Source organism: Leiobunum rupestre, chromosome 2 (assembly GCF_980474605.1).
Source record: "Leiobunum rupestre chromosome 2, qqLeiRupe1.1.hap1, whole genome shotgun sequence".
Classification (NCBI taxonomy): domain Eukaryota; kingdom Metazoa; phylum Arthropoda; class Arachnida; order Opiliones; family Sclerosomatidae; genus Leiobunum; species Leiobunum rupestre.
The window spans coordinates 7,861,008-7,982,903 of record NC_143385.1 but is presented as its reverse complement, the minus strand read 5'-3'; the positions used below and the strand labels follow the sequence as shown (position 1 = coordinate 7,982,903).

General features: G+C 35.8%; 3 protein-coding genes across 3 annotated transcripts; 1 reads left to right on the top strand and 2 right to left on the bottom strand.

The window, feature by feature from the left end:
* Positions 1 to 617: 617 nt before the first annotated feature.
* Positions 618 to 54,046, bottom strand: LOC149956000 (ABC transporter G family member 23-like). Its single transcript, XM_090166733.1, has 15 exons — positions 53,928 to 54,046; positions 51,447 to 51,609; positions 39,665 to 39,819; positions 35,006 to 35,207; positions 34,565 to 34,714; positions 32,320 to 32,661; positions 28,106 to 28,280; positions 24,997 to 25,112; positions 23,253 to 23,589; positions 17,095 to 17,181; positions 16,154 to 16,364; positions 5,646 to 5,745; positions 1,384 to 1,419; positions 842 to 1,306; positions 618 to 728 (listed from the first exon to the last, which is right to left on the bottom strand). The coding sequence occupies exons 1-15, from the start codon at positions 54,044 to 54,046 to the stop codon at positions 618 to 620; spliced, it is 2,769 nt and encodes a 922-aa protein (XP_090022859.1).
* An 8,238-nt stretch (positions 54,047 to 62,284) lies between these two features.
* Positions 62,285 to 63,124, top strand: LOC149955999 (very long chain fatty acid elongase 6-like). The gene has a single exon (XM_090166732.1). The coding sequence runs from the start codon at positions 62,285 to 62,287 to the stop codon at positions 63,122 to 63,124; it is 840 nt and encodes a 279-aa protein (XP_090022858.1).
* Positions 63,125 to 85,910: 22,786 nt separating this feature from the next.
* LOC149955998 (ABC transporter G family member 23-like) lies at positions 85,911 to 112,952 on the bottom strand. The gene is made up of 10 exons (XM_090166731.1): positions 112,834 to 112,952; positions 111,135 to 111,282; positions 108,162 to 108,316; positions 107,144 to 107,345; positions 106,938 to 107,081; positions 104,203 to 104,547; positions 97,687 to 97,861; positions 96,869 to 96,984; positions 95,172 to 95,508; positions 85,911 to 86,029 (listed from the first exon to the last, which is right to left on the bottom strand). The coding sequence occupies exons 1-10, from the start codon at positions 112,950 to 112,952 to the stop codon at positions 85,911 to 85,913; spliced, it is 1,860 nt and encodes a 619-aa protein (XP_090022857.1).
* Between the last annotated feature and the right edge of the window lie 8,944 nt (positions 112,953 to 121,896).

The window sequence follows — 121,896 nt, the reverse complement described above, 5'->3', positions numbered from 1 at the left end:
AGAAAGTAAAAGGTGCAAATACTGAATAACCATGGACAAAAATTCGAGATGGCCATGTGTAAACCCACCTGAAAGTCATTGATAAGCAATACAATTAGAAACCAAATCAACTAAATAAAAACTCTACTAAGATAATATCCTTTTAGTTTTATTAATTTTAAAATAGGAAACCATTACCATGTATTATCACAAAAATGTAGGACACCCATAGCATCAGTTATCACAATTTATTTTGTAAAAAGTTCTCCTCAAACAATAAGGTTGTGTTTCTTCAAAATTTCTTGTTTTAGTTCACTTTCAATTTTTTTCTTTTCCATCAAATTTAATCTTCAGCCTTTTCTTTCTTATCTCATCTTTTTTTCACTTCTAATTTTCTTTGTCATCCCATTACCTTTCGTATTAATGTAAGTTTGAATTACCATTTTAAAAATTTCGTTCCCTTCAGAGGTGTCAACATCAGCGCTTGCCAGCATTTTGTTCCATCTTTGTTGAATGTCCAAATCACTTTTTATTGATGAAAGACATTTTTGGATTTTATTGGAACATGTTTGATCAATTAAAATATTGGATACGTGCCTATCAATTTCCTCAAATAATTTGGAAGTTTCCATGTTGGGTTATTTTAGCCCACCTCGGCTCTGCATATCCGTCCATTTTTTATAATTTTCTGGTATACATTTGTGGTCAGTCTCTTTCATAGCTTCCCCAACTCTGTGATGAGCACTTGACTTGTTTTTTTTTTCAATAATTTGTTTATTACAAACCCAGCAACGTAAAATAAGGTGCATGTTTCTTCCGCTGGAATATTTGTATTTTTCACTATATTTTGTTTTGCACATACCCCGCAGTTAAAAATTTCTTGTATAAGAATCTTTAAACCAACTTTTTTGTCTTTATCACTTAAAGTGGTATCATAATTTCGGCATTCCTCAATTAGTGATTCTATATCACTATGAAATAGCTTTTTGAACTTGGGGTAGATTTCATCTTCTGGGCACTGTTCAAAAGTTTCCCTAAAGAGCTCTCTTACTTCGATATAACAAGAGCTCTCAGCTTTGATTTCTGAGGCCCATTTCACTCTTCTAATTTGATCAGCTAAGCCTCTAATTTCAATCAGTTTGTTTAAGGCTTTCTTCGCTTCATCGAAGGTTGAATAAAAGTGCTGATCGTAGTTCAAATGCAATAGAGATTTAGAAGAATTATTTGATTCCAATTTAAAAACATTTGTAACAGACTTCAAAGCTTTTGTCTTTGGAGGTTTAGCCTTTTTGGAGGAGATAATGCATTTTCTAGACCTGATTCTGGACTATCTATATGAAAAAAATTAAAACCAAACAGTTAAGCCTTGGTACTAATAGTTAATATGATAATTATGATGCTTACCATAACAAATTTGAGGGCCAAAGTTCCCACAAGAAACTGAAGATTCACCAAAAATTAATTCGTATGAATGATTTGAAAAATTTGCCATTATGGTCTAAGAACTATATTTAAATTAGAAAACCAGCAAAAAAACCAAGCATGGTACTAAGGGACGGATGGACATCTGCGGAAAAATATTTCATCCCCCCTTCTTGAATTTGTATCAGTACCTATACAAGAATTTCCTGTAATGCACGCAAGCGCCACTAGGTGGCGTCATTATTTGTTCTTTTTACATTTTCCCCCTTCCAGACTGTCCCTGTAGTTAATTAGTCCATGGCCGGACTTAGATCATGATGAAAATCTAGGCCTTGACGAAAACGTGTATGTTGTTGGCCTTACAGACGTTGGAAAGCACATAAAACTATTTTGTTAAAATTTGAGGAAGCTCTACAATTTTTTTAAGAATTTGATATGTGCAATGGTTATTGGAGGAATGCTCTTGTAAAAGAAAAGCTCCAACTACAATATCAAAGGAATCCAAAAAGAACAAGCCTGAAATTTTGCTAGGTGGTGGTGTTCATAAGTTTTTCCAAGGTAAGTTGATTAAAAAAATACTGCTAGGTTTTAATAACTTAAGTCATTAAACATTTTCTATCTTTAATGAATAGATTTATGCGGGATAGATGCTCCACAACCAGATAAAATATTCTACTGGAAAACCCGTACCCTTTCCTCAACTCTACTACAAATTACATCTGTTGAAATTTACAATTATATGAAAAGTTGATCATTGACAACAACAGCAATAAACATTTCAAAGGTTTTGAAAAAGCAGTGGCCCATCTTGAAGCGAACGATATTATCGGTGGGTTAGAATCGAGTGTGGTGAGTTCCTGCTTTAATTCGTGACTAATTTTTCATTCTAAATAAATAAATTTATGGGCAGTTTCTTTACATCAAATCAAGATATTACCCGTCTATGAGATTCGTCAGTTACCTTGTGGTTATGGACAGTGTTCGTACGGGGTCAAAATAAAGTCGGGGTCGGGGTCGGGGTCGGGGTGGGTCTAACCCCGCGAAAAACAAGTTGGGGTCGGGGTCGGGGATGGAAAATTCTTTGTACTTATTAAGAATAGAAAAATTATAAAAATACCGAAATTTTACTGTTTAAAATTAGATAGTGTATCTTGTGTAAGCCAGCCTCTGAGCCTAGGGACTATTAGTAATAGCCTTATTCGATAGCTACGCCGCAAAATTTTCGTTTTGAAAACGAAAACATTTGAGAGAGTTGGCCGTTTCGATCTATCGAAATCTGGCAGCCTTGCCTGCCTTCCGGCCTGTATCTCCATACCCAAAATGGCCGACGATTACGCAGCCGAAAATATTTTACAAAACTGATCGGCGGCATTTTGACCGTTATTTTGTATTATCGACTAAGACTATAGTAAAAATAGATAAGATAGGTAGATTTTAAAATAGAAATCTATAGCTTAGGCATTGTAATTGTTTAAATAAGTTGTTTTATAAATTCACAAGTTATTTACAAACATTGTAACTCCACACTCGGACACTCCTTAGCTGAGACTGAGAGAGCCCGAAACAACGGCAATTATGAAACTAAAACTTAAAATCGACTCAAGTCCGAATCAAGCGTTAAGCGAGAACTATGGCACGCCAAACCGGACAAAATTCGTCTACCACTCGCTATATTCATACTTTACCTCTTGCTATACTCATACTTGGTCTTGTTATATTCATACTTTACCTCTTAATATACTCATACTTGGTCTTGTTATATTCATACTTGGTCTTGCTATACTCATACTTGGTCTTGTTATATTCATACTTGGTCTTGCTATACTCATACTTGGTCTTGCTATATTCATACTGGTCTTGCTATACTCATACTTGGTCTTGTTATATTCATACTTGGTCTTGTTATATTCATACTTGGTCTTGCTATACTCATACTTGGTCTTGTTATATTCATACTTGGTCTTGCTATACTCATACTTGGTCTTGCTATATTCATACTTGGTCTTGTTACATTCATACTTGGTCTTGCTATATTCATACTTGGTCTTGCTATATTCATACTTGGTCGTGTTGTATTCATACTTGGTCTTACTATAACTTGGTTTCGTTATATTTATACTTTTTCTCTCTCGTATACATCGAGGTCTCTCACACTTCGACTCTCTCTCTCTACTCTAACTTGGTCGTTCACTATTCATACATCGCACCTCTCTCTCATACTTCGACTCTCTCTCTCTACTCTAACTTGGTCGTTCGCTATTCATACATCGCACCTCTCTCTCATACTTCGTCTCTCTCTCTACTCTAACTTGGTCATTCGCTATTCATACATCGCACCTCTCTCTCATACTTCGACTCTCTCTCTCTACCCTAGTTTCCTTAGCTTTCTCTCTAGCTACATACCGTCGAGCTATCAAATTCGAAGGTCGTCTGTCTCGAACTTTGTACCGCGCGCTTTTGACGCCGACTATATTTGGCCAATTTAAGTGAGAACTTGACCAACAGCAAAACTATTCTGTCTCAGCCGTATTTTATTGTACAGGGTGTTTGGGAATTAAATTTCCATAAGTAAATAATTACTTTTGAAAGAAATTGAAATTAAAATTCCTCACTTTTGAAGGGTATTCTGCGTCGTTCAAAAGTCAATTAAACCGTAGCGCTGTAGTCTGACCCTGGTAGCAATGACAAGTTATTTCTTAACTTAATATCAACGTTGATATTAGGTGCATACTTTCAACTCTATTCAACGTTATATTTAATGAGAGTTATATACGTTGTAATACCGTTTCAATTTATAAATATTTTATTATTTATATATAGAAAAAAAAACTATTATTTTTCAAAACATTTATCATATTTTCGGAAGTTATCTTTATTTTCTTTAATTTTCTTTTATAGTTTTCGAATTTACAACTGAAAACTATTAAACATCCTTATTCTTAAATTAAAACAGATACTTGTAAATGATAACTCCGTTTTTCTTGGCATCAACATTTTCATTAATGTTGCAGCGCCACCTAGGCTCAAGTATTTCAATTTCAAGTACTTTTCTATGTACGTTAAGGCAAACACTAATGTGAAATTAAACTTACAGTGATTGATTCAAAATAAAATATTAAGCTTCATAAACAATTTGTTTATTTCTATAGTTAATATCTTCTATCCGTTAGTATTATGAAGATAATACATATAACATCTAATAATGATATAAATAATAGGTGGTATTCACGAGAAGATGGCGGCTATTGCTCTAAGGTAGATAGTAATGGGGAAAGGGGGATGACACTAGCCTTCCACAACAGTAATGATGACGTCACGATAATTCACCTTATATTAAAAAATAAACGATTAAATATTGTTTTCCTTACGTTTTAATATAAGCATGTTTTCGAGAAAAACGTTTTTTAAATGTTTATAAAACTAAAAGTTCTATAATATGGTTTTAATACTAGAAAAAGACAAAAAACGTTTTTAGAAACTAACTGATTAAACATAAACACTATGAGACATCGCTTATTATTGGGTCATTGGATTTGGCTATATACGAAATAGACTGAGCTATTAAAAATTTAAAACCAAATACAAGTTTTCAACTTTTTTTGCAAGGCTTAGATTAATTAATTACATTTGTTTAACCCCTGGTCTTAAAATAATTAGTGTTCGGAATTGTTTATTCATTATCCACAAATTTTCCGATTTATTTAAAAAACGTTGGTAAAAAGAATATCATTTTAACTTATTTAATTATGTTTTTTACGCAACCAAGCATTTATTGGAATAAAAGTGGTATTTATTTAAATAATTGTTTGTTTTATTTAAAAAATAGGCTTATTCACTTTCGATTATTTAAACATTTTACAAGTTTTATTCAACTATAACCAATATATTGGTTATTTAAATAAATATTATTTAAATATAGCCGAGCTTATTTTATTCATGGATAAAAATTAATTGACTGCCGACCTCTAGAGTACCTGAATTTAAAGCTTATTTGTATAATGTACCCGATATTAAATCAATTTAAACGTTAATATAATGGTTTTAAAATAGCTTAAAAAACGTTCCGAAAAGAACGTTTTTTTACGTTACTCTAATAAACGTTCAAAATTGGTTAGAATTTAGTTTTTAGAAACGTTTTATCAACCGTTTTTTAGCGCGTTCCTTAGCCGGACATGATCAACGAGTCAATAACGTTTGCTTTAATTATCAGCTACTCATCAACTGTTTTTTAACGGTTTTTCAACGAAATTTTTCTTCCTGGGAACTGCTAATGCAGTGCTGTCTTTCCCATTGAACCCGTTGGGCCAGGGGCCAGTGCCAAGAGTTCGAGAGGAGCCCCTCAGGCTAAAAAAACCCATTCAACATTAAAAATGTATTTTTGCAATAATGACTCAGACATTTTATCGCGACCGGCGGGCGTCACATATTTAGTCTGAGCTGATATCTACCTTCGATTATTTGTTCTCAAACACCTACAGTTTTCCGGATAAAGGCAATTTTTTAGGCTGACTATGTGTAATTTAAAGTGCGAAGTCGACGTCAAACGACCTTGCAAGATATTTTCCACTATTTGATTCGACTAAATTATGACGTTAATTTTCGGGTTTACCTTTCGCACCGACGAATCGATCAAAGTTTTTTATTAATATTCTTAAATACCAAATAATGAAAAGGCCTTTATTAAAAGGGGTGTAAAAATGTCGACCCTCGCAGCAATATTTGAAATTATATGAAAACGAATTTCCTGTCTCGCTTAGTTTCGTGTTTTCGGTTTAAAATCGTCTGCGTTTCAGACGTCGTGTAACGAAATAGCAGTTTCTTATTGGTATTTCACATAAATTCAAAGTTTGCTGGGAGGGCCGCCATTTTTACCCACCTGGTAATAAAGGCCTCTGTTTAAAGCGGTGGTTGTGAAATGTCTCGGCTCTTTCATCCGCGATAGTTTGGCCTTGGACCACTCCATTGGTCGTCGTATCGGGGGGGGGGGGGCGCAAGTTCATCGGGATATTTTGACTCGCGATTCAACGGGGCAATACACTCTTTTTCGCGCCTTTATTTGACCCCTCTTACTTGCATCCCGCTCGTCGGCCATTGCCTCTGCCCTCGGCGGGGAGTCAAGCATCCAGTCTTTAGGTATCCGTTATCATGGGCCAAATAATGATAAATCCAGGACATGACTCTGGTACCTTCACGCGTACTAAATCGGCCGTCCACTAAAAGACACAGGCGGCCATTTTAGTAGGGGGGAAAAGGAGGAAAAAAAAAAAAAATTGGGGGCAAAATCAAGCAAGTTTCCGGTTTCCCGAACGCCATCTAGTGATGACTGAGTCGGAATTCGGAAATAAGTGGCGGTTGTAATTCGAAAATCCTGCCATATTTGGCCCCTCATTTTTTGATAAATTTTAACGATTCTAGGAAAGTATATGTTTAATATTAAATAATTATATATATTATACTAATTATGAACTTAGTACGTATAAAAATAAGTACTTCCTTTAATAACCACACTATATATGATAACTGTGAATAAATATTCCAGGATATTTACTACGACGACCACGTGTATTATTTTTGAAAACTGTCCCTAAAAAATTTGCTCCCAAAATGACGTAGGTCCGCGATCGCGCGTTTTTCCCAATAGGGGGCAATAGTGATCGGGTGTTAGCGCTGTTGGACGGGTTTTTCGCATAGAGTCATGTCCTGGATTTATCATTATTTGGCCCATGCCGTAATGGAGGATGAGTATGAAAGGGGGAAAACGAAACATGGACGCGCCTAGAAAATACCGCGAAAAAGAGTGTATACTATTCCGCGTCGGTGCTGAACACTTTTCCGCCCGGCACCTCCTTTAGGGAATAGCTCTATGGCTTCTAAAGTCTTCTTTTTGGAAATATTTAATGTCTTTGAATAAATTAATTTCAAACATGGGCGCAGCGCTCAAAAACATAAATTTTTACTATTTGATTTTGTTTTAAATTATTTGGCATTCCCATCAAATTTTCGCCCGTGAGCGTTGCAACTTTTGCAGTGTTTGAGAGAAGTAGTAGTGTGATAGTGATTATTTGTTCGTAATTTACTTTATGTATGACATACGTTGGTTGGCGCCTTATAAAAATTTTGAACCTAGCGCCACAAACCCTCAGAACGCCACTGAGCGTGCCCCCTTCAACTAGAGGTCGGGGATGGTTAACTTTTATTCAATAGATAAAGCTCTCAAAATTATTCGTAAAACGTTTTGATCGAGTAATTTATATTTCTGTATTATCCGATTAATATTTTGATAAATTTGTAAAATTAATCGGAAAAACGACGTAGTTTTCGATAAAAAGCTCAAATTTTACGAATAATACATGTTTTTTAATAATTTTCCGAAGTATTAACCGGTAAATTTCTTTGTTTAAATTTTTTTAACGAAAAAATCAATTTAAACATGGATAATGATTAACCGTCAACTGAAAAATCCTGGCTACGGGCCTGCTTCCACCGGTTTTCTTCTGCTAATATAAAGATTATAAATCACTAAAATATAGAATATGAATTCACCTTGTAATACAAAGGTCAAAGATTCAAAGTGTTACTTGGATAATATTTGCTGTAGCGTAGCCAGGATTTGGTTTCGGGGAGGGCACACAATGAAAAAAAGTAAAACAAAAAATTAAAAAATTGTGCATACAACTATACGTTTCGGAGGGGGGGCACGTGCCCCTGTCCCCCCCTGGCTACGCCACTGAATATTTGGTAAGGGGAATAGTATAACAAAACAGCGATAGAAAATGGGGGCGGGGAATGGGGTTTTCGGTCGAAAAACGTTTTAAAATCGTGATGTCACCCAGATGCGATCCCATTGCAGGATCTCATCTCAGTGAGGTCACGATGTTCGTTCGCAACGAAGTTACCAAACTTAGCCCTTAGCAACCACAGCGTATCGAGGCACGGCCAACTTCGATCGCGCGTACCGCGCTTTAGCGGCCCCGTCAATCGCCTGTTACCGTGTATATATTTTACCACCAGGCTTTCGCTACGACAAAAATTTAACGTTAGTCAGATAGGAAAATTCCACAAAAAACAATTATTTTTAAATAAATTTAAAAAAACATTGAATTAAACCGAATGTAGGTTAATATTTAACTAATAGTATATTTTTTTAATGATTCTAATTTTTTAACGGTGTTTATAAATTATAAAAGAGTTAAACAGAAACCAAGAACATCCTCTAGATGTTGTCAACAACATAGTATTATTGTTTAATACTCGGGTCGGGGTTGAAAACCCGGGGATGCCCGACATACCGGGTCGGGGTCGGTGTCCCCGTACGATCACTACAATACACCTACTTGCAAAATTATTGCAAATCGCAGAATACCTTTCAAAAGTGGGGAAAAGTCACGCCACTCGAATTGCTAATGTTCTGATCTCACGTAGATTCTCATTCTTGAAATTTTATTTCCAAACACCCTGTACAATAAAATACGGCTGAGACAGAATAGTTTTGCTGTTGGTCAAGTTCTCACTTAACTTGGCCAAATATAGTCGGCGTCAAAAGCGCGGTACAAAGTTCGAGACAGACGACCTTCGAATTTGATAGCTCGACGGTATGTAGCTAGAGAGAAAGCTAAGGAAACTATGGGTAGAGAGAGAGAGAGAGAGAGATGAAGTATGAGAGAGAGGTACGATGTATGAATAGCGAACGACCAAGTTAGAGTAGAGAGAGAGAGAGTCGAAGTATGAGAGAGAGGTGCGATGTATGAATAGCGAACGACCAAGTTAGAGTAGAGAGAGAGACAGTCGAAGTATGAGAGAGAGGTGCGATGTATGAATAGCGAACGACCAAGTTAGAGTAGAGAGAGAGAGTCGAAGTATGAGAGAGAGGTGCGATGTATGAATAGTGAACGACCAAGTTAGAGTAGAGAGAGAGAGTCGAAGTGTGAGACACCTCGATGTATAAGAGAGAGAAAAAGTATAAATATAACGAAACCAAGTATAGATATAGTAAGACCAAGTATGAATATAGCAAGACCAAGTATGAATATAGCAAGACCAAGTATGAGTATAGCAAGACCAAGTATGAATATAACAAGACCAAGTATGAATATAACAAGACCAAGTATGAGTATAGCAAGACCAAGTATGAATATAACAAGACCAAGTATGAATATAGTAAGACCAAGTATGAATATAACAAGAGGTAAAGTATGAATATAGCGAATGGTGAACGAATTTTGTCCGGTTTGGCGTGCCATAGAGAACCACGTCAGCGGCATCAGCCGAAGGTCATTCGGATCATTCTATTGTCGCCCATGAAAAAAGGGAGAGAAGGAACCTATCTATTTTATATTTTTAGGATTTAACGGGGTGCGTCGGCGCGAAAATTTAAAATTACACTACGAAAACATAACCCCGAAAAGTGGAAAACCCCGACTTGATTTGCGACAGTCGAGGTCGGGGTCGGGGTCGGGGACAAAAGTCGGGGATCCCCGACTTTCGGGGTCGGGGTCGGTTTCCCCGTACGAACACTAGTTATGGTACTTGATATTTTAAAGATAGGAGTGTTTTTGGCACACGGTTCGAAATGTACCGCTGAACCCGGGCTGGTACGCCTCGGACTTGACAATTTTTATAGAACTATTTGTGGTGGGGCTTGCGATTTGGTTATTGCTTATTGGGTATAATTGTGTTCTTATATTTTCTGTAACTTATTAGCAAGTTCTAAAATTTTTCTAATGGTTTATATATTTTTGTATATTATAACATCAGAGTCATGTAGGTGCGCTACTCTTTTACATGGAAAGGTACACCAGAGTGGAAAATTAACTGATATGGTTTACTCAAACCACTTCATTAGGATTACTAAGGATTTAAGTTCTAAGAGATTGAAAATTCTAAACTCCTGTATTTTATTTTTATAGGAAATTTAAAAATAATTTCAATTTGATATTAAATTATACAGCTAAAACAAAGTTAGTTTTTTTATACATTAATATTTGACTCAGATTAGAATTGTGAGATTTCTACCATTGATTTTGTGAAATGTAAATGTAAAATATATTATATTTTTCTATGGTATATTGTTGGTGAATATTAAACAGCTCCTGTTGTAAGTTAGAAACCAACAAATCTAGAAATTTAAAAAACATTTTTGAAGAAAATTAGTTAATTACTTCGTAATATTTAAAAATGTTTAATTATATCGGTACAAATTTTAAACATGATTTAATTTTTGGAATGATTCTGTCTAATATAAGGCTCAGCTTGGGCTCAACTGCAATTGTAGACTCGGGAATAAATTTAAGACTCGAATTGGACTTTGTCTCATCATGACAGCGATAAATTAATCCACAATAAAAAGCTTCCTTTTTTAAAATAATAATAAAACTTTGTCATTTCATCGTTGCCTCTTATTTTTTCTACTCCCCAAATCTTCCTTGTTTCCTCTCTCTCAGTACTCTAATATCTCTCGTAAAGTTCGGTTCTCAAATTCAGGTTCATGTAGTCTGTCTGGGTACCTTTAGAACAAAACTTTAATCGAAAAGCCTCGGGTAGTAGGTTAACTTCCGTAGGCACATTTCCATTCATTTCTTGATAAAATTTTCATGCAAATTCTCTATTGGTGATATGGTTGTCTTTTTAATACTATCTTGTGGTTGTGAACGGTGGAACTAGTTTTAAACTTCTTTAGAATAGTTTTCCATATTATCTTCTATGGTTATATCTCTACAAGTGAGCCGGAACCTCGTCATACTGAAACCACATTTATCGTAAAATTGCTAACGGGGCATCATCAAGAAGGTCAGGTAAGTCATCACGCAGAAAAGCACTGTACGTCGTCCCATTGACTTTTGGCGGCAACATGTAAGGACCAATCAAACGTCTCCGTTAATCCTGCCCAGAAGTTAACAGAAAATCTTTCCTGATAACCACGGGTAAACGTCGCATGATGATTTACATGAACCCATTCGAGCTGGTTGTGAGTGTTAAAAACACCATCCCTAGGAAATGTGTCTTCGTCACTGAAAAGCACAGTGGTTGGAAAAACGGAATCTTGGACGGAACATTCTGCAAACCATCGTGCAAAAATCCACACTCAATGGGAAATCGGTTGCTGTAAGATCTTGCACCTTTTGCCGATGATAAGGGTGCTGTCCGTCATCGTGAAGAGCACGAGAAGCAGAAGAATGATTGTATCCGGGTGGCCTCTATCATGATTTGCATTGGCCACTGGGGAGCTCTGCGGCGCAGCGCAGCCCGTGCCGTCATGGTTTCCTTTTCGCCCAGAGAACCTACTTTGATCACGTGCTGTTCGCGCTATCTCGAACAGCGCTTGATCGCAGACTCACAGTTGACCATGTCGCTCTTGAAGAGAGCGCTGGCCTACTGGGAGGATAGTATACTGAATTAACGTAATCGATAAAGTAATTTAACCCAGGCTTTTTCTGATTAGTCAATTTTTATTGTTCACAAAACGCTGGGAAATGTATACAAATAGTACAGAGTAAACCTGAAATTTTTTTAAATTTTAAAATTGTGGGCTTTTTGAAAAATTAACATTTAAACTTAAGCCTAGTTTTGAAAAAAATAGTTATACCTCATATAGAAGCCCATTAAAAGAGCTTTAAAATGAGGTATTGTGCATCCATCAATCTCAACCGGTTCTAGAGAAAAAGGGCAGTTAAATCAAGATGACACCATTTTTCTTTATAATTAAAATAATTAATATTTTTATTTAAAAATGAAAAATAAAAATTTTTGTTATGAATTTCATTCATAGCTACATAACTTCCCTTAGTATACCAATATGTGTTGATTTGACGTGGAATGACTCAAAAGTAAAAACTAGCTTCTAGAATTTTCGAAGTTTGTTGTAGTGAAGTGCGAGGCCTGGCTGTCAGCCTGTCGGTTTCGTCACTTTCATTTGACTTTTGAATCGTGTCGTGGCTCGCGCGCGTAAGGTTAGGTAGGCCTAACCGAACTTACCGAAGTAAACTAGTCTATATCAATCATATCCTATTTGGTAAATTGGATTGAAACTTTGAAAGGAAAGAAAAAAGATCTGATTTAAAAAGGTTGGGGGGATTCGAGGGAGCCATGCGCTAACTGAACCTTGATAGCGCAATAACTCAGAAAATCAGTTACCTTTCGGAGGAGAGTGGAAGCATGGACTAATTAACATGTTGTTAATTAGTCCATGATGGAAGCCTAGAAGCAACGAGGCCCCTTCAAATCGCGAGGCTCTGTGCTGTAGCACACTTAGCACATAGGTAAATCCGGCACTGCCTCAACGTGTCCGTCAATAGTCTCGACAGGTTGTATACTATTGGACCGAATCCCGTTTGACCGAATCCCATTGAACCGAAAAGTATTTTCGTTTATAGCCCAACATGGCGGGATTCAGTTGAATGGGAAATGTAAATCGGGTTCGTTTTCACTTCGGGTAGGTTAGTTCAGGTTGGGTTAGGTTAGTTCAGGTTGGGTTAGGTTAGGTTAGGTTAGGTTGGGTTGGGTTAGGTTAGGTTAGGTTAGTTCAGGTTGGGTTGGGTTAGGTTAGGTTAGGTTAGGTTGGGTTAGGTTAGATATGGTAGGCAACTATTTCACGTCGGGTCTTATCAAGGTTATTTTCCAAAATTAAATCCCGGAAAATATCAAATTTCAAGGGAAAAAGGTCTAAAAATACACGTCGGTACGAAATAATAAATATTTAAGACATAGTTTAGTCCAAATTAGATATACTATCGTCACGTAACCTACGATATATAAATATGTATCACTAACGGTATATTGAATTGGAATTCGGTTGAATGGTACATTCGGACGAATGGATTTCGGTACAATGGTCTACAATCGTCTCGACATATGCATTATCCCTGAGTATAAATAAATACCTTCTTGGCTTGGGCTACTCTGGATATTGTAGCTAACCTCTTTTATTGATGCTCATGATGTATGTTCAATTCAAAAACTGTCTGAGCCGTCGGTCAAGCTGTCCACGCCGTCACTCTTCAAGTAATTGAAATGTTCCGGGGTTAAAATTCGCGCACGAGAAAATGGAATCTCTGTTCGCGGCCTTTAAGACACGCGAAATCATAAGGAAGTTCCATTAACAATCCATTTACAGCCCCAAGAGCCTGTTTCTAAACGTTGATTTTACGTTTACTAGTAACTGTACGTACCCCTAGCCTCTCAAATTGGTTTGGGTTATATCTTCGAAACAAATGCTACGCAAAAGAAATTGTAGGTGCCCCGAAAGTCTTGCGGAAAGCAATTAAAAACTAAACCAATCTAAATCGGAAATGATGAACAGATTTCGAGAAATATTGTTCGTCCGATATTGCCTAAATAACTGATTATTCTATTAGTACTGAGTACATTTTTTCAAGTATAATAATAGCCCTGGAACGCGTTTTCTAAAACGTTATTAAATAAATACATTCTTGGAAAGATTATTCCTAAAAAAGATAACGGAGATAAATTAATTTAATTAAATTTTATAATCTTAAATATTATAAATACTAATTGCTACCCATCGCGTTCATTGGATCGTTTCTAAATTTATTCAATAACATAAATAACAGTAATTTTAAACATTAGTTTTTAGACGGGATATATAAATTAGTTTAAAGTCCACTAAATAAAGTATAATGTATCTAATTATAATACTCTACAATGGCTCTCTGTGGCATTATCATTTGGCTATTTTGAATTTTAGCTTCCTTTGTCATTAATAGATGGCACCACGCTCTCCACTAAAAACGCATTTCTTTTTAAATTGGATAGGTTCATGGCCATCTCTAATAACTAGGGTCTTTTCCTAATACAGGTGGCAATGATAGATCCGACCGTTGATAGTATACACGGTTTTTAACTGGTATAAGTATTTATCGAAGGGCTAACCACTTCCTAATATTCTGTACACCGATTACAGTCATATTAAATTGAGACATTGAGTAGAGCCTTTGGCAATGCTAATTCTCTAATCGGTTTCGTAATCCCTTTAGTAACGTCAAAGCTACAAGTTTGTACACCGATTGCTGGGAGTTATTAGCCTTTCGGTATTTACCTGAGAATTAATTTTTTTATGTACTCTAGCGATAACTGGTGCAATTAGATTAAGTTCATATTATTATGTGTGCAAATTAGTTTTATCAAGTCGTAACACTAATTTGCGCAACGGTAGAACTATTGTGCTACAATTGTTTCTAGCTACATTTTCGCTAGGAATTTAATTATTAATATCTAAATTTTAAAACCCAATTTCTCCAAAGGTTACGAAGGGAAACTTAATAAAATTATTAAATGGACTAATTGTAACGTTTACTAATAAACGTTGAAAAAATTATAGTTATCTACACGCGTCTCTCGGAATAAATCGCGTGTTAACATGCTCCAAAATGGCTTTTTCGAACCCTAAATTAAACTAGTTGTAACTGTTGTTTGAAATAACGTATGACTGTAAATTATTTTCCACGGTCCTAATTCGCTATGATGTATCAAATTACACCAACGACAACCCTGTGTTCCTTCAGGGAAAGTAACTTCGCCGCTAGGGGTCGCAGCTAAAAACCTTTGGTGCTGCTGGCGTCACTCTCCATTATTTCCTTATTACAAAAATTTAAATATTTTTTGTAACGGATAATATTTTAATTTTGACCAAAATTTGGGCTTTTGAAATACTGTGTACTTGCCTTAAGACATACAGGTTTAAACTGAGTTTAAAATAATTTTTCTGGAATATTCATGGGTTAAATAATTTCATGGTAGTATGTATCTAACATAGGTTATGTAAATTCATTGCATTATGTTTTTTAACGTTGGTTAAAAAAATTCGTGACAGTACGTTTCTAACGTAGGTGAAATAAATTCATAACAGTAAGTTTCTAACATAGGTTTAATAAATTCGTAGCAGCACGTTTCTAACGTAGGTTAAATAAATTCATGGCAGTGCTATACATGTATAACGTTAAATGGCGGCTACCAAAGACGAAGTAGTAGATCTTTTGGTATGTTCCCATTTAACCCAATTTTACCTTCTCCCAAAGTTATCAGTTCTCCCAAAAACATGGTGTCTCATTTGTCCCAATTCCATTTCTCCGAACCGGAGTTCATTTAACCCAAAAATATGTATTCCCATTTTTCCCAACGATCAAGTTTCCCAAAAAAATTGATTCCCATTTCTCCCAACGATCAATATTCCCAAAAATATGGATTCCCCTTTCTCCCAATCATTATTTGGAATCGGTAAACAAAGTAAGTTTACCGTTTTGTGAATATGTGAATTGACTTGGCGTTAGGTTAGGTTAGGTTAGGTTAGGTTAGATTAGGTTAGGATTCAAAACCCCAGAAGAATTCCTCGAAGCGATAAAATGGGGATTCGATGTAAAATGAAATGGGCAAAATTTGATGTACTTGCATATTAAAATAAAACTTAGATTCATGTTTATACCAAGTGTAATTTTGGGACAAATGGGATTTGGGATAACTATTTTGGGACAAATGGGATTTAGGATAACTATTTTGGGACCAATGGGATTTGGGATAACTATTTTGGGACAAATGGGATTGGGACAAATAGGATTGGGAGAAATGGGATTGGGAGAAATTGGAATTGGGAGAACTATTTTGGGCGAAATGGGGGTAAACCGATCTTTTCATGGGTCAAATTATAATTGGTTAAAGTAAATGTGCTTCTATTGATAATTTCAATATTTATTCGTAAAGTGCTGTACATAAAGAAGAATTCACATAATGTCAGTAAATTTACCGTTTATATTTCATTAATATTAATGTTAGTGCCATGTATAAGAATATCCAAGCGAAGCTTGATACGAAACCCAGGCAGACAACTGCACTCTCAAATCCGAAGCCTTTACTCATGATCGCTTTGAAAGCTTCATTGGGCATCACCACAGGGACGAGGTAGTACGCACCCTTCTTCATCAGAGTCGGCATTCCTTCCAATGGCCAAATTATGCCTAGAATCAAAATTAAGAATTTCGATTAGGCTTAAAAAACTTGATTTTTGGTTTTGGGTTTTCTTCAATATTTCCGGAACCACTTGTCCGATTTTGAAAAAGAAACCGGTTATGGAAAGGGAACAATTCCGCGCGTCGATTGGTGTTGGTCACGTGCACGAATGTGTCGCATTGCGATTGGTTGAAAAGGCTATATTTTAGTTTTTTAAGCCTTGGTCAAATATTTCTTCACATTTAAAAAAATTAAAATAGCCTAATTATTATCAGTGTTTTACCCTTTCCAAAAAGGTATCATTCGACTTTCTACTATAAGCAGTCTTTAAAATATTTGAAAAACAACGTGTCCAGAATCTTTTGTCTGGGACTGTACATCCCGAAAATTTCACATTTCTAGGTAATATAGTTTTTGAACAAAATGCCTGAGGCGATCAAGGGCGCAAAAGGGCAAAAGTCGAAATCTTGACTTAGCCCATATAACCACTTGAAACGATGAATTCTTTTTTAACACACTTAAATAAAAATTCGATTTGAAACCCAAATTAACATACCCTGTATATTTCAATAGGCAAGGCGTAAGTCGTAACATTACCGAAAGATAATAGGCCTAAAGTACCCCTTCAGCCGTGTTGCTAAATTCTTATTCTACATTTTCTATGTATAAACGCTACCAAAGAAAATAAAATGGAAGGATAAAAATATAAGATAAAATCAAACATTGAATTGGTCGTACCTCCACCGATTAAATAAAAGAGATTGACTGTTTGAACCAGAAATACAGCACCGGTTACACTATCTATGACAGTTGACAGAAGCAATCCTGTAATATCAAAAGAACTTGTAATTAATGAAGGCATTAAAGTGTTCATTTCTACCATGTATATCGATCTATATGATTACCACTTCATGATTTCTATCATGAGTTTTACATAATTAAACACTTGCGACATACGTCACATAATCCCTCATAATTATGCCATAATGATATTTTCTTGAAACTTTATTCATGGGATATTACGTCACTTCCAACTCCGTGACCAATAACACGTCGTCAACTTTCCGAAAATGCGTGGATTTCCTCGCACGTTTTTGGTTTTTGCAAGCTATTCGCGACCGAAAGCTATCGCAACGCCCCCTTTGGTTCGCCATTGGAACCATAGAGTAACCCACTCGCATAGAGTGGAAGGCCCTATGGAAGTGGATGAAACATTAATCCTAACGGGCCAGCTGGTTTTCGATGTGTGAATTAATATAGTCCGAAGAGCGATGGTGTTGTTTTTACATTTTTTAAAGTATAAACTTTCTTTTTTATCCCGATATTGTATATGACCTTTAGGCCAACTTGTGTATTTCACGCCTCGAAAACAAGACGTGATAGCCTTCCACGCCACGCTATGTGTGTGAATTACTCTATTATTGAAACCTAGATATGTAGCGGTTAAAGGACACAAATGGCGGACACAGCAAAAATCTCAAGGGGCGAGTGGGCGCTAAAAGACATCTTGAGCTATGGGTGTAATAACAAATCATCAAGTCACCGTCAAGGGGGGGGGGGGGGCGCCCTTATGTATCCGCCACTGAAGCACACGCTATTAGTTTTCCCGTAAGTGTATAATATTGTTATGGTTTTTCCTCAATCGTTATTCGTAAATTTTACTTTTTAAATAATGATACTTGCATCTATAGAGTAGTAGCAAGGATCCTATATGTTAGAAGGATAGGAGCGAGGGACGAAAAATGGCAGCGCCGTCAGTGGGTCATGCGCGATAGAGAATCTGTCTTTAGATTCCGTCAAGGACAAAACATGGAGGAAACACCGCCATAATTTGTCCTTGAGGAAATAAAAACAAGACGTCCCACGTTTAGAGGCTCTCTTAAGCTGCCGGTTTTTTGAAAACACTGGCTGGCCGGAGGGCTACCTATCCTTCTAACATATAGAATCCTTGGTAGTAGCACTCCGTAGTTTGGCCATGACCGCCATTGTAGGTGCGAGTTTTCCATGAATAGGATTAGGAAAAAGCATGGGTGACGTCGTGTGACGTATCACTGCCATTACTCTATATAATAAGGAAGAGCCGGTCACTTATTCGTAGTCGTCATTGGGCGACTTGTGTCGGTCATTTTGGGTTCGTCGCGTATGGCGTCGGGGACTCGCTATCTACAGTCCTTTTAATTTTTGTATCTAAAACTACGATACGCGTTCTCCAACTTCAGATTTTAAATTACCATTTTAGTTACTATTTTAAAAAATCTTAAACGTGGCCGTTCAAATTCACCTTTGGCGAGAAAGTATCCTCCTTTCCGAAAACTAGGGGGGGGGGGGGCGGAAATATCCTCCTTTTCTAAAACTATGGGGGGAGGGCTACACTCGAAAGAGAATTTTTTTTTTTCCATTTTACCAAAGACTATGAAAGGTGTTCCACTACTCCCACGCTCGCGTGGCCTGTGTCCCTAAGCGCTGCATTAGGCACCGACCCAGCCGGAGATGGGGCTGCAATTGAACCGTCGATTCTGTAGCTTTTCTCTCTATATATTTTTGTTCTGCGCTATTTTACATTTGTAGAAGGCTCGTGTGTTTTTTTTGGGACAGCGGGAAATCGGGGCTCAAGGACGAGCGTATATTTATTTGTTCGTCATGAGAGTAAATCAGCCATTGGATACAGGGGGTTTAAAGGGGTACAGGGGGGTTTGGTACGACTGCGAGTGTGAGTTATTTTTGCGGGGAAAAGGGTACCACGGAAATTCTCGCATAGAGAAAAGGGGGAGAAGGTACCACGGTAATTATCACATGGGAAAAGTGGGAGAGGGTACCACGGTAATTATCACATGGGAAAAAGGGGAGGAAGGGCCTTACTGGGGTGGTTCAACTTTAGGGAAAAGGGTACCATGGAAATTATCGCATGGGAAAAAGGGCGAGGGGGCATGACTGAAGGGGGGGTCAACTATGGGGTAAAGGGTACCACGGAAATTATCGCATGGGAAAAAGGGCGAGGGTACATTACTGGGGGTCGACTATGGGGTAAAGGGTACCACGGAAATTATCGCATGGGAAAAAGGGCGAGGGGGCATTACTGGGGGGGTCGACTATGGGGTAAAGGGTACCACGGTAATTATGACATGGGAAAAGTGGCGGAGGGTACCACGGTAATTATCACATGGGAAAAAGGGGAGGAAGGGCCTTACTTGGGTGGTTCAACTTTAGGGAAAAGGGTACCATGGAAATTATCGCATGGGAAAAAGGGCGAGGGGGCATGACTGAAGGGGGGGGTCGACTATGGGGTAAAGGGTACCACGGAAATTATCGCATGGGAAAAAGGGCGAGGGTACATTACTGGGGGGTCGACTATGGGGTAAAGGGTACCACGGAAATTATCGCATGGAAAAAAGGGCGAGGGGGCATTACTGGGGGGGGGGGTCGACTATGGGGTAAAGGGTACCACGGAAATTATCGCATGGGAAAAAGGGCGAGGGGGCATTACTGGGGGGGGTCGACTATGGGGTAAAGGGTACCACGGAAATTATCGCATGGGAAAAAGGGCGAGGGGGCATTACTGAAGGGGGGGGGGTCGACTATGGGGTAAAGGGTACCACGGAAATTATCGCATGGGAAAAAGGGTGAGGGGGCATTACTGGGGGGTCGACTATGGGGTAAAGGGTACCACGGAAATTATCGCATGGGAAAAAGGGTGAGGGGGCATTACTGAAGGGGGGGTCGACTATGGGGTAAAGGGTACCACGGAAATTATCGCATGGGAAAAAGGGTGAGGGGGCATTACTGGGGGGTCGACTATGGGGTAAAGGGTACCACGGAAATTATCGCTTGGGAAAGAAGTATCACATGGGGAAAAGGAGGAGGTGGTTACCACGGTAATTATAACATGGGAAAAGAGGGGAGGAAGGGCCTTACTGGGGTGGTTCTACTTTGGAGAAAAGGGTACCATGGAAATGATCGCATGGGAAAAAGGGGGAGGGGCCTTCCTGGTGGGGGGCTCAGCTATGGGGTAAAGGGTACCACGGAAATTATCCCATGGAAAAAAAGGGGGTGGAGTGCCTCGAAACACACAAATAGCTGCATGAGGGCCCGCCTGTAAGGCGGGCTTCTCGGCTGGTTTTTTTTTTATAATTTTGGCATCATTTTTCAATATTTGGTTTATTTAAGAAAAAAAAGTTTTTAATTTGTCTGTAGCAGCCACTAGATCATAGACGCAACCTCGGAGAAGCTAGCGCCGTTACGCCACCTAGATTCATTTAAGTCGCGAATAGTTTAGCTTGTGCCTCGTCATCACGAGATTTTGTTTCCATGGTGATATTTCCAAGGTAAGAAGGAGTGTAAGAATTTTCCATTGTTTGTTCCGTGTGAAACAAGGTTGGGTTTTTTTATATAAAAATGTTATACATAGGAATACTTGCAGTGGCGGACTGGCCATAGAGTGAACCTGCCCGATGGCAGGAGGGCCCCAAGGACCGTTCATGAAGTGGGCCGTCAAACATGATAGCGTTATAGTTGTTAAAGCTGGGGCCCTTTGTCTTCTGGCAGCCCAAAATATTAGACCCAGTCCGCCACTGAATACTTGTGAGTGATTATGTGACATATGCTTAAGCCAATCATGAGAAAGGTGCTGGTCGTTGTCTCGATCCCCAAATCGTTTCCGAAATTGAGCGTTTTAACTCGTATAAAATTCTTAGAAAAATTCCTGAAACATAACTAAAAGTATTTGCTGAGACCGAGAACAGGGCGAATTTCTAGCACCCTAATCCTGTACTCGATGTTTTGACGAGTGACAGCTCAAGATTGACAGCTCTGACAGCTTGAGTGACCGCTTCGACAATTCTGGATATTTTATAATTTAAAAACAGTCTAAGCCGTCGGTCAAGCTGTCCAAACTGTCACTCCTCAGGAAATTAACAAGTTCAAATATGTGGGGGTCAAAATTCGCGCACGAGAAAATGGAGTCTCTGTTCTCAGCCTTTAACATATTTCCTATCAATCAAAATGGGTTCTCCTAATTTTCTAACTTTTCTCACTTTGCTCACTCCTATAGAAATAAACAAGTGCGTCGAGAGGGGCAAATGAATTTCAGTGAGCAAAATCGAATTTTTCTCACTAGATAATAAAGTTGAAATTTCATTTCAATGGAAAATTGGATTTTTCTCACTGGGCTATGTGGGAAAGCTACCTTGCGAGGGAAGTGAGCAAAATCGAATTGGGATGGTTTTTCAATTGTACCAAGCCTTACGCACCAGGTAAAGACAGGCGTGCAATGTTCTCTTTGTATTGGCTCGGGCGCTAGGGGCACGCGGCGCCACCCCAACCCCAAACTTAAAAAATCGATGGACCATCTATAACGCGACCTAGAGGACAGTATCTAGCCAAACGCACCAAGTATTGTCGAACAACTTACGTGAGATTTCAACTTTCCCCTGTAGCAAATTAGAGTCGGGCCGACGTCGGCAAAAGGTACTAAACATTAAGGTCGGCCGACCTTTGGATTGAGGGTCGAAATGTCCTAGGGGTAAAAGGGTCGGCCGACTACAAAACGTCGACTCTTTACCGCCTTTTAATAGACCTAAGAACTGACTCCGAAACGACGTTATCCCGACTTAGCATGTACTGTATTATTACGTCGAAACGACTTACTTTTTGACATTTTAAGTGACTGAAAATGACCACATTAAACCGTAAATATAGCTATATACATGTATGCTGTCCCATGAACGGGAGTGAAACAATGAGTTTATTTCCGTCAATCGGAAAGCTCTTGAATTTAGAGTACATAAATCTAGAGTTTCTTGGGGCTTAGTAAAAGTAACGATAAAATCTTCTTTAATAATACCTTAGCCTAACATATTTAGCTATACGAATGTAACCTACTTGAGCTGAGAGATTTTTAATAAGGAAGCATTCTCAGATTGAATATATAATCTTTTTCGAAAATATATAATACAGAAAGGAAGTTATTTTAAAAATATTTCAATTTGTTTTATTAAATCGTCAAGGTTTCACAGTTTTGAGCGATTAATTGGCAAAGCACGACCTTAAATCGACTCTTTGTGCTACAGGGGTACTAATTAAATGTAAGGTCTATGTTAAGTCGGATAATGGTCGGCATACCGACCATAAATAGTCCCAAAAAAGGATTTACGGTTTTAGTGTCGAAAAACGTTCGGACGTTTTTAGGTCGGCATTTGGTCGTCGACTATAAAGCAACTTTTCGACCGCACCCCGACCCTAAAACGACTTCATGTGCTACAGGGGGTTATTATCTAGTGATAAAAATTCGATTTTGCTCAATTCCCCGGCCAGGTAACTTTCTCACATAGCCCAGTGAGTAAAATCCATTTTTCCATTGAAATGAGATTTCAACTTTATTATTTAGTGAGTAAAATCCAATTTTCCATTGAAATGAGATTTCAACTTTATTATTTAGTGAGTAAAATCCAATTTTCCATTGAAATGAGATTTCAACTTTATTATTTAGTGAGTAAAATCCAATTTTCCATTGAAATGAGATTTCAACTTTATTATCTAGTGAGAAAAATTCGATTTTGCTCACTGAAATTCCTTTGCCCCTCTCGACGCAACTGTTTATTTCTATAGGAGTGAGAAAAGTGAGAAAGTGAGAAAATTAGGATCCCCCATCTCAAAGATGAGTGTTAAAATTTCACGAAACAAAATCATTAAGCCCAATAATAAACCAGTTAAGCCAGTACCAGAAAACGGAACGGGGGAACTTCTAGTAGGTGCAGGCTGTACACACAAAGGTACGTCTGTACTTTTACAAGTTCCCCCGTTCACGTTTTAAAGATCGTGGCTCAACCTGTCGTTTGATGCAGTTCGATATTCATGGCCGAAGTGAATACATTCATAACGAAAGCGAATTAGAATCACACCGAAAGCTATTCCTTGCAGTCCTTGAGAGATGGTAAGCAAGGCGAGCGTGACGATCGAACCCACCAGCGTCATTTCGAAGAAGTAAAATGTGGTAACGAACATCGTAACAGTAATAATGACTACTTTTAATAGTTCCGTGGTTAGGATCGACAGCAGCCGATCGAGATTCGTAGCGCCGCTCATGTGAATTCGGTCGGAAACGCCACTTAACCTTTCGATTAAAAGGTCAATGAGGGTAATTGCGGCTGTCAGGGTATTGGCCATCGTCAAAATTACTCCCGGAATCATGGACTCCCCGGATGAGGTGTCAGCTGATCCGTAAATAGCATATGACATCTGAAATGCAGAGTTTCAATGTATACAGGAGGCCTAAATTTGGTCAGTTCGGTATTAACATCAAACTATATGTGAATACACTTGGAATGTCTAAGGGTCCATTGCTTCCGTGCTACTATAGCGGCTGGTGGAACCTTGGAGCAACAAACAAAAGGTGAATGCAGCTAGCCTTTAAACACGCTAACATAGTGTTGTGTACAAATTTCGTTGGGCGAGCCTTAACGCTGAGCTTTTTGTAGAAAGGGGGAAGACAATTTCCGAATTTTCCCCTTCCGACGGCAGCAGGTGCTAAAGCGTCTAACCAATGAAAAATGTACGCGAGAAAATGCACGACTTTAGACGGGTTGCGTTCTTCTTGTGGGGGGGGGGGGGGGGGGGGGGGTGCTGTGTTTGTTGCTCATAGGTGAAACGACCTAAGCTTAAACTACGTCGCTAAGAAACCAAGCTGCAGTAAGAAAATTAAGGACACTCACTCGAAAAATGGATTTAAAAGAAAATTAATTTAACAAACCCTGATTAGTTCTGACACTAAAGATGTAGGAGAATTTGTCATTTTTTTCACGAAACTGATCAAGTGCCGGGTAAAATTACGTATTTAGATGGTTTCAAAAGAGGGAAGGAGGTAAGTGATTTCTATTTGAGACACAGCTTATTGTCGCATGGAGCCGGGTTAAATCTCGGCGTTAATTATATGATACTCATCAGGGCCACCATAGTCTTCCTCAGACATTCCAAGTGTATTCAGGAACCTAAGAATATGAGTCAACAGCCTTTGGTATCACGCTTGTCTAATTGGTAGCGAAAGTTCGTCATCTTTAGAGCACTGGATATATGCCAGAATATGTTTGGCCGTTGTACTATAAAGGTAGTGTCCTTTAATCACCAAACGTAGGTATGATGTATGATAGATGTATGACAGTGTGAAGAACAATTGAATGCACTCAATGCAGACGAAATTTCGTTCTAAGTATGCGAATCTCTGAAGTCCGATATTCTCAGGAACCTGACTTCATACTTCAAAGGTAGACTTTTGAAAATTTCAAGTTATATAACTAATTAAAACAGTTATTTAAATTTAAATATACATATTTGGAAATAAATAAGTGCAAAACCCATTTTCTCATATATAGACCAATACGTGTTTGACAACTGAGAAGAATATTTTACAGGGGTAAAAAAGGTCGCTCAGCTCGGCTCGTGAAGGGTCCTAGTTGTCATTTTGCGCATCGGCAAACAATGCACCCGTTACTGTAGAATGATATATCCAGGTAACACTATTATTAATCCAAGAACACAAATTGACTTCGGGAAAAAGCAAGGAAATTGAAAAGGTTTCAATAAGTGAAATTTATTAAGTTTTGATTTTCGTCGTGTTTGGCGTCATAGAATAATAATAAGTATACTTACGTCTAAAAGATTTCTGGTCGATGCTCGCGTTTTGTTTATCGACTCTAAAACATCTCCCACGAAAGTCTGGTATGTTTCCAAGAATGAGTTTTGAAGTGCGTAATAAATTTGCAGATCTGTGGAGTTCACGATAAATAGACATTACATTTAAGTACGCCGTAAGTACATGTAACGGAATAGCAATAAGTATGACTATTCCTATTGTTTGCACTAATTTACTCACCGCAACGGCCCATCTCGGCTTTGAACTCGTAACCGAACTGACGAGGAGTGTACCCGAGGTGTAAATCACCGATTTTTATGAAACTCGGGGGGTATGTAGATCTTGGGGTAACATGAATTTTCACCAAGGGAAAAGTTACGCTGGGCTTCCGTTTTGCTATGGCAACCAAAAATGTTGTTGACAACTTAAAATGAAAAAAAAGCATGGGATTTTCTCGGTTTCAAAGTCATTATACCCAAATTTTATCATTTTACCCAAATGTAGCCAATATTAGTAGTTTTAACACAATTCTACCCAATTTTTGTCATTTGGGCGAATTCTGATTATTTTACCCAAATTTTATCATTTTACCTAATTTTATCCGATAGTAGTTGGATTAACACAATTTTATTTCATTTTATTAATTTTTGGCTGTTTTTCTAAATTTTCTCAAATGACCCCCAAAACTTTATAATTTTACCCCATTTTAGACGATATTAGTTGTTTAACACGATTTAATCAAATTTTAAACACTTTAGGTCATAATTCGCAAATTTAGTTTTTTTACCCAAAAATTTATCATTTTACCCAATTGTAGCCAATATTAGTTTTTAACACAATTTTACTCAATTGTTTAATTTGGACGAATTTTGATTATTTTACCAAAATTTTATCATTTTACCCCATTTTAGACGATATTTGTCGGTTAAACCCGAATTTATCCAATTTTAAAAAATTTAGGTCATTTTACCCAATTTTGGTCAATTTAGTCAATTTTTGTCCATTTAAAAAAGAAATTATTTGACAATACCCTATTTAGGTAAAATGGCAAATATTCCTTTATTTATCAAATTCAATGAAATTTTATCAATTTTACCCAAATTTGTTTTAAGTTTACCCAAACTAGATGAATTTCACCCAAAATTGTTCAAATTTAGCATTTTAGTTGAAATTTAAATTTTTTATTTTTTTTTGAGTTTTCACAGGGGGGTACCCTGTGAAACCGAGAAAATACCATGCTTTTTTAAATGTAGATTTTTTCATTTCAAGTTGTCAAAAACGTTTTCGGTTGCCATAGCCAAACGGAAGCCCAGTGTTACTTTTCCCTTGGTGAAAATTCATTTTACCCCAAGATCTACATACCCCCCGAGTTTCATAAAAATCGGTGATTTACACCTCGGGTACACTCCTCGTGAGTAGTAATACACTTGGCCTTGGGTGTATCTAGGCTATACAGGGTGTTTCAAAAAGATTAAGCATTGATTTTAAAGATTTGTAGGTGGTGAGTTGAGAAGTATGCCTGTTTTTCCCATTTTCCTACAATGAGTTAAAAGAGCGCCAGAGCTTCAAAGTGTGGCCTACTAGCCCCTCTAAGTAGGCTCCAACAAGTACAAAACCAAGCAGCAGGGACTTTAAATTCTGATTAAGTTTACTTTTTTACGCTATTTACCTCGATTTGTTTACAAAATCCTTTTTACATATCACACGAACCCAAACCTTAATGTTCGCATTTCCCTGCTGCTTGGTTTTGCGCTTGTTGCAGCCTACTTCCAGGGCCTAGTAGGCCACACTTTGAAGCTCTCTGGCGCTCTTTTAACTCATCGTAGGCAAATGGAAAAAAAAAACAGGCATACTTCTCAACTCATCCCCTACAACTCCTTAACATTTTTGGATAACCCATTGAAACACTCTGTATAGGGGGTTCTATCCTGAAATAAACCTTGACTACGCAATAAATATGGACGTTGATAATTTTTGCTAAATATCATACTTATTGTTATTATATTACTTATAATTTCATATTAATGAATATGTGTAGTAAGTGATTGGGCAGAATACCGAATTGCGTATTACTCCGCCTGACTAATGTGTAAAATTACTCTGAATAGAGACATTTACGGAAATTACTCTGAATAGAGACATTTACGGAAATTACTCTGAATAGAGACATTTACGGAAATTACTCTGAATAGAAATAGTTACTGATTTATCTGTGAAAATTGCACTGAGCCATTCAGAAAACCCTATTTTGCAACGTATCGGCAATATAAATCTGCCTGGGGCTCTACCTTCAAGTGTTGGTTGCACGAAAAATCGATATTAATAAAAACGAATGAATGCGGGCTTGTTTTGAAGCCCTGGACGTCCTCTTTCAAAAAAATGTCCTTGTCGAAACAAATTTCAAAGATTAAGTGTACTAATTTTGAGTCCGAAACTGGCCTTTTTCGCTCCCCAAAATCCTGAAATTTTCCGCGAATTTTTCTCCTCCGTAGCACGAGCAATTTGGGGCAAATCGAAGTTGTAGTTTTATTCCTAAAATAGAAGGAACTGAAGTGGAGGGATTCGGTTTACTTGTAGAAGTTTTCAAACCAGAGATTTTTAATCATAATATTAGGCTTATTATTATAAATAAAAAAATATTTTTTTAAGCGCGCGCTACGCGGCGCGTGCGACACGACGTTTTTATTTTTTCTACTACGTAGCCTTGTGTATGCCTATTTCAATTATTACTGCGTAGGACTTTTTCCTGGGGTGTTAAATCAACCTGCTTTAATCCCAGATGTAAAGAAATGTATTACAGACAATTAGCCAATGATACGCTTCGCATTTTCTGACGTCATGGGTGCCGAGAAAGTCTGGAAATTCGCCGAATAACTCGATTTCCACCAATTTTAGTTCTTTTGATAGTAATTCAAAGACCGCTTTACCGATTTTGATGACATTTTTTGTACTTGCTATAAAATGATTGCTCTCTTTAATGAATCATTAATTAGCCATAGCTAAAATTTCGTGCAACCAACACTTTCAGTAATTCCGGTACTGCATCAGAGGGTGCCCCTTGGAACTGAGGGTTTCACATTGAATATGATCTAAGGTTTAATATAGTCTTTTAAAATAACCACTCACTGGACAGGTCGTAATAGGCTGAAATGAAGCTGCAATTCAAAGTTTCTTCATCGACGTCCAATCCGTCGATCAACTTTTGTATCAAGCAATCCGTGAAGTTCTTGCTGACGCGAAGGAAAGCCCACGAATCCCCTCTCTCCACGGCGTCATACGCCTCGCTGAAATTCGATTCTGTCTGAAAACGACATTTGCTTGTTAAAAGAAAGAGTAACAAGTTCGCCAAGAAGGTGATAGTATTATTTCGTTGCTTGTGTTAAATTTAAATAGCATAAAATCATTAATTAGTAAGAAATCTGAAATCTGTCGGAAATTTGTCATCTAAGTGCGACACTTAAAGAGATAGTTGGACGGTTGACTCCTATGTTCTTTATAATGTAACCTACATGTTTTCGTGTTACCAGAAGTAAATGAACCAAAGTTATTGGAATTGACCTGAAAACTGGAAGGTATTTTCGTTATGGATATCTAGTTAATTCAAAAGTGATGTCCAGACCCCGCCAGACCCGTCTACTCTTACGATAAATTGTACTAGGAAATTTTGGTTACTAAAATACGATCGGTTTATAATGTCTTAATTAAAGCGCGTGGTCTGGAAATTAAGTGTAAGACCGTGAATACGTATTTTGAAAAAGACGTCTATTTTTCTCGCGCCAACGCTATTTGTACGTTTTCGGTGATGACGATCTACAATTTTCTCATTGACGATTTTCTTATAGTACCTAGCGGTTAAAATTTAAATTTAAAAAAAACTTGAAAATATTTTTCGATTTAGATGCAATTTTGGTAGAAAGTGTCTCCCGGCACGTACAAATTTCAACTTTCTAGAAAACATAGTTTTTGAAAAAAAATCACTTTTTCGAGCAAAAACAAACATCCTGTATATCCCATGTAAAAATATTGTTTAAAATTACTTTAATTTATGTTATTGACCAATTTACAAACGATCCAATCAACGCGAGGGGTACCTATAAGTATAAGGTGGGGTGGCGGAGTGGTTAGCACTTTCGCCTCGCAGAAAGAGGAGCCGGGTTCGATCCCAGCTTGTGGCACTGGGTAAAAATTCGGAACAACTCCTTCTGCGTTGAGTTTGCAAGTTCTCTCCCCTTCCATAAAAACTTGTCTAGGTTAACGGTAATAGTTAGTGTAGGGAGCTGTTGGCTCGATCTCGTGGCATGCAGGGCTTGCCACCACCCTCCTACGCATTGTAACCCGGCCACCTGAATTAGGGGTTTCAAAAGTCGCATGATGACTTAGGCCTAGGGTGGTGCCTTGGGTATTAAAATACGCGAAAAAGTAGATTAGTCCATAATTAAAAGGGATAATATATCTAAATCCTAAACAAATTTGAAGAAATTAAAAAACTTACTAATAACTCGTACCGATAGGTCTTCGAGCGAATCTCGGATCAAATAGATCTTCGAGTAATAAACTACATAAAAACTAAATAAAATAGCCAGAAATTCCAACGGTAGACCGGTTTCGTTCTATTTGGAACTCATCAGTACCGTGCGGGAAATCTGGCTGGCGACTGTTATATCGAAAAGAGAAACTAAGCCTAAACATTAAAAATTTCAAAACGCGTTGCATAGCAACGGAAAGCCGAAAAGGGGGGGAGTGTGGTGGAGAATAGTATATACGATAAGTTAAGTTAGAAGAGACCACAAGAAGAAAATATCCCCCTAGCGAGTAGCTGTCAAAGGCTACGTGTGGCGCGTTAGCAAGCGGACACAAAACGGCGACGAAGCCCGTAATGCAGTCTGTTTTGTCAGAAAATGTTTTACATGTGAAGAATAGAAAGTGTCACACTTATAAAAACAATATTATACACTTATGGATTTATTTTTACTTTATATAGTCGGCCGCTGAAGTGATGCGTTTACTCTCGTCATTTTTGTAATTAGAAATCGCTTAAAAGTGAAAATTCCAAAAAACCCCGACCCGACCCGGTTTTTCGGGGTTTTTTCTGTCCCCGACCCCGACCCCGACCCCGAGTCAAATGTCACCCCGTACGATCACTAAGCTAAATCCAGCAGCAGGCCACAGCTTAGCCTATTCTTTTTTCTAAGCTTAGATTAAGTTTGAGTAATGATCTAAAAGTTATTGATGACCATACTGGTACAATTTTGTAATTTTATTGTTATTAAGGAAGCGTTAATATTTTCTTCGCCTATGGGCGCCAAAAGTCTAAATACGCCACTGAACATCCTTCTTTTATGACAGTTTTCTTAGCGGGTTTCAGTACCTAGTTCAGTGAAATTAGTTTTGGACCAAGAACTAATTGTTATAAGCAAATTTGTTGAAATGAACAATATAATGAGCTTTATTCTGAATAAAAAGTTGAATAATTTTGTAAAAGGGGAACATGTCTAAAAATGACCGCCATTTTGTAAATTTGTGGTGCTTGACCAGTAACTCGGAAAGCGATAGTCACTTTTCTATTAAGACCATTGCTGTGTAGAATCCGATATTCTTTCTGTTGATATATGTTACCTATTTTACCATAAAATTGTAACTATCAAAATTTATTCGTGCCAAATTTAAAGCCTCGATCCAAAGGATGTTTCGCATCCGTTTAACTTGTGAAGGGAGCCCCTATTCCTATCATGGGGGCCCAAATAATTAAAAATAAACCAAAAGCTTCGTAGGTTAAGTTTAAATGCATTAAACACTCTATAGTAACTTTTTCATAGAAATTTAAATTGTAAGTATAAATCACAATATTTTGCTAATTGTAGATAATAAAGAATAAAGGGTAAAAATCATATTACGGGGCCACAATTAAATAAAATTAGGGCCCCTGTTATGCTTGGCCTACCTAATCAAAACATCTTGGCGCTGCCATAGGGTATGTAGACGGTAAAATGAATTGGGTGAAATTGTTAACCGTCACGCGTCGCTGCGACTTCGAAATTAGACGCTAGCTAGTGAGGGAAAATTGGATTGGTTGATTTTTGAGTATGCAAAGAGACCCATTTTTGACTGTCACCGATAAAAAAATATCTGTGGTACACGTCAATAACGAAATATCCTGGCTTCAGCACGCTGACCGTTATATTACGGAAATAAAGGCTTTTCAAAATGTACGTTTAACTATACATTTAGCTCTTTCATTAAGTTCGTTAAATTAAAATACAATTGATTAATGGAATGAATCATCATAGAAGTGAAAATCGGCAGAAATGACGTGTGACTATTAAAGTAGCGAGGCTGGCAGCTAGGAGCAGCAAACAAAAGGAGAACGAAGCTAACCTTTAAACACGCTAACGCAGTGTTGTGTACAAATTTCATTGGACGAGCCTTTACGCTGAACGTTTTACGGGCGGGGGGAAGACAATTTCCGTATTTTTCCCTTCTGACGGCGGCAGGCGCTAAAGCGTCTAACCAATGAAAAATGTACACAATAAAATAGACGACTTTTGACGGGTTGCGTTCTCCTTGTGTGGGGTGTTGTGTTTGTTGCTCCTAGCTGGCAGCCACGCTCTCACGAAACGTTCCCCTTCTATCCTACCCTCAAATTCCAAAACCTTACGAAACCCTTACGATGCCGGGAAGCCGTTCCAGTTTATTTTACCGTCTATTTACTCACCTAGGCGTTTCTTCAACCAAATGCAATGTTTTTCTTTACTCAGTTGCAGGTCAAGAAAGGCAAAATATCTAGTTCATTTTTCGGAAAGATACTAGCATAAATTTCCGGTTAATCGGCGGGCGGAATTTCGAATTTCGGCTATTTTCTGTTAAATTTCTAAAGGTTCCTACGCGTGTTTTAGAAATGTCTATTGCGTAAATTCCAAAGTAATAAATATTTAATGTAGATTATTATTTTGAAGCTTAATTATAGCGTATTTTTAGTTTTATGCTCATAAACAGTCATCAAATCACATGTTTATATAAATCACCGTGGTAATCTCGGCAATACCCCTTATATACTTACCCTGGACTTTCCAAACGTAATGTTTTTAGATATGCGTCACTTGTAATACTAAATTAAATTGTTACAACTGTTTTTAAATCTTATCTATGTTAATTGATTAATTATCACTATGAATTATAACGCAATAGACAGTATTTTATATAACGCGTGCAGGTATACCGTAAATAGGCCAAATTCGAAATTGCCGCCTTCGATTCGTGCTTTCGGCCAAATGCACTAGATATATTTCCTTTCTATATAGATCCCAGAAGTCATCTGGTAAAGATTTTCTTCGAATACTTACAATGGACAATAAACTTCGGTCCAGACTTCGAAAGAACGCATTGCCAGAACCAGACTGATTGTCCATACTCTCCTCGTTGACGATTCCAACTTTGACGTCAGTCAAATCAGATCCCATAACCAGAATAAATATAAAGACTGTTATGATGGGTGTGGTGATGTGGTAAGATACAACTGGTATGTTCTTCCTCGACACCAAGAGATTGCGTTGGCACAAGATTTTCGTACGGTACAAGAAATGCGGTTCTTTCAATCGCGTCATTCTTTTGAACTCGTTCGTTTTATCTTTCGAGAGTTGATAATCCATCACAGCTTCCAACGTATTTGGAGATTCATCGATTTCCTAAATGAAAAATTAGTATTGAAGTTAAAAAGTATCAGCTGTCGAAAATTTTAAGCATAAGACTTGGCTCGGAGTAATTTTGTTCGTGTTCGTAAGAAACGATAGCAATCGGAATTCACGAAATGTTGAAATCAATATTTTCCTATTTCTACAATCAATTCAAGGGTAACTTTACAAGATTTGTTGAAGTGCCGTTGGAATATACATTCGTTAAGGTTTCTCCATTGTGTGGAAAGAGAAATGTAATAATGTTAGTGTCAAAGACAAATTAAGTACAGTTTTGTGTATATTTATATATCAATACATCTACTACAATACATGTACTGAAACTGGAAGCATGGATTCAAAAAATTTACAGAGATGGAATGTCTTAGGAAGCGTGTAATGGCAGAGATGGGCGCACTCACCTCACGGTGGAGTGAAATGAGTATTTTGAGAGGAGTTACTCAACATTTCCATTGATGTGAGATGAGTGCGAGATGAGCTAACGCGGTATACCATAACACGATTGAGTAGGAGCGAGCCGTGTCTAAATAAAAAAAAATTGTACGAGCGCGAATGAGTAAATTTATTTTATAAAAATTAAGAGGGAGTGCATTGAGTGAGTGAATCTTTGAAAATAAATAATTATGAGAGGGATGAGTAGTCATGAGCTGGGAAACGTATAAAACCGCCGATGGCGAGTTATCAAAATATACTAAATTAAAACTCGTCTACTAGGTGGAGTGAGTGAGTGGTTTATTATTTTAGAGCGTAGCTTTGAGTTACTCGGACCATAGACAAAGAATAAGGAGAGCGACAGTGAAGGGAAATTCCTTCCCCCCTCCTTTCCTTAAGTGGATATAACTGTTAAGAATTAAGGATAAATGTTGCTAGTGAGATGAGTAAATATTTTCTAAAGGGAGTTGACTAGTTGAGTAAATATTTTCTAAAGGGAGATGAGTAAACATTTTCTAAAGGGAGACGAGTAAATATTTTCTAAAGGAAGATGAGTAAATATTTTCTAAAGGGATACGAGTAAATATTTTCTAAAGGGAGACGAGTAAATATTTTCTAAAGGAAGATGAGTAAATATTTTCTAAAGGGAGACGAGTAAATATTTTCTAAAGGGAGACGAGTAAATATTTTCTAAAGGAAGATGAGTAAATATTTTCTAAAGGGAGACGAATAAATATTTTCTAAAGGGAGATGAGTAAATATTTTCTAAGGTGAGATGAGATGTGATATAGCTTAAATTGAAATGAGTTGAGTTAAAGAGCTGATTTTGTTCCTAGAATGATATTTGGAAGTAATTTTCTTTCAGTATTTTGTGCAAATTGAGTGTATTTAAACAAACTGAAAAAAGTGAGAGTGGGAGATGAGCTGATTATGTTTCTAAAACTTAATGTGATTGAAAGGAGTAGTCATTTTGACTATTAAATAGTTAATGAGTTTTGAGATGAGTTCTCTTTGAATAAAAAACTGCCTGAGTGCTGGAGTTAGAATTATCATTAAAATTTTAAGTGACCTGGAGTAAGTGTGAGTAGTTCTCAAATCTTTAATTTAAGAGTGAGTGTGAGTTAGTCATTGAGAAGTGTGCCCATCTCTTAGTGGCTCTGATGATTTTCATAGAAACAGGAGTGGTTGACAGCCAAGATTTTTACTTTCACACTACGCTGGTACTTTAAGAATTCATAAAACATAATTTGCTAAGAAATTTTACTCGGAACTAAACAAGTTTCGTTAAGAATGGATGCGGTTGATAAGTTAAAAAAGTCTAACAACGTTTGGGGAAACTAAAATATATTTATTTATGAAATTAAACCGGTACGCATCGTTTCTCCGGGGTAATTGTTATCGCGTCATTTTTCTGCCTGTGAGGTCAGTACTGATTCAGTAAGTAACTTAAATATGAGTAACTCACTAATTGTTGAAACGTTCCTATCGTTTTGTTGGCGATATCCAAGGTAAATATCTTCAAGAAGCTCTCCTCCAATGTTTTTCCGTCAAATGTTTTCATGATCACTGACGGAGCGGCTTCGTGGAGTATTCGGCCCTTTTTCATGACACTAATCTAACAGCGGAAAATAAATCTTTTATTGCTAGCGTAGTTTATTTACAATGGGTTTCTCGAAAAGAAGAAATTGATGGTCATATTTTGGTTTTGAACTTTCGGCCACACAAAAATGTCTGTAAAGTTATTAACGTTATTCTAATTCCTACTCTATTTAATAGTATTTGTATCAAGTAACCCTACGATAACATCTTGAGCCGAGTATTGCATCAAAAGAATCTTAACTTACAGTATTAATTAATTATTAATGGCGTTTAATTTCATAAAAACTTTCTTCATGTAGGTACTTACAATATTGGCGTCTTTGGCTTCTTCGATGTAATGAGTAGTGATAATTATGGTTGTATTTTGAGTATTTGTGAGATTGACCAGGTGCGACCAGATTTCTTTACGTAGCAGAGGATCGACCCCGACGGTGGGCTCATCCAGGATCAACAAGGGTGGGTTGTGCAGTAACGCAATGGCCAATGACACTCTTCTCATTTGCCCACCACTGAATTAAAAAATTAAAACTACTTATTTTCAAAGACAATGAGGTATGCTAAATTGGGATACATCTGTTTTCAATTAGCTAATTTAGGACGCAATTGAACTACCTTGTTTAAGTTATGATTATTTACAACTGGCTCTCGCATTGATCACCTCGGAAATGTATATTATCAATGGGCGGGAGTCTCCGAGCTCGTCAATACCAGTATCATGAACCCTCGACCCCGCAGTCAGTCGCTTTCTTTTTAGGACAATTTAAATATAACTTTCTTAAGTTAACATTTTAGATTGACAGTATTATCGAAATATTGGTTTCTTTTAGTCACGGGATAAATTGTAACCAACTGAAATCACAATCATCTCCCTCCGATCATTCATATTGTGGGAGAGACTAAAGAAATTGAAACGATTCTTGGGCCCTTTAAACCAAAAGGGGTGGTCACTGGCAAATTTTAGGTGCAACTGGTTACTGATTTCAAATAATCCGAACCCAACCCGACTTGAAGTTAAAGCGTAATAAAAACCACCTATGGACTATAATGCAGTTAAAATACGCGAACAGGTAGAAACGCCCATAGTAATAAGGAGACCAAAAAGCTAAACCCTAACAAGTTTAAAGTAATGATAAATCTCACGAAATACATTACTGATGGATTCCTTCTGATAAAACGTATTTTTAATGAAATAGTGTAAGAGAAAATGGATGAGTAATCCAATCTTAAATAAACCTCAGTACAGAACACAATTTTAGCCGAAGTACTGAGATTTTAGTTATATTAAAAGGACGATCTTCTCAATCATTTTGTCCTGAAAGTATTTATATTTAGGAAGAATGACTATACGTAGACGATTTTTAGATTCGCCCCCAATTCTCTTCACGCTCTAACAGTAAAGCTTCCTCCTTCAAAAATATCAAATCAGCCCGCTATCTCATTGGTTCCCTAAAACTGACGTCTTCCGAAGTTCCGACGCGATTGAAGCCAACGCCAGTGAAGTTTGTCCTCCCCGTCTCAGGTCTAAAATCGGACTGTGGTGACCGCGGATAGTCTCATAATTACTAATAAGTATGCCACTGTACCTTTATTCCGTTCAAAAATCTTCACTAACGGTTTGTTTCACCACGAACCAGTAAGAAGGTGGACTTCGTTAGATTTTAACCTTTTTATTCATCCTAGTGATTTTCGGAGTCACACTATTGGCTAATAACATAGGTATTTAAGCCGATGGAAAATCTCTAAATTGAGAAGGAATTTTTTGTGTCGGAGCTTTAGTCAGCCTAAGGGAAGCTTTATTGAAATTCATAACGTCACTCGGTTTGTGCGAATGAAGTTAAATAATGAATAGTTTAGAAAAATAAAAGGTTCGTTAAAATGACCAATACGGTTCAGTAGTCGAAGTGGGATATTACATCAGCGTTATTTCAACACATACCAAGCTTATAAGAGTTAGGCCTAGGCTCAAAAGAATCTGCAACGACTCCAATCTTGTACTTGTAGATGCCACAGAAAAGCTCAACCTGAATTTCAACGATTTTTTGAAATAAACCTGCTACTTTTATTTGACAATGAAAATTTATTTTAGAACCTGAGTCTCCGAAAACCAGCACATGACACTATTGTAGTTCATTTTAGCTCCTAAGCCTTGGTTTGTTTACTAAAATAATGGCCGACGGTTTATCAGACGTAGAGCTAATTGTACGATGGCATAATCGGCATTTGAGATTCGATGACGTCAAATATGACATCAAATATTACGTACGGTACGGATGACGCAATATCTGTGAAACAAACCGTTAGTGAAGAAATAGAGCTAGTGGCATACTTATAAGTAATTATGTTACATATGGTTTAAGTAAATATTAATGGAAGCTGAGGGGACGGACATTTGCCTCTTTTGTGGATTTGTCATACAAAATCTAAGGGAGCAAAATTCTTGGATTTTGGGATTTGTGGATATTTATAAAAAATTTTGTCTGAGATTTGGCCAAATGTCCGACCCCTCGGTGGGAGCGCACGGTAATAAATTGTTCGGAATTTTCATCCAGCTTTGAAAATTGATACACGCACATGCATACTTTGATTTATGCTCTAAAAACCCTAGTTATTTAGATTTTATTTGCGATTTCACTACTTGGCATTGGGTCTGAGTAAGTTTTTGTTTATCTTAACCATTTTGAATTCTTTCTACTAAAATACACTATATCTCAGCAATATTAATGTAAAAATATGGATAATTGGTTTTAACTCGGGTGGTAAAGTTATGTATTTTTTAGGATTATACTTACAAGTTGTTAGTATAGAAATATTTATAATTGGATAAAGAGCCACTTCTAATTTTTGGTCAGAATTTTGAAAATAAAATTATTTTGTTTTGTTCATTGCCTTACATAAATAGGCTTCGGTTCACGAACTCGCATACGGCTTTTTATAGTAACAATTAATACTAGATATAGAACCACTTACGACGTTAGTTTTGTAAGTCGGAAAATTTTCCGTATTTTTCCGAAAAAAATAAAAAAGGTTTCATTCCATGATTAGTCTAATATTGTTTGTAAATTTAAATAAAGTGGCTTTTTCGCCTCATTTTTTTCGAATCTGAAAGTAAAATTAAACATCTAGACTAGTTTAAACTGATTAACAATGTAACACTTTTAAAGTTTTGTAGTATGTTTACTGATATTAGACATTTTATATCGATAAAAAGTTAAAAACATTAGAAATCCTTGAAAAGTAATTTCAGATTCAATTTTTTATTTTTCCGATTTTCGGAAAATTTTCTGGAAACTTTTCCGCATTTTATTTTTCCGGAAAATTAACAACACTAGAATCACAACCACTTCTAATTTTGGGTAAGTTTTTATTTTATTTTATTTTATTTTGTGTTATGTTCGTTATTTAATTTTGACCAATACTGGAGGAGGTGACACGTTTTTGGGGGTGATTTAGCTTACAGAAACATTTTAAGGAGGGCGAAAAACAGCCCCAAAACGTAGGGATAATCTTTAGGTACGCCATTGCGAGTATGCCCAAAAATCCTAAGATGTTATTGCCCTTTTGCCCGCGAAGGAACCGCGAAATACGATCATATTCATACTATTAGAGTACTAAGTCTATGTCTTTCTTAAAGTTTTATGATTTTTAAAGCTGAAATATGAAGGCAATTATATTTAATATTCTTACAGATAATAATTAAATAGATAACATTTAATGAATATTTATCACATAATAATTAAAATTACTATGAAATAAATAAATTCATTTGAACTTTCCTTCATACACAGTTAACCAAAAATTGACAAAATTGGAAGTGGCTCTAAATCTAGATTTAAAGGGGCTCCAAAGTTCAGTGGCAAAAAAAAAAGAAAATTGAGCATGCTTTTCCTTACCCCCAAACCCTCACTCGGCGTTGGCAGAGGCGGGCAGAGTTAACCGTAAATTTCGCACTTTACTGGCTTTACACACATTTTGCCACCGAACTTTGGAGCCCCTTTAATTATTACTGTAAGAAGTCGTATGTGAGTTCGATTATATATGCCAGTAAACAAAAATCGAAATAATTTATATCAAAAATTGAGGACGAAATTGGAAGCTGCTCTATATCCAGTTTTAAGTATTAAGCCCAGTTCCCACTATACAATTAAGTGGCCCAATTAATTGTATAGTGTGAACTGAGCTTTACTATACTAACTTGTAAGTATAATCCTAAAAAATACCATAACTTTACCACATTTACCAGCCGAGTTATAACCATATTTTTCCGCAAGTGCTGCTCCGATGTAGTGTATATTAGGCACAGCATTTAAAATGGATTTTAAATCAAACACTTACGCCGTGTCATTACCAAGTGGTTAAATCATGTATAAAATATAATTAACTATGATTTTTAGAAAGATACGTATCGAGTATCTAAGAGTATAGTTCAAAGTACGTGTGTATCAATTTTCCAGCTGTATGACAAATTCCGAACAATTCAGGTTTTTTTATAATAATAATCAGCTAGGCTAATACCCAAGGCACCACCTTAGTTCAGGTGGCCGGGTTACAATGCGTAGGAGGGTGGTGGAAAGCCCTTCATGCCACGCGAGCCAACAGCTCCCTACACTCGCTACTACCGTTAACCTCAACAAGTTTTTAATATAGTTTTAATTTGACTGTTGTTGGTTTTTATACTTTCTAAATACGAGACAAAAAGAAAGTGGTAGGGTCTGACGAAACGTCACTAAAACAATCGATTAGAGTTTCAGACGTAATAAAGTACGCTAAAAAAATCAAAAATACATTGGTTAGGTAGTCAAAAGTCAGAGCAAATATAATCCGAGGACATAATACAACTTTTTTAAATCGTGACGTTGGTGTCAGACCCTTGAAACATTAAAAAAAATATTGACCATTTCAAATCAAGGGTGAGCACCCCTTGGATACTGATACCCGTAAAAACAAAACACTCGCTGAAAGATGCTACCTTAAGTTGTCAACACATCTGTGACCATGTGGTAGATTTAACATCCGAATGAGTTCCTCAATCCGCGCCTCCAAGACGGATCTCTTCATCAGATTCAATTGTCCGAACAGTCGAAGCGTCTCCTTGATCGTGATGGAACTATGTAGTGCCAGCTCCTGAAATGAGACCAGCACATCAAAAGACGGTAAAATAAATGGGGGTTTAATTCTTAACCGTCACTGCTACTTTAAAACTGGACGCTAGCTAGGGAGGGAACACTTTATTGGTTGATAATAGGCGGTTAAATAAACCCCTCTCTGACTGTCTTGCCCCCCTGTTGAAAAATGCTGCCAGATCCATGCATAGAAAATTCTCAGCTTTGGCAGTATAAAGAGAAACCATAGACAACACCGTTATAAGTCCAGTTGCAGCAGCACAAACTCTATAATCAGCGATGGATGATCTTTTATTTAAACGCCTATTGAGCATGCGCCGAGACTGATTTTTGCCTAGCGGTGAGTAACAAATAACTAATTCATGTTTGCTCATGTAGAACGTGGCGCTATCTAAGTTAACTGACTGATATATTTAGAAAATAAAAAAATGATCGTTTAACCGTAAATTTAGGTATAACTGGGAATTCGTTAAATTAAACGTAAATTATTAAGTGAAATGAATCATCATAGTCGTGGAAAACGGCAAAAATTACCTAAGTAACAAATGAAGTCACGAGGCGTTGAGACTGGCAGCCATGCTGTCACGAAATGTTCCCTCTTTTTCCTACCCCCAAAAAACCATCCGAGGCTGGTAAGCCGTTGGAATTGGTTTTACCGTTTATTACATTTATCGCTTTCAAACAATTTCACGCTCGTTAGCGATATTGCAGGGCGTATGAACGTTCTGTAAGTCTTGGTTTCAAAGGCAATGTGCCGTGGTAACTCCGAGGGGGAAATAACTTGAGTAATCTGGTGTACGCTCGTTAGGTAATTCCTCGGGTAATCCCAGGAGAAAATAGTAATATCTGTAATTCCATAATAATCTCAAGTAATATCCGTAATTCCATAATAATATCGAGTAATATCCGTAATAATCCCAAGTAAATATCCGTAATATCCGTAATAATCTCAAGTAATATCCGTAATTCCATAATAATATCGAGTAATATCCGTAATTCCAAAATAATATCGACTAATATCAGTAATTCCATAATAATCTCAAGTAATATCCGTAATTCCATAATAATATCGAGTAATATCCGTAATAATCCCAAGTAAATATCCGTAATATCCGTAATAATCTCAAGTAATATCCGTAATTCCATAATAATATCGAGTAATATCCGTAATTCCAAAATAATATCGACTAATATCAGTAATTCCATAATAAACTCGAGTAATATCCGTAATTCCAAAATAATCTCGAGTAATATCCGTAATTCCATAATATTATCCAGTAATATCCGTAATTCCATAATAATCTCGAGTAATATCCGGAAATCCATAATAATCTCGAGTAATGTCCGCAATAATCTCAAGTAAATATCCGCAATTCCATAATAATCTCGAGTAATATCCGTAATTCCAAAATAATCCCGAGTAATTAATATCCGTAATTCAAAATTAATCTCATCTCGAGTAATATCCGTAATTCCAAAATAATCTCACCTCGAGTAATATCCGTAATTCCAAAATAATTTCGAGTAATATCCGTAATTCCAAAATAATCTCATCTCGAGTAATATCCGTAATTCCAAAATAATCTCATCTCGAGTAATATCCGTAATTCAAAAATAATCTCACCTCGAGTAATATCCGTAATTCCAAAATAATCTCGAGTAATATCCGTAATTCCAAAATAATCTCATCTCGAGTAATATCCGTAATTCTAAAATAATCTCAGGTAATATCCGTAATCAGTAATCATAATGAATCAAACGTAATATCAGTAATCTTAATGAATCAAACGTAATATCAGTAATCATAATGAATCAAACGTAATATCAGTAATCTTAATGAATCAAACGTAATATCAGTAATCTTAATGAATCAAACGTAATATCAGTAATCTTATGAATCAAACGTAATATTAGTAATCATAATGAATCTCGCGTAATATCAGTAATCTCGCGTAAACTCATAATAATCTCTAATAATATTATTTGGATTACTCGAAATAAGTAATCCCGCGTAAGTTTTGATAATCTGTAATTTTGTAAGTATTCTCTTGAAATATGTAATCTGGTGTACACATTTTCAGCGAGTTATTTCCCAATCGGGTAGCTCATAGTGTCACACCTTGGACCATATTTACATTAATCGTTACCATTTACTTGTACTTTGTACAGAATAAGTCTCGGACTATTCCTATGTGAAGCAGAAACGTTATTATTCCCTTCGATACAATATCCATTTGTTTTAATTTGTTTAATTGAATTTCAATTTGACACAATTTTCTCATTCCCGACCATTTTAGAACTCAAAATTACCTTTTTTATACATTCCCTAAATGAAAATAAGGTTTCAATCCAATCGCAGCCCATTCTCGTGGTAAATTCAGGGTTACCATGGTGATTGCAGTGTTACCATGGTAAATGTAGGGTTACCATGGTAAATGCTTCAAAATATTTACATGCAGTTCTCTAATAGTTATTTTTATAAAGTAACGTGGCTCTTAATTACGTCACAGACTCTTACTTTTACTAGCCCCCCCCCCCGCGAAACTCTTTTCTGAGTTTTAGTCGGTATCTATATAATAACAAGACGTACGACGGTCAGAATACACACAATCCTTCTAATGTGTTAAGTTTGTTTGAGCTAAACACAACAACCTGCAACGCCGGTATCGCAACCAAAATATATCCACGGTCACACATATATACATATTTACACTTATTTGTTACTTCTAGTCATACTTTGAAAGCATCGAAGATTCCTTCGATCAGTGTCACTTTTATTTTTTACTTCTGATCACACTTATTTGTTACTACTAGTCAGCCGTTGAGTGTCACACTTATTTCTTCTAGTAACTTATTAGTTACTTCTGATCACACTTATTAGTTACTTCTGATCACACTTATTAGTTACTTCTGATCACACTTATTAGTTACTTCTGTTCACACTTATTAGTTACTTCTGTTCACACTTATTAATTACTTCTGATCACACTTATTAGTTACTTCTGATCACACTTATTAGTTACTTCTGATCACACTTATTAGTTACTTCTGATCACACTTATTGGTTACATCTGATCACACTTATTGGTTACATCTGGTCATACGCCGAAGACTAGGCCGATCAGTGTCATACTTAATTGTTACTTCTGCTCATACGTTGAAAGCGCGGCCCACTCTGAACGGCCTTGAAAAATGCCAGAGGGAAACGGGCGCGTAGACCTCTATAAACCCGCGGATTTATAATGTTGGAAATTGCGGGGGTCCGTATACGCTGCCCAAAAAACCTTACTTAGAATTAAATTTAAGGAACGTATTTGCAATTCTAGGTTAAATGTAAACCACAGCTATTCAAAAATATAACTTTCATGAAAATCGGACTTAAATTAAGGAACGTTATGTCGACTTTCAGGCGGAAATAAAAAACCACGAACATTGGGGTCCGGTAAATAACCCCGAAAACTTTACTTAAATTTAATATTTACTGATATAACCGAAGTTGTAGTTCAACTGAATCCTAACCTATCCAATAATATTTTTTTAACGTTATCGGACTTAATTTTAAAGGAAATCACCGAAAATAGTAAATTGGGCAAATGCCCAACTTCTTGGGCTCCGATTTGAAAACTTTATGAAAAGCTATCAATGGCGATGTCTGTACATTCGAACGAGATATCATTGACTCTTCTAGCCCTAACCGTTGAATAGGTAGGCGTGACATGGCGCCATCGGCGGCATCGGCAACGGCTACACTGTACGTGAGACTAATACACACAAATCCTTAGGATTGTGTGTAAAAAGCGGTTGGTTAGGTGGTAGGTAGGTTGGTAGGTATCTATATAATAAAAAGCTGTTGGTTGGGTGGTAGGTAGGTAGGTAGGTAGGTAGGTTGGTAGGTATCTATATAATAAAAAGCTGTTGGTTGGGTGGTAGGTAGGTAGGTTGGTAGGTATCTATATAATAAAAAGCTGTTGGTTGGGTGGTAGGTAGGTAGGTTGGTAGGTATCTATATAATAAAAAGCTGTTGGTTGGGTGGCAGTGTTGGGCAAATTTTAATTGCCGGGGCAACTAAAACTTAACAATTAATTAATTGTTAATCACGGCTATAAAAATTAACAATTAATTAATTGTGATTGTGAAAACTCACGACTAACAATTGATTATTTGTTATATACTGTAGTCACAATTAAAAGCCAACCAATTATTAATCGTGACTTTTCACAAGTAACAACTAATCAATTTTCAATCTATTAATACATTTGATGAAACACTAACAATTAAAACCGATTATTGTAAAGGGCGCGGACTGGAGAGTGGCGTCCGAACCAATGTGTAGTGCGATGGAAAATGCGTAGCGTAGTAGGAGCGAAACAGAGTTGCCAGATGGGCGATTTCCCGCCAAATTGGGTTACTTTAGGTACTTTGTTGCGGAAAAAAAATTGGGTGGAGGCAGGGCCGTATTAAGGTATGTGTCAAGGTTGCTATGGTACAGGGCCCCCGAAGTTTGGGCTATGTAAGGAGATCTCCGAGGTTGGGGCTAACTTAGTGGCCTCTGAGGTTGGGGCTTATTCAGAGCCTCGGAGGTGTTGCGTGGACTAATTCCTAATTTCTTAGACGAAATAAACTCTTGCGGTTTTGCGCGAGCCACGTTAATAAAAAAATGCGCGCGCTACGGACTTTGTAAGATCGATGGAAAGCAAGGTTCGTAAATCGTGCAGGCACTAAGTAACCAAGTGACGTGACCCTACAACCATGGAGGAAGCACGTGACTGATACAGCGTTCAGTCAATAGGAGCGGACATCTCCATAGAAGAGGAGGGGTTTAAAAATCAAGTGGCTCTGCCGAACGGCGGAGACACGAACTGAGTCTCAGCGGACGAATTTTCGTGAAAATGGTTTTTTCTCGCTAATGCTTTTCCTACGGGAATTTGTTTTCCTAACTGTGTTGCAATTCGGAGACTTTTTAATAATTTTAGTGTTTGTACTCAACTTTGAATTTTTCATATGATTTATAGTAAGTTTCCAGGTTTTATTTAAGACTACTTTCATAATTTTCCCTTAATTATTTCGCTCGTAATCTACTTTTAAAATCGACGAAAAATTTAGGGCGAGGAAATGATTCCCTGCCTTTGGGAATTGGGACCTGTATTTGTGCTAGGCCTCGGTGTTGCGCAATGTTTTTTAAATTCCAAACATAAAAACCGAGGCCTAGGACAAATACAGGTCCCAAAGGCGGGGAATTCATTTCCTCGCCTTAAAATTTTCGTCGATTTTAAAAGTAGATTACGAGCGAAATAATTAAGGGAAAATTATGAAAGTAGTCTTAAATAAAACCTGGAAACTTACTAAAAATCATATGAAAAATTCGAAGTTGAGTACAAACACTAAAATTATTAAAAAGTCTCCGAATTGCAACACAGTAAGAAAACAAATTCCCGTAGGAAAAGCATTAGGGAGAAAAAACAATTTTCACGAAAATTCGTCCGCTTAGACTCAGTTCGTGTCTCCGCCGTTCGGCAGAGCCACTTGATTTTTGAACCCCTCCTCTTCTATGGAGATGTCCGCTCCTATTGACTGAACGCAGTATCAGTCACGTGCTTCCTCCATGCTACAACGTTTTCAGAGCTAATGTACCTATTCTTTTGGTGTTTTGCGTTTAGACATTATAAAAGTCGAAAAATAAGGGCCCAAATTATACTTGGCACAGGGCCCCCATTAGTGTTAAACCAGGTTCAGTTTTTAGGGTGATTTTATAATGATATTTAAAGACAAAATGACGCAGAATGATTTAACTGAACCAAAAAAAGCTACGCAGTAGAGCAGTGCTGTCAATCTAGGCTTTTAATGTTTGCTTCTATCATAATTATGTAAAATATGCTTTATGAAGAAGTATTTTACTGCTCTCTTTATTTTTGCCCAATTAGCGTTCAATAATCAATTCAATTATTTTATTTAATATATCTTTCCAGTTTACATGTGTTGTAGTGCTAAGTCATTATTGACTTGTAAGCCCTTGCGATGAATCACCAACACTTAATAGTTTTTTTAAGAGGGCCGCTAGGCGCGATCTTTTTGGACTGTATTGAGGAGAGAATGATGCTTCATTGAGCGCCATTTTGCTCTAGTTGTCCAATTGGAGTGTGCGGTATCCTTAAAATTAATCTGGCCCTATGCACTGCGTGCCGTGCCAACCGCCTACAAAACAAACACGTCGCGACTTGTAACTTTTGCTAGTTTATAGTTACATTCGACAAACTAAAGAAATATGAACGACACACAAAGAAAATAATAAAAAAATTAATATTATCTAAATTGACATAATTACCAAAAGTGTGTCAATCGGACCTATTTCTTAATGAATGTTACGAGCGAAATACAAGTTGGGAGGGGAGATGGGAATGTATGCCTTGAGGAGGGAAGGAAGTTAAAACCAACAAATAACGCCTCGTAGTGAGGGACGGAGGAACTAAGTAGCACTTGTCAAACCTAGGGTATTTTTGTATTTTTCGTCGTTCTGGGGAGATGCTTTCGCCATCTACCTACGATATACTACCATGGACTAAAAAAAGATCCAGAAAGGCGACAATATATAGTCTTTTATGTGGTCGATCTCGAGTCGAGCATTCATTAAAACTTTAGCATATTAAAATACAGGTATTGTCCCACTTTTCGTAATAGGGACTTGGCAGTGCTACGTCACAGTTTTTTTCAATAGTTTTTATCGTGGGGAGAAAAATATGACCACAATGGTGGCCATGGCCAAAGCTACGGAGTTCCAAGTCTTTATTATGTCACTTTTGATATTATGAAAGTAATGTTTCCTACCATGGTGTTGTGCTAAATTTTATTAATGAAGCAATATATCTAAGAGAAATTTCATATGCATAAATATATATAAATCGTGTTCATCTGATATCCGTAAAGTTAAATAGGGTACTTAAATGTTAGTTTTATTTGATACTTTAAACAATCAAAACGTTAATTAACAGGTATTAATCCAAATAAACTAATTGCAATGTGGAATTAATGGTTTAATTGCAACTAATTTTAATTGCTATTAATTTAATTGCATATGTGGAATTAATGATTAAATTACAATTAAATTTAATTACAATTAATTTAATTTCCATGGACGATCAATGGTTTAATTTTAATTAAATTAATTGCATTGGGCAATTAATGGTTAAATTTCGATTATATTAATTGCAACGTGCAATTAATGGTTTATTTGTAAATATTTTAATTGCAATTAAATTAATTGTAGTGTGCAAATAATCGCTTAGTTACAATTAATTTAGTTGCAATAATGTTTTAGTCAAATAATTAATAGATTGAAAATTTAATTGATTAATGCCCAACACTGTTGGGTGGTAGGTAGGTAGGTAGGTAGCCTAGGTAGGTAGGTTTGTAGGTAGGTTCGTCAACTGATTTTGGCGATTTAGTTCTCGATTTTCTGACTCTTTTCGCGCGCGCGTTCCGGGCGCGAGGGTCGCGTGGCATTTTTTTACGTACGCTGCGATTCCCGTTTTCGCATCGAGTCGGCTTTGATTTCCGATTTGGTTCTTAAATTCTTTAATAGAAATTTTTTAAAGTGACGCAAATATCAGTTTCTAAAAATGCTCGAAATCTGTCGCCCCTGTGAGTTGGGCCGTGTTTATCCCAACACGTAATACACCCGAAATTTTCTCTCTTTCGGAGGGGGGGGGGGGATCGTATTGGGGAATTTCACAAGGCCTGGGCGTTTCGGAAACGGTGAGGGGAGGGGGGTGGGGGTTCCGGGTTCGTTATAATAATAAATAATAATCAGCTAGGCTAATACCCAAGGCACCACCCTAGGCCTAAGTCATCAAGCGACTTTTGAAGCCTTTTAATTCAGGTGGCCGGGTTACACTGCGTAGGAGGGTGGTGGCAAGCCCTGCATGCCACGTGATCGAGCCAACAGCTCCCTACACTAACTATTACCGTTAACCTCAACAAGTTTTTATGGAAGGGGAAACCGAAGAGCTCGGGGGAAAACCCCTTAAACCAGTGGGGAGAGAACTTGCAAACTCAATGCAGAAGGAGTTGTTCCGAGTTTTCACCCAGTGCCACAAGCTGGGATCGAACCCGGCTCCTCTTGCTGGGAGGCGAAAGTGCTAACCACTCCGCCACCCCGAGGCTCTCTCGGCGCACGTTAGTCCCGTGGCCTTTATGCATCATCCATTGGATACAGGGGGTTTAAAGGGGAACAGGGATGTTTGGAACGACTGCGAGTTTGAGTTATTTTTGCGGGGAAAAGGGTACCACGGAAATATTGCGTTGGAAAGGGGGAGGGGAGTACTACGGAAATTATCACATGGGAAAAGCGGAGAGGGGTACCACGGTAATTATCACATGGGGAAAAGCGGAGAGGGGGTACCACGGTAATTATCACATGGGGAAAAAGGGGAGGAACGGTAATTATCACATGGGGAAAAGCGGAGAGGGGGTACCACGGTAATTATCACATGGGAAAAGCGGAGAGGGGGTACCACGATAATTATCACATGGGAAAAGCAGAGAGGGGTTGCCACGGTAATTATCACATGGGGAAAAGCGGAGAGGGGGGTACCACGGTAATTAGCACATGGGAAAAGCGGAGAGGGGGTACCACGATAATTATCACACGGGGAAAAGCGGAGAGGGGGTACCACGGTAATTATCACATGGGGAAAAAGGGGAGGAACGGTAATTATCACACGGGGAAAAGCGGAGAGGGGGGTACCACGGTAATTAGCACATGGGAAAAGCGGAGAGGGGGTACCACGATAATTATCACACGGGGAAAAGCGGAGAGGGGGTACCACGATAATTATCACACGGGGAAAAGCGGAGAGGGGGTACCACGGTAATTATCACACGGGGAAAAGCGGAGAGGGGGTACCACGATAATTATCACACGGGGAAAAGCGGAGAGGGGGGTACCACGGTAATTAGCACATGGGAAAAGCGGAGAGGGGGTACCACGATAATTATCACACGGGGAAAAGCGGAGAGGGGGTACCACGATAATTATCACACGGGGAAAAGCGGAGAGGGGGTACCACGGTAATTATCACATGGGAAAAAAGGGGAGGAACGGTAATTATCACATGGGTAAAAAGGGGAGGAAGGGCCTTACTGCGGTGGTTCGAATATGGGGTAAAGGGTGCCACGGAAATTCTCGCGTCGGAAAGGGGGAGGGGAGTACTTCGGAAATTCTCACATGGAGAAAAGGGGGAGAGGGTACCACGGTAATTATCACATGGGAAAAGCGGAGAGGGGGTACCACGGTAATTATTACATGGGGAAAAGGGGGAGGGGTACCCCGATAATTATCACATGGGAAAAAAGGGGAGGAACGGTAATTATCACATGGGTAAAAAGGGGAGGAAGGGCCTTACTGCGGTGGTTCGAATATGGGGTAAAGGGTGCCACGGAAATTCTCGCGTCGGAAAGGGGGAGGGGAGTACTTCGGAAATTCTCACATGGAGAAAAGGGGGAGAGGGTACCACGGTAATTATCACATGGGAAAAGCGGAGAGGGGGTACCACGGTAATTATTACATGGGGAAAAGGGGGAGGGGTACCCCGATAATTATCACATGGGAAAAAAGGGGAGGAACGGTAATTATCACATGGGTAAAAAGGGGAGGAAGGGCCTTACTGCGGTGGTTCGAATATGGGGTAAAGGGTGCCACGGAAATTCTCGCGTCGGAAAGGGGGAGGGGAGTACTTCGGAAATTCTCACATGGAGAAAAGGGGGAGAGGGTACCACGGTAATTATCACATGGGAAAAGCGGAGAGGGGGTACCACGGTAATTATTACATGGGGAAAAGGGGGAGGGGTACCCCGATAATTATCACATGGGGAAAAAGGGGAGGAACGGTAATTATCATTTGGGAAAAATGGGGAGGAAGGGCCTTACTGCGGTGGTTCGACTATGGGGTAAAGGGTGCCACGGAAATTCTCGCATGGGTAAAAGGGTGCCACGGAAATTATCGCATGGGTAAAAGGGGGAGGGTGCCTTACTGCAGTGGATCGACTATGAGGAAAAGGGTGCCACGGAAATTATCCCATGGGAAAAAGGGGTTGTAGGCGTACTGGAGTGGAGCGCCTCGAAACACACAACTAGCTGAGGGCCCGCCTTTAAGGCGGGCTTCTCGGCTAATCTAGCATATTATTTGATACGAATTTAGGTGCCCCCAGAAGCCGTGTGGCCCTCTTGCTACGAGCTACAAACGTGGGGAATAAAGGTTTTTCTAACCCGAGTGCAAATCGCGCGTGTGAAAAATATACTAATAAAGCTGTCTTGTGACGTAAGAGCAACTTATTATTTTTTTACTTTTTATACATTTTATTTTATAGAAACATTTATTCCGACTATAGAAGATATACCGATAAGTAATATAGTTCTAAAGCTATAATATTAGACCGGTTTAGTATTAATTTAAGGCAATTGTACTAGTTTGATCAGAAATAAAATATAACAAAATTCTGTGAAACTTAATAAATACTAACGAATGGAGATAACATGGAGAAGACACTTAAGTATTTAGAAAAAGGAATGTCAGTATTATCCCCTATGAAGGTACCACCCCCTAGTGTCACACTAAAACCGTTCCCAATTTTATTTTGCTATGGAACTATAAATTATCCACCTAATTCTGGCGGAACCCCATCTCATTTTTTACTTATCTTTTAAGTTTCTTGACACAAACAAAGATGGCCACGCTGTTAATTCTCGGAACCCCTGTGACCCTTCCGCGGAACACCTTTTGGGAACCGCTGCCCTAGTGATCCTACTGAGTATTTTTTATTTTTGTGCTTATACACAGCTAGAAAAAAGAGTTTGATTATAAACCCCCAAGGTTCGTAAAAAAAATTCCACAAATTCAAACCCTCCTAAGCCCTTTAACGGAAATTTTCAAACCCACAAGGCTTAAAAATGAGCACTTTTATGATTCTAAATTGAACCATTAGAAACCCTTTAAAAACTTCCTAGGGTTTGCAACAAAACCCCGTAAATACAGACAATTGACACAACACGGTCTATATTTAAACTCTTTTCAAACCCTTTAAACACTTCCTAGGGTTTGTATTTATAGATTAAATTAAAATTAATTAATTTAATTTACGACTGTAAAACAAATTTGGGCGATTGCAACGGGTGCGTTTCGAACCCAAGCCCTCTAGCACGACAGGCGGGCGTTTTACCACAGAACCACCGAAAGATGTACGATTGTAACCATTTTGGGGAAAGTCCGTCTTCCTTTACGTTTTATGAAATAATTATACGGCTTGATATCAAATTTAGGCGTAGATGGCGTGAGATAGTTTAAAACGTGCATGGTTTGAAAAGGGTTTTAAAAAGTGATAAATTATTATTTTTTTGTCTATATGTTCCTAAATTGGAATCCTAAGGGTTTTCCATTGACCTATAGGGGTTTCCTTTAAACATTTAAACCCTTTTCAAACCATGCAAGTTGCCAAAACAAACCTTAGGGGTTTATAATTTTTTACTAAACCTTTTTTAAACCAAAAGCAAACCCTAATAAAACCCATGGAAACACTTTTTTTAACTGTGTAGATTCTCGTCTCCCTTGGCGTGACTGGTGGAATACTTTAAGTTACCTGCGGCATGTATCCGACGCCTGGTCCGGGAATGAGCGAGTGACTTGAATTCGGCCTTTGTCCGAATACTCGTACGTCTCCTCGCACTTCGGACCGGATTTTGCCCATCGCTACTTTCAAGAGGGTTGTCTTTCCGCATCCACTCGGACCGAGCAAGGCGTATCTGACAAGTCACGCGGAAAAGGTTAATGATGAAGCTCACCAAATGGGACTCTAAGAATAAACTTTCTGCCACTAGCCGCTTGAACGATCAACAGGTCTTATAAGCTAGTGCTTACAAAGGTCAACTGTTCAGGTTATTGAGGTCACAATTCTCAGATATCTAAAAATACTCAGTCAGATCAAGTCAATATTTTATAAACCTAGCAATCTGATCTAAAATTTTATCTGGTTCATTCTCCAAAGTAACTGATCGGCCGATTCAGTTAGCTGAACAGTTATCTGAATTCTAGGTTTAGTATAAATATAACCTTGCAAAAAAGCAAATCAATATAAAAGAAACTAAAATTTCGAAAGAATTTAAACGGACGGAAATCTGGTTACTATCTGTCTGTCGGTTTACAATGAATTTAGGTTAGTGTCGGGTTTAAATTCTTTGGTTTGCATTTTGACTCGTATCAACTGATCTGATAATATCTGAAGATAAATCCCGGTAGTCTGATACCTCATAAATCGTCATTATTTGCGCGTGTCAGATAACGAAACTTAATTGAGAATCGGTTGGAAGCCCTACTCTAAGCAGACGATGCCTTTTTATTACATTGGTAACCTAGGCAACACGTTTTTATTCCATTGGTAGTCTAGACAACACGTTTTAATTCCATTGGTTGTCTAGACAACACGTTTTTATTCCATTGGTAGTCTAGGCAACACTTTTTTTATTCCATTGGTAGTCTAGGCAACACGTTTTTATTCCATTGGTAGCATAGGCAACACCTTTTTATTCCATTAGTAGCATAGGCAACACGTTTTTATTCCATTAGTAGCATAGGCAACACGTTTTTATTCCATTGGTAGTCTAGGCAACACGTTTTTATTCCATTGGTAGTCTAGGCAACACGTTTTTATTCCAATGGTAGTCTAGGCAACACGTTTTTATTCCAATGGTAGTCTAGGCAACACGTTTTTATTCCATTGGTAGTCTAGGCAACACGTTTTTATTCCAGTGGTAGTCTACATGTAGGCAACACGTTTTTATTCCAGTGGTAGTCTACATGTAGGCAACACGTTTTCATTCCATTCGAAGTCTAGGCAACTAGTTTTTATTCCATTCGTAGTCTAGGCAACTAGTTTTTATTCCATTCGTAGTCTAGGCAACTAGTTTTTATTCCATTCGTAGTCTAGGCAACTAGTTTTTATTCCATTCGTAGTCTAGGCAACTAGTTTTTATTCCATTGTTAGTCTAGGCAACTAGTTTTTATTTCATTGGTAGTCTTGACAACGCGTGTTTTTAAAACATTGATGCCTAAATAGACGATGTTTAGTAAACGGCGATCTAAACCTTTAAATTATGATTTCGACCTTGACCTAGAATCGGGAACTTGGTCATCCCTAGTTTAAAAAAATACGCGTCGTCTGGTTAGTGGACCTCTATCTTACAAGTTAGTGACGCCGCTAGTGGCAAAATGTTTTCTTGGTATATCCTTATAACATAGGAAACGTTATATCATAGGTTCAAAATTATTTTTCACATAATTAAATCTGCAAAGGAACATTACTGGTCAGTAAGGTTCCTTTGCAGATTTAATTTTTTTAAATGTTTTCCCCATTAACGGATCGATTTGATCTTAGGAATCGTTTGAAAATTCGTTCCGAATTTTAGACGAATCTGTCACGGGCTCCTGCAGCAGGAGCTTCAAAAATGAAAACGAACGGGTTGGATAGAATACCACATAAAAATTCAGGAAAGACGGGAAATTAAACTTAAAAAGAATGATGGGAGGCGTTTTCAATTCTATTCGCCTGTCCCGGTGGTGAGAATTACTATACACCCGAAATTATTGGTAAAGAGCAACGGGGTTATGGTTTACAATTTCTTCTCCTCAGCAACAGCCAGAGCTAAAAGGAGTAATCAAATTTGGCCAACCGTGAGGTCGTAGTCATCTCTTTAAAAATTCGAAGCTGTTCTATTGGTGTGGCAGGCGAATAAATCAAATATATAGTGAAAAGTGTACTATTCTAGCCTCAAAACAGGCTAGACATGTATTTACTATATATGAATGTGTTACACTAACCAATCGTAAAGAAATTGGAGTAAAATGACGTCAATATAAGCTATAGATAGAAACATGAAAACCCCGGAACAAAAGTAACGCATTCCCTAATTAATTTATCCCAATTAGCAAAAGTAAATATTTACTTTTGCAATTAGTCATAAAAATTAAAGGTTTTTTAAATTTTATTCAGATATTTCAAAGTATCCAGTTAAACTAAAAAGCATGAGCAACTGATATCAAAGCAGTAATCGCAGAATGCACTTACATTTCACCGTAGGGTACTGAAATGCTGGCATTATCCAACACTTTGGTGGCGGATTTTCCTTTACCGTAAGACAAATTCACATTTCTTAACCGTATTGCCATCTCTTCTTTGTTATCCATTGTCTTGACCTCTTTATAACGTGGTAAACCTAAAATCAATGTCGACTACGCAAAACTTTCATTTACGAGCAAAGGTATGCTTGTTCACCACGTTTCGAAGCCAGTGGGGTAATCGACCGCTTTTCTCCAGGCTCTAAAATAAATGTTTCGTTTGGCGTATTATTTTCCACGCAAACGGCTATTTAATTCCCCCCCCCCCCCGCGCTGTACTTTCAAGGTTAAATGGTTGCGGTGACATTAGACTTATATGGTTGCAAAGTTTATCTTGAATATAACATCTCTCAGTAAAAATCGCGATTTAATTTGTCTCTTAACGGAACCGGAGAATGCACTAAGACATTTTTCCTCTTTGTCCGATGTCAGAGATAGTTCATAATTATAGGAAAAAATTGCTATAATGTTTTAAAGACCGCCTTGATCGAAATTTAACATTTTCGCCAAAAGGGATTAACTACCAGGAAAGTACGTAAATTATAGATTGACGTCAACCGTAATCTCTAACAAATTACACTCTTCAGAAATTACCGTAAATTTCACGGTCAAATTGATCATTAAAATTCAACGCTATATTATATTAAATAATACGGTAACAATGAGATTTATATTACTGGGTAAAGAGTGTGAAACTAATAGAAGTTTAAATGTTCATTTAACGCTGACATTACAGATCATTTAACATGGAATTTGCAGTAAAAATAACGGTTAAGATATGTTTAATATTACATTTGTGGTATACCCAAATTTACATTCACCGTTAAAGTGTAATGTAGTCTAACCGAAAATTTTAAATTTCTGAAACCAACATTATGCAATCAACCTGTAAAATGAAATGTATAGACACATTTAATTTTTTATTTGTATAGCGCAACATTTCCCATCTAACCGTAGATTTAACATTTATAATGCATTCAATTTACAAACAAACCGAAGATTTCACATTAATAATGCATTCAATTTCCAATCAAACCGCTTAGTAAAAACTATGAATCCGTGAATATGGTTTTTACGAAACAATTTTCAATCAAACAGCAGTCGCGGAATAGTTTCCCCCTTGGTCCCAGTAGCGGCGCCAGGATTTTTGGGGAGGTAGGCCAACCATTTGGAGGTGGTCTAAATTTTGGGTAAATATCTAATTTTGGGTAAATATCTATTTTTGGGTAAATATAAAGGTGGTTACATTTGGGTAAATATCTAATTTTGGGTAAATATAAAGGTGGTTAAATTTGGGTAAATATCTAATTTTGGGTAAATATAAAGGTGGTTTAATTTGGGTAAATATCTAATTTTGGTTCAATATAAAGGTGGTTAAATTTGGGTAAATATCTAATTTTGGGTAAATATCTAATTTTGGGTAAGTATTTAATTTTGGGGAAATTTCTAATTTTGGGTAAATATCTAATTTAGGTAATATCTGATTTTGGGGAAATATCAAATTTTTGGTAACTATCTTAATTTGGATAAATTTATAAATTTGGTTATTTAAAATTGGGTATTTAAATTTGGATAAATTTATAAATTTGGTTATTTAAAATTGGGTATTTAAATTTGGATAAATTTCTAAATTTGGTTATTTAAAATTGGGTATTCAAAATTTGGATAAGTATTTAAAATTGGGTATTTAAATTTGGATAAGTATTTAAAATAAGGTATTTAAATTTGGATAAGTATTTAAATTTGAGTTATAATTTGGGTAAGTACTTAAATTTGTGAAAATATCTTAATTCAGGTAAATTTGGTAAATATTTAAATTTTTGTAAATATTTAAATTTGAATATTTATATTAAATTTAGGTAAGTATTTAAATTTGAATATTTATATTAAATTTAGGTAAGTATTTAAATTTGAATATTTATATTAAATTTAGGTAAGTATTTAAATTTGAATATTTATATTAAATTTAGGTAAGTATTTAAATTTGGGTAAGTATTAAATTTCAGTAAGTATTTAAAAATTGAGTTTTTAAATTTGTATAAATATTTTAATTTGGGTAAATATTTTAATTTGGGTAAATATTTTAATTTGGGTAAATATTTTAATTTGGGTAAATATTTTAATTTGGGTAAATATTTTAATTTGGGTAAATATTTTAATTTGGGTAAATATCTGAATTCGGGAAAATATTTGAATTCGGGAAAATATTTGAATTCGGGTAAATCTCTGAATTCGAGTAAATATCTGAATTCGGGTAAATATCTGAATTCGGGTAAATATCTGAATTCGGGTAAATATCTGAATTCGGGTAAATATCTGAATTCGGGTAAATATCTGAATTCGGGTAAATATTTGAATTCGGGTAAATATCTGAATTCGGGTAAATATCTGAATTCGGGTAAATATCTAAATTGTGTAAATATCTGAATTCGGGTAAATATCTAAATTGTGTAAATAAATAAATTTTACACGTACTTAATAAAGCTTTTCGAATTACATAACCTGCTCAAATTTTATTCAATTTAAAAACCTGATAAAATTACATCCAATTAACAATACCTGATAAATCTAAACCAATTAAGATATTAGATACGAATTTACCAAATTTACCCAAAATTAAATAGTCACCCAAAATTAGATATTTACCCAAAATCAGATATTTACCCAAAATTAGATATATACCCAAAATTATATATTTACCAAAAATAAGATATTTGCCCAAAATTAGATATTTACCCAAAATTAAATATTTACCCAAAATTAAATATTTACCTAAAATCAAATATTTACCCAAAATTAAATATTTACCCAAAATTATATATTTACCCAAAATTAAATATTTACCCAAAATTAAATATTTACCCAAAATTAGATATTTACTCAAATTTAACCACCTTTGTTTAATTTTTTTTAATAATTTCGATTTTGCCGTGTTAATTTACATCGAGAAATATAATATTTTAGTTGTCAAAAACGTTTTCGGTTGCCGTGGTAAAAAAAGCCCATCGCATTTTTCCCTTTAGGGTTTTTTAAGTTACATGAAGGTCTACTTGATCCCTGAATTTAAACGAAATCGATCAGTTACACCTCGGGTAGTCTCCTTGTAAGTAAAGTAAGTTTAAGAACCATTTATTTGTAAAGATAAAATTAAAGATACAATTTGACCTAGTAGCGCTCGCCAAAATTTAAAACTAAAAAATACACTACTGCAAAGATAAGTTACTTGTTCCTTTGAAAGGAATAAAAACAGCAGTGTCGTTAAGCATATCACTCGCGTTGAATATTGAAAAATTAATAAATAAATAAATTATTTCGCAAGCAGATTACAAAATGTTCTGATATTAAATAATTTGGAGGCCCGTATATTAAATTTTGGAGGCCCCTTAAGACGACTTTTGGAGGCCCCTATCACTACTACTGCTTGGTCCATAAGTTTGGGATAATTACCTTCCTTACCTTAATATGTCGTCGTCTCGAGTCAGTCTAGCTCTGGACAAGATCTCGACCCCTGCTAAGCCTCTTGGTAAATCCTTCACTGATTGAACCGTTAATTAAGTATTTACGATAAAGTTGATTTTAAACTCTCTTTTATAGAAAGTGGGATTTACTGTCGTTTCAATTGCTTTTCATTATTTAAACACCTGTAATAATACTTCTCTGTTATATATTTAAAACATTAACCTTATTCTCTAAATTGCTTAGTATTAACAAATAAAACCAGCATGTCAACTATAAAATCATTTAGTGAATTAATATTATAATTTAAAAAAAATGGGAGACAAGACTGTTGGCAGAAGCAAATAGCCACAATTGCGGAAGAAGTTTAGTCTGAAAGTGAAATAATATTTGTAATAATTACCAGATATCTAGTTTTAACAATCTGACCTTTTAATCTCCAATCTTTCATTTAATAGATTAACTTCTTATTTAAAAAATATCTAACTTAGTTTCTAGTATCTCAAAAAATCAAATTAGAAAATAAATTAAAAAGGACAGACTTTAAATATACTAATAAATAAGTGAGGAAATTAGACGATTTTAGTCAACTACAGGAGAGATAATAAAGAGTGACAAATGTAGAGAATGGGGTCGGGGGACTCCAATTATATAGGTACTTTAGTGCATTTCTATATTTTATCTGTGAAGCCAGTTTTTAATGGAAAGATAACGGTTTTGTTTTAGTCGCGTGTCCGGCTGCATCGTAACATTTTCTATATGCGCTTTTGTGCCGCATCTGGGGTCAGACTTGGTCGGTTCACGGCCAACTTTGATCACGCGCGAGAGATCAAAGTTGGCCGTGGTCGGTTATAGAAACTTTAAAAAAATTATAGATAAATCTAACCCCCTCCGGGGGGGGGGTGGAATTCTTTAGTAAACGGGACAACGGAATCCAAATGATGTAAAATAGACTGTTGAACGTGATGCAATTTAGTTTGGCGGAAATGTATATTCAATTTACAAAAATTAAAAACTAATTAGGGCTTGGTACTACAAAATGGCCATCCCAGCCCCATTATTATAATACATCCTTGAGCCATCTAAAATCGTTTCAAGTGAAATAGTACCTATTAACCACGTGATCATCCCGCCTACAGCAGATATTCAACGCTACCCGTAAGCCTTTCTGAAATTTCTTTTATTTTAATAATATTACTTTTCATTTCCACCGTGTTATTCCACTTCAATTATTTTTCATATATATTATAGTACAATGTATAATATTGAACCAATATACTACCGGTAGCTATTATTACATTTGCCCAGTAAATAAAGTGCATCATCAGCTCTACGTTACTTTATTTTCTGTTGTCCCGGTTACTAAAAAATAGCCACTGGCATTACGGGTCAAGATATCAAAACGTCAATTATAAGAACATAAATTATTCGGATGGTGCTTGGAAATTGTGAAAACGGATTGTCTAATTTAGACTCCAAAATGAACATCCCGCCTTTCCAATAATAGGCTTAAATTTAAATTACTAACCAGCACTTTTCTTCCACTCCTGTTCAAGAGTTCACATTGTTTAGAACTATAGCCGTCCGAAATTAAAGTTAAATTAGTATGAAAAATGTATTTTAAAATAACAATTACAATAGTTACCTAAATTTTCAATATCCACACTGCGAATACTTCACAGTAAATTACTCCAATTCCCGAATGTTGAGTTGGTTAATGGGTTAAATAACTACTCGGTGTAAGTAATTAGTAACAAACTTTAATATTACTTGGGGAGTACAAAAGACATGGCGTGATTACCTTAAACACTCGCGATCCTCCCTCTCTGTCCCTAGATGGCGCAACAGGAGTACTATTTAGAACGCGGTGTATTTAAATACTTTTACATAGAATATATATATAAACACTACACCGAACGTGGCATGGAACTGAAGTTACTGAACGTGGTGAGCAAATCATAGAAATAGAAATGAGACTAGAAGCACGATTAGATTGTGGTGAGCCATACGAGTTAGAAGGCTGCCATGAGAGTGGAATCGCCAGTATACTTAGTGGGAGCACGCCATCTATTTAAAAAAAATTAAAGTTTAAATTTTTTTTAATAGATGGCACACTCCTGCGTGGATTAGTAGCGTTTCCACTCTCATGGCCGCCTTCTAACTTGCCCGTTTTCCTTGAGATTACCGGCGCAGTGGTTCTAGTCTCATTTCTATTTCTGTGGTGCAAATAGGCTTAGTTTCGGAAATGGGAAATGGAAATATTTATCAGGCTGTTTTGCCAGACTACAATGTTAGAGTTGCAGCGCTGTTCAAGCTCGATTTAGAAACTTTTAGTCTGGTTCAAAATGCATTTTAAGAGTAGGGAACGAACCTTTATGTATTTTAGAGAGCCCTGCACGCGTTCAGTTAGGGTAATTTCTTAGTGGGTAAGGTGAATTAAATATTATAATAGTTTTGTTATTATGCACTTTTAATAATCTAAATCGTTCCATTTCAGTGAATGTTACGAGTAAAATTGTAAATTCATGATTTACTAAATATTTTGGTTTTGGAACTATTTATATTTAACAATCGATCCCACTTTGTTGATGAAAACTTGGCACAACTCCTTCTGCGTTGAGTTTGCAAGCTCTCTCCCAACTGGTTAATGGGGTTTTCTCCCCAGATCTTCGGTTTCCCCTTTCCATAAAAAACTTAACTACAAGTAAACGGACAAGGGTAAAGGAAGTCCGTTTTTATTTCGAAATAACGCGGTAGTTCGGTACAGATTACTTGTAATATTTTGACTGTTGGTGGCTTTCCGTGGTTCGATTGCACTTTTCCATAGTAGAGTGACTGAGAACCATCAGATAACCTCGGGCAGAAATCGAACCCGAACCAAAGATACTGTATTATATTATTTTCATGGTGTTACATATAACCCATTGTTGAAGATGACATTGTATTTCGAAGTCAAATTAGCTGCCCTCAAAATAGGCGTATGGTGGTGCCTTGGGTATTAGCTTAGCTGACTATTATTAAATATTATTATCGTGCTGGTATTAGGTAAGTGTGAACCTGGCGCGGAATCTGGCTTTAAAGTCTTAAAATTTTTTGAGATAATTCCGCGTAAGTACGACTTTGATGACTTTTAAAGTCGGTATGGCGACCTTACATTTTGGACCACTTGCCGACTCAAAAAAGACCTTACACTGTTTAGTATTAATTTAGAAGAGTAACGAAATTCAGATAATAAATAAGTAACACTATTTTTAATTATCCCCTGTAGCACATTAAAGCCGGCCGGCCAACCTTCGGTTTTACAGTAGGAATGTCCTAGCGGAGTTAGGGTCAGCCAACCTTCAAAGGTCGACTCTCGAACGACAAAAAATGTTCCTGTTTCCTACTCTGAAACGTCGTTGGGCCACAGTCGGCCCAATTTCAAAACGTTACTCTATACCGACTACAAATAAATTTGCGTATTTCCTACTCAAAACTGACTGATAATATAATTCACGAATAACAAATGAAACAGAACAGTGAATTTTCAACAAAGGGCTGTTTTATTTCTAGTTCACGTATCATATACTTACAAGTATATACTTCCTACGATTTAATGAAAAAAAATTGATAGAGACAATGACATCTTTTATTTTAATGATAAATTAAATCTTTCAATTTAATGAAAACATCAGCTAAATCCTTGTAGTGAGTGATACGCAAAAACCAAGGACACATCATGAAATTGTTATTTTTTTAATAAATAAAACAAATTATTTACAAAAGCTGTTCAAAATGCCCATCTTCGGCTCTGATACACAAACGACAACGTCGTAAAAATGATTGACCAACGTTTTCAAAGATTTCTTGGATTTGAGTGAGAGGTTTTGGAGTAGTTTGCATTTGTTTCTGTTAAAATTTTAAATTAATTTTTCAGATAACATAGAATCAGGATTTTCGTTCTAAAACGGTAAATAGTCTGCTTAGCAGACGAAAAACAAGCAACGTTGTTTCGCTGGTTTCTTGATAAACAATTTCTATAGAATAATTGCAATAACCCATTTACAGATAATACTACAGAGTAGCCAAGACAGAGGGGATAAACTTTTCAAGGCCAATAAAGATTATTAGGCTAGTATTGTTCAATCAGGCCGTTCTTACGTAGTGATTTCCTTAAAAAGTATGTTAAACGTTTTTAACGTAGGCGGAAGAACCAGGTAGAGACTTCCCCAAAGTTTGCTTTATTGTAATTGTCTATGATCGCGATTGATGGTAATATGCTTATTTTATTTATTCTTTATTAGCGCCTAGTATTTCGTTTAGTTTGAGAGAGTAATAATTATTAGCATATATTGCCATCACTCGCGGAGAATAAATTGAAAACAAGTCAAGAACAATAAATATATTTTAACTCATTGGTATTTAACGAAGTTTCTAAAATGAATAATATATAAATCTACTTTTTCTTAGTTTGTTGTTAAAGTTTTCTAAATATTTATTGTATAATTGGTCTCACCTATTGTTTCCGAGTAAACGTTGAATTACAGAAGTATCTTCGTAGCTCATTGGAAATCATTTGAAAACGTTATTGGCTGACAGTCAATGGTTCTTTTTCCATTTTCCCGAAAATTATTACTTCCTTAAAGTGTTAAAAGTTCCAAATATCTGCAGCCTGCAATAGTGGCGATGGCTCATAAATTAGTGTTTCTCTCTTTATTTGCATAAGTTTATATAAGGATAGTGCTAGCGAAAAGTTCTGTTGAACATTCAAATCGCGTCGGACGTACCATAGCTAGATGCGTTATAACTTCATTAAATTTGAAATTGGTAACATTTGATTGTTTTAATATTGAACGTAATTGAAAGTTAACGATGCTTTCTGAAACCAGCAAAGAGTGGAAACTAAACGAACCAATGTACAAGGGATATCCGTTTCATTTTTACGTCTGGGACCTCGAACAAAAATACGACTCCGAACAAGGATTTGTTTGGTTAAAAGAAAATTGGCATTTGTCGATAATTTTTTCAGCGATTTATCTTCTAATCGTTGTTTGTTTACAACGCTTCATGTTGCATCGAGCACCCTTCAACGTTCGCCGCGTGTTCATGTGTTGGAATATCGCGCTTTCCATGTTCAGCATTTGCGGAATGTGCAGATCATTACCGGAATTGGTGCATGTGCTAAGAGTCTATGGGCTGCGATTCTCGGTTTGCGATTCCAGATTAAACCCCGTCAGCGCGTTTTGGGCGGCTGGTTTCGCTTATTCCAAAGCAATCGAACTGTTCGAGACGACGTTCTTGATTTTCAGAAAGAGGTTAACTAATTTACACCTGATTCACCACGTCTGCACGTTGGTTTTTTCTTGGTTCTTATGCCAAGACAGACCCGGTCTCGCCAGATGGGCTACCTCCCTCAACTTCACCGTTCATTCCTTCATGTACGCTTATTTCGCATTAAAAGCAACCAATCTGAGATTGCCAAACCGCGTTGGGTTTTGCGTAACTTGCTTGCAATTACTGCAATTTCTTTTAATAGCAATCGCTAGTTTGTATTCAATCTACGCCAATGTGACCGGGACAGATACTTGCACCACTTCCATTCGAAACGGGATAATTTCTTCCATTCTGGCATCGTATTTCACATACATTTTCGGGAAATTCTTCATTCATCGATATCTTATAAATACCGATGTTAAAAAGAGAAGTGATTAGCTGAATAATAAACTATATTTTATCGCACTTTTGTGTTTGTAACGTTATTTGCAAAGCGTTCAGTGAAGCGTTATTTAATTTTTTTAGAAAATGAGGATACTTGTTGAATTATTCTGACTTACCACAAAACATTTGTGAGATTTACCGTTTCAACTTGACATTTAAGTCGAGACAGTGTCCTAAAAAAATCCTCGTTGTCTATGATGGAAATATAGCTCCATTAATTATTTAATTGTATTTTTACTTGTCTACGAAATAAAATGTTTTATATGTTTGATTGCTGTTAGTATTGAAAGTTTTACCTGTCATTTTTGCGGTTATTGTATATTCGCGAATGTCTAGCATTTTAGCTTTAGCAATATTAATTATTTAATCCCATTAACGCTAAGTAGCTTGATGGGCTCGTGCCTGCTTTTGTAGTTTCAGTTCCAAAGAATAAAACTTTTTTTGTGACAATTCTAGATAAAATAATTTCTTACTTGCGCTATATTATTTCGAATAGATGATTTTCATCCAATGTTTATTTAATGAAATTTTTCCTCTTGTCGGCATTTCGAACAAGAATCGTATCTTTTCTACGTTTATATTATAAAGGTTAAATAATCGAATGAACAGCTTTAATTCCGAGTAGCCTTACCAAAACCAAATCTCAACTCTTAGGAATACTATCAATTCCTTTTTGGTTATAGTATATTCCCGAAGGAGGGACAGGAGAGCTAGTCCGAAAACGACCATATATCATCGACTAAATCCCGCCATCATCTCCCGCTGACAAATAAACTTGTCATCCGCCATTTCTGACTTCCCTCGTCTTCGCATTTGCAAATGCACCCTTAACTACGCTTCAGGATCTCTTTCGACGTACTGTGACGTTAAGTAGGTCGATGATGAACGAAATAACGTTACAAGAACTAACCCATAATTGAACTAAGATTATTTCTAGGTTTTCTGTCGCCAACAGCTAATTTATTGGCTATCCATTGTTGGTATGTTCAATGCAAGGGTATATCTTGTCAGTTATCTTAATTGCTAGAGCTATATCATAGAATTTCAGAGTCAATTCAGACTACAAGTTCTACAACTGATGGCAACTCTATCTAAAATACTTCGGACTTATTTGCCAAGAGTTTTATTATTAATCTAGTTTTTGGCACTATTTAAAATAGTTTGTTATTAAATAGAACCAGCTTAATTTTTCATTTTGTTCATCTTAGTTTACATTCGGCTGCAAAATATGACTTACAATTGTTAGTAGCAAAACGTATGTTTCATAAAGGTTTGGGTTTAAAACTCGGTTTAAAACTTCTGAATTTATGATTTGTGTTTTATAAATAACATATCGTCAGCTTAGCTGACGAAAATCTAGCATACATGTTCATGAGAGCTATAATTTCGTTTTTTCTTCTTGAAATAGAAACTGCTATGCGTAATCAAAAATGTTTTGATTAATATTTATTCCGCATCACTATGTTCAGACGATTTTTAGCGTAGTTCACAATCCGCCTGCAGGGCTATCTTAAGACCTTTTGGGCTAAGTTATTTATTTAAACCAATGGCGCCCCAGCGGTCAGCTTTTGTCTTAAATACACTACACGTATCATGTATGTTCGAGGTCTAAATTCATCTTCTCTTAATTAAAAAAATTCTACATATTAAAAATAATAGAGTTGAAAAGTTTTCGGAAAATGACCAAGGCCTTTTTCCGTATAAATTTCTGTAGTTTTCCGAAAGAATAAAAAAAGTTTTTCATTCCATGATTAGCCTAATATCCTGTGGCGGATACAGAAAAACTCAAGGGGGGGGGCACTAAAAGATATCTTATGCTATGGGTGTAACAACAAATCTTCAAGTCACATGCAAATAATAATAATAATAATAATAATAATAATAATAATAATAATAATAATAATAATAATAATAATAATAATAACAATAACAATAATAATAACAATAATATTTATTCGCCCTAAAATCCCTTTTACAACAGGGAGGAACCATAATTGATTCGCGAGCATAATTCACAAAATATATAAATACAGTTTGCATTAAGCATTCAAAAATATGATTTAAATTTTATAACGAAAGTTCAATAAGCGAAAGCTCTACATTCAAAGCTAAGGGATCCGTTGCTTTAATTTCGTCCATTGGAGTAAAATTTGCTTCGTTTAATTTATTTGCGTATAACAAGGATAACTTCAGATAACTTCGCGGACTCGTACAGCACGTGTCGTAGATCTTCAGATTTCGCGCCACACAGTCGGCATGTTGGGTCCCCTTTAAAAATTTGTGACAAACGAAAAGAGGGTGATACTAAAAAGATTCTTAGAATCCTTAGAATCTCTAGAATACAGTATGTTTGCTACAAACATAGGTAAGAGAGTACTATTTGACAAAATATACAAATTCACATATCAAAGATAATAACTTTACACACGTCACTCGAAACGCTTAAAATAAAACCAATTATCTTAAATTGTACATATTTCAATCTTTGTTTTTTTAGATATAGAATCCTATACAATGACAAGATATTTTAATTAAACCAAAAAATCCTCCAGAATCCAGTATAAAAATTTTTCACCCGCAAAATAATCTTGATTTTTATTTAATTCTAAATGTTTTTCTTCTAGAATCCTCTGAAAAACCCAATTCCCTGTAGGTTAAACTTGATATTTTATTTAATTCTAAATCTTTTTCTTCTAGAATACACTATAATAACAAAGTATCTGTAACGGAAAGATGATATTTTATATTAATATAAATAATTTTCATCTAGAATCCACTGTAATAACCTACTATATGTACAGTAAACATGACATTTTATTTAATTATAAATAATTTGCATCTAGAATCCACTGTAATAACCTACTATATGTAAAGTAAACATGACATTTTATTTAATTCTAAATAATTTGCATCTAGAATCCACTGTAATAACCTATTATATGAACAGTAAACGTTTTATTTAATTCTAAATAATTTGCATCTAGAATCCACTGTAATAACCTATTATATGTACAGTAAACATGACATTTTATTTAATTCTAAATAATTTGCATCTAGAATCCACTGTAATAACCTACTATATGTATAGTAAACATGATATTTTATTTAGTTCTAAATAATTTTCATCTAGAATCCACTGTAATAACCTACTATATGTACAGTAAACATGACATTTTATTTAATTCAAAATAATTTTCATCTAGAATCCACTGTAATAACCTATTACATGTACAATAAACAGGACATTTTATTTAATTCTAAATAATTTGCATCTAGAATCCACTGTAATAACCTACTATATGTACAGTAAACATGAAGTTTTATTTAATTCTAAATGATTTGCATCTAGAAACCCCTATAATAACCTATTATATGTACAGTAAACATGAAATTTTATTTAATTCTAAATAATTTTCATCTAGAATCCACTATAATAACCTATTCCCTGTACAGTAAACTTAATATTTTATTTTATTCTAAATAATTTTCATCTAGAATCCACTGTAATAACCTATTATATGTACAGTAAACATGAAATTTTATTTAATTCTAAATAATTTTCATCTAGAATCCACTATAATAACCTATTCCCTGTACAGTAAACTTAATATTTTATTTTATTCTAAATAATTTTCATCTAGAATCCACTAAAATAACATAACGTCTGTAAAGTAAAGATGATATTTTATATTATTCTAAATAAATTTCTCTACAAATAACGCCATGTCAATATGTATTTGATATTTAAAGTTTTTTGTTGGAATCAGTTACAGTAGAATTACTTCATTCTGTAATTAATAGTAACTTGAATCATCAAGCTCCATTTATTTCAAAAATTATATCAAACAACACACCAAGCTAACGCCAGATATAAATCATAATATGCATCTGAGAAAGGCGTACCTAAGAAAGAGCCGGAAGAATGCTGTTTTTAAAAATTAATATCAACGACTCAGAAACAAAGTAAATAACCTAATTGAATAAGCTAAAAAGAAATCGCTACGGTCAAGTATTGAAGGTTCAAAGCTGGGCAGTAGCAGCACGTGGAAAACTTTAAACCACCACCTTTAACCCCCCGTGGGGAGAATATCGCATATTAGAATCGGTGACAAAATAATTTCTGAATTTCAATACATTGCAGTGGAATTGAATAAATATTCCAGTAACTTCAATATTACAGCCTTGAATACTATTAGTGATCTGCCGACTCAACTGTTTAAATTTCGTGATTCATTCAATGTGTTCATTCCACGATATTTTTTTTAACTGATGTTACTCTATCGATATCGTGTTGTTTTAAAGTAATCAAATCAGGAAAAGAGTGTTTTAAATTTGGGGACAGAACCATAAACTTGGTTTTCTTTTTATTCAGTTTTAAATTCTGATTTGAAAGTTTTGTTTTGAGATTTTTTATATTCAATTCCATATTATATATTAAGTCCGAAATACTGTTTGAGGCAGTCATTAGCGAACTGTCATCTGCATATTCGTGTGCTGTTCTATTCACCAGACAAGTATGAATATCGGCTGTATATATATTAAATAATAAGGGCCCCAGTACACTTCCCTGGGGTACTCCGCTGTAAATAGGTAGTGGTGGTGATGTATAACCGTCAATAACAACAGATTGACTTATGTGTGTGAGATACGATGTAAACCATTTATTTTCAGTATTCTTTACGCCATAGCATTCCAGAATTTGAAGTAGTATTTGGTGACTAACGGAATCAAAAGCCTTTGACATATCCTCGAACACCAAACCAACGATCTTCCGCTCTTTTAACTTATTAATAATTGATTCTAAAAGGTCTGTCGTACATGTTAAAGTTGAATGGCCGCTCCTGTAGCCACATTGTTTTAGGTATAGAATATCATCTTCTATGGCATACTGATATAACTGGTCATATGCTATTCTCTCAAGAGTTATCGATAGACAAGCCAAACTGAAATTAACCTGAATTCGCTTAATTATTGAGCGGTATTGCTTTTGCCTTTTTCCATTATGTGGGGAAAACACCGGAAAAGAAAGATAGGTTTATGATATATGATAATATTGGAGCTATGATGTGTGCTAAGGCGTGAATTAGGGCAGGATTTAGATTATCTATCCCAGTTGATTTTGTTGGAATGATTTCAGACAGATGCTTGGTAACGAATTTCTCGTTAACGTCCCGAAATTTAAACAGTTGAGTCGGCATGTCACTAATAGTATTCAATGCTACTACTGTCCAGCTTTGAACCTTCAATACTTTACTGTAGCGATTTCTTTTTAGCTTGTTCAATTAGGTTATTTACTTTGTTTCTGAGTCGTTGATATTGATTTTTAAAAACAGCATTCTTCCGGCTCTTTCTTAGGTACGCATTTCTCAGATGTATATTATGTTTTATATCTGGCGTTAGCCAGCTTGGTGTGTTGTTTGATATCCTTTTTGAAATAAATGGAGCTTGATGATTCAAGTTACTATTAATTACAGAATAAAGTAATTCTACTGTAACTGATTCCAACAAAAAAAAAGCTTTAAATATCAAAAACATATTGATATAGCGTTATTTGTAGAGAAAATTATTTAGAATTAAATATCATCTTTTACTTTGCAGATACTATGTTATTATACTGGATTCTAGATGAAAATTATTTAGAATTAAATAAAACATCATGTTTACTGTACATATAATAGGTTATTACAGTGGATACTAGATGCAAATGATTTAGAATAAAATAAAATATTAAGTTTACTATACAGGAAATAGGTTATTATTGTGGATTCTAGATGCAAATTATTTATAATTAAATAAAACTGCATGTTTACAGTACATATAATAGGTAATTACAGTGGATTCTAAATGAAAATTATTTAGAATAAAATAAAATATCATCTTTACTTTACAGATACTTTGCTATTATAGTAAATTCTAGATGAAAATCATTTAGAATTAAATAAAACTGCATGTTTACAGTACATATAATAGGTTATTACAGTGGATTCTAGATGCAAATTATTTAGAATTAAATAAAATATCATGTTTACTATACATATAGTAGGTTATTACAGTGGATTCTAGATGAAAATTATTTAGAATTAAATAAAACGTCATGTTTACTGTTCATATAATAGGTTATTACAGTAGATTCTAGATGAAAATTATTTAGAATTAAATAAAACATCATGTTTACTTTACATATTGTTACGGTAGGAGTTTGAGTAACGACAAGTATTTCTAAGTTAAGACAAATTAATTCATACAAAATATACAAGTACAATATAACGCCTACTAGCCAGGAGAAGGTGGATAGACGGGAAGCGATGGCGAGCGGCGGGTCACCGTCGGGGATAGTCTCACGACGAAGGAGGCTTTTCACACGGGGCCGGACTTTTCCAGTCTCTGTCCCCGCGCTTATTACCTAGACGACCGTCTCGAGCTTTTAGCAGCAGGAGGTTAGGTCGCCTCGTCGGAAGGGCCGAGCTTGTGCAGCTTTTAGTCCCTACTTCGGCCTACGCCGGGAGAACGTCCCGATCTTGGAGAGGGACCCCGCTTTTATAGTGGCCGAGCGACCTTGGTCCTTTTGTTCCTGCTCGCCACATTTCTGACTGCTTATGTTATTGTTTGGTTGTCTGTCCGCCTATTCTCTAGCTAGCGCGACAGCTCCCCCGCATGAGTAGAGCCGTCCCCGGCGATAATTTTAAGAAAAAGCAAAAAATAAAAAAAAATAAAAATATATGTACAAAAGTAAATGAGAACTGAAATATTTACAATAATAACATTATTCGGTGATATACTGCAGTATGTGGTGTCGTAAATCCACTTCGTCGGTGAAAGTTAGTGGAAGAGATTCCACCATCCGGCGGGCGTACTCGCAAATGAAGATTCCATCATCTTTTGGGTTCGTGGGGAGGCTACATACCGGGAAGCGTACCGTGAAATCGATGGGGTCAACGTCCAAAATCCCTCGCAGTTGGGCTTCCCGAGATAGATATCGCCGAGTAAAGGAGATAATCTGTGGGTCGGCTGGCTGAATAGGGCTTAAGTGCACCACGGATGTATCTGGTATATCCACAAAAACCACACTCCAATAGTTGTTAGTGCGGATTGGTATAATTAACAACTCGTAGCCAAAAAGGTCAGGTTCCTGGCGAGTCAACGAGCAGGCAGCGCTGGGTTCCGTTTTACACTTATTGTTTGGTTGTCTGTCCGCCTATTCTCTAGCTAGCGCGACAATATAGTAGGTTATTACAGTGGATTCTAGATGAAAATGATTTATATTAATATAAAATATCATCTTTCCTTTACAGATACTTTGTTATTATAGTGAATTCTAGAAGAAAAAGATTTAGAATTAAATAAAATATCAAGTTTACTCTACAGGGAATTGGGTTTTACAGAGGATTCTAGAAGAAAAACATTTAGAATTAAATAAAATATCAAGATTAGTTTTCGGGTGATAAATTTTTATACTGGATTCTGGAGGATTTTTCTGGTTTAATTAAAATATCTTGTCATTGTATAGGATTCTATATCTAAAAAAACAAAGATTCTAATATGTACAATATTAGATAATTGGTCTTATTTTAAGCGTTTCGAGAGACGTGTGATATGTGAAGTTGTATATTTTGTCAAATAGTACTCTCTTAACTATGTTAGTAGCAAACATACTGTATTCTAAGGATTCTAAGATTCTAAAATTCTTTTTAGTTTTAGGGTTACGGGATTCTAGAGATTCTAAAGATTCTAAGATTCTTTTTAGTGTCACCCACGAAAAGACGTTGGTAAAAAACCAGTTCGCGCTTGAAACAAAAGATGGCTTCCATGGTCGTTGCCGTAAAGCTTAAGCGTCAAGGGGGGGGGGACACCCCCATATGGATCCGCCACTGGTAATATCGTTCGCGGAATTTTCGCCTAATTTTTTCGCATCCAAAAGTAATACTAAACCTCTATACTAGTTTAAAATAAAAACCCTTAGAAAATAATGTTTTTTCCCGGTAATTTTTCCCCATTTAATTTTTCCGGAAAATTAACAACTCTTGAAAATAATATATTTTCCTGTATAGTTTACAATTTTATGAATTCTGAAAAGCAACTTACTTTTTTCTTAAAAATTCTTCTTACTTCATTTGGAAATTCACTTATTATATCCGTAAAGTCTATTTCTTCTAAGATTTCCTAGAAAGTAACAATAGAGATATTTTAGTGACCACGTGACTAACGTCACTAATGATTTTTAGCAAAGAGAAACCCCCACAACATGGCGACTGTTTCCACTGGTAAAGCTAGGGAGAGCAGACGACGTGATACATCGCTATAGAGAATCGATAATTGGTAAGAATGTCTCGATTAAAAATGTAGTACAGTATTCGTAGCCCTACTATCAAATCGAGTGATACGACAATTTCTTTGTTTAACTATCAGAATGAATAATTTGCTATTTCACTTTAAGTTCATTCATTTCAAATTGATCATGCAAATCTGGAATATTGTGACAACGCTAGGAGTCGCGATACACCGTATACAACAAACACAGCTGAGTCACCAAAACCAAAGACTATATAACGCTACGCTCTACTAGGCAGGCGTGCTCTATAGGACTACTTGAATACAAGTTTCAGCGCCACCTTTCCACTGGTCCAAATAACACTCGCCGACAAAGACTATATAACGAAATTAAAAATGTTGCGTTATATAGTCTTTGCTTCACTATGATTTGTAAGCTGCCGCTGCGTGTTTATTTTTATTTGGGCCATAGCTTGTGGCAGCTATATTTTATTTCAAAAACAGTTTTAAAAATTAGTTTTAATTATTATTTTCAATGTTTGGTTAAGTACCGTAATGAAATCGCAAAATGTTTGTGTAAGTTTATATTGCTTTTATAAGTAAGGCATCTATCACGCGTATAATATAAATATAATGACTGTAAATAATGTAATGTTTGTTAAGCCTTAGTAGCCTAATCTTTTATCTTATTTGTAAAACTTGGAAGTGACGTCCCTTATTTGCCAAATAGTAAATGGAAAGTAAGTGCTAATTTTAAGTCATTCAAGGAAATGGGGTCCTTCTCTAACTTTAAATATTTTAGGGTTGAGGAGATGGTTCCCTTAGTGAAACAATGGAAGGAATATGGACCTCAAAATTTCTCTGCTCCAAACTGCATCAACAAGCAAGGAAAAATGTGTACTTTTTAATTTTTTCGTTTTCCGAAAGAACCTGAACGCCGAACGGTATGTTTTTAAATGCAGGAGCTGCCAGATGATATAATATGCTTGATTGGTGTTCACTGTGCCTTGTTATAGGTACAAGTGCACAACTTGATGAACATCTGCTTGTGTCCTAAAGACCAGCTTTGTTAAAGCCAGTACCAATGGCAAGTTATTTTGTTTTTAGGAAAGGTTTGAATGAAATCTTTATGTAAAGTAATTTATGGAGAAATATAATTGGCCAATTGATAGGCTATGAAACTTCAGGCCTTTTCACACGAGCCAACGTTTTGACCCAACAAAATGAGTCAACTCGAGTTCAGTCAAATAGTTAGTTCGTGTGAATATAAGTTCGATAAGTTGACTCGCCAAAAAAAGTAGGCTAGAAAATATGGACCGCTGATCTATTTTTACTGACTCAGCATTTTGACTTGAAAAGTTGGCTCGTGTGAAAAGACCTATAGTCTGCCAATAATGGGTTACCATTTAAATTTAACTACTCAAATGAATTTGGTTTAATTTAGATACTTCATAATTACTAGAGGTGTGCGAGAATTAAAGGAAGAAGATGGACAGAGAATGACAAGAAAATTGCACTATCCATACATTACCAAAGTCCAAAATGCTACAAGCTTTTGCGAAAAATTTCAAGTTTCCACACAGCCGCACATTGCGTGACTGGCTCTCAAGTATCAACCTTGAACCTGGGCTAAACGCTTTCATATTTGATGCGTTAGAAAAAAAAGTACAAAAAATTAAACCAAATGACAGGAATTGCATTTTGACTGTAGACGAAATGTCGTTGGCCGAGGGTCTTTCTTATGATCCAGCCAAGGATACGATTGAAGGTTTTGTCAATTATTGTAATGTAGGCAAGCAAAGTACTCTCTCCAATGAAGCTATAGTAGTTATGGTCCATGGTCTTTTCTAGCAATACAAACAACCTCTTGGTTTTGTTCTTGCTAAAGAAACTAACAATACAGAATTTTTGAAAACTTTCTTGATCGACAGCATAAAACAACTAGATAAAATTGGGTTTAAAGTTCGAGTCATTGTCTGTGATCAGGACGGTCCTGGATTGCCGCCACCCGACGAGGATCCTGCCGCTACCGGACTACGCCGCTATCACTTCCGAACGAGAACGTTCCGTCCGAATTATCGGATGTAGATATTGTAAATAGTCGCCCAATAAAGCATTTTACTACCGTCAACCAAACGCCTTGTTTCAATATACAGGAAACGTGACTGATGAAGATTCACGACGACCAACCAATCTTCTTTTTGTAGCACTTTATTGGTTTTATCAATATGACTTAGAATATCATACCAAAGATTCGTCAAGAACACCGTTTCAAGCTGGTTCATTTTATTGTTGAGGCTTGCAGCTCCGTGAATAGCGTGATTCGTTTGACTGCAACCATCGGATAAGATAATAAGAGTAGTTTAGATTTTCTTATAACTAATACCATAAGGCTATAATATTATTCTATAAGTTTGTCACTTTGGGGAATATTTTACTGAGAGCTAGTAACGGAGTGACATAATCACAAGAAGAAAATCTCCCCCTAGCGAGGCGCTGTCAACGCTACAAGTGACCCGTTAGCAAGCGGACGTAAAATGGCGACGAAGCCCGTAATGCAGTCTGTCTTGTGAATAGCTCTCAGTTAAACTTTCGCATGTGAAGAATAGGAAGTGTCACACTTATGTTACAATATTATACACATATGCTAATACTGAGTGCTTTGACTGAATCGGCATGCGCTGACCACCGGGTGTTAGATAACCGCTTAACAGTGCAATAACTTTCACATGCCAATAATGTGTAGGCGCTGCAAAATACAGATTACAATATTGGTACAGTTCAGAGAATGACATGACTAAATTTAATGAATGTCCAGCACACGGAATGAAATCTGTACATTTATTTCCTTGATTCTGGCCTTCAACCCTGAATATTGTCCTGACATGTTCGAAGTATTATCATACGATTGTTCACGACAATCTAACAGCGAAATATCTTTTTCTTTCAGCAAAATTAATACGACTTGCGATAAGTATTCAGATCCATGCCCATAAATAGGTCTTAATTTCAGAAAACATTCATTTGGAATTAGCGTTGTCATACGTCGAACTGTGAAAGAAAGTTGGTCAACATGAGCCAGGTGTGTGGAATCTACACTCATTCCAGTACTTTCCCTTTTTACCTCTCCGAGGGGACAAAGTCCCCTAGGAGGGGTTATACAATCACCGTGTCTGTCCGTCTGTCTGTCTGTCTTGAGAACGCGTTCGCATTATTCGTGCAAAGGTTAATCATTGCGTACGCAATTTCTCGAAATTTCTGCGTTCGCAGTTTCTCGAAGGATTGGCAAAACCACCGTGTGACGGTGAGCGTAAACGGATACATTGGCGGTTTGGTTTGGATGGTGTTTTTTCGCTCACCGTCGCGACGGTTTGGTGTATTACGTTTTTGTAATGTTTATGCGTAGGTTGTGAATGTTGAGTTCGTGTTATGACGGTTGTGAGTGTTGAGTTCGTGTTATGATGGCTGTGGATGTTGAGTTCGTGTTGTGACGGCTGTGGATGTTGAGTCTGTTGTGTTTGTATGGGCGTTTTCTCTCTAACTTCTTCTAACTGACTTTGGGACGGACCGAGTGCGGAGTGTAATGCTACCTCTCAACGTCCAATGGCAGGGTTTCCACCAATTGTCACGGTATTCGTCTTAGTATCAATTTGCGAATTATTGGCGCCGGCCGGGAATCGAACCCGGGTCTGCCTCGTGCAAGAGATTTACTCTAACCACTCAGCCACCAACGCTTGTTAAGTTATGGTGTTTTTCTAAAAAACAGCTTTGGCAAATGTCATTTACAAAGTTATAACGTTAGGTACTATAATTTATTCTACATCATTTTAAATATTTATAAATTATATTAATCTTATATTTAATGAAATATTTATAAATTATATTAAGCTTATATTTAATTAAATATTTATAAATTATATTAATCTTATATTTAATTAAATATTTATAAATTATAGTTAATTAAATATCTCAGTATTTTAGTTTATTTGACCGTGTTCAGGAATTGAACTCGGGTCGCATAGTTACAATGCAGATATTTTACCGCCGAGCCATTGACTTCCTTTAGGAAAATAAAAAGTAAAGAAACCATTATGATAAGGCGGGTTTTTTACCTTTTAATAACGCTTAGAAAAAGGATAATTATTCAAAACTCCCGCGGAAACTATATAAAAGTAATAATATAGCGCCACCGTGTGGATAACTATCAATCAAACTGGGTAAAAAAAATAATCTCTTCAATTTTTCGAATTTTAGTCAAATCTTGACGGGTCTAAAAAACACAAAATAAACGTATATAAGGCCGTTGCGGTCAATTTAGAAGATTTAGTCTTTCTTAGTTCTTGGCTGTCAGACGAACTACTACAGGACGGGGTCCTGGTGTCGGTCAAAAGTTATGAGGTAACTTTGCGTTTTTAATTAGTATGTTCGGTCTTCGGTCAAGGAAAGAGTTAAATTGTGTTTCGCGTTTGGAACGTGAGCGAATGGACTTAAGTGTATGAACAGTGCGTGTTTAAGACTGAAAGTGTTAAAGTAATTGTGAACTAACTCTGGTCAGCTGTAAGATAAAATTGATTGTTATTATTTTTTGTATTGGAATAACCTAATTATATCCTAGAAATTATCAACTCAACCTGTGAAGCTTATTAAGTAGATTGGAAGTAATTAGTAGCGAACAGCTCTCAGCTGTTAATTAAGACGGAGTTTATAGTTAGGTACTTTGAATTTAGTTAAAATAACTCAGTATAATTTATGATATTTACTTAAGTGTAAGTGTGTTTTGGTTTATTTTTCAATCACGATGAACTAAGACAAATCTAGTCTTAGACACTTGAGTACCAGTTCTGTAGAATTACGTAGAAGGGATATATATTGTTGGGTTATTGATGAAAGTTAAATCTAGAACGTTCCATAGACTGTTCTGAATAAAAATAAACATTTATAATTTGGCATAATTCTGGTTGCCATTTTATTTTCTAATCACTCGCCCACAACATTAAAGTTCTGGCAATCCCAAATCAAATAAATTTTCAATTTAACGGCGACGGGAAATTATTCTCGTAAATTTATCGCGCGGCCTTAGGGAATATTCTTTTAACAAAATTTCGATAATTTTAATTAAAATCGGCGCGATTCCGTTAAAATTATAAACTAAAAAGCCAACGGTCGTTATAATAACCTCTGTAGATATTTTTTCATTAAAATTTGCTTTGTATTATATTCAGCTGATAAACTTGTACTGTAAAAAGGGTTTAATTCAACTGTGCATTGTTATAGTACGTCTAACTCACTGCTGTAACTACTTATCTTATGATATTCTGAATAAATTATAATTGGTCGTTTCGTCTCCATTATTTTAATTATAATTAAGATTCTATACCGGGCGGGATAGAACTGGGATAACATTTTTAACAAATAACTCTAAATTGCGGAGATATATCTTTAAGGGTTATCTCGAGAAATTAATACCACTAGGGACAATTCTTCCGAGGAGAGGTATATTTTGGCTTGTCAACTTGTTATTTCGTTGCCCTCCCCTATGCGGTGAATTAAGTGCCTTGTATTGAACCGAGCTCTGTAGGGGTAACCTCGTAGTACCCGCAAAGGCGAAGACTCGGGTCGGGATTGAGCAAAACGGCTGCGAGATAACCTTATTAAATAATTCAATAACGTCCTGTATAACTTTTCTTACGTAACTATTATTATCACAATCAACGAAGCCCCGAACTGTAAAAATATAATAATTTGTGAGCTGTCCCTTGTTTTAAATTGTATCCTTTCTATTGCTATTGTCGAAAAGCGTTGGCGCTAGCCTCGCTAGTGGGATTCTCTAGCCTCACTTTTCTGTCCATGGGTACTTCGGAGAACTGAACAGTCAAAGCTGATGGTCCGCAGGGCCCGCGGTGCGGGGGGGCCTCGATCTTCAAGGGGGGCCTCGAGCTTAGGAGGGGGCGGGGCCGCTAACCATAAAAAAATTAAATAGGGGGCCTCATAGAGATTTTTGCGGGGGGGCCTCTGAGTTCTCAGCTACGCCACTGCCTCTGGCCCTTATTTTGGAATTTCGCCCTTTTATGACCCTTTCAAGGAAAAGAGTTTGCCTCAGTAATACCTAGTAGATAAGAAAGGTCTCATTATTTTTAAAATTCCGGGTCTGTACCGTCAGTTTTTTAATTATACGTGATCACGCTCCTGACGTGATTCATAAAGAGTGAAAGTTCCTTTTTTCTGAAACTGTGAAAGTTCGTGTTTTTGTGTTCCGTTTTATTTTATTAGCTTTAAAAAACGTTTGTGCAGTGTGTGCTTTTTTTCAATAACGTCGCATCAATTTATGTTAATGAGGAGTGCTTTGTGGGCTTCTAATTTGTGCTACGTTTGTTTCTCATGACATCCAGCAATATTCCCTTGGATTAAGCATTTCACTTATAACTTTAACCAGGAATCCACAATACTACTTGGAATGAATATCTCCCCATATCCCCCGTGGTATTTTGTGGCGGCACATTCTGGGCGGGGCCAAAAACGCTTATACCGCGATAAATGACGTAACGTTCGGTGACGTGAAAAGCCTTGCATTTGATTGGTTATTACAAATATACAAGTATTTGTATATTTCATCTATTGGTTTTATTAGTCGTCTGCTAGTTTTCATCATCGAGAAAAATAGCAGAACCCGTCGGATTATTTGATTTAGATGTTTTTCCGGGATTAAAATCCACGGTAGTTGAGCCATTAAAAAATTAATGATTTCGAAAAGAAAGTAGTTTGTGACCAAGCTTGAAAGAAAAGAGCAATAATAATTGTCCGTAAAGATCAAGTCTATTCCAGGGTTGGACATAAGGATATTTTTGTAGTAGGCAGCATGACTAGTGAGCCTCCTATGTTGATTTATTTTGATAGTCATTTCTAATGATATCCACCTTTTTTTTTGAGCAATTCAAAATAACAATTGAAGAAAAATTTATTGCAGCTGTTTATATTTTTTTTTTATAATTTATTTATCCTGTGGCGCCATCGAACGTCTAAGACTATCATAACGGGTCGTCTGCTTCTTCTAGGCGCTCGCGCTTCAAAAACGTACGACAAAATTATAACATTACGGGAATAGGAAGAGGCGCCTCTCTATACTATACACCCTCTGCTGCAACTATCTAGAATGTGGTTTTCGGATTCATATTTTTCGAAAGGTAAATACAGCATTTCTTTGTTATTTTACGAGATGATAGATTATATTTTGAATAATTGTTGTAACTTATCTTTATTATTAAAAAAATAGTTTACTGGATTTAGGGCTAGCAAGGCTGCAGAAGAGACGGTTGAGGAACTCGAGCTCTTTCCTATGGCAATGAAAAGTGTAATAACTAAACGATTATCTAGATGGCGCTAGCGTTAGCGAAAGAACTTTCCCCTGTAGTTTTAGGTCCGCTGCGCAACTCCCAAGCTAGACAGAAAAGATTATCTGTCCTTCTGCTCTTAATTTTAAACAACATGCTAAATAAAATATATTTTGTAATATAATACAATATAATATAAATTATATTGTATTTTATTTTAAAATATTTTATTTTATTTTAAAATATATATTTTATTTTATAGTTATATTCTATTATTTATTTATTTTGTTATGAAAGTTTAAAAATAAATTAATATAAGAATATGTAAGTTTAAAAATAAATTAATATAAGAATATGAAAGTTTAAAAATAAATTAATATAAGAATATGAAAGTTTAAAAATAAATTAATATAAGAATATGAAAGTTTAAAAATAAATTAATATAATAATATGAAAGTTTAAAAATAAATTAATATAAGAATTTGAAAGTTTAAAAATAAATTTATATAAGAATATGAAAGTGTAAAAATAAATTAATATAAGAATATGAAAGTTTAAAAATAAATTAATATAAGAATATGAAAGTTTAAAAATAAATTAATATAAGAATATGAAAGTTTAAAAATAAATTAATATAAGAATATGTAAGTTTAAAAATAAATTAATATAAGAATATGAAAGTTTAAAAATAAATTAATATAAGAATATGAAAGTTTAAAAATAAATTAATATAAGAATATGAAAGTTTAAAAATAAATTAATATAAGAATATGAAAGTTTAAAAATAAATTAATATAAGAATATGAAAGTTTAAAAATAAATTAATATAAGAATATGAAAGTGTAAAAATAAATTAATATAAGAATATGAAAGTTTAAAAATAAATTAATATAAGAATATGAAAGTGTAAAAATAAATTAATATAAGAATATGAAAGTTTAAAAATAAATTAATATAAGAATATGAAAGTTTAAAAATAAATTTATTTAAGAATATGAAAGTGTAAAAATAAATTAATATAAGAATATGAAAGTTTAAAAATAAATTAATATAAGAATATGAAAGTGTAAAAATAAATTAATATAAGAATATGAAAGTTTAAAAATAAATTAATATAAGAATATGAAAGTTTAAAAATAAATTAATATAAGAATATGAAAGTTTAAAAATAAATTAATATAAGAATATGAAAGTTTAAAAATAAATTAATATAAGAATATGAAAGTTTAAAAATAAATTAATATAAGAATATGAAAGTTTAAAAATAAATTAATATAAGAATATGAAAGTTTAAAAATAAATTTATATAAGAATATGAAAGTTTAAAAATAAATTAATATAAGAATATGAAAGTTTAAAAATAAATTAATATAAGAATATGAAAGTTTAAAAATAAATTTATATAAGAATATGAAAGTGTAAAAATAAATTAATATAAGAATATGAAAGTTTAAAAATAAATTAATATAAGAATATGAAAGTTTAAAAATAAATTAATATAAGAATATGAAAGTTTAAAAATAAATTAATATAAGAATATGAAAGTTTAAAAATAAATTAATATAAGAATATGAAAGTTTAAAAATAAATTAATATAAGAATATGAAAGTTTAAAAATAAATTTATATAAGAATATGAAAGTGTAAAAATAAATTAATATAAGAATATGAAAGTTTAAAAATAAATTAATATAAGAATATGAAAGTTTAAAAATAAATTAATATAAGAATATGAAAGTTTAAAAATAAATTAATATAAGAATATGAAAGTTTAAAAATAAATTAATATAAGAATATGAAAGTTTAAAAATAAATTAATATAAGAATATGAAAGTTTAAAAATAAATTAATATAAGAATATGAAAGTTTAAAAATAAATTAATATAAGAATATGAAAGTTTAAAAATAAATTAATATAAGAATATGAAAGTTTAAAAATAAATTAATATAAGAATATGAAAGTTTAAAAATAAATTAATATAAGAATAAAAAAAGCAATTAAGTAATACAAATCTTTAGTTTATTAACACCGTTCTAGGTTAATTTAGAGCACTTGCTTAGTGTTTTCTTTTTTTCTCGACTACATGTAGGTAAGCTTTTGTTTACGTTTCTACAGATAAAATGCAATCGACAAATTACATAAAAATTAATTACGCGTGTAGTGAGACCAATATGGCATAGAAACCTTCCTTAGTCTATGAATATAGTGTGTCGTGTTTTCTTTTCAAAGCATTGATACTGGTCTTGTGGATTTAATCCTTACGGCAGTCAATATGAACTTAAATTGAAGTGACCCATTATTCCGACTTTCCCATCATTTTCTCTCACATAACCTTCACAATAGCTTCATTTTCAAGCGATTATAACAAGAGTTAGCTGGGTGGTAAATTTTAAACGCAGTTACATGAAGATCGTCGGACGCGTTTTAAGTCAACGAAGGCGCAAAATTGTAAGACGCGTTTCGGGTACAACGTTAAAACCGCGAATACGACACAATGATTGCTCGTATGTAACATATTCATAGAACATTTTTTGTTGGAAATAGCCGGGCCCTAATGTTCGTAATTGGGTTTATAGCCGTACATACAATACTAACGTAGATATTCGCGATAAACCATTAAAGGCGGATGCACACATACGGTTGCGAGCGAGTTTCGCTCGCAAATGTCGCGCGAACGCATGCGCCGTGGAAAAATATCGGTCTCGCCAGCGAGCATGCGAAACCTCGCCGGGAATAGGATTTCTTTCTATTTTCACGCGCGAGCCTCGCTCGTCTCTCCCGAACTAGCCAATAGAATGGTCGCGTTCATTCACGTGATCAAAGCCAAGCTTCTACCACATGATCCAATCTTTTCTTTCGTTGTTTCATGGTTGTTTGGAGCTAGGCACGTGTAGTGGCTGTGTCGGTTTTTATCGAAAACAAATGTAAAAATAAATTAAATTAATAGAAAATGTAAAAAGAAAATAAATTACTAGAAAACGTAAAAAAAACTAACGTCTATATAACATAAATCATTCTACCATCAAGATGTCAAAAACTCATGGAATTAAATTGGTGCAGAAATGAATTTGTTAGGTATGAAATATATGAATGAATATATGAATCCCGATTCCTGCTTAGCGAACGCGACTGATGAAGCCACGTGTGTATGGTTGTCGCTACTAGCGACAAGTCTCTACGGCCGCGCAAACTCGCTGTCAACATGGATGCTGTCAATATGGAGGATCTGGAGATCACGTTATTACTTCGAAGAAGACAGTTATTATTATCAATAATAAAACTTCGCAGGCAGAAACAAATTAAGAGGTCGAAATGGGTTAGAGGAATATTTCTAAGAAGATTACAACAAGGAGCTTATCATAATTTAGTAAATGAAATGAGGATGGAAGACAAATGGTAAGCCTTTGCCCATTGACTTTCATTTGAAGTTTACGTTTTATATTATAATAACCAATTTGTAGGTTATTTCAATTTTATGGGTATGACTCCCGAATCTTTTGACGATCGATTAAAACTGGTAGGACCTCTAATAACCAAGAAAAATGCTAATTGGAGAAAATGTATATCAGCACCGGAAAGATTAGCCTGCGCTTTACGGTACCAACATATTGACACAGTTTAAATATACAATTAATTATCGTTATTATAATTGACAGATTTCTGGCTTCTGGTGAATCCATGGTTGACATTAGCTATAACTTTAGAATTGCACATTCAACCGTGTCAAAAATTGTACGAGAAACTAGTGAAGCACTGTGGAAAGTCTTATTGCCCGCATATTTACTTGTTCCAAGTTGTGAAAAATGGCAGAAAATTTAAAAGGAATTTTGGGAAATTTGGAATTTCCCAAATTGCATTGGGGCCATTGATGGCAAACATTGTGTGATGCAAGCACCAGCAAATGGTGGATCATTGTTCTATAATTACAAAGGTACTCACAGTATTGTTTTAATGGCAGTTTGTGACGCGAACTACTGTTTCACACTTGTGGACATAGGTGACTCTGGTCATCATAGTGATGGTGGAGTGTTTGCAAATTCTCAATTTGGAAAAGGTCTAGAAAACCATTTATTGGATCTCAAGGGCTAGAAATACCGCATGCTTTAGTAGGTGACGAGGCGTTTCCATTAAAGTCTTTTTAAATGAGGCCATTTCCTGGTTGTGAAAAGAGAATTTACAATTATCGACTTTCTCGAGCTAGGAGAGTAATTGAAAATACGTTTGGAATTTTGGCCGCACGCTGGAGAATATTTAGAAAAGCTATCATCGCTGATACCCAGAATGTGGAAAGCTTTGTTAAAGCTACTATTGTTTTACACAATTATTTAAAAAGAAATGATGATAGAGGAAAACCTGAAGAGAGAAGGTATTGCCCATTAAAGTATGCGGATTATGTAGACGCAGAAGGAGAACATTAAGAAGGTGCCTGGAGACAGGAAGAAACACTAGGTCTAATTAATGGTGGCTAATTTGGCTCCAAAGAGATGCAGTCAACATTAGAGATGAGTTTCTGAATTTTTTTAAGTCATCAGTAGGTGAGGTTGCATGGCAAAATGACTATATTTTAAGGGGAACAAAGCCTACTAATTCTAAATGAACACAGTGGTGGATTTAATACATAAGAAACCTGGAAAATGCATAGGGCCTCGCATATACACATATTAACATTTACCGATATTTATTCCCGTTTACCCATATTTATTCACCGTTAACCTTACTTATTCACATTTACCCGTATGTATTTGCATTTATCCATATGTATTCTGATTTACTCATATTGGCATTTCCCATGTCTATTTCCATTTACCAAAATTTATTTGTTTACCCAAATTTATTCTAATTTACCCAAATTTCTTCGAATATACCCAAATTTATTCGGAATTTACCCAAATTATTAAATTTACCAAAATTTATTGAAATTTACCCATGTATATTTCCCTTTACTCAAATTGTATCGCATTCACCCAAATTTATTTCCATTTAATCAAATTTTATAGCACTCACCCAAATTGTCCAAATTGTTTCTCATTTACCCAAATTTAATAGTTTTTTCCTTATTTACATGATTCTAAACTCAACTCTTATCGTTAGGAGTTAAAGACAGAAAATTTTCATTAGCTCCATTGAAATTATATTTGGTAACGAAAAGTTATTGTTGTTAAGTAGATAACGATAAGAGTAGAATTAAGGCTATGAATTACACTAATTATTCATAATTTTCTTCTTTCGTGTTAAATATTGTTAAACAAAAAGTTAATTTTAAAATATTTCACACTTGCTAGCCATTTTTATAGCCCTTCATTATACATTTATCCAAATACTTCATGAAAAATTTGTACTAATTAAAATAATTATTTTCTAAGAATAAAGGTTTAAAAATTATAACGTAGGCACCGGTATTAGCCTAGCTGGTTATTATTATTTTTTATTTAGTATTTTGTGATAATTGAATGTTATCACAAATAATAAGCCATTTGGCAGCATTCCAATAATCGTTGCACTCTCTCCTCGCGCGGCGGCCAGCGTTTCAGCAAAGACTATGAAAGGTGTTCCACTAATATTATGATTTTAAAATATGGTAATATGAATATTGAGATTTATAAAAAAATATTAAACATTAGTTTTATTCTTTAAACGCTGTCGTAGGAAGCTGCGATGCAGCCACTACCAGCCGTAGCCTACGTGATTTAATCACCATGGCGTATGCTATAGACAAGGCCTGAGCAGTAGATTCGACGTAAATGCGCACCTAGTGGAAATTTTCGGCGAATTTGAAAGACCGAATTTTTTCCCGAACATGCATGGTCCTTGATTAATTACGTAGGTAGTGATGTAATACACGTTCGATAGATATCTATTTTGAAAATTTATGCAGCCGGACATTTTACATTATAATTATAATTATATGTATAATTAGGGTGTTTTATAGACGAGGAAGTTAGAGGAACCTCATAAATTTATTGGATTTAAGCCAAAAGATACTATTTCCCTAAAGGGATTGACCACTTTTTATACTGTCAATTGAATTTTGAATTATAAATACTTAAAATTTAATATTTTATTTTAAATAACTTTTCTTTAAAGTATTTAGTATTATTTTTTATATACAGACAACGAAATATTATTCCCAACACTGTAACACTGTTTATTTTAGATGTCTCATAGTTATCAAAGATAGACCCAAGTATAGGAAGAACCAAAAAAATGTGGACACGAAACCCAACCACACGGTTAAACTTTCTAATCCTATTCCTTTGAGCATGATGGCTTGGAAGGCTTTATTTGGCATCGTCAGCGGAATCACGTACGAAATTGTTTTCATTACGGTGGGCATTGCTTCCAACGGCCAAATTACACCTTTCGAAAGAAATGTATTAAATTCAAAATTACATTCCATAAACTCGTGAATATTCCTTAAAATGTTTAAAAGAAAATGGACAAAGTTTTGGAAATTTGACGAAGTGACAAAAGACAATTCAAGTAAAAGATATTTCCGTCATAATAATACTCTGAAATCATTTCAATTTGGCCTACTCATTATAAAACAGCAATTTGAGCTGTTGGTCAGAAGCGTGCAAATTGGATTACTTTTTTTGGTGACAGTGTAAGCTGAAAAGAGCGTTCTATAAAATCGGTGTGGTGTGCTTTCCCCCTTTTGAGTTCGGAGGAGGTGAAGGTTTGGCCGGTTTTTCGTGTGAGATAAAAATATTTATCTGGCAAACCCGTAAGAAATTGAGAGCAGTCGATTTTTAGGAGAAGCGTAGTTGCTAGCCTAGGCTTCACTCATTTCCGGCTTTCCGCGCCATTTTTCTTATTTTAAATGATTTTTGTAATAAATGTATGATGGCAAATAAGCAAAATACTAGTCCCAAATCCACGGGTTTAAAAAGAAACATAGATCATGAAAATATTCTTAACCCCAAACATACTTCAACACCTAGGGTCCCTCCTACAACTAATAAAAGGTACGTCTCTAAAATATTCATATAAAGACAGGACATAAGCCGAATTAACTTAAACCAAAGAATAACAACTGTTGTTAGTCCTGCTGAACTAGCTCTATAGTCTGTATGAAAAGTTTGGCCGATTTTATAGAACGCTCTATTATTATTCTCCCTCTAGGGAACCTAGCAGATCCCTCGTATTTTAAAAACCAAAGGTATTATAATTTTATTTTAACAATTTCACATTAGTTTTAAAGACCAATTATACTCACCACAAGCAATGAAGTTGACAACCATGAATGTTTTAGTGACAAAGATACCAGCTGCTGAATTGTCAAATAGGTTTGACATTAAAAGCCCTATTGAAAGAAGATTACCAAGTTATACAGGCTGGAAATTGATAAAAAATATTTTTTCCATAAACTATATACACTAGAATTTAGTGCAATTTCATCGAATTCTTAAATTGTGTTCACAAAGTTCGAAATTAGTTTTCAGAAAAGTGCTAGATCAATTTTGTAAATGAGAAAGTACAACGCGACATGGAAAATAAAAAGGTTGGGAAAGCCAAAACAAACTTTCAGTTCTTTCTGAAAATAACTTATTACGGAAGGTAATACTTTTCATTCAATCACCACGGAAAGCTACAGTTTTCATAAATCACTATGTATTCGAGAAACTAACTAATATCATGTTGGTGAACAGGGTGTTACTTTTTATTTACTTCGCATTATCGCTGAATACGTTACAACATTTTCCCGCTACACTTCTTCCTTTATTGACTGAAAACATTCAACACGTTATGGGGAATCGGAAAAACGCGTTTGATCGTTTCTTTTTTCATGAAGCTCACCACGAAATTCAATAAAGCCATGGTCACCCTAATAGCTTGAAACCAGTTCTCATGATGAGTTTATCTCAATTTTATTGGTCAAAACTGGCAAACAGACTGACTTAAAGTGAGTTTTAATGTCTAGTGTGACGTTTTCTTAAGAGTGGCGTGAGAGCGATGAACGATGCTACCCCAAAAACAGGAGCCTTTCTTCTTATATTATGGAACATCATCACAGAAAGAGTATACGCCATCTTGATAGAAAATCGAGCACTTCATTAAAGAAGCTCAATTTTTCTAGGACAATCGCATCATTGTACTCACCCGAGGTGATTATCCCGGATTTTGTTGAAACTCTAGGGTTCGGTAGACCTTATGGTTATATGAAAATTGCCAAAGGGAAAAGTTGCAATGGGCTTTAGTTTTCCTATGGCAACCGAAAATGTTTTTGACCTCTCCATTTAAAAAACCATGATATTTTCTCGGTTACCCAAATGTTGTTAAAATTTAAAGAAAATTGAGAAATTTTACCCAAAATTCTTGATCAATTTTATCTTTTTGGATAAGTTTTGAAAATTTAATTTTTTAAAATTTTTTAAGTAAGAAAGTACCCTGTGAAACCGAGAAAATCCCATGCTTTTTTAAATGGAGATTATTCGTTTTAAGAGATCAAACACATTTTCGATTGTCATGGGAAAACTAAAGGCCATTGGAATTTCTCCCTAAAGTTGGTAATTTTCATACTCTTATAAGGTCTACATAACCCCCGAGTTTCAACAAAATCCGTGATAATCACCTCGGGTAGTCTCCTTGTCAGTTCCAGGGTCGTTGTTCCTTATTTTTTAAATCGAAAATAATTTATTTATTTTATTTTATTTAAATGGAATTTTTATTGATTGTAATGAACTTTATTTTCTGGATTTTTTTCTTGTCAAATAGGCGCTTAAATAAATCATCCTCCCTGGAAATCGCCAAGAAGTAATATTTCCGAGAGCCAGGACCCGTAAGGAATTGTTTATATAGTGCTTGTTGAAATAATGGAAACTTTTCAGCCGTCATGTTTTTGCCAAGGCTTAATATGTCCAAAAAGCTACCTGGTTAAAAGGGAACGCTTGTTGCTTCCGTAAAGGTGCTAAATTTCCATTATTTTAACAAGTACTATATAAACAGTGACTTGCAGGTCCTGAATTTAAAACTAAATTTAATTTAGTTTGCTCAAAATTGTCTTTGCTAAAGAACCTACTTTTGTATATTTTCATAAATAATACAATGTTTTTTTTTAAATAATTTAAATAAAATTGATTTCAATCGAACAACCCTACTCACTTCTAAGTGCAGTAAATTTATGTTGTAATTCAGTAAATCTTAAGCATTGGAGAGACGTACTTTTGGAAATTTCGCCGCTTCTTACCTTTTCTGTTTATTAATGTAATTGCACTTAATTTATTAATTCTCGTAAATAAAATCAAATGCGTTTTATTGGTAATAATGCATTTTGTCTAGTAGACTTTTCCCATTTCTAAGGTTGTAACAGAGAATAAAACATACGTTTTTTCCCCTTCAAATAATTTATTTAATTTTATAAGTGAACGTCCTAATGCATTCAACGCCATAGATTATTTATTTAAAATAATCCTCTATTGTTTCCGAAAGTATTACAGATTTTACAATTTAAATATGCAGGTTTTCTCAAAAAAAATACTGGTTTGTGAATTCCAAAACTTTCCTTAGTAATTGAATGAATATTTCTTAGCTTTAACACATAAATATATTTTTTGACTTGCCAGACCGATTATAACGTATTTCGTGTAATTCCGTGAAATATTGGTAATATACATTTTACACAATGAGTAACGTCTACACTCAGATACAAGTTTCTCCTACACGTTTTCATCAAACCAACGATATTTTTAAGTTTTTGATGAAGCTCTATAGTCTATATATACTTGGCTGCAGGTTAAGAAAGGTAAAATATCTAGTACATTTGGCGCAAAGATACTAGCTCGTATTTCCTGTTAATCGTCGGCGTGATTTTAACATTTGGCCGGTTTACTGTTGAATTTTCAACTATACTTGCGCGTTATATAAATTTTGGGAAATAAAGTATATTTCCAAGTGATAAGTAATTAATAAGTTGGTAAAAAATCCTTTTAACGAATCCAGGGTAAGTATAGAACAGGTAATTCCGCGATTACCTATATAGTTAAAAACATAAACGTGCGATTTTGATTTATTGTTTATGTGTGAAATAATAAAAATCCGTTATTACGAAACTTAAAAATGATAATCTACATTAAATCTTTATTTATTATTGCACTTTTAAATTTAACGCGGATAGGAATAGTTAGAAATAGGCGAAACTATAAAGTCCAGCTGGGCTGAAAATATGATAGTCACGTGATTTTTTGGAGAACGGCAACGCCATCTATTCTAAGAATTACGAACTATTATTCATTTTATTTTGCTAATGGCGGTTTAAATTTTGATCGATTCATCTAAATTATAAAATTATTATGATTATTTACAACATCTTGTAATAGAAAAGTCGAAGTTAATTAGCTGTCTGCAGTGATTTACCGGAAACACGTATTAGTATCTTTGCGTCGATGGTCACTAGATATTTCCCCTTTATTAACCTGCAACTTAACATATTAAAAATATTTTATCGAACATTGTGAAACAATTTAAGAAATTGATGAAATGGCATAGTGCATCCCGATTTGAAAAATTATCCATAAAATATTGCTTGTATAGATATTCTGTAATTAACATAAGTAAGAAATGATAATGACAGGCATAGGTCAACGCGCAGAGCTGGCTCGAGCTCACCTCACTGAATTCGTATATGAGCTTACGAATGGTCTCGGGCTCACCTTGGTCTCACCAATTATTGGCCGAGTCTCGGGCTCGAGCTCGCAATATAAATTTCCCCGCCGATGTGAGGTCTCAAGCTCAGTAGATTTAAAACCTACAAACCGTCTCGGGCTCGGACTCACTGTAGTTATAAATATACGGGCAGTCTCGGGCTCGGACTCACTGAGTTATAAATATACGGGCAGTCTCGGGCTCGGACTCACTGTAGTTATAAATATACGGGCAGTCTCGGGCTCGGACTCACTGTAGTTATAAATATACGGGCAGTCTCGGGCTCGGATTCACTGTAGTTATAAATATACGGGCAGTCTCGGGCTCGGACTCACTGTAGTTATAAATATACGGGCAGTCTCGGGCTCGGACTCACTGTAGTTATAAATATACGGGCAGTCTCGGGCTCGGATTCACTGTAGTTATAAATATACGGGCAGTCTCGGGCTCGGACTCACTGAGTTATAAATATACGGGCAGTCTCGGGCTCGGACTCACTGAGTTATAAATATACGGGCAGTCTCGGGCTCGGACTCACTGTAGTTATAAATATACGGGCAGTCTCGGGCTCGAACTCACTGTAGTTATAAATATACGGGCAGTCTCGGGCTCGGACTCACTGAGTTATAAATATACGGGCAGTCTCGGGCTCGGACTCACTGTAGTTATAAATATACGGGCAGTCTCGGGCTCGGACTCACTGTAGTTATAAATATACGGGCAGTCTCGGGCTCGGACTCACTGAGTTATAAATATACGGGCAGTCTCGGGCTCGGAATCACTGTAGTTATAAATATACGGGCAGTCTCGGGCTCGGACTCACTGTAGTTATAAATATACGGGCAGTCTCGGGCTCGGATTCACTGTAGTTATAAATATACGGGCAGTCTCGGGCTCGGACTCACTGTAGTTATAAATATACGGGCAGCCTCGGGCTCGTACTCACTGTAGTTATAAATATACGGGCAGTCTCGGGCTCGGATTCACTGTAGTTATAAATATACGGGCAGTCTCGGGCTCGGACTCACTGTAGTTATAAATATACGGGCAGTCTTGGGCTCGGAATCACTGTAGTTATAAATATACGGGCAGTCTCGGGCTCGGACTCACTGTAGTTATAAATATACGGGCAGTCTCGGGCTCGGATTCACTGTAGTTATAAATATACGGGCAGTCTCGGGCTCGGACTCACTGTAGTTATAAATATACGGGCAGTCTCGGGCTCGGACTCACTGTAGTTATAAATATACGGGCAGTCTCGGGCTCGGATTCACTGTAGTTATAAATATACGGGCAGTCTCGGGCTCGGACTCACTGAGTTATAAATATACGGGCAGTCTCGGGCTCGGACTCACTGTAGTTATAAATATACGGGCAGTCTCGGGCTCGGACTCACTGTAGTTATAAATATACGGGCAGTCTCGGGCTCGGATTCACTGTAGTTATAAATATACGGGCAGTCTCGGGCTCGGACTCACTGTAGTTATAAATATACGGGCAGTCTCGGGCTCGGACTCACTGTAGTTATAAATATACGGGCAGTCTCGGGCTCGGATTCACTGTAGTTATAAATATACGGGCAGTCTCGGGCTCGGACTCACTGAGTTATAAATATACGGGCAGTCTCGGGCTCGGACTCACTGAGTTATAAATATACGGGCAGTCTCGGGCTCGGACTCACTGTAGTTATAAATATACGGGCAGTCTCGGGCTCGAACTCACTGTAGTTATAAATATACGGGCAGTCTCGGGCTCGGACTCACTGAGTTATAAATATACGGGCAGTCTCGGGCTCGGACTCACTGTAGTTATAAATATACGGGCAGTCTCGGGCTCGGACTCACTGTAGTTATAAATATACGGGCAGTCTCGGGCTCGGACTCACTGAGTTATAAATATACGGGCAGTCTCGGGCTCGGACTCACTGTAGTTATAAATATACGGGCAGTCTCGGGCTCGGACTCACTGTAGTTATAAATATACGGGCAGTCTCGGGCTCGGATTCACTGTAGTTATAAATATACGGGCAGTCTCGGGCTCGGACTCACTGTAGTTATAAATATACGGGCAGTCTCGGGCTCGGACTCACTGTAGTTATAAATATACGGGCAGTCTCGGGCTCGGATTCACTGTAGTTATAAATATACGGGCAGTCTCGGGCTCGGACTCACTGAGTTATAAATATACGGGCAGTCTCGGGCTCGGACTCACTGAGTTATAAATATACGGGCAGTCTCGGGCTCGGACTCACTGTAGTTATAAATATACGGGCAGTCTCGGGCTCGAACTCACTGTAGTTATAAATATACGGGCAGTCTCGGGCTCGGACTCACTGAGTTATAAATATACGGGCAGTCTCGGGCTCGGACTCACTGTAGTTATAAATATACGGGCAGTCTCGGGCTCGGACTCACTGTAGTTATAAATATACGGGCAGTCTCGGGCTCGGACTCACTGAGTTATAAATATACGGGCAGTCTCGGGCTCGGAATCACTGTAGTTATAAATATACGGGCAGTCTCGGGCTCGGACTCACTGTAGTTATAAATATACGGGCAGTCTCGGGCTCGGATTCACTGTAGTTATAAATATACGGGCAGTCTCGGGCTCGGACTCACTGTAGTTATAAATATACGGGCAGCCTCGGGCTCGTACTCACTGTAGTTATAAATATACGGGCAGTCTCGGGCTCGGATTCACTGTAGTTATAAATATACGGGCAGTCTCGGGCTCGGACTCACTGTAGTTATAAATATACGGGCAGTCTTGGGCTCGGAATCACTGTAGTTATAAATATACGGGCAGTCTCGGGCTCGGACTCACTGTAGTTATAAATATACGGGCAGTCTCGGGCTCGGATTCACTGTAGTTATAAATATACGGGCAGTCTCGGGCTCGGACTCACTGTAGTTATAAATATACGGGCAGTCTCGGGCTCGGACTCACTGTAGTTATAAATATACGGGCAGTCTCGGGCTCGGATTCACTGTAGTTATAAATATACGGGCAGTCTCGGGCTCGGACTCACTGAGTTATAAATATACGGGCAGTCTCGGGCTCGGACTCACTGTAGTTATAAATATACGGGCAGTCTCGGGCTCGGACTCACTGTAGTTATAAATATACGGGCAGTCTCGGGCTCGGATTCACTGTAGTTATAAATATACGGGCAGTCTCGGGCTCGGACTCACTGTAGTTATAAATATACGGGCAGTCTCGGGCTCGGACTCACTGTAGTTATAAATATACGGGCAGTCTCGGGCTCGGATTCACTGTAGTTATAAATATACGGGCAGTCTCGGGCTCGGACTCACTGAGTTATAAATATACGGGCAGTCTCGGGCTCGGACTCACTGAGTTATAAATATACGGGCAGTCTCGGGCTCGGACTCACTGTAGTTATAAATATACGGGCAGTCTCGGGCTCGAACTCACTGTAGTTATAAATATACGGGCAGTCTCGGGCTCGGACTCACTGAGTTATAAATATACGGGCAGTCTCGGGCTCGGACTCACTGTAGTTATAAATATACGGGCAGTCTCGGGCTCGGACTCACTGTAGTTATAAATATACGGGCAGTCTCGGGCTCGGACTCACTGAGTTATAAATATACGGGCAGTCTCGGGCTCGGAATCACTGTAGTTATAAATATACGGGCAGTCTCGGGCTCGGACTCACTGTAGTTATAAATATACGGGCAGTCTCGGGCTCGGATTCACTGTAGTTATAAATATACGGGCAGTCTCGGGCTCGGACTCACTGTAGTTATAAATATACGGGCAGCCTCGGGCTCGTACTCACTGTAGTTATAAATATACGGGCAGTCTCGGGCTCGGATTCACTGTAGTTATAAATATACGGGCAGTCTCGGGCTCGGACTCACTGAGTTATAAATATACGGGCAGTCTCGGGCTCGGACTCACTGAGTTATAAATATACGGGCAGTCTCGGGCTCGGACTCACTGTAGTTATAAATATACGGGCAGTCTCGGGCTCGGACTCACTGTAGTTATAAATATACGGGCAGTCTTGGGCTCGGAATCACTGTAGTTATAAATATACGGGCAGTCTCGGGCTCGGACTCACTGTAGTTATAAATATACGGGCAGTCTCGGGCTCGGATTCACTGTAGTTATAAATATACGGGCAGTCTCGGGCTCGGACTCACTGTAGTTATAAATATACGGGCAGTCTCGGGCTCGGACTCACTGTAGTTATAAATATACGGGCAGTCTCGGGCTCGGATTCACTGTAGTTATAAATATACGGGCAGTCTCGGGCTCGGACTCACTGAGTTATAAATATACGGGCAGTCTCGGGCTCGGACTCACTGAGTTATAAATATACGGGCAGTCTCGGGCTCGGACTCACTGTAGTTATAAATATACGGGCAGTCTCGGGCTCGGACTCACTGTAGTTATAAATATACGGGCAGTCTCGGGCTCGGATTCACTGTAGTTATAAATATACGGGCAGTCTCGGGTTCGTGCTCACTATAGTTACTTACAAATAAAATGGTAGCCTCGAGCTCAGTTTCACTATGTTTTAGAACTACTTCGCACAATTTATTTATCAAATAGCCCAATTAGGGGTTTCGAGCTCCATTCCGGCATCACTGGCACACCTGAAAGACAGGCGGAGGCGGTCAGGCAGCCCGGAGCCCAGATATCCAGACGGCGCTAGTCGTAGCTAGCTTCTAACGCTTTTTTTGCCAAAATAAATTTCGAACGTCGGCTTAGGGCTAAACAATATTGCGAACTGGAAGGAGACCGAGCTCATCCTCAGATAGGAAAACAGTTTTCAAATCGGTCTCAGGCTCGGGCTCAATCGTTATCGTGAGTTGAGCTTGGGCTCACCTCCGATATGAAAACTACCAAAATCAGTCTCGAGCTCGGGCTCAAGTATTATGTCGAGCTCAGGGTTGAGCTCTTAGTACCTTAATTTTTAATACGGGCTCGGGCTGGAGCTCCAAGTAATGTGAATCATGGAATGGGTTTAAACTCGAGCTCGAAGTTAATTGTATTACAACAGTTACAATATGCGTTCCTCAATACCTCAGCTCGGGCTCGGTTTTAACGTAAGAACTTATCGGTCTCGTCTCAGGCTCACAATATTTATTTAAAATACCGGAGCTCGGTTTCCAATTGAGCTCGGGCAGCCCGAGCCCGTTGACCCATGATGATAGGTGGTTTTTCGGTTGCAGGTTAATATTCAAAACTCACTAACTTAGATTCAAATTGGCGGACGTAAGCCAAAATAAAATTGTATGTATCATAACACCGGATAATTTAAATACCCTTTATAATTAGGCTGAAACTAAAATAAAATTTCCACCAAAAAAATAAAATTGCCTTTTTAAGGATCTTGAATCCTGGAGAGTTGGACATAGAGGCTAAAATAACTGCCCGCTGCATATAGTACATATTTGAAAATTTTCATCCTTTGTTCAAAAACCAAATATAATTAAAAAATATAAATAATTCTAACAAATTAAATAAAATGATATATGGATGAAGTATCAAAATTAAAGTTACATCAATTAGGTTCACTAAATAGTTAAAAGTGATCATTAAGTTAATGATTCATTTACTTCTATTTAATTTAAATAATTGGCTGTCGTAACATAGTGTCTATTGCGACTACCCAACTGTGGGCATCAAAGAACTACTTTCTTTACTTTGGGGATAAACCTGCGCCCCCGCTGTGCCATCTGGACGTTAGTTTCGTTATTTCTCACTAATAGACAAAGGGCGCTGCAGACCTGACGAACTCATCCCTTAATATTTAATCAGAAATGTCTCACCAAATGCAGTTCCTTGCAGTCCTTGTAAGATCGTAAGGATGGCGAGAAGAACGACAGAGCCCTTTTGAGGCACTTGGAAGATATAGAAAATGAAAATGATCATTGAAATTGTTCCGGCAATGATTTTAAGTATTTCCGTAGCGTAAGTAGATAGCATAGTGTCTATGTTTGAAACGCCGCACATTTGAATTCTTTCGAGTACGCCACTTTTCCATTCGTTGATAAATTTGAATACACACAATCCGGACGCAAAAGCGCTAATAAGTATCATCATGATTCCTGGAATCATGGCGTCTCCCGCATTCCTGTCATGAGATCCGAAAATAGTGGAAGACATCTGTAACCAAATAGACATCGACATAAGCCACTTCCAGTACGGGTTTGAAATAATTTAGCATTAGCATCTGGTAAATTATCCATTTTTATTTACATAGAAAAATCTAATTTAAATAAGTTGTTAATAAATATTTTAAATTGTAATATTAAAAATCAGTCAGGCTAATACCCAAAGCACCACCTTATGGCCAAGTTATTTAGCTACTTTTAATGCCATTAATTCTGTTGAAAAGACAAAACGATGTGGACTTCTGACCCAAAATGCATCTACCCAGGGTAGACTATCAGGCGTTTTTTTGACAATATTCCCGATTGTTCTTTAACGTTATCTAAAGATAACACTGCTAAAATCTTGAATATAACCGTATGTTATTTCATTAACCGCGGTATCTGGAGTTGTGCACTAGCATTTAAATTGTTATTATTTTAAATATGTTAATTTAATAATAAACCAGTTTTCGTTCCTTTTAACATTCGACTCCGTCATTGAAGCTTTGCTGACTACTTCGTTGAATACGAACTTCAAACAAATTCCGGTGGCCGGTATACAATCTCGAGGAGATGGTGACAAGCTCTAAATGCTACACGAGCCACAGTGTAGAATAATTTGTAGAATTTAAAACGGCAATCCAATTTCTGAGTAATAATACGTAACACGGACTAAAATAAAGAAAACGTTTAATTTTCCAACTTAAATTGTGAGATTTTGGTTCAACCAAAATCAAGCGGTCTTCTTGGTCATTTATGCACACTGACAGCCTGACGAACTATTTTGCTAAATATTTGATTAGCAGTAAATCAAAGACCTATTGCAATAAAACAATAATTAGTCATAAACATTCAGAGTGCCCTATATGTGAGCAGTCCATTGCAATTTATAATGAAATTCTTCACCAATTATTGCATGGCAGTCGCTATTCAGCGTAAAAGATGTCTGCTGAAAAGCGACTGCCATGCAATAATTGGTGAAGAATTTCATTATAAATTGCAATGGACTGCTCACATATAGGGCACTCTGAATGTTTATTAGTTTAACTGATATCGGCCGATCTCCGAGTAAAGCCAGAGTTCCTACACAGTACTGATGAGCCCCAAAAGGGCGAAACCGGTCTACGGTTGGAATCTCTGGCTAAAATTTTGACTTTTGAAATAATTAGTCAATATTGCATGAATTAACAAAATGTACTTCTAAAATTCCGATTTATGCAAAAATGGAGGTACAAGAAAATGCTTTTAAGTTCATGTCGTTTTGGTTTTCCGAGTAAGAAGTCCGATAAATTGTAGATAATTGCCATTACCGTTGATTCTGGAATTTATCAAACACGCGTAAGAAAGGCATAACGGAATAATGACGCACTTACGTCCAAAGGAAATCGGGCAATCATTTTGGTTTTGTTGAGGGAAACCAAGAATTCCTCGAAGAACGACTGGTATGACTTTGAGAATGATCGAAGAAGAGCGTAGTATATTTGCTGATCTGAAATTCAGAAAGATTTCAAATAAAGTCTCATGTTCTTATCAATTGTTCAAATTGTGTTTTGCCATAAATTTTAAATAGTCAGGTCGCATAGCTTGAACTCAAGGCAAATTGATCTAAAATATTATGGTAAACACTTAACAACTTTTAACTGGAATGAACTCAGCCGATATTTCTTCAATGACTTTGTAAATGCTATTGAAGGTCATCCGAAATGGCTTTTCACAATGAACTCTTCTAAAAGGAATGAGTTCTCAAAACTTTCGTTGTTCCTTTAATGACATTCTTTTTATAATTATTATATTATCATTTTCTTTTATGGCGATTTAGATCGGTTCTAAGCCGAATCATACATTTTTACGGGCCTGAAGATATGGTTATTCAACTCAGGAATCCATAGTTCTACTTGGAATGCTTATAGCGGCCGATTTTCGTCTCTATAAGGCTGACGGTTTTTTGACGTCACTATGTTAACTTAACAAACAACTAAGTGAGAGGGGAGCGCGCGCAGAGGGGATTTTTTCTCTCGTAGGCGGGGCCAAAGCCGTCAGAGTGATAGTACCATACGCGATACGGTATGTTAAGCATTGAATGAAAATTTAAAATTCATAGCAAAAAATGGCGACCAACGATAACTAAATCGACATTAAAATGATAAATGACAGTTGTCATGCCTCGAGACATCATAATAGCATTGCTTACTGGAGAGGTCGTAATAGCCGGAAATGGAGCTGCAATTCACGGTGTTTTCATCGGCGTCCAATCCATCTTCCAACTTCCGCTTAAAGCAGTCCGTGAAGTTCTCTCGGATGTGAAGGAAAACCCACGAATCGCCGTTTTTCACAGAAGTGAGTGCGGCTGAGAAATTGGCGTCTGTCTACAGACATTGTGCGTATAAACTTATAAATCATATAAAATATCGTGGTCTTAAATTTTTTATTATAATCAGTGGTTTATCTTAGGGGTCCTGGTAAACGAGGAAAAGCGTTAAGAATGAGTTCACCAAATGATTTAACGAAATGAAATTTTTTATAAATTTGTTAAAATATCGAATATAAATTTTTTTCTGACGACGTGAGTGTACTACACCCCTGCACTTGTATTACAACTCGATTCAACCGACGGACACCAATTAGGTTAATAGAAAAATCACTTCGTTGAGCGCAACAGTTGACTTTAGTAAATTGCAAAAGTATTCAAGAATTATTGGAGCAACTGGGGTGTCTCTCGAAGGAAAGAAGATAAGTGGGACAGGAATTAGCTTCGCTTTCAATCAGGCCCGTACCCAGCCGCCAAGCCTCGGGGGTGCCAAAGCCTTGATACTAAAAATAGTCATTTTTAACTCCAACTCATTAGTAAATATACCTAAATTTGCTTTAGTTTGTAATTTTTTTAAATAATAAATTTCGATTTCGTTGAAAATAGAATATTAAACAGCATTTAAAACTAGCTATTTAAAACGGCTTCAATGCTAGTTTATTTAATGTAGATCACACTAGCCTTTAAAAACACTAGTAATACTGAAGATGATCTGCTAATAGGTTTTAAATATAGCAGGATACAAGACGATGAAGCTGTAAGCATGAACAGCAGTCCTATGGACGTTTTGCCATTGTTATAGTATCGTCCAATCACTTTTCAATTTTTCGTGTCTCCTGGTGTAGCCCAAAAATACCAAGGCAATGCTATATCCGTCAAAACACTTAAAGGGCAACGCAAGTGGTCATGCAGGGGAATTATGTTTTCTTCAACAAGCCGTAAGTAGGTTTTCCAAGGATGATTTTATACAGCGCGAAAGCCTTATTCTCCTTGGTGTAGCCACGTGGCGCAATTTCGCTCTCATTCGCGAATTTTTCGATTTTCTTCGCTGAGTTAGCTCGCAATCAACGAACCCAGGAATTTAGGACTAGCTTAATTTATTTATTATGGAGAAAAGAACTGGGTTAGTTTCCGAGAGTTGGACTTTGATATTTTCGATTTAACAATGTTTTGGAATAAAATTATTTGTGAATTGAATATTTTTAATTATGGAAGTTGAAACATTAGGCCTTGGACGCAGTAAATCTCTGCCGCTAGCCTCACATAGGATTAAGAAAATTCAACACCACACACACTCCTATATCCCGTCTCCCTTAACAATTTCCCTATCATTATACCCCGACAGAATATTTATCTTTTTTTATTACATTTATTTTGTAGAAGTTTAGGATCCGATTTGTCGGTAAGCACGGAGACTTTACTTTCCTCGGCCATTTTCGCGACCAAATAACGCATGGATTTTGCGTAAAAACCGCGAGAGGCGCATTTATACCAGACTTGGAAATAGTGATATTTTTTACGGGGGCCCTGCGGGCCCCCGACCCCCCTTAAGTTTATTTTTCTTGAGAGCCACTGGCCCAAGCGGGGGGGGATTAGGGGAAAAAATTTAAAATTAGGTAGGGAAAATAGGAAAATAAAAATTGGTTACGTTACTTACATAACATTTATTAACTTTAAAACAAGCAAGTATATTATAATATCACACATAATCATTTGTAACGCTAGATCCCGCTCTCGTATAGGGTAGGAAAACAGTTTCAAAAACGGCGTACAAATCAATATGTTCCAGAAATTTCCGTAAAATGTTTAATAAATATTTTTTAATTAAATTGAGAGCCCCGGTGGCCCGCAACCCCCGTTCGAATGATTTATTTTAAGAGCCCACTGATTTTTATTAAGAGCCATTGGCCCCAAGACTCCCGCTAATTCCAAGTCTGATTTATACACAATAAATTCGGCAAATATGGTTCTGCTTTTTTTACAGAGGGAAAGGCTATGGCAGATAGCGCATGCGCAGTGGTTCTTTTTATCTATAAGATAATTTACCCCCCTGCGTGGTCACTTGCGTTGCCCTTTAATTTGCTGGTTCAGTATTTCTTCAACTGAAAGACCGTCGGCAATTTAGTATTTTTTTGTGTGTGGATAACTAATCTTCGGTGCGTTACTCGAGCTTTGAAGAAACGTTTTTCTTTCCCCATTAATTTATAAAGTTGAAATATCACTTAAACAAATGTTATGACATATTTAATTTTATTTTAATTAAATATTTTTATATAAACCATGTAATTTTTGTTGTTTCTAAACCATTTTGTTTTGTTATCTCGAAGTTTGGTGCAGTAAAACGCGTGAAAACAAAATTATAGTTCAAAGGTTTTAAATATTTACTGAAATTAAATTGTAATGTAGCTCGCTAGTAAACGTGATTCTCCTTTTTGATTAATATACAAATATTGTAGATTCTATCTTTCGGTAGTTGAGCAAAACATTTTTTGGGTTGGTCGGGTTGGGGATGCTCAAGTATTCATTTGGGCCTGGTTTCAACTGTTGCTACTCCGTGAAACATTTGTTACAATTTAGTTTTATTAAACTCTTGACTAATCACTTCAGTAATATGATATCAGTAAGGAAAAGTTCCTAGTAAATTGGCTGTTAAGGGATTGTCAAAATCACACGAAACCTAATTTTATAGATTTTTCGTTTAAAAATTAACACGAAAATGATACATTCCTTTTATTAATTAAATTAAAATGATCAATAATCGAAGCTAGAGGGGCGTTCAGGCTAGAGAACTTTTAAAGGTCAATTAGTTTGACCACCAATCTTATCCAACTAATTGGCAATGAATTAGGCAGTGTGAACAGCCAACGATGGTTAAACCTTTTGGTGGACCAACACGCGACTTTTTTCGGGTAGGGGACCGATTTCTGGGTGTACAATTTGTTTGAGATATACAAATTTTTGAAATTCAACTAATGAAATGAAGTAATTTCGTAACGTCACTAACGCGGGAACGTTGTAACCTTGCTAACTAATATTATTATTAAAACATCAAACATAAATAATTTGGACCGGCTAAACCTAGTTTCTCAATTTCTAAGACAAAAAACATAGCTTCTGAAAGGTGTGAACAGCGTAGGCTGACCAATTAATTGGTGCGTCGGAGACGAACAAGTAATTTGACATCAATAAAATTTCAGTCTGAACGGTATTATAGAGAAGATTAGATTGCTAGGTGACGGAAATATAAAAGATTAACCTGATTTGAACTTATATACGAGAATTACGATCTGGGAAACTTGATCAGTAGGCGTTTGGAAGCACCACACTAGGGTCTAGTTTTTTTCTGGCAGACTTTGACTCCGCATTTTGTTCTAGCGGTGTATCCTACAGCGGCACTTGAGTTGGGTTAAGCAGAGCGCTCTAGAAGTTCGAACAACAAAGTCGAAAGTGACGTGATCATTCTCCACGATTTCCTCTTCGCGCTTATACTACGGAGTCGGAACCTTAAACTTGAAGACGGTGTAATATTTCTTTTGAACTAATGCTACACTTACAAGGAGACTACCCGTGGTGGTTTTCACCGATTTTTTTTAAACTTGGGGGTTAGGTAGACCTTATGGTAGTATGAAAATTTTCAAAGGGAAAAGTTGCAATGGGCATTAGTTTTCCCATAGCAACCGCAAATGTTTTTGGCCTCTCCAAACGTAAAAATCCCCAATTAAAAAAGTATGGGATTTTCTCGGTTTCACAGGGCCGGTCCCATGTGAAAATTCTTCAAATATTTGAAAAAATTAAATTTGTCAAAACTTACCCAAAATGATAATTTTTCCAAATTTTGGTAAAATTTCAATAAATTACACGAATAAATTAAGTAATATTGAGATAAATTTAGTAAAGTCAAATAAAATTGTTTGAAATCAAATAAAATTGGGTAAAAAAGTCAAGATTGGGTAAAAATATCAAAATTGGGGAAAAAAACAAAATTGGGTAAACTTAATAAAATTCGTTATAAAATTAGGTAAACGTGATTAAATTTCGATGAAATTGGATAAAACGCAGTAAATTGAGTAAACCTTATAAAGTTGGACAAAAATTGGGAAAGCGCAAAAAAATCGTTAAAAATTAGGTAAATGTGATTAAATTGCGATAAAATTGGTGAAGGGTGATAAATTTCGTAAATAATCGGGTAAATGTGATAATATTCGACGAAAAAGGGGTTTTAGTAATCGAAACAAAAACTTTATGTTTTAAGTAAAAATTATCATTCGATAGTTGAAAAGATATTAATCGGTATTTGAAAGATATTATTCGGTAGTTGAAAAGATATTATTCCCTAGTTGAAAAGATATTATTCGGTAGTTGAAAAGATATTATTCGGTAGTTGAAAAGATATTATTCGGTAGTTGAAAAGATATTATTCGGTAGTTCAAAAGATATTATTCGGTAGTTGAAAAGATATTATTCGGTAGTTGAAAAGATATTATTCAGTATTTAAAAATGAAAATATTATTCAGAAGTTAAATAAAGTACATGTATGTCGAAATTACACTTAAATGACACTTGTTTCGAAAAAAAACTAAAAATGAGAGTGATAATCGTCATAAAAAACATCCCAAACATAAAACTACTCTACAATGAGCACATTTTAAAAAACGGGGCTTGGAACAATTTGGCTTACTACAAGAGTGTGTGTCACTCGCTGCAGCTACATTGCAGCATTCATTCGAAAATTCGGCCGATGAAATAACATCCAGAAACAATATTATTCGACTTCATTTTTTATTGTATAACAAGTTTGGCGCACCTATATTTCAACCAATGCTGAAATATTGCTGGTTTTCGTCTGGGCTTTGCGACGAAAAACCAGTTTTCTTTTCTGTTATAGAAGCGTGTTTTACTTTTACAGCGAGTGACACACTAATTAATTACTAAGTGTAATTTAATGTCCTTCATTTAACTTCTGATTATTATTTTTATTTTTAAATACTGAATAATATCTTTTCAACTACCGAATAATATCTTTTCAACTACCGAATAATATCTTTTCAACTACCGAAATATAATTTCAACTACCGAATAATATCTTTTCAACTACCAAATGGGAATTTTTACTTAAAACATGAAGCTTTTGTATCTTTTACTAAAATTCGTTCAATTTATTAACGATTACCCTTTTATCGTCGAATTTTTCACATTTACCCGATTATTTATGAAATTTAATCACATTTACCTAACTTATAACGAATTTTATTAGGTTTAACCCAATTTTGTTTTTTTTTTATTCAATTTTTACTATTTACCCAACTTTAGTTGATTTCAAACAATTTTATTTGACTTCACCCAATTTATCTCAATACTACTTTATTCATGCAATTTATTGAAATTTTACCCAAATTTGGCAAAATTTGGTTAAAATTTACCCAAAATAGGTAAAATTTATCATGTTGGGTAAGCAGTGGCGTCGCTAGGGTGTTTTAGGTGGCGCTTGAGCCACCTGTAAAATTTCTGAAGCGCCACCTAAAATTTCGGAAAAGCGCCTCCTAAAATTAACAATTTTTCCAATTCACTTGTCGAAAGGTTTCTTCGAACTTAAAGATGGTCATCAAAAATTTAATTTTTCCGAGTCGGCCTCAATGTTTCAACTTTACAAACCTTTTTGGGGCTCCCCTCCCCTGCCACATATCACTCGCTAGGACGCCCCTGACCAGTGCTTATGGCTTAAGCGCCACCAATTTTGAAATCCTGGTGACGCCACCACAATTAGTCTTCTTGTTAGTATAATATCTATAGCGTTTAAATAAAAATACTGAATATTACAACATTCCTGCTCTCCGAATTGAGAGATAATTATGGCAGGTTGTTCTTTTTCTTGCAAACAGGCGTTTTAGCAATCGTAAATTCTGGTTTCAATAAATGATCTTGTAGGCGAAATCGTAGCCATATTCAAAGTAAGGCAGGGTACACAAAAACAATGCTCACAATCATACATAAGGCGCGTTTTAGTATTGGTTTTTAATTTCGTCATGTACCCGGGTTTACCAAATATTTATACCGATTTTCAAAGAATTTAATTTCCCGAACGTCTAGATCGTACTGAATTAATTTTACGGCAAAAATTGGTCACTTACACAAAAAGGTTCAATGTTAGGATTTCATTTCGGGTGGGATTTAAACTGTACACTCTTTTGTGATCTAGAGGCCACTAATCTTTTTCACCCCCTTGATCCTTATTTGGGGGGGGGGGGTCGAACCCTAAAACCCTATCTCTTAAATAAGACTTATGCTGTTCTGCTGTTCACACAACGTATTTCATTATTATCATTATTTAAATCTTGAAAAAGCTTGATGGCTTTTGAAATCTGTATAGTCTTTATGCCCCTTAAATCCTTAAATACTTACAATAGACACGTAACTCCTGTCCAAATACTTGATAAACGTTTCGCCCAAACCGTTCCGCGTGATGGCACTGTCTTCGTTCACGATCGAGATTGGAATATCCCGAAGTTGACTTCCCACGAATGAACAAAAAAAAGTGAATGTTATGATTGGCGCGATTAGTTGGAAAAGTAGTTGATGTATGTTCCTTTTGAATAATATGATATTTCTGGCGCACAAAATCATCATTCTGAACTTAAAATACGGTTCTTTAGAATTTATGGCACGTCTTTTGATCAGTGCAACATCGCCCCCACCGTTTTCTCTGGCAATTCCGTTTAACGTGTTCGTCAATCCGTTTTCATTTGTCTGAAAAAATTATATAGTTTGTATTATTTACAGACAATTTAATCTCCTTGGAATTGAGCACGAGCGTTTGGGTTTAGTTTAAAAGTATAGCCACATTTTCGAACAAGATTGAAACACACTAAATTGCGATTTTTCAATTCAAAATTGTTGAATCATCATGAATGTTGTTTAAAAGGCAGTTCAATTAAAGGCTTTAAAAGTCGATCGATGAATTAGGCCTAAGGTGGTGCCTTGGGTTTTAGCCTAGCTCAGCGGTTCCCAAAAGGTGTTCCGTGGAACCCTAGGGTTCCGCGGAAGGATCACAGGGGTTCCGAGAATTCGCAGCGCGGCCATCTTTGTTTGTGTCAAGAGTCTTTTAAGATAAGTAAAAAAATAGTTGGGGTTCCACCAGAATTATGTGGATAATTTAGGGTTCCATAGCAAAATAAATTTGGGAACCGCTGGCCTAGCTGATTATTATTATACCATTTGGGTGAAAATCCAGTAACACCTCCTATTCCGTACTTCGTGTTACGCTGGGATTTCTCTAGACCCATTTCAGAAAGTGGTAAAACTCAAAGAACGGTGGGTGTGGGGAATAAGCACTCTTGTTAAGAAGCTGTGAGGTTTTAAATAAAATGTGAAAGTTATTTTTTTTGTTAATCATTTCAATCAAACACAAGAAAGACGATCGAACCATATAATTTGGATTTAATCAATATTAATAATAAAAATGAAATTAAAGTATTTTTAGTGGATTAAATTATGGTTACAATGATTTAAAACTCGATTCAGCCATTTATATTGTTTAAATTGTGATTACAATTGATTAGAATGGTTGAATCTGATTGGAATGATTAGGTAAAGATTATAATGATTAGATCACGGTAACAATGATTAGATCTCGACTAGAATTATTAAATCTCGTTTAAATCGTTATTAAATCGTGATTAAATTGATTAAATCGTGATTAAATCGTGATTAAATCGATTAAATCGTGATTAAATCGTGATTAAATTGATTAAATCGTGATTAAATTGATTAAATCGTGATTAAATTGATTAAATCGTGATTAAACTGATTAAATCGTGATTATCTGATTTAATAATTTAACTTCGATTATAACCCACACAAACGAAGAGTGACCTTCCCCTCGTTTAAGCATTCGACTGAAGATACGACTTTTCTCTCAAAAACTGAATATTTTTACGATAATTCTAAAAATATCGCTCTCCTGACTTGATCGGGTATTTTACTCTTATATTTCAATAGCTTGACGTGTTGTGGGTTTTTACCACGCAAAGCTGAGTTTTTACGGCGCCAAGTGTGTGTTTTTCAAAACATGGCTACTGCCATTTCCTGCCACTATATTCGCCGATTCAGCTCACCCAGCAGTGATTGCAGGTTCTAGTTCTGGAACCAACTTCTGCTAGAGTCACTGAGTAGGAAGCGGTTAAGCCTCTGGCCAGATTTTAATTCTGAGTGCCATTCATTTATCGGTTAACCTTTCTAAAACAAACCAATGTATGTAGTGAAATCAAAACATCTGAATGTTGTGTCCTTATTTCATTTAAAGTATTCGTTTATTTTGAAAAATATTCTGTTAACGTAATGTAACGTTAAAAAGAACCACCTATGGACTGCATTGCAAAGGATGATAAAATTAGCGAATATGTAGATTAGTCCATTATGAAAAGGGATAAAAAAGCTAAACCCTAAACAAATTTGAAGAAATTTAAAAACTTACTAATAGCTCGTACCGATAGGTCTTCGAGCAAACCAAAAGACGCGAAACTCGGACCAAATAGATACGAGATATCAGTAAGTTTTTAAATTTCTTCAAATTTGTTTAGGGTTTAGCTTTTTTATATACATAATGGACTAATCTACATATTCGCTAATTTTATCATTGTGTTAACCTAAGTCAACTTGGCTATGTACTAAACATCCACTTTCTGGCTGGTGAGTTAGTAAATATGAAATGGTACTTTTCATACTGTACCTTTTGTACTGCCTACTTATAAACATCCATGTTAGCAGTGTCGCCGTGCATGGTTTGTTTATATTTTGAACCAAGTGTAAATAGAGTGCGCAATAAACGTACGTTTTAAACAAGGTTGTAGGTTTTATATTTCAGAAACAGTTTCCCAATTTTTACGTAATGCACGATGCATAATTTAAAAACAAAACATAAGTTTAAAGATTCTACAAAATTTTATAATACTTCATTCTTTTTAGATTTCTATGTTTATCATTCTATTTCGCAATGGTGCTTATTTCGGGTTAACCATTTGGAAATTGGTTTTCGTGGTCGGAGTGATAAAGTTATGTAACTTTGTCACTTTTTAGAAATATTTCAGTGTACTCTTACTCTGTCGAGCTTATTCGACTTAGCAGTCACAGTTTCTCACCATTTGCGAATTCTTTGTTGTGGTCGGAGTGTCAAATCTACATATTTTCAAGAAGCACTCTTCTAAAGTGCGCCCATCAAAAGTCTCCATAATAGCTTTCGGAGCCGCCTCTTGGAGTATTCGGCCATTTCTCATTGCGCTTATCTAAAATAATATTAAATGTTTCAAGAGGAAGTGAGCGCCCATGAAACTTGATAAAAACTTGCCATGTTGGCATCTTTGGCTTCTTCGATATAATGAGTAGTGATAATTATGGTTGTGTTTAGAGTATTTGTGAGATGGACCAGGTGCGACCAGATTTCTTTGCGTAAGAGTGGGTCCACTCCGACGGTGGGCTCATCCAGGATCAACAAGGGTGGGCTGTGCAGCAACGCAATGGCCAATGACACTCTTCGCTTTTGACCACCACTGAAACATTAAAATCAATTCTGCTAGAGTTTATGTAAACGTATTAAGCGGGAAACCAAAATATTTGGTCATCTCAAACTGTAAAACAAATTGATATCCTAACATATAAACTTCTATATCAATACCCTTTATTTATCCAGGAGCCTTTTAAAAATTTTCATGCTTTTATTCATGAGAAGATCAGCTTATAGTCCAAGAGCCCATGACAAAATAAGCATGTGATAAGGTACACGATGGGTCAAGGTATTTTTCAATTAGGTTAGTGATTTGTAACAAACAACTGTTTGTCTTACGGGTCAAAGTGGGGGCTTTCCGGAAATACGAGCCACGTGACTTCACTTCCAGTGACCTTGAAAATTGATATGACCTGATATTGGTATCATTCGATTGGTTTCAACGTGCTCTTACCAAATATCGCTAAATTAACCTTCAAATCTGAATTTCGAGCCCCTCCCAAATTTACATGTATAAGGCAAAATTACTTTTTTAGTCTTATACGCCGTTTGGTTCAGATTTGAAGATTTGGTAAGAGCACGTTGAGACCAATTGAATGATACCAATATCAGGTCATATCAATTTTCAAGGTCACCGGAAGTGACGTCACGTAGTTCGTATTTCCGGAAAGCCCCCAATTTGACCCGTACGACTAACAGTTGTTTGTTACAAATCACTAACCTAATTAAAAAATACCTTGACCCATCGTGTACCTTATCACATGCTTATTTTGTCATGGGCTCTAAGCTGTTTATATTTTAAAAGCTTATTCAATCTACGCTATAATAACATTTGTTTTACATAAATAATATCTGATAATACCTCAAATTATCGACACAGACGTGATCCGGTGGTAGATCCAATATGCTTCGTAATTTCTGTATTTGATTCTCGATTACGGATGTTTGCAAAAGGTTCAGTTTTCCGAAGAACCACAGCGTTTCTTTGATAGTTATGTAGCTCTGCAGGGCCAGTTCCTGAAATCAAAATTCATTTTGTGACGACACAGATAAACGTACTGTTATGCTATTATTTCGAAATTTGAGTAGAAAGGAATTAACATGTTCCTTAAAGAAAGTAAAATGTTTGATGAAATGAAGATTCACAGCTGTGGGAAAACTGCTATAGCTAATTAACTGAGTGTAAATTAACGATTGGAATTGAAATTACTGAACCCCACACCTTTTCAAAAATAATTTATACAATCCGTTGAAATAATACAAATATCAAACCAAATCCAAATTATGAGTACTTTAGAATGATTTTTTTAACCAAAATATTACTCTAGTTTCTATGTATATTGTATAAATTATTACATTTCTCGAGAAATAAAAATATTATATTGGGATTTTAGCATTTTATAATGAAATACATCCAGGGAATTCTAAATAAATAATTAAAATAAGAAAAGAAACTAGGTTAAGAGCGAAGGTCAAAGTTCAAAGATTTTAACCTACATTAAAGAGGTCAAGGATCAAATGTACAAATTTTCAAAAATTATTTCTGGAATGTGCAGGATAATGTCTTTCAATCAAGGTTTGTTTCTTTGATATCGGATAATTATTCGTTAAGATATTTACTTGACAATTTCAGGAGTCAACGCCATTTTGGCAATTTTTTTTAATTTTTCAATGTCTAATATCTCAAAAACTTTTCATCGAATGCCCAAAATATTTTGGAAATCGCCTTTTTCTTAAAAAAATAAAAACCCCCCCAAGAAAGAATTTTAAAAGATATTTGAGGGGGTAGGGTTGACAACTTTTGACCATTTGTCGTGGAATGACTCTTGAATTACCATATTTCTATTTTGGGGAAACTAAGTAATTTAATTAATTCTAATTAAAGGAAGAACGTAAGGTTTATTACATCATAATTTGTGGAAATTATAGTGAATTATTTAGGAAGCCGTCTGGTAAGTGACGATGAGACTGAGTGGTGGAAAGCGTTTCTGAGCTGAAAGATTTCAGGCTATGGGAGTGGTTGAGTGCTAGATATGGAATGTAAGTATGGGGACTTAACTCACAGTTAATAATAATAATCGTTACAGTTAATAAGCTAGGCTAATACACAAGGCACCACCTTAGGCCTAAGTCATCGAGCGACTTTTAAAGCCATCTTATATACAAATAGATAACTATATATTTATATTGGTCAGATGACATTGGATCCTGGTATGAGGAAATAAATATGTTTTGGTCGTTCTAAATATAACAACATCGAGACAGTTTTTTTTTAACTACAATTGTGACGTTCTCGACATACCCAACACAAGCCAGGTTAAGACAACCCTCAAAAACGTGTAGGGAAAAATAGAAGCTGAGGTGTAGACGTAGCTTGATTGTGTACAATCTACACCCCTACAAGCTTTTATAATAATTAGCTACGCTAATACCCAAGACACCACCTTAGGCCTAAGCGACTTTTAAGGCCATTAATTAAGGTGGCCGGGTGACAATACGTAGGAGGGTTGTGGCAAGCCCTGCAAGCCACGCGAGTCAACAGGTCCCTACACCCACATTACCGTTAACCTGCACAAGTTTTTATTGAAGGGGAGAAAACCCCTTAAACCAGTGTGGAGAGAACTTGCAAACTCAACGCAGAAGGAGTAGTTTCGAGTTTTCACCCCATGCCCCAAGCTGGGATCGAACCCGGTTCCTCCTGCTGCGAGGCGAAAGTACTAACCACTCCGCCACCCATAAACATCCTCTTAACCTGTCTAATTATGACGACGGAGAGAAACTGGTGGTTTAAAGATGGAGGTGCAAAGACTAAGCAACAAAATCCGAGCATTTCAACCGTGTTATCGAAGGGAATCACCGTACCTGCATCATTTTGAATGTTTTTCACCAGTCAAATTTGAAAGGTTGCCACAATTTTTCGACGATGCTAAAGTCAACACCAGCCAGGTGAGAAGCTTAACTATAGACATTCATCAAGTAAAAGGGCTGAGTTATTTGAAAAAGGTTTTTCAGTGATACATCAGCCGTTAATTAAAATCATATGTCATTCCAAGACTGAGGTGCGGTTGGCAGTTCAATTTAAATAGTGCTGCTGCTTGTTCTTGAATGTCCCGAGCAGAAGTTACTTAAAATGTTTAGTAGAGGTAGATCGATCTTAAAAGGTAATAATACTAAGTAAATGTGCCCATTAGAAGTTGTATTCAAATCACAAAATAACTTCTTCTATTTATATTAAGGAGAATTAGTATATTGAGACGATCCATGGTTTAGTTTACCTCCGTCCCGAGAGAGGAAGTAAAAATGTTACCGACGTCCGTTTCAAACACGTCGGAAGACATAATATTTAGGGATCCAATGAAATACTGAACTTGTTTGATTGGGTTTTAAGGGAAATCACACACTGAAAGACCATGAGTTGTATTGGGAGAAACGCTCTAAATAAGTGAATATAAAGCAGCGGTTTAGCACTTGAACTAACGTAAAACGTTGATCAAAATGCTAAAAACCCATTTACGATACACATATAGGTGTGGAATTTAAATAGAAGTTACACAAACATTGAGATTGACTTGAAAACTGATCGGTATTTTTTAGGAAGCAAGATAAATGGAAGCTAATGTCAAGAGAATCTGTACCACGGAATTCTGAGCATTTTTCTTTTGACGTCTATTACTGGAAAACGTCGATAGGTGTTTTTGCTACGGCTGTATCGTAAAACTGGGAAATCAAGAAAGGAAAATGCCTCATCGCTATTGGAATTTTAAAGACTTTCGTTAGCTCTATAAAATTTTCTGAATATCTAAAGAATCAAATAAATAATAATTTCAAGATTCACCTGAGGCATGTATCCAATGCTAGGACCAGACACGGGCCTTTCGCCCAGTACTTGGACGTCTCCTTCTTGCACTTTGGACGTGATTTTCCCCGTGACCACTCTCAGAAGGGTCGTTTTCCCGCACCCACTGGGTCCCAGCAAAGCGTATCTGTCAATTAAATATTTTAGAAGAGACCATCATCGTTTGGAATCAATCATTTGTGTGAAACGTTGATCACTAACACCCAGAAATCAGGCGTTTTGGAAATACCATTGGTGGCTTAATGCACCTTTTCCGAAATTAAGGATAGGCTTGGAAAATTGACGCAAGATGTTTTGACTCAAGAGCTAACTGAAGCTGGCAATTTTTGCGAAGCCCCTTACGATGGTATCCGCTTCAATACGGTAATTGTCGATCGCAGATGGCCTAAGAGAAACAAACATTTTCGCGACTATGAGGCTCGTTCCGGTTCTGCCGTGTCTATTCCGCGAAAGAATCGGCTAAATGGTTTTTGTAGACATCAGAAACCAATATTGCGTCAAATATTCCATTATGGCGAAGTGGTGCTTGGAACCAGTAAAACGCAATAGCTCCAAAAATTGGGATATTTTGTCAAGCGCTTAAGAATTAAAAGAACAAAAGTGGCTGTCTTTGGGGACGCAATTCGCAAGGTTGAATGCTACAAACGTATCGTTAAAAATTATACCAAACACTTGTATAATTTGAATAATAATAATAATCAGCTAGGCTAATACCCAAGGCACCACCTTAGGCCTAAGTCATCGAGCGACTTTTAAACCCAATAATTCAGGTGGCCGGGTTACAAAGTGTAGGAGGGTGGTAGCAAGCCCTATATGCCACGTGAGCCAACAGCTCTCTACACTAACTATTACCGTTAACCTTAACAAGTTTTTATGGAGAACTTGCAAACACAACGCGGAAGGAGTTATTCCGAGTTTTCACCCAGTGCTACAAGCTGGGATCGAACACGGCTCCTCTTGCTGCGAGGCGAAAGTGCTAACCACTCCGCCACCCCAATAACGGAAATAAAGATAAAACAGGTAAGGTTTATGAAAAATTATTATTACAAGGCGCAATAACATACCACTTTTCCTATGATCACGGCTATGAAAAGGGCCAAGTTAAAGGGGCGTACTAAACGCCCAAGTTTAATACTTTAGTACTAAACTAGAGTACTCGGGAATACTTGAATTGCGATAAGTATTACTGTTGTAATACCGCTCGTAACTCGAACTCATTACGAGTGGAAATTAAAAGGTGGTTAGATTCAATCGTCGTTCGAGTAACCCATAAGGCAGCTGAGCTAATTTCGGGTCAAACTAGAAATCAAGCTGAAAGTACCATCGTCGAAATTCTTATTAATAGTAAACCAATAGATCAAACTAAGGGTTGGTCGTATGGTTGCCGAGTTTTCAGCGCTGTAATCAATAAAAACTAGGGGGTTGTTCACCATTTGTTCGTGTACTAGACGGCAACCAGCAAAACCCCGAATATCGTTCTCCAAAAACGACCCTGGAATATAGAGTTCTCGAGAAAGCCCCCAAAATTGATTACCATTTAAATTTGTTTTAAATTTACAAGTATCCAATAGGCAAAAGCCGTTCTATACACGAACTTAAATTATTTTCGTTAAATTAAATACTAAAGATAATTTTTGCTTGAAGCAAGCGTAAAAACAGTTCTGTAATGTGTACTCACATGACACCGTAGGGCACTGATACGTTGACATTATCCAAAGCCTTCGAAGCAGATTTTTTCCTATCGTAGGAAAACGTTACATTCCTAAAACGTATGGCTAAATCTTCGTCCGTGTGCATTTTCGGAGTGGAATTTGGAAACTTGTAACGACAATAATGATATTCGTTAAGCTATCTATAATAATAATTTTATTGTATTATATTATTATAATACTACGACTAAATGATAGGATCGCTTTATAAACTAGCGAATATACTCCATCAACGCATCGGATAAATAATCCCCCTTTGTGAAAGTAACCTCGCTGGGCGAATGGGAAAAGAATGAAAAGGCTCAAAATAAATGACAATAATTATATACTTTCTGTTTTTTTAATTAGGTGTTATTCGCACGGGCTCTAAATTTCCCGTTGACCGTCTTCCCTGACAGCACTTCAGAACGTTAAAAATGGGGGACGAGTAGCGAATTCACGCCCTTCGCGAACGGGCCGGCTAAAGACTTGCGGGTGTAGAACTCATTTTCTCTTAATATAAAAAACCCCCAAACAACTTAGTCCCTGGAGGTATTCGCTGACGAAAAACACTCTTTCGACGTAATTTTTTTGAGAGAGATTTAGCCACAACCATGAAGAACTCGTAAGCCGGGTACTTCATTACTCTAATGATTTTATCGCTGTAATTATTCGTGGTTTTACACTGATTCCGATCAAATTTGGTTATTTTAAAAACATTTACCGTTAAAATTAAAGACGATAAATTATCCTCACCTAGCTACACGTTCTTCGTACACGTTTAATTTCTTGGGCTTAATCTCTCTAATGATGTTTGGCTGTTAAATACATTCACGAAAAATTTATACAGAAAAGTACCGAAAGAAAAAAGATTTTGAAATTTTAATTGAGATTTTTCTTGATACTTCTATATAATTTATCCATAATTTTTTCTTTGACCTTGAAGATCTCTCAACCGAAGAGCCACGTTTAATATTCATGAAATCTCCTTCAAGCTTTTTAATCTTTTGGTTTTACCCTTCGCGTAGTAAACAGTTCTCCCAATACAGACCAAAAGTCTCTTATTTTAAGATTTGATATGAAAATGTCTTTGCAATTGTTCGTATGCCTAAAGACAAATTATTTTTCTTTGTATGGAAAAGTCGTTATATATTTTTGGTAGATCCATATTTTAGGAATTATTTAGCAATTTATTAATCGTTAAAAGTATATCATTAAAATTAAACAAATTATTTTCATTACAAAAATTTCAATAGAAATACAACGACGTACTATCGAAAGGGGATTTTAAAGGTAAGCAAATAAAATAATTTATTCTGGTGATATTTAAAAAAAGTTATTTTCTCTCTTACCGTGTATTTTAATAGGTGATACGGTTGAATATTTTGGACAATTTACATCAAATAACAATAAGATAGCTGCGGCTGAGGTGAAATACCGGGTGAAATTTTAAATATCCTAATAAAAGTATTTTCCAAAGGTTGTGGGATAAATCTACTTTTAAAATTCGTCCGCTAAGCTAGAATTAATTGATTAGGACTTTGTGACGAAGTTGAAAGGAATGGGAGTCGACTTGAATATTTATACAACTGTATTAATTGACTAAATTTATAATATTAACACCTACCTTTATGCCAAAGTTCTCAAACTACAAAATTTAAGAGATACTTGTGTTCCGAGAGTAAATCATATGTATTCGTATTATTAATTCATTGGAATTAATGAAGATACTTCCAGGTATATAAGAAGCTATGAAAGGCGGACGTGAAACCCAACTACACAAAGTTACTTTCCAATTCTTTAAAAATAATGGTTTTGAAAAAAATCAGAGAATTAAATAAAATAGTTTTCCATTAAATATTAAGCAATAGACCACACACCACATGTTGGACATGAAAAGTCCAAGAGACAGATAATGTTTTAAACATAAAGTTTCATTGTAATCAAGTTTACGGCAAGGACAATAAGCACACTCTAAAAAAGAATGGCGTCAAACAACACGTTTTTTCCACTTTGTGGCTGGTGCCATATTTCATACCCTAAAGCGTGGCTTTTAACACCTACTTCAGTGTAATTTATTATATTTTTACAATGTCATTGTAAATATTCTTGGAACAAAGTGTATTGTAACACCCTATAAGTTACTAATTTTATGGTTATTTGTGTCAAATGACAACAAATTTTCACCATAAAATTAGCTATTTAAAATGGTAAAGGTGTTAAAATACACCAATTTAACAAACCAAACTATTTACACGAACATCACTTCAGTGTAAATTAACACTATTAAGCCAAAATAAGGGTATTGACGTACACCAATGCAACACTGAAAAGTGGATTCTCAATGTAAAATAACACCATTTAGCTAAAATAAGGGTGTTTACAAACACCAATGTCCCACTTAAACTATAAGCCGCTGTGTAAAGTAACACCATTCTTGTAAGCTCGAGGTGTTGATGTACACCAATCTTAAGACTAAAATGCTCAGCAATAGTTTAAAATAACACCACCAAAGCGAGGTAAGGGAGTTAGAATACACCTACAATTTGGTGTAAAACGACACATTTTAACTAAAAGAGTGTGGATGTAGTACACCAATTAATCGATTTGGGATTTAAAGTAACAAAATCGTAGAACAATATTTTAAACTTTAATTTTATTTTTAATAAATATCAAGAGATAAAATTTCAGCCAGAGAATCCAACAGCAGACCGGTTTCGCCTTTTAGGAGCTCATTAGTGCTGAGTATGATCTCTAGCTTTCCTCGGAACTCTGCCGATATCAATAAAACTAATACAACTGTGTTGTCCAATGTTTTCTTAGTATATTGCAATTTATAATGATATGCATCACAATTAGTACTTGGCGGTTTCATATTCAAAAAGCAACTTTTGTACTCGGGCGTCCGTCGAAATCTGAATCAATCTTATGTATGAGAATGGAAACCAAACATTTATATTTTGAAAATATTGCTACAAACATTAAGAATTTTAAAAACATAACAAAACATTGTCTGAACGCCATCAAATGTTTCTGTATTTTAACTCTGTGGCAAATAATTCTATAAAAACGACTTTCTCCTATCACTAATTCCACTCCTATCTAACGTTTTAAGAAATGATAATCGCGTATTTTCTGTAACTAAGGGTATTTGTGATCGCGTAACTTACCGAAAAGGCGCAATTTTAATTACAGACTTGGAAATCGACAACATATCCTATTTTACGGAAATCAGTTATATTTTTGTCGTAAACAATACGCTGTATATCTGTGTAGTAAAAACCTTAAAGTAATTCAATTTAAATCGGATTACCATTCTTGTGAAGTTGACTTTGAACCAAGCAATTGGGCTTTATTTAAAGCCGGCAAAAAAAACATTACCATTTACTTAATAAATATCAAATTAATCAAAACATGTATATCACGCTGAGAAATACTGCATGGTAAATAAATATACACGTCGAAGTTGTTGGTTTTGTTAATTAAAATCGATTTTGAACACGAAATCGAAACCATGTGAGGTTGGTGTAAAATAACACTCTTCTCTTGATAAACTCCTGTGTTTTACTCAACACTGTTTTAACGCTGTTATAACACTTTTCTAACGCCATTAGTAAACACGTTTATCTGATGAACATCCGTTTTTTATATTTAACACTATTTTAACACCTTTTTTACGCGAAAAATGGTGTAAAAATGGTGTATACACAAAATTTACACCTTTTGTACACCATTCTTTTTTAGAGTGCAGATGATATTCTATCATTTGATGTATTGTTAATATAAGTTCAGCGACACCAAGTGTGCATAGATGGAATTAGGTCTAAACCTAGTATATTTTGCTGCTGCTATTTCATATTTTCATTCTATCATTTACTTTCTTTACGAAAATCATTTTTATTTTAAATTGTTTCTATCAAACTATGTTCAAAATGTAATCAAACCATGATTAAAATTTGCTTAAATAGATTTTGATCAAACTGTGATCAAATTCCGAGATCAGTCTTTCTGTACCTAACTATTAATAATAATTATTATTATTATAATCAGCTAGGCTAATACCCTTGGCACCACCTTAGGACCAAGTCACCACCGAGCGACGTTGAATGCTATTAATTTAGGTGGCCGTGTTACAATGCGTAGGAGGGTGGGGGAAAGTCCTTCATGCCACGCGAGCCAACAGCTTCCTTTTCTAACTATTGACGTTAATATAAAAAGGTTTTTATGGAAAGTGGAAACCGAAGAACTTGGGCAAAAACTATCTATTCGGAATCGGGTCTGCGTATCAATTGCGGTGAAAAGGGCCAGCGTTTGTCTACTTTGCCCGGGTCTATAAAAGTCTGTGTATCATTCAATATTTTCCAAAAGATCTGGTTTGATAAAATTTAATTAAAAAATTGTATCTAAAATTGGGTAGAAATTTTTATCTAAAAACATGTTTTATTTGATACAATAACCATGCACAAAATTCAACTTTATTCCGATTTAGTACCAATTATTTGATCCAAACAGAATTCGATGTGTCTTTATACCAGTTGTATTAAAATTTGTACATTGAATCGAGTCATTTTCGTTATGAGGTTATACAAATACCATTATCGACACAGTAATATATTATAATATAATAAAGACTTCGCAATTTCCGAATTTGTTTCTCGAATACCGATGTTTTCAAAAATTCTGTTTCTTCGACGCAGGATTGGCAAGTTTTAAACAAAATGTTTAAAACAAGTGTTTTAAACAAACCACAATATGATTAAAACGTTTTAAACAAACTGTTTTAAAGGCAATTTTTTGAAGGAAGATTTTAAATATTTTTAGAAGTTTTTTTTAAATAATGAGGTTAATTTGATGAAAAATTTCTCGATTGATGTATTGCATAGCGACAACAAAGGTAAACGACTCGATAATAAACAGTTTGATTAAAATTTCTGCTATGAAATTGGCTCTCGTTTAAAGCCTATATGTATTGTTTTATTGAACTCCAGAGATTCTTGTTTTTGTTAGAATAAAATTTAAAAAGTCTTTCGTAACGTTGTGAAGTAATTTAGTTCTCTACACGACACATGTTGGTGCATTTCGATAGTCACATTGTGTAGAATATTCATGATGTCATATAATTTTAAAATCCGAGACCCTAGCAGAAGCTTATAGTATAACTATTATATAGTATCTAGTTTAACTACTTGGTTCTCATTTAACATCCTTTTGACGAGTTGTGACTCGCGTTTATCCAAGTTTGAATAGACCAAATAAAATTAGTCAAAATAGTACGTCCTTAAACCTAGGAGCAACAAACACAGCACCCCACACAAGGAGAACGCAACTCGTCAAAAGTCGTGGATTTTCTTGCGTACAGTTTTCATTGGTTAGAAGCTTTAGCGCCTGCTGCCGTCGGAAGGGGAAAATTCGGAAATTGTCTTCCCCCATTCCGTAAAACGTGCAGAGAAAAGGCTCGTCCAATGAAATTTGTACACAACACTGCGTTAGCGTGTTTAAAGGTTAGCTGCGTTCTCCTTGTGTTTGTTACTCCTAGCTTAAACCAACTTTCCTTTTTCCAGCGCATATACGTTATAATTATAATTAACAAGTTGGCAAGCCAAATTATACCTTTCCTCGGAAGAATTGTCCCTAGTGGTATTAATTTCTCGAGATAACCTTTAAAGATATATCTTCGCAATTTAGAGTTATTTGTTAAAAATGTTATCCCAGTTCTATCCCGCCTGGTATAAAATTTAATTATAATTAAAATAATTGAGACGAAACGACCAATTTTAATTTATTCAGAATATCATAAGTTAAGTAGTTACAACAGTGAGTTAGACGTACTATAACAATGCACAATTGAATTAAACCCTTTTTACAGTACAAGTTTGTCAGTTGAATATAATACAAAGCAAATTTTAATGAAATAAATATCTACAGAGGGTATTATAACGACCGTTCGCTTTTTGGTTTATAATTTTAACGGAATCAGGCCGATTTTAATTAAACGATAGTTAATCGAAATTTTGTTAAAAGAATATTCCCTAAGGCCGCGTGATAAATTTACGAGAATAATTTCCCGTCGCCGTTATATCGAAAATTTAGTTGATTCGGGATTGCCAGAACTTTAATGTTGTGGGCGAGTGATTAGAAAATGAAATGGCAACCACAATTATGCAAAATTATAAATGTTTATTTTTATTCAGAACAGTCTATGTAACGTTCTAGATTTAACTTTCATCAATAACCCAACAATATATATCCCTCCTACGTAATTGTACAGAACTGGTACTCAAGTGTCCAAGACTAGATTTGTCTTAGTTCATCGTGATTGAAAAATAAACCAAAACACACTTACACTTAAGTAAATATCATAAATTATACTGAATAATTTTAACTAAATTCAAACTACCTTACTATAAACTCTTGTCTTAATTAACAGCTGAGAGCTGTTCGCTACTAATTACTTCCAATCTACTTAATTAGCCTCACAGGTTGAGTTGATAATTTCAAGGGTATAATTAGGTTATTCCAATTCAAAAATAAACACAATCAATTTTATCTTACAGCTGACTTGAGTTAGTTCACAATTACTTTAACACTTTCAGTCTTAAACACGCACTGTTCATACACTTAAGTCCATTCGCTCACGTTCCAAACGCGAAACACAATTTAACTCTTTCCTTGACCGAAGACCGAACATACTAATTAAAACCGCAAAGTTACCTCATAACTTTTGACCGACACCAGGACCCGTCCCGTAATAGTTCGTCTGACAGCCAAGAACTAAGAAAGACTAAATCTTCCATTTTGACGGCAACGGCTTTATATACGTTTATTTGGTGTTTTTTAGACCCGTCAAGATTTGACTAAAGTTCGAAAAATTGAAGAGATTATATTTTTTACCCAGTTTGATTGATAGTTCTCCACACGGTGGCGCTATATTATTACTTTTATATAGTTTCCGTGGGAGTTTTGAATAATTATCCTTTTTCTAAGCGTTATTAAAAGATAAAAACCCGCCTTATCATAATGGTTTCTTTATTTTTATTTTCCTAAAGGAAGTCAATGGCTCGGCGGTAAACTATCTGCATTATAACGATGCGCCCCGAGTTCAATTCCTGAACACGATCAAATAAATTAAAATACTCAGATATTCAATTAAATATAATATTAATATAACTTATAAATATTTAATTAAATATAAGATTAATATAATTTATAAATATTTAATTAAATATAAGATTAATATAATTTATAAATATTTCATTAAATATAAGATTAATATAATTTATAAATATTTAATTAAATATAAGATTAATATAATTTATAAATATTTCATTAAATATAAGATTAATATAATTTATAAATATTTAAAATGATATAGAATAAATTATAGTACCTAACGTTATAACTTTGTAAATGACATTCGCCAAAGCTGTGTTAATCTCTTGCACGAGGCAGACCCGGGTTCGATTCCCGGCCGGCGCCAAGAAATCGCAAATTGATACTAAGACGAATACCGTGAACAATTGGTGGAAACCCTGCCATTGGACGTTGAGAGGTTGCATAACACTCAGCATTCGGTCCGTCATTAAGTAGAAGCTGGAGAGAAAACGCCCGTACAAACACAACATACTCAACATCTACAACCATCATAACACCACAATCTCTACACCCACAACCGACATAACACGAACTCAACATGCACAACCATCAAAACACAAACACAACAGACTCAACATGCAAAACCGTCATAACACGAACTCAACATTCACAACCTACGCATAAACATTACAAAAACGTAATACACCAAACCGTCACGACGGTGAGCGAAAAAACACCATCCAAACCAAACCGCAAATGCATCCGTTAACGCTCACCGTCACACGGTGGTTTTGCCAACACTACGAAAAACTGCGAACGCAGAGATTTCGAGACATTGCGTACATTGATTAACCTTGGCACGGAAAATGCGAACGCGTTCGCAGGGCAGACAGACCGACAGACAGACAGACACGGTGAATGTATAACCCCTCCTCCTCGGTAAAAATGAGAGTTATATCATGTAAATGTCCTGATTCAGATAATACGTCAGACTAGCAAACAAGAGTATATAATCTACGTTTACAAAAATAAATCTACGGAACAGAGAGTTACAAACTGGAGTGTATTATAATGTTCTAGATACACTTATTGAACTTTGATGCTTTTTCATTAATTCAGATTATTAAATTTACGGACTTTATTGAACTTAGCCTACGTTTTATCCGGTTCCGTTCACTTATGAAACGTGTTCACCCAAGAACAGAAGAATATTTTTATAATGTCAGGCTTTGATTAAATTGTTTCAATTGAACATTAACCTTTTCACAGTATTTCCTGATATCTCCTTTTATATTAACATAACGTAGTGGAAAGCTATGACGACGTAGGGGGCTAATAAATCTATCGTTAGCCCACCTTAAAATACTACTTTCTCCAAAAATGTATCCTTCTACTGATAAGTAAGTATGAAGAACCATGGACTCTAGATTTTAGAGGATCGGTAAAAAGCCTGGTTTTTAGCCCCGTAAACCAATCACACTAAGGGAGTTAGCCAAGGTTATTTGAAAAAAAAAAAAAAAACAAGTATCGCTAAGAGTAGACGATACTGTTAGAAAAAGAAAAAAGATAAACACGAAGTACATTTTTACGCCAAAAGGTATTTTTTCACGTTTTTATAGATTAAATATGATATACTAAATATCAGTTGATATTTTGTATTGAATTAAAAAACCAAAATTAAAAATTACTAAAATATAAAGCGCAACAAATTACGTAACAATATCAACCGCATTAGATTGCCATTTTGAAATTTTAAGATCACGTGGTACAAACGACCTTGCAAGACTCCCTCGGAGTCTCTCGAGTTGATTAATACGCGGGGAGAAATAAAACGCACTGTGGAAGGGTATCGAAAACCTGTCCTCTTAATTTACTGTCCATGGAAGAACGTTAGTATGAAACGTGTTTTAAACAATGTTTTTAAATGTTTTTTTTAAACTTTTTTAAGCGTAAATTAGAAA

What these genes read in the sequence shown, in the direction of transcription:
- LOC149956000 (XM_090166733.1), bottom strand. Translation starts at nt 54,046, where the DNA reads ATGGATAACAAAGAAGAGATGGCAATACGGTTAAGAAATGTGAATTTG. An exon ending in ATATTAATGAAATATAAACG is followed by an intron (nt 5,746 to 16,153) that starts GTAAATTTACTG and finishes GGGTTTTTTTAG; the next exon opens with CCTGAGGGGCTCCTCTCGAA. An exon ending in TTCCCAGGAAGAAAAATTTC is followed by an intron (nt 1,420 to 5,645) that starts GTTGAAAAACCG and finishes GTGAATCTTCAG; the next exon opens with TTTCTTGTGGGAACTTTGGC.
- LOC149955999 (XM_090166732.1), top strand. Translation starts at nt 62,285, where the DNA reads ATGCTTTCTGAAACCAGCAAAGAGTGGAAACTAAACGAACCAATGTAC.
- LOC149955998 (XM_090166731.1), bottom strand. Translation starts at nt 112,952, where the DNA reads ATGCACACGGACGAAGATTTAGCCATACGTTTTAGGAATGTAACGTTT. An exon ending in CAACAAAGAATTCGCAAATG is followed by an intron (nt 104,548 to 106,937) that starts GTGAGAAACTGT and finishes TAATTTTTTCAG; the next exon opens with ACAAATGAAAACGGATTGAC. An exon ending in TTGCCCGATTTCCTTTGGAC is followed by an intron (nt 95,509 to 96,868) that starts GTAAGTGCGTCA and finishes ATTTGGTTACAG; the next exon opens with ATGTCTTCCACTATTTTCGG.